Source organism: Electrona antarctica, assembly GCF_951216825.1.
Source record: "Electrona antarctica genome assembly, chromosome: 1".
Classification (NCBI taxonomy): domain Eukaryota; kingdom Metazoa; phylum Chordata; class Actinopteri; order Myctophiformes; family Myctophidae; genus Electrona; species Electrona antarctica.
The window spans coordinates 22,583,947-22,726,935 of NC_136806.1; the positions used below are offsets into that span (position 1 = coordinate 22,583,947).

The window sequence follows — 142,989 nt, forward strand, 5'->3', positions numbered from 1 at the left end:
TGCTACGGTTTTGCATGAGATCAGCTTTCTATTTGCCCGTAGTTAACTATTCCTCAAATAATTATAATAATCTTTTTTTTTTTTTTTAATCAATCAATGGCCAATTGTTTCAGAACTTCCAAATGTTCTAGTATAATCATCATCAAGCTCACTATATTTCACCTTATGTAAATGTTTGTTGGTACATTGTGATCATAGGCTACTCAGGGCGTCCAGCTAGGGCTAAATTAGCCATTGGGCCACGGCCCAGGGGCCCTTGGCTCTTAGGGGCCCTTTGGGGAAACTGGTACTAGGTTTGAAGCCCTGATAAGGGCATCTGGAGCCCTGGCGGCGGTGGCTCAGGGGTAGAGTTTCCAGATGGTAACCGCAAGGTCGCCAGTTCGAACCCGGGCTCACCCAGAGTTAGTGTCGAAGTGTCCTTGAGCAAGACACTGAACCCCTAATTGCTCCTGATGTGCTGGTTGGTACCTTGCATGGTTTCCGCCGCCATCAGTGTATGAATGTGTGTGTGAATGGGTGAATGTAATGCACAATCTATGTAAAGCGCCTTGGATAAAGGCGCTATATAAATGCACCATTTACCATTTCATTGGTCATTGTTGCGCACACATGTGCTATGGGGGGCCCAAAACATTGCTGGCCCAGGGGCCTTCATGGATGTTATGGACCCTGTGTCCAGCGTCCTTTTAATCAGTTATCCAGCATACCACAACTGTATCCTTCAGTCCAAATCCCATCCATGTATCCTTAATTAACACACTGGGCAGTGGCCAGTGGGGGGCACTCAATGCAAATTGACAGGAGCACAGTTCCTAGGCTCCCACCCACCCTATGCTCCCACCACACCTCGAGGTCTGCCAAGAACAGAAGGCTCTGATGATCAACTCATTAAAATAAATGTCAAATACTCTGTCTCGTTTACCATATGAAATAGAAATGTAGGCTACCTAGGGGCCAGTGGTCGCCATGTCCCACTGAAACTGATAGGGATTAGTAACAGTTATTTGTGGTTGCAGGGGACTGAAACAATCTAATCAACGGCATATAGCTATAGCTGTTGTAAGAGTGGTTGCATGTGAAAAAGCTGTCCAAACTAGTCTATTTTAAGGGGGGGGGGGGGTATTAATACTCCCTCTGCTGCTCGGCAGTGTAACTTAAATTATACCTACTACCACTCCTGGTACTTTTCCATAGGCTACCATATGTGTTTTCCCGTTGATAATATATCAGTGGTCATACTCTTTCTGGGTATTTCTGTTCTGTCGTCGTGTCACAAACAGTGCACTGTTGTTTTGTTGCCTATCACTTACTGCAGTCTGTGTAAAATAAAAACTGGGATAACAAATAGCTGTTAAGGCTCCACAGTTGCTCTACTAGTCTAAATGACGTATCTAAACTGAGACTAAAGATGGTCTTGAATAAGAGCCAAATAAATAAAAAGAAGTGGATAGATGACTTGGCTATTTTCCATTGTTCAAAATCAATCACATAATCACATAGCACTGCAGTATACTGGAAGTAGATCCGGCAATACCAACACACCACGTTCCGGATCTATCCGGTTTGCGACACTTGCTTGTTACATCCAGTTGAATAACCATCCGCAGCAGACAGTTGTTCGTGACGTCGACTGTTTTGGTGCCTGATTTTTGCTTCGGCGGTACGACGGTGTCGCGCCGCGCGCCGAACACAGATCTACAAACCCACAAGCATCGCATCCGCGACGCGTTTTGATCGTGTAGATTGGCTATTGTGTTGGGCGCACGGCACCGTCGTACGACAATCGACAAAGTATGAAAGTTTCACTGAAAGTCTTTCAGTAACTTGCTTGTGAAAAGTGTACAAGCAAGTTCTTCAAAACTAATTACTAATACATACCATAATTGCTCGCCCGCTGTTAAAACGCAGTGTTATGGCATAAACATCAACATCATATAATATGTAGGTTTTTACTTTTTAGGTTACAGTGAGAAGGGAAGACATTGAATCTACTTTTGCTCACCATGTTTTGAAATTATGACCCATCAGTTCAATTAAATACAAATATAAGTTTTTATTCAGTGATGTGAAGTGGATCTACTTTCTTGTCGGATGTATACTCTTTGGCATCAGCCTAATCACCGCTTTGGTATAAATTCAGTTCGTGACGCAGCTTTAAAACACACGCACACACACGCGTCGATGCGTTTTGCCCTGTCATGTTTTCATGCAGGTCGTAGCGATTTTTTAAAAACTCCTTACGCATTCGACCGGGTAATGCGGGTATATCGGTAGCTGCTGTAACTGAAAGCTTTTTGTTATCTTTTTATTTCATTTCACTCAACACTTCTTCAGCCATAGTGGTCGTTTTGACTATAACAGCTAGTTGTTGCTGAGCAGAATGAGGTCGCATGGCCACTAAAGTTGGGTGACGTATAATAACTTGCGTTTAGTGGAAGGAAGCCTAAAATATTCGGCACAATTCTGGTTTGAAATGGTCTGTTTTGAGTTTAATGCAGTACGTACGGCAAAAATGTCAACAGTAAGTAAATTCAATGTTAGAATTGTACGTGAATTCAATGTTGGAATTATTTATGTTGACGTTAAATTGTTTACAGATGTAGCAGGCTGTATGGATAGTCTTGCATCTAAGGTTGGCTTGTTAAGGATACCAGCTGTAACGTGAAATTACACACAACATAAGCATTGTAGATGGATGTTACAGTGACTTTTTTGAAACATTAGGGATTGTCAGGTTAAAAGTAACTAGTCATTTGTTCTGGTAGACAATTCCGGTATCAATTTGAACAAAATGGGTACAGCTTTCAAAGCCTCAAGAACAGCTACTCTAGCCAATTCCAGGGAGATGGAGACATACGCATTTGATGAATCAACTCTTTCAAAGTTATTTAATTCAGAAATGTGTGCCTGCTGTAGGCTACCTGTGTACCTAACAGTGAATAGATTAACTTTATAAACGGACTAAGTTGTACTAGAAGTTATCCTGGCGTCCAAACATTGAATTAGGTTTCAGCAAGATGGTGGCTGTGTTGACAAAACGAAATCATCTAGAATTGGTGTATGCAATGTTAAATAGATCCACGCAGCAGTTGTATTATATCTATTTATATAGCCTACAAGAGGGGAAAAATGCAGATTTTTAAGATTTATTTTGGGGGGGCCTAGGGACAGCCAGGTTGAGAAATGCCTGTACAAAATGTCTATTTCTAAAAGATTCAAGCGAAAATATTCAAGAAAAAGAGAAACCAAGAAACTTGGAAAAGAAAAAAAGAATCAATAGAAACTTGGAAAAAAAAATCTAAAAAGAAACCAAGAATAAAGAAGAAACAAGATTCAAGAAATGAGAAAAGATTGAAAGCTTGAAGAACAAAGATTTTTTTTTATGTCCCATCATTACAGGTGTAAGAGAAAATTACAAGGTTTCGGCTTGTTGATATTGCAGCTAAAAGAAAAGGGTGAGTCAGGTTTGGCCAAAGAATCTGACATAAAAGGCTTGAGTGGTAGCTCCAAGAGTTGCAGGCTCAGTTTAACCCATATGGACTTTTTCTTTGGGTTATTGTATAAATCTTTTATACAATTGCTCTAGTGAAGACAGAAGAGATTTTTTTTTAAATATTCTTCGGGGGAGAAGGACTGAGTTGTCGTCAGGGAAAAATGGACTTAGTTATTTAGAGAGATCACAGGACCAGCGAGGCCATAGGAAGTGGTTGGCTTCTTTTTAAATCTTTTATACAATTGCTCTAGCGAAGACAGAAGATTTTTTTTTTAAATTCCTGGGGAGAGAAGGACTTGTCGGGGGGGGGGGGGGGGGGAGAGAATATGGACTTAGTTATTTAGAGGAAGATCACAGGACCAGCGGGCAGCGAGGCCGTAGGAAGCGGGCAGGACCAGAGGAGTGCCAGGCAGGACCAGAGGGGCTCGGAAGGAGCAGAGGGTATCCAGAGACCGGCAGGAAGAATCAGCCGGGTGTACACCAGAGGGAGCCAGAGCCACAGAGCAGGGTAGCAGCACAGGATGGCCACCAGTGGAGCAGTCCTCCAGTTGTCCCAGAGCCAGCCAGCGATGGGAGGGTACCAGCTGCAGAGTGGGTGGGAGAAGAGAGCGCCAGTACCGTCTAGCCTTGCAAGTTTAAGACAGATATTGGTTTGTATGTCCGGTAGTGGTATCACTGTAAAACTATTGTCCAACTTTTCAGAAACGTCTTTGTAGAACACAATTTCTCGCACAGGTCTCTCTTCCTTTTCCAGGCAAGGCGTGTAAACCGTTCGGTCCCCTGGTCACCCCTCCTGTTGTGCGCTGACTTGGGTGTGGTGGTGTCTGCTGTGGTGTGTGCCTTGGGTCGTGGTAGTGTGCGGACAAGAGGAACGTCATAAGGACTTCTCAACCCACTGCGTTCAGATGTAGTTCCCCCAGCCGGAAGGAGAGGGAGTTTTTGTGTTAATTTCAATAGGTCCCACAGAAGCTGTCTGCAAGTGGTGTGTGAGTGGATGGTCGCCTGTACGCCCGATTGTGTAAACGACAGCCTTTCCTCTGCTACTGCGCCCCATTGGTACAGAGCAGCTACATCTACTGGTTAAAGTGAGCAGTGAGTTAAATGCATGGAATGTACATGTGGGTGTAACTATCCTTGTACATCGCTTCACTTGTACTTGCTGTAGTCTATGTGAGATACTATTGAGTGAGCCCCTATGTGTAATTAAATTGGTAGTCATTATTGACTCAGTACATTGCTTTGGGGTTGACTTGGGAGGGTGGGGGTGGGGCTTTACAACATGTGTTGAGTTCTTCTTTTCACAGGCCAACCCCTCAAAACAAGTTGAACGCGCCTCATATTATAGCACTAAGGATGGAATCCAGTGCAATTGCTGCGTTAAAGGGAATGTAGGAAGGTATTGCCCATCTGGAGTAATTACATTATTATTCACATTATGTTTGTGTTGTAACTTGAGGTCTTGCACATGCCACATTATCAGGGGGGTGGGCTGTGGGCTGTTAACCCATCTCTTCCAAGACTTTACAGCCTCGTGAAACGCAAAAAGATCCAAATGGCTTGAGTAGGAGTCAACCAGGTGCACTACGTCTCATTCGAGCGGACATTTTGCCTTGCAGCGTAGCAACTCTCAATCATTTCAAACTAGGCCTCCTGGTGTAGCAACACGTTTGGTGGTTTCCCAGGGAGTGTGGTAATAAGTCCTTTTCACTAGATGCCAATCATAATTCTGTCCTACTTTAAAGTTGCTATGTTGGGGTTTCTGGGATGGGTCTGCTTTTTGTGACTTTTGCAGATTAAGTTGTATGTCGCATCCCTCCAAAATTAAACCTACTTGGATGTTCACCTACTGTCCCTATGGAGGAAAGCCTTCACATTCAGGCCTGTGGTATTTAAATGTTTACTTTGACAATTTGTTGAACCTGAATTTTGTCTTTGAATTGTATTCATGGTAATGCAGTAGTGACATTTTGTATTGGTGGTATTACAGTTTTAGTTGAGTTCTGTACTGGTGTTTTGTAAATTTGGGTGGGTTTTTCTGTCACTGGGAGGGAGGCTTTCTTTTTTTTCCCTTTGCATTTTTCAGTGTGCTGTGTCCTGTACGCTTTCCAATACTCGAGACCATCAGGAACTCTCCTAACTCATTGTATGTAACTGTTGTACTTGTGCATCAAACATCATGTAAGGTCACTAAATGTGTTCACATTTCTCTTTAACATTCATTATCTGATAAATTGCCTCCATTGCACTTCCTTTGCAATTAGTTACAATGCTTTGTATTGATAATACAATGACTGAACTATCTGTAAAGGATTAAACTTTTGCATAATAAATGCATAGCTTGTTGTGGTTGAATACAGTTTTGGCAGCTGTTCTTTTGGGGAATTGGGTGGCTTGTGCGGGCAGCTTTTCTTGTGCTTTTTCAGGTATGACCAAAGCTTGGAGCTTGTTGTGCACGGATGTGACCTGGGCTTCATGACGGCTCTTTAAGCGGAACTTGAAGGCAGATAAGTTGAATCAATCAAATATTGATGTTCAAAAGTGGAAATTATTATCGATCCCAGTGAGGACACCATCTTTTGAATGGGCTCAACTGCCCTGATTGGTCTTGACATGAAAGCATCTACTTGCAAAGCAGTAAAGTGCAATAGCCTACTTGAATGTAGAAATTGCACTACTGTGCTTTCTTACAAAGCAAGTCTTGTGATAACGGGAAGATTTGATGGAATCCCATCATGGTAATTCCATTGCTATATGAAGTAAAGCATACATTGTTTGGGGAAGGATAAAAATAGTCAGTTCTGATTCTTTGAGGGTGGGGGTCATAGGGTTGTTGCTCGTTTGCCTTTTTGATCTTGCAGAATTGCACGTGCCGAAAGGAAGAATACGGTCTACCTAGGAGAAGCAGGACTCATCCGACCCTTTGAATTCACCCTGACATGCAATTTGAACAAATGGAAGACAGGTCTTTTTTAACATGCATTAGATTGAACTACTAGCCCTCAGCTACCAGCCATTACACAACTGTGTGAGGCAGTCTAGTAATAGACTTGGCAAACTTTGTTTTCCGTCGTGCAACTGTACGGTAGCATTCTAAATTTAAGTAGCAGAGGTAAGATGCTGTGCATTGTGCAGCCTTGATCTGGACTGAAATGCAGCGCAAATGTGTTGCTTAATAGATTGTTATTCTTTGGTAGGGGGGGGGGGGGGGGGGGGGTATTCTTTCACTTTCTCTTTTCAGAAAATGTGCAAGATGGGTTCAAGCACAAGTGAGGTCTTCTAACCTGGAGCATGTAGTAAGATCTTGGCTTATCTTTCAAAATTGTAGGCATTTGACTCCTGGCACCAATGTAGTTTGACAAAACTGACTTCTTGAACTGGCTTTATGTTTACCTCAAATTGCCAATAACATCAAACAATGCTTTACTGGCATATGTTCCTCTTTGGCCATAGAGCCCTACTGCTTTGCATCGCCATAAGATGACTAGAACTCGAAGGCTTTTTACTATTGTGGTTGGGCTTGGGTGTGTTGTATAGGTCACTCTTTGTTTCAGATCATTTTCGTCTGTCTACTCGATCTCGCCTGCCTCTGAATGCAAAACCATCTGTGGAAGCTGTCAGCAAATGAGTGTGGCCCCCTGAATGAAGTACCAACCCTATGTGCGCTTGAGCTTAAACGTGACCCCCCCCCTCCCCCGACGTCCTTCGCAGAAGTTTCCCCCTCTCTGCTGTGTTTGTGCCTTCTCTTTTCCCTTTTGGTTTCTCAGGTTGAATTACTCAACTTAAATTTGTCTTGACTTGACTTGGCTTCTGGGATGGCCCTAACCCTGTGATGGAACACTGAGAATCCAGTCACATTCAGATCAAGAGCCACAGGCTTGTCTTTCTAATTCAGCATCACGTCAGTCTTATTGGTGTTAAGTTAAGTAATTTTGGTTCCCTTGATTTTTCTTTTAACATACCATGGCTTAATTGTGTAACTCAAAACATTGCATGCACATCACCTCTGCATAACATTTTGATTACATATTTCTCATGAAGTTGCTGTCAAACATTGCAATAGATTTGGCTGGGGGGGACGGGGCAACACTCTCTCTCTACCTTTTCAGATTTCTCTTGATTCAGCTTAAATCACAACTGAGCCAGGGCGAATAACGGCCACAGGGACTCGTGGGAGGATTCGTGACTCGGGTCAGCCAGCTTCTAGTGTAAAATCCCATGTCTTCTTGAATTGAGCATCGGTGATGGAGAGTAGCTTGCTGTTTATACTGTACATTGATTTTGGTAAATGACGGCCATGTTGATGCATAAAATGTTACATAGATGAGCAGTTTGAAGGGATGAGTATTGGATTTGTGGATGGGTGGGGGGACGGGGAGACATAAAATGTCCAGTGTTTTTTCTCCCCTCCATTACAGCTACATTTAGGTACTTGCAAGCAGACATCGACTGCCAGCTCATTTCACCTTGATTCTGGAGGAGTGTCACTGATAAGTCAAACGTACATTTTGGATAAGAACATTCAATATACAGTGTATACATATGCATTATTTAATGTACTGGTATCATGGATTTGTTAACTGAAAACTTGTGAATTCAGTAGAGAAGCAATACAATTATGGGGATTTGCTGGGGATTGGGGAAACCAGTTGTCTCTTTTCCTCTAGTTTCAGCCTCGGGACCAAGCTCAATGCCTAAGGTGGTGACAGGATAGTATAGCAGCCAGGTGTCTAGGGGTTTTCTTTTCCTGGGGGAACAAGCTCTTGGGTTCTGTTCCTCCAGGTTTTGCTTTTAGCCCTTAAAAAAATAACTCAACAAAAAAAGCAAAAGACTCCGGTGGTGGCACTCCTGACCTGCTCAGGACGGGGTTCAATTCCCTGCGGTGTCTTGCTTTCATTTTGTTGGAAACCATAGTTGGTGAATGGGGGGGGGGAGATTTGTGACTCGGGTCAACCGGCCTCTGGTGTCAATTACCTTCTACTATTGAGGGAGGGTAGCTTGCTATGATTTACTGTACCTCAATTTTGGAAAATGATATTGATGCATTTGTTCTAGATAAGCTGTTTGAATGAGATGGCTAAGTATTGGGCTTGGGGAGACCTAAATTGTCCCCTCTTTAATTTCCATTAGAGCTACAAAGTTAACCACTTTCAAGCTAGAATCAACTGCCAGCTCATTTCACCTCTGATATGGATGATTGTCACTGATAAGTGAAACGTATACATTTTGTATCGGAATATTCATTATTGCCTTTACGAACTGTTATAGAGCATCGCAGTCCCGCCCCTTTCATGGCCTGGAAGAGAATTCATTTTTTCCCCCCCATAGATGTTTCAGAAAGTATTTAAAGACCTTTAAAGGTGGCCTTACACTAGCTGATTTTTTTCCAATCTGAAATCTGATAGCACCACACACTACAGGATAATCGGAGCGGGGCAGAGCAAATATCAAACATTCTTGATGTGGATCGGGGCCGATCGCGCTTTGAGCGGTCGGGCACCCCCCGAGCGTCAAAAATGCCCGATTATCGGCTAGTGTAAGGCCACCTTAAGTCTCGAACAAAGCCAGCTCGGCTCCTGACAAATCATGGCAATAAACAAATGTTGGGCTGAACAATTAATTAGAAGAAAAAAATGATTTGTCAGGAGAGTACACATTTATCAGCTTCAAATTTATATTGTTCCAGTTCCAAATTTGGCTGCTAATTTCTTTGTTTCATCACTTCCTATTTCACTTGTTTATCCTGTATTGAGTGCTCTCTCCCGATTGGATGAAATGGGTATCTTGACCTGAAAATGTATGTTGTTTATTAAAGAGAAGAGGGACACGTAGACCTGTGTTACTAAACAAACACCCTGCCTATAACAATGATTACTGTCTTATCAGAATATACTGTAGTTTTGAACTCCGTCCGTCCGTCTGTGAACAGCTAATCACCGGCACCGTTAACCCGGTCGATGCCAAATTTTGCACACGCACTCCCTGGATGCCAACGATGAACCTCTGCCCCAACATTTCCAGAACGGTCTGTTATAGCGCCACCAGGAGGCCACTTTGTGCAAAACAAGCTTTTGGACAGTACACCTACAGATTTTGTCCAAACATCACGCAAATTGGTACACAGTCTCTCTAGAGCCATTCAACGAAACGGGTCATTCAGTTTTCTCAGACACCATCCTGATTGGCTAAGATTGGCTTCCAAAGTTTGCACGAGTGCTCAGTTTCAAACAAAATGCTGCAAATCTTGAACACATCGTGTGATTTCCGTGAAATTGCGCACGCACATTCCCACTAGGCCGAGGAAGAAATGCCACATGAACATTTTCAACTCGGCCTCATGGTGGCGCTATAACTGGCCGAAAAGTGTTTTTACCTCCAACTGCACGGATTTGTGGATAACTTTGTATGCCAACTCCCTAGAGGCCAAGGAAAAATCTTTGCCTGGAAATGTTCACATCTGCTCTTTATAGCGCCACCAGGAGGCCGACATATGTAAAACACATTTTCTAATATTACTCCTTCAGATTTTATCCAAATTTCACGCAAATCGGTACACATGCTCTCCATAGTCATGTGATCAAGACAGGTTTGTTTGATTTCTCATAATCCACCTTCATTGCCTACGATTGGCTTCTAAACTTTTCAGGAGTAGCCCGCTTTGTACCCGTTTTGTACAAATCGTCACAACTACTCAACGCAGCGTCCCATTGCGGTGAAACTGTGCATGCATATTCCCACTAGGCTGAGGAAGAAATGCCACTTGACAGTTTTCAAATCAGCCTCATGGTGGCGCTACAACAATCCAAGCCGTGACTCTCTCTCACACACACACACACACACACACACACACACACACACACACACACACACACACACACGATTATATTACTCCTAAACATTTTGCCAAATATCACACACACTCCTATCCTCCTGGTGGAGACCTGTGCCCAGAAGGGCACTTTTTCTAGTTTATACTGTGAATTAATAGGCAAATGAGAGTAATTTGTAGATTTTTTCCATAGATGAGCAGTTTGAATGGGATAGGGATATGTATTGGCTTGTAGGGAGAGACATACATTGTCCCTCTTTTCATTCCATTACAACCACCTGCAAGGGGGCTGCCCTAGCCAACCTCGACTCGGACTGCCAGCACATTTTACCCTCTCTGAATCTGGATGAGTCACTGGCACTGCTCACTATAAGTCAAACATATACATTTTATCTTAGAGAAGAACATTGTCTGGCTTCAGTGCTTGCTTTTTTTTCTCCCAGTCCTACAAAACTAAAAATGTAATTAAAATGCTGTTAATTGGTAAAATCAAGTTGTTTGTAAAGATGTTGCAATTTGTATTATTAAACTGTTTTCAAAAATGATGTACAGTGCCAATTGCTTATTTATTATCAAAAAATGTAAGTGTGACCCTTTTTATATCCATTATCTGTCTGCATGTGAAAATAGACCATTGATGTAAATTCCACAATTGTCATCTTCTGATAAAAGTACAATCTGAATAGTGTAGGCAGCCGCCTACCAGGTTAACAGCTGCACGTATCCACTGGAGTTTTTTTTACTGTCCATGATGACAACACAGATCGGCTTCAGTGAATAAGGGAGATTATACTTGTATTGTGTCTTTTTGTCACAGGAGATGTTACTTTAACCCCCCCCCCCTGAGCTGTGGCGTTCCACAAGAAAGCATACTAGGGCCTTTACTGTTCCTAATAGGGCCTATATGTAAACGACATGACATCAGCTTGTGACTGCAACTTGTTCCTGTTCGCAGATGACTCGGCACTGGTCTCGGTGGTCTCGGACAGGAACAAACTGCAGGTTGAAAAGGCCCTCAGCTGGTACCACAGCACCTCAAAGGCCCTTAAAACAAGGCTCCAGACTTCCCAAAACAAACTGGTCAGGCTGCTCATGGGCCTCACCCCCGAACACACCGCACCCCTGCCTACTTTGACAGGCTGGAATGGCTTAAGGTTGACTACAGAGTACAGCATCTTGCAATGGGTCTGGTCCACAAGATTCGATACACCACCAAGATACCCATGTACCTGAAGTCCACACCCACAACACCAGAGGGAGTTCAACAAACCATGTGCAACCCAGATTCGGCACAAACAAGGGACTAAATTAATTTCGCTCCTATGCCACGAAAATGTGGAACGCCCTACCAACTGTCATTAAGACATGTGAATCCCTCCTTCAAAACCGCTGTCAAAGGGCACCTACGGATGGCTGCAATTCGAAACTGGCCCCCGTAAAATCTGAATCCCCCACCCACCCCCTTTTCCCCAAACTCTCACTCATCACTGTATATGTTTTACCTCCTTCATGGTGATTTCCTGTTTTTGGTGTGGCGTGTATATTTGTATGTCTCTAAATGTTATGGTGAATTGAAAACGGTGGACCCTCTTGTAAACAAGTGTAATGCTTTATGGTGTCGTCCACTCACAGTTAACAGTTTTTGTATTGAGTTGTGCTTGAAATGTACTGTAATTCTGCAAAAATAAATACTTCAATCAATCAATCAATCAATCAATCAATCAATCTATTCTGAGAGCTGAGGGTAACACAATCATTAATATGATTAAATGTTGTACAAGAGCCAGGGTGACTGTATGTACAAGGGCCAGGGTGACTAGTTGATTTTGAGATCCATTTTTCTTTGTGTGATGACATGAAAATGGTTTACTCTATGTCTATGGGTTTACTTACTGTATCAGAATCAGTAGCGGAACTAAAGTCTGCTCAGAAGGTTTAGACGGAATATTGTCAAGTGTGTACTGTGCACCAGTAGCTAGCTTCCTACGTCTGCTCTGCGCTCGGGGGTATTCTTCGCTTTCCTACAGTGTATGTGTGCTTGATGCGGTGTGGAGGAAAGATATGTGGTCCTTTTTTGCTAGGGATCCAGTCAAAGACTTTAATTATGAAATTCTGCCAGACACAGAAGAGTCGTCTGGAATATGGACGCTTCATCGAGGGAAGCGAAAGGTAAACCCATAGCACAAGACCGACACACACATATACAATATTATTGTCAACAAGCTAAACCCTGTTTACACCAAAATGAGTCATGTATTACCCAGAGCCTTAGATAGATGGCTCTGGTATTTCCCATGTTCCACACGTCAGTTTGGGGTTGTTGTTACTGTCCGTTTATAAATGTACGATGTAAAGCGGTGTCCAGTTTTCCACACACAAAAGGAAATGTCATTTGAATTTTGATATCAAGTGTAGATATTTTGTCGTCACATAATTCGACAGGTAACCCATTTCGGTATAACACACGGAACTAGCTAGCTTCGTGTTCGTGGCATAGGCCTTTTGGTTTTTGACTATTAGCTTGTTTTATCCAGCTGTTGGGACGTGGCAACTGACTTGTTTATTCAGCAGACATGTCAGCCTCTCCCTCATCCATTCTGTCGATGTATTGTCAACGTTCATCACATGATATTTGGCCGACTATTTGCCTTCCTGACGATAGTTCATGGCTTCATGTTTACGCTGGGAGACGCGTTCTTCGATCTCGCCACGTCACCCAGCTGTAGCTAAATTAACAACATTAACAATTGCGAAGTAATAACCAACACTAACCACTAACCAGAATGTCAACAAGATAATCTTGTACCCAATTCACGCGTAATTGATGTCATCGTCATGTCACTATACTGTAATAATTGTTGGGGCTTACATACATCATCAAGTTTTTGTTTGTCTGGTCACTGGACAGATGTGTCCAAATTATTATTATGGAGACAATCCCAAAGTTTGGGACCCAAACTCTCCATGTTGGTGCGTCTCTGTGCTCTTTGCTGACGTCATAGACTGCCCAAATTTTGACAACCATATGACGTCATGGATGACCTACGTCATAGACTGGCCTCCACATACTTTGTGCCTGTTTCACATGCACAGCATTACTGATATGATAAGCAACCATCCTTTAACGCTAGTTAGGATTCTACGAAGAGCTGAATACTTAGAAGCCTGGACAAAAGTGACAGTCCAGGATTCAGTCACATAATCCTAGAGGCTATAGTTGCAGTGATAGCCAAGCAAGCGCTTGGCTGGGGAGTTGTAGCTTATTTTGTTTGTGCATTTCATCCTGAATATATTATATAATAAATTATTGTAATCTAAGCTCTTTCTGTGCCCTGATCATCTGGAATCTGTTAAATTGATATTTACTGACTCACAAGCCATGAGAAATGCTAAAAGCACATACAATCACATTCAGAGGTTCTTTTCAAATCTTTTCACTAGGCAAACGGAGAGCCAGTGTCTGTGTTCGTATACGACGTGGCCCAAGGAACAGAACAGCAGACACAGCTAGCCAAGGCAGCATTCAAACGCATGAAGACCCTCCGGCACCCTAACATTCTGTCCTATGTTGATGGATTGGATGTGAGTATGGGATCATCTTTACAATATGCACTGAGTCAGTACCAGTATCTGAAATGTTGAAACCCTGGAAATGTATAGTTGCTTACTGTACTAATTTATTTTGGAAAGTCTAGTAAATATTTCGGTAGTAAGGGCAAAATTATTTGATTTAAAGTAACCACAGTGCTTTCAGTTTTACTTGACTTTTTATTTGTATATTGCCCTGCAGATGGAGGTGAGTATGATCTTGGTTATTGTCGTGTCTGTAAATCAGATTAATACTAGCTAGTACTGTAACGCTAGTAATTGTGTAGCCTCCTCCTAGATATAGTAGTAGTTTCATCAGAGGATTGTAACCTTGTCATGGAGGATGACAAGGTTGCAACCTCTCTACCTAAGCTATTGGTTCTCAACATGGGGTCCAGGGACCCCCAGGAGTCCTCGAGGGGGGTTCCAGTTGATTGTTGGGAACCAAATAGACTCATATGGGTGCATAACTGAGGTAAATTAACACTGATGGTTTTACACTTTACATTGGAGTCCCAGAGATCAAACGAAATCCAGTTGAATTGGGGTCCATGGCCTAATGCATATCAAACTGGGGAACCTTGAAATAAAAGGCTGAGAATCGCTGCCCGGCCCCTAACACATTATATACATTGACAAAAGAAGAATCTCTCCCGTAAAACCCACATTTATCACGTAGTCCTGATACAGAAACAAATTCTAAACGGGAAGGGATGGTAATGGAGGGTATGCGCGTGACATCATCATCATACCCAAAAGTTATGCGGGAACGCCTACTGAGTGGCAAAAACTACTTTCTGGCCTTGACAGTCCATACATCAAACAGAAAAGTCCTATCTGATTGCATTAAATGACATTAAACAACGTTAAACTGACTTTGCCACTCCGATTTGCCACTCACTTTATGCAGGCGCATATACCCTCTATAGCTAGCATAGGTTCAAAACATCTACTGTAGGTGTACAAGGCCCCATCCAAACTGTTTCACCAAGGACGGTTGAGGGCAAGCAAATTACCCCAGTTAGCTATAATGGACCAGTGTTTAATTGAATAACCTTTAATATAGTTTATTTTACTGTAGACAGAGAAGAGCCTCTATTTGGTGACTGAGCAGGTCACCCCTCTGGCCAGCCACCTGAAGGCAGAGAAGGGGGGTTCTGGGGAGCTGGAGGTGTCCTGGGGACTGCACCAGATTGTGGTAAGCAGAGGCTCCATGCACAGCAACGATTGTATGTTTAGTTTTTTCTATCTGTCATCTTCATGTCTTATTTCTCTCTCTTCTGTTTATTTCTGTAGCCTCTCTCTTTCTCTCCCTATTAAGCAATTGCCCTGCCTCCCACTCCAAAAAAAAACTGCATCCATTCCATTGCAACTCCACTATCCAATCTATTCGCTCACTTATTGCTGATGTCTGTGTATGATGTGCACGTTGTATTTCAAATACACAATCCCATGTCCTGACCACTCACCCCTGTTTTTCTGTGTACACCTGCAGAAAGCGCTGAGCTTCCTAATAAATGACTGCCACCTGCTCCACAACAACCTCGGCATGTGTGCTGTTTTTGTGGATCGGGCAGGTGAGTGGAAGCTTGGTGCCCTTGACCACGTGTCCCCGGAGCAAGGGGACCCCAACGGGGCCTCATTACCACCCCCTAAAGCAGTGTATCCTGACATGGAGAGATATGACCCGCCAGAGACTCCAAACAGCAACACTGGAGAGAAATGGTGAGAGAGAGTGGGAGTAAAAAAGGATGTGGTTAGGAGAGGGATTATGTGAGGGACAAAACTATTCAAGAGTGTGAGAAAAAGGAATTGAATGAGGGAGATGCATTTGAGAGGAAGTGGGATACTGACAATCGAGTACGATTTATTTTTTACAGATTGACTTGCTCATCATGATGTCACACGCTCATCAACTAGGGAAATACATGCCATACTATAGTTGTTAGTGTACATGTGTTAAGAAGATGCTATAAACCCATTAGACTCTATTGCTATCAGTCTTCCCATGCAATTTAATTTGTGTGTGTGTGCGTGTTTGTGTTGCTGTCCAGGGCAGGGGAGGTGTGGCGGCTGGGCTGCCTGATTTGGGAAGTTTTCAACGGGCCACTCCCTCGTGCATCCTCTTTACGCTCTTTGGGAAAGGTATGACCGACCAAAAATCTAAAATCACACGGATCGGGATGCTTTCCTGCTTTACACATAGGGCCTCCTAGGCTATTGTTGCCCACATTGAGTAAAGCCCTGTAAGCACTAAGCACCTCATGGACATGTAATTTAGAAATTACAATATGTATTTTACTTTAATTTTCTGGCATTATCTATTACCCTCAAATGGACCTTTAATTTACAGGTTATTTTGGTTAAATTTTTAGCCTACAGAGTTTCCCATATGGGGTTGTCATATGATCTTACGATCTGGCGACCGCCACGGCGGTCCGTTCGTTTGGATTTCGCCCTTGCTGATTTACCCTGGGCCATTAGAACTAAATGTAATTATGCTGGCTGTTTGTGTATATTTAAATAGCTAAATGCTTTAATTACAAACAAAATGGTCCTACTCCTATCAACTTTCATTTAGCACAACTGCTTAGGATTTGTGCGACTAGAAAACATTTTGGTAATGAGTTGAGTACATGTGAATGGTGCTATTGTTTACTCTGTGTCCTCAGATCCCCAAAGTCCTGGTTCCCCATTACTGTGAGCTGGTGGGGGCCAACCCACGGGCTCGGCCCAACCCTGCCCGCTTCCTCCAGAACTGCAGGGCCCCCGGTGGCTTTCTCAGTAACAGCTTTGTGGAGAGCAACCTTTTCCTGGAGGAGATTCAGGTCTGACTACTGACCCCCCCCCCCCCCCCCCCCCCACACACACACACACACACAGTGTTCTGAATCAACTGCAGTTGTTTTTTCTCTTTTTGACTTTTTTGTTGTTGCAACTTATTGTTTTTATTGTCATTGCCGGGGTAAACAATACATTTTATACACAAGCACAGCATCATTAGGTTCTCAATACAAAATTCACATTGTCTCCCCAAAGAGACAGTAGCAACATTAAAAGTAACACCATCAATCAAAGAGAATGATAAATAGTAGATGCAAGTTACAGAACCTACCATACATATTTTTATAGACACTGTCTTTTTTACTTTTAATTGTTCTTCTTAATTGCATTTGCTCAGCGTTTGTATTGGACTAATAGTCCTCTGGTGATATGGTTGTGGGTATATTATTTTACGTAAAAACGACAACCAGCTAAACACAATTTTGTGCGTGTGTGTGTTCAGATTAAGGACCCAGCAGAGAAGCAGCAATTCTTTCAGGATCTGAGTGATAACCTGGACTCTTTCCCAGAGGATTTCTGCAAACACAAGGTGCTGCCCCAGCTACTCATTGCTTTTGAATTTGGCAATGCTGGTGCTGTTGTCCTCACACCTCTTTTCAAGGTAACTGCTCAATTTGATTTATTTATAACATTTTAAATGAATAATTTCATGACCAGGAGCCAATATCACAGTCGGTATACTTCAGAGTTCAGACCAGGATACCTGACATTGTCCGTCCTGATGAAGGTCTAGGTATTATTTTCTTGTATCACTGATTCGATTTTATGTTTTTCTGTCTCTACCTCTGTCCCTGTTTCTCTCTGGCTGCCAGGTGGGGAAATTCCTGTCGGCAGATGAGTACCAACAGAAGATCATTCCTGTTATCGTTAAGATGTTCTCCTCTACCGACCGAGCCATGAGGATACGACTGCTGCAACAGGTACTTGGGACAGGGTTGCCATAGGGCACGTGTGTTGTTGTGATTGATCATTCACGATGTTAAAGGACAACTTTAGTTTTTTTCAACCAAGGTTCATGTTTTAGGTTGTTATTAGAGAAAGTAAAAGATGAGTGTTAATTTTTTTTCCATTTGCTGCTTTCTTTTGTTTTAGGGATTTTAGCTCTTTTTGACAGGGGGGCGGGGGCATTCGAGCATGGGGCTAAATATGTATGTTTTTACAAAATTTGATGGTGATTTATTTTTGTATTATTTACTATAGTCCTAATAAACCCCAGGAAATTACATCTGGCCACAGAAGATCACAGGATCTACTGAATGTGAAGGTAGCCTACTGGGGGAAGGATTATACTGTGTGTCATAGGCTCAATATGTCAATTTGTCACATTCAATAGATCCTGTGATCTTTTGTGGCCAGATGTAATTTCTTGGGGTTTATTAGGACTATAGTAAATAATACAAAAATAAATCGCCATAATATTTTGTAAAATAATACATATTTAGCCCCATGCTCGAATGCCCCCGCCCCCCTGTCAAAAACTGCTAAAATCCCCAAAACGAAAGAAAGCAGCAAATGAAAGAAAATGAACACTCACCTTTAGTTTCTTATAATAACAACCTAAAACATGAACCTTGGTTGAAAAAAACTAAAGTTGTCCTTTAAACATCTTCCAAATGCTTTAATTGACACCAATCCTCGCATTTCTGCACAGTCATAGAATTTACTTGATGAACTCTTGAAGTCTCGGGTCAACTGTTCCCAGCGTTAACCACTTAACCCATTCAAACCGGGAACCCCTATACATATACCTATCAATCCGGGAACCCCTTTTGGGGTTGTTATTGCTATGTACAGTATATATAGCAATGTAAATTATTTTTTTAACTTAAGTTATTCCGAAAACTTAGGTCAGGATTTAGAAGGCGCTTTTTAGAATCGGCCTCTGGTAAATGACTTAAACCCTATACTTTCTCGCTTTCAGATGGAACAGTTCATTCAATATTTGAATGAGGCAGCAGTGAACTCTCAGATATTCCCTCACGTCGTCCATGGCTTCACAGACACCAACCCTGCCATCAGAGAACAGACTGTAAAGGTACAGTAGTATACAGTACTCACTCACTCACTCACTCACTCACAGTGATGTAAATAGGTTTTCAATGTAATGGGTCCCGGTACCCAGGGGTGATCTTTTAGATCAGAGGTTCCCAACCAGTGCCGGTGCCGGTCCGCAGGACATGTCCCACCGGTACACGAGAAGGGAATCCCACGTTTTCCTGACCGCCACCAGGATTTCCAAACAGCGGGGAAAAGTTGACTCAGCCCAGTCAAATGAAAATACAGAGGATTTGTCAGCGACACGTCACTGACTGTGGTTTATAAACTGCTTCAAGTCTGTGTTACTTCCGTGTTGCGTAGCATAACAGTGACGTGACTGTCGATTCCTTGGTATCTTTACTGTTCTGAATGTGTTCAGAGCAGCAGCAGCAGCAGCGTAACAACAACAAGCTGTAGCCTATTTTGTCACGTTCACGCTAATGGAACAAAACACTTATTATTTAATTTCAAAACCTTCAATTATCAGAAGATGATGTGACCCTGGTAAAGTACGCACTCTGCATGTTTAACTAAAGTTTTTTACATGTCCAAAGTCATTTCTGAAAAAGATGTAGGCCTAACCTTTTTTTAAATCATACTATCCTTAATAATATAACGCCTTTTAGGTCAATGATATAACATTATATTGTGATATAATAATATAGCAGCGGGTAGGCTACTTAGGCCAGTCAACTGTCTTCTGTGAGTTTGGTATGATTATGCGTGAGACGCTGGGATTTGCTGCCACTACTCTCATTTACTTTCTTCATGCTCATGATTAATACCATGTGTTTATTAGGAGAACTTGTCTGTTTTTAATGTTAAAATTTAAAATGTGTATTTTTCGTTCTCATATTCTCTGTCCGATCCAACCCAATGCTGTTGCTCTCTACTCTCTTCCATCCTGCAGTCCATGCTTCTGTTGGCCCCCAAGCTGAATGAGGCCAACCTGAACCAGGAGTTGATGCGTCACTTTGCCAGGCTGCAGGCCAGAGATGAGCAGGGTCCCATTCGCTGCAACACCACCGTCTGTCTCGGAAAGATTGCACCCTACCTCAATGCTGGGGTAAAGCTCACGGAAATACACAAATACAATTCATGAGCAGGCTGCTTTAGACTACTTTCCTTCTACTCTTTTATTATATTTTTCTTCTCCTTTTGAGGAGCAACTTAGAACTGCAAAGGGGTGTGTTATTAATTAATCTGTTTACCGACAGAATAGGTCCCCCATATTTTTAGAATCTATAGAAGGGACAAGGGAGGATGTTTATGTTCTGCCCTCTGAACAGGATGCATATGCCTTTTGTAACCAAATGCTAGCTTTATCAAATGTAGCCCTTCATTGATTCTCTGAGGGAAGTTCTGTTTCAGCTTCACCCAGCTCCTAACCTTTTCTTTTATCCATTCTCCTTCTACTCTCATACCATCAACTGTCACTTGTTAGACCAGACAGCGTGTGCTGATTTCAGCCTTCTCACGGGCCACCAAGGACCCGTTTCCAGCCTCGCGCTCTGCCGGTGTGCTGGGATTTGCTGCCACACACAACTACTACAGTGTATCAGAGAGCGCCAGGCGCATCTTGCCCACCCTTTGCGCCATCACCATCGACCCTGATAAGAACGTCAGGGAACAGGTGAGACATTGTGGTGGATTACCTTTCAGTGTGTGACACATTGCTAAAGTCCGGACAGCCAGACTTCAACAACAGCACCATTCACATGTACTCCTTTTATTAACTTGTGACATTCTCATGAGGACAATTTGCTTCCTTTATACTAGTCTCTTTCGTTTTGGATTGAATGGATATGTACCATCAGTTTTTCATAATTGGCTTTTTTTCCACAATACTCTTGAATGTGAAGCGCTTTTGTAGGAAGAAAGACATGGCAAAACACACCATGACAAATGAAACTGTAGGTAACATTTCGTGTTCACCTTGTGAGACAGCGTCACATGTTGATCACTGGATTTCAGACACCACCTTCAATCTAAAACTAGGAGGCTAAGTATAACATTTGTCAAAAGATAATAGTGGCCCGGCATCATCTGTTGGTGACACACACTGCAGGTGCTACAGTCACCTAGCAGACTCTTAACAATGGCAAGAAGTACAGAGTATCAAAGGCTTTGTTTGATTTAAAGCTGCAATCCATGAGTTTTATGTCCTCTCATGATATACAGTAGTGATACAGATTGGAATCCGGACCGGGTGTCCCATGTGGGAGACAAAACATCATCTGTTATGAACTTTTATTGGAGGTGTCAATTGGATTCCGCTCACTTTCTGTTCTCCCTCATCAGGCTTTCAAAGCAATTAGGAGTTTCTTGTCCAAGTTGGAAACGGTATCGGAAGACCCAGCCATGCTGGCTGAGATAGGTATGTATTGTATACATGGCTCGTTTGATATTCAAGAAGCTAGTGGATTCTGGATTCTGTTCATTTCAGTACAGTATGAAACTATGGTCGCATTCACACCTGTACTTCGGTAGACTCGATGCGATTGGGCGGAGAAGTTGCATCATTCTTGCATATTTAATTTGCTGCGTTTGCCTTCACACTGCGCTGTCCTCTGCAGCAATTAGAAACGCAGCAGGGAACTTTATCAATGTGTTCAATTCATAAACTACACAGTGAAATCTATGGTGTTAAAATTATACTTTTGAGTAATAGTTAGGATGTAAAATTAGGGTAACGTGGATGCAGTGTGTTGGGGTCTCTGGGACTAGACGTCTCTATCTCACGCGTGCACACACATTGTGTGTGCGTGTGCGCACGCAGTGACAGTTACGACGGACTGAATATTCTGTACACTACAGTGTTTTTATGTTTCCTTAAGCAATTGATTACCTCAGTCATATTTCAATGAGGTCTCCTTATTTTCCGACGTCTATCCACGGTAACGGGACATCTTTGCGCTGCATGAAATATGCCTTCTCCGTCTCCAACTGTGTTTACTCTTTACTCCTCATTCATCTGCCATGTTATTTGCTGTGGATTGCATTCACACCTGCAGTGAATCGAAGTCAGGTGCGATAGTACGCAGCAGGATTCGTTCGCAGCAGGATCGCAGTATAGCATGCTGGTGTGAATGCGACATATGAAAATCAACTTCCAATACTTACTTGAGATTCGTAATCACACTCTTAAGTAGCATTACATGGTTATTTTTTGGTCAAAGTTATGTTATCATTACACTTCATGCATTTTATGATGGATTGTCCAGCTTCTGTCATGGGAAAAGATTCATTTTTAAATACAAATGTCCATGATGTTTAGACTGACTCAGTTATTCAGATATGTTTCTGTGTCTCTGTAGAAAAGGATGTCCTGTCTTCGACTCAGCCTGTGGGTGCGTCTTCCAGCTGGGCAGGCTGGGCAGTGACTGGTGTGTCGTCACTGACCTCCAAGCTGATTCGCAACACACCAGGAACAGAGGGAGGCACAACAGCAGAACCCAGTGAGCCGGTCCCTGGCTCCGACCCTACTTCTCCTGCTGAAGGAGCACCGGTCCCTGGTTTGGAAAAGGGCTGCACCAATACTGGTACTGAGTAATGCTGTCCTCATACCAGTCTAAATTAGCTATGTCTCAATTTGGCACCAGATCATTTTCACAGTAATAAAGTCAATTGATAATATACAGTAAATATCTTGCTGTAATAATGTACATCAACTTGCATTTACAAATGCATACGCATTATCAACCAGATCTTTATCTCCTCTTTGGTTTTCTAACTTTATGCATTTTATCCCTCACAGATTCTGTAGCCAAAACACCACAGGCCTCTCTTCCTCACCGCACCGCCTCTGACGCAGCCGAACAATCCCATACTGTAGAAGAGACGGAGAAGAAAAGTGAAGCAATAGGAGACCGCTGGGACGATGAGGAAGACTGGGGAAGCTTGGAGGTAGGACACAGGATCTGAGCATTGCTTTTGAACAGTGGCTCTCAACCCTTAATGCAAGTTAGCCCCTCAAAAATTGGCACATTTTTTATATAAAGAAATAAGTAAAAACATTTCATTATATTTTTTCTTTTAAGACTTTTTCCTTTTTTCTTTAATTCTTTTTCATTGTGATATAATAGGAACTTAAAGTATACTATGTAGTTCCATTGAGCCAAGCCGCAACATAATTGCTTGATCATTAAAATAAGCATGCTATGAAACTGCATGCAGCCCTCTTAACACCACACAGACCACTTGCTTAACAAGTAAGTGGTCAACTGTGTGGGCCATGCTCCAGAAAAGGTTGAGAATTTAATTTATCCAAAACTGTTCACAAAGGAACCAGAGAAGGCTCATGCAGACCCAGATGATTGGAATACTGATTGGTCAGGAGGAGCGGCGTCATCAAGAAAGAAGGCCAATGATAGAGGAGTATGTTTAAATTCTTCATTGATTTTCTATCCTTTATTTAAACTACTGTATTTGGGATGCACCACTAGTGGATTTGTTCTTGAACCAATATTAGACTACATACTGTAATATTATTGGAGACTTTCCACAATACTGAATTCTGAAGTAAAGAGCTGCCAGAAATGTGATAAAACTGTAGAATTATTATCAGAAGTTAAAGCAAAGTGTCATGACAAAAATTACCATACTTTAAACTTAAAATACAATTGTTATTGGTGCATCCATACACATAGCTGCCTAATGTTCATTACAATACTCTATCAACTCCAGGCTGCCCGGGTGTCCGCTGATGCAGTGAAAAAGCAGAGCTCTGATTGGAGTAGCTCAGGTTGGGATGCAGATGACAGCTGGTCCAATGAGAAGGAGGGCCAGGGACAGAGTTCAGCAGGCGAGGACGGCTGGGGCAATGACTGGGGGGAAGAGGAGACGGACACGGCCACGGCCACGAACACAACCACAACAAATAAGGATGTCCCTTTGCCAGAGGGCGTGCGTCTAGCTAGCGAATACGACTGGGACAGCACTAGCACATCCAAATCAGCCAGTCAGAATGACCTGTTCGCCAATATATCCCAGAGAAGCACACCCACTGCAACCACCACGGTGAGATTGTAAAGAATGAAGATGAGTGTGATCGATGTAAGAATTGGACTAGAGAGGAAGGAGATTACAAGGAGAATCGAGCTGGATGGAATATGGGAGAAATGGAAGGAGGTAGATGTATAGATAAATGGGAGAAATGAAAGGCTGAGGAAGAAGGGGTAGATGGAAAAAATATGTCTTTTTTTTTGCAACTGAATGGCTGGATAATGGAAATTTAGAGTTTACATTATGATAGTACACATAGTACATGCATAACATTTCCTTAATGATTATATCGGTTTTCAGTATTTATTTATGATGTATCTTCTCTATTATTAAGGTTATTGTAGCGGCCAATTTGTATTGGGGGTGGGGAGGGGGGCGGGGCATTTCCGGGGGTCCCCAGCCAAAAACGTTGAGAACCCCTGGTCTATACTTGGGTAGCTCTGAAAATGAATACAAAATAAAGTAAAATACATTTCTGTGAGCACAGTTGTGATTGGTCAGTCTGAAGCATCAGGTGACAGCTTCCCGTTAAATCTTTATTAATTACAAACTCTTAACATTCAAAGATGGAAGGAATGGAAAGAAGGAAGCAGGGTGTGTGTGAAGGATAGAAAAATGTATAATAAACCTTATATAGCACTTTTCAAATCAAAGTGTTTTAGATAGCAAGACTTGGAGTAATGATGGAGTAATGATTTTGTGCATGTCTTTGTTCTTGCTGTAAGGCTGGAGATAAGGCTGGAGAAGGTTGGGGCTCAGAAGCAACAGGAGAGTGGGGTGCTGAGGAGAGCTGGGAGTCAGTGGATGGAAACCAGGGTAAAACTTAAAATTATCATCATCAGGAACTCACAGTCCTGAGCTGCAGTTAGATGGCCCAAGTCACACTTAAGGAGGTCCCTTCCTACAAGCTAATCGGGGTACTCTCGGAATGGTGGTTGTTCCCTGTTCTAGCCTCAGCCGTAGTGTGAGCGTTACAAAGGTAATTGGAAGGCTCACCCCCAGTTTTGGAGCAGACCACTCACCCAAGCCAAGCAAGTCGCCCCGAACGAGCAGAACCCTCACCCCCAACAACGATGGTCCGCTCGCCGCGCCGTTGCGGAACGCTCGCCAGAACACTCGCCCCACAAATTCATATGGTTGTGCACACAACAAATGTTAAAATGTGTCTTACCCCTGAACAATGCCAAGAGAGTGCTTTCATATGGGAGTGAGTCATTAACCACTTGGGGCGACCATGTGGGGGGTCGCCGGATCTGCTCCGGGGCAACAAGTGTTTTGGGCGAGCGGTTTGGTATTCGTTAAGATCCAGTGTTAAACCTTCCGAGTTGCTCACAGACGATCAAGGCTGACAGTATGTAACTGGGGCAAAACAAACCTTCCCCTTTTACCCAGTTTAAATTGTCCTCTGTTATGTTTTGATTGAAAAATCAAGTAGTCATCGCTACTGATTCAGGGCCTGGCCTTTTTCAATTTCAAGTGAAACCTCTCCTGAATCGGTACAGTGGTCACCTGGGTGTAGGGCTCTCACGATTATGAAATTGTACTTGTCGATTAATTTTCACTGAAACACAATTAAATCGTTAATTGCAGTTATTTCAGTCATTGAACATTATGAATAGAAATTCATGTCTGTTTGGCTTTTAGGTGTTGTAAACAAAAGTTGCCCAGGCAATTACTTTATACTTAAAATAAACATTAAAACTTGTGTCCTAACTAGTGGTCATGATACAATCTACTTGGTCTGTGTCTCATAGGAGACATAATGTCCCTTTGCTTATTTTTGACGTACACACTTGCGACAGAGCAATCTCACATACATTAAAGAGTTGAATGTAACATTAAAGAGTTGAATGTAACGTAATGTAACATTGTTTTTACATATTGCAAAAATATTCTACAGATAATTTATGTGAATGTCACATTCTGCCTTCCTGTCTTGTTTGTCCACCAGGTCTGAGCAAGGCGGAGGTCTCCAAGAAGAAACGAGAGGAGAGGAGGAAAGAACTGGAGGCCAAGCGGGCAGAACGCAAGGCTGCCAAAGGTCCTCTCAAATTGGGTGTGCGCAAACTAGACTGACCGGAACAGGAGGCTTAAAAGAAATGGGGGAGGGAGCAAAGAACATTGAGTGCAATGACTGGACACTGACTCCCGCAGGAATGGAGGTATGATAGGTATGGAAAGTTCAACATTCCATGAACAATGAAAGAAAAGGAGATCATGTAAAGGTGGCAGGTGATGATAATGATGCTGTGAACCTGCGTCCATGGAAGCTGCTCGCTGGTTGATCAGAGGAGAATAAAACGGTTGCGCTGCTTTCTGATTCTCTTCATATCATTGGGAGGACAGATGGGACGTAACCAATTTCTGCTCTTGGCCTGGTTTTTATCCAAGCAGTGTATTCAGTTATTCGCAATAGTGTGGATGGAGTTTGTCAAGTCGGAGATCACTGGCTCTATTCTTACTAAATAAAATGTTGAAAAGAAAAGGCAGACACAAAAGCATATTATGAAAGATTAGATGGAAAACGGCACTACACTTCTGGCAGCAGAGGCACGAGTTGATCACTCGGACTATTGGAGGAACTTTCGCATCACACTATGTCTCCATTTTTTTTAAATGCAAATTTCAGTTGCAGTTGTAAAATGTATTGTACATAGACAATGTATCATGTCTTAAATGACATGAGGTCACATGTTTTTTTTTTTTTTAAAGGTTGAAATATATAGCTATATACAAAGGTGTATTATGCAGAACACATACAGAGGATATGAATGTTTTAGCTCTACTGTCACCAATTGCAGATTTAAGACTTGTGAAAGTCAATGCATGCATGTGTGTGATCTTCCAAGTTATTTCTAGTTTCTTTGGTTCACTGTACTGTATTCTACTGTTCCAACCCAACCTGGAAGATGATGTGCTTCACTTGTTCCTTATATATAGACTTCATGCCGAATGACATACACTTGTGTTAGAGCCATAACGGGCACAACAGGCATACCATGAAATATGCCACATCTCAAATTGAGGTTGAATGTCATATTGGTCAATATGCTCATTCATGTACGTCTGCCATTTATGTGGCTTTGCTTACATTTCCACTGAGTTGTAAGTGTGGTGGTGGAGTGTTGATGGGAAGGAAATTGGTTTTATTTTAAGACTTATTTTTTTGTAATAGGGAATTTTGCCATGACATTGTGACAATGTCCTACAATTGTGTAGGCTCAAAGACGAAAGCAACACCAGTGGCTTCACCCGGGGTAACAACTAGAGCAATGTATGTGTCTATTTTGGCCAATCAGCAATATTGGCATGACATTGGGGGAGGTCAGGGTGAAGGGAATTGTATCATTTTATTTTATTTGTGCCTTTGTTTGATTGCAGCACTGTAAGTTTCATGCTCACGAAATCTTTCAGGTAGAGTGACAAGTACTTGAGGTCAATGCATTATGTTCAGTCCACATGTCCCTGGTAAGTGTTGGGCAGGTAAGGAACTGCTGCTTTATTCTTAAATCTGAGTACAAATGCCCAATATTTTGTTTTCATGCCAAAACGAACAGTATGATGGGTTCTTTTACAGAATATCTTATGTGTAACGTGAGCTTATCCTAAAATAAAAGTAAAAATTTGTAAAAAAAACCCCAACTTATTTGCACTTATTTCACTAGCATATACATTGTTCTGCGATGTGAACAATTGTTCATAATCATTAATCAGTACTTCTGTGGCATACTTAAGTAATAGTAGCAACAAGAGGCTACATCATATTTGACCAGTAGTTTGTCGATATCCATATTTGCTGTTAAACAGAGGTGATGTTCTATAATGTACATTAATTAGCTCATTTGCCTTGTTTGCTGTTGGTTTTGCTAGTGGTGTATTTTGTAGCCTTTGGTGGCAACCAATGAACCTGCCCCCAACGCCCTTTAAAGGTGAGGTTGAGCTCCTGTTCTTAAAGCAGTGATTACTTGCACAGAATTGTATTATTTCTCTTTGCCTAGTGATGCTTCCATGATGGTGATGTGCATCCAAAAGTAACCACTAGATGTCACTAGCTCACCTAGCTGCAAGCGTCTCTAGATTGTATTTTTGAGGGGCGCTAGCCTCCTATAGTGTAGATTTTCGTCTTATGCAAACATTAAATTGACAATGAATGGAGAATTTAGATTAAATTCCCATGTACAATGACCGGATGTAAGATGATCAGAGCGCCTCACTTCACACAGGTGTGATTTTTAATATCTGTAATCGAAACGTTGCAACACCAACCCTTGAACCCCATATGGAATCCAAATGGAAAAGTCCTACCTTATTGTATGAAACAACGTTAAACTCACTCACAACATTTCAGCTGTATGGAAAGTTTGAATTATCCTCTAGTCTAGTTAATTACCTGCAAAGGTTTTGTTTCATAAAACTCCACTGAGACAGAGCTACTTTGTCAAGAAATTCTGTGCCACTGATTACCGTAATTTTTTACAAGTGTTGCAGTTTGGAAGCGCTCGTTGGAAATCACTCAATGGTCCTGTATAGTGACTGTACTACCTGTTTTGAAATTGCACATAATGCCAGCAGGACATTGCATTGTTGAAAATGAGCACTTTCAAACTAATAACAATCACCTTTGTCAATATCTTGACAAAGTATCTCATAACATGTCTACAATTACCAGTACGAGTCTGCGCCAGTGTTCAAACATTTCTGTTAAATGGCATAATTGTGTTTTTCTGGATAGTACAATTCTTCTTCCATGAGGAACTGCGGTAAAACCTGAAAGAAGGGTTTAAAATCCGCCTTGAGTTCCACCGAGGGGTTGCTCGAGTGGCACAGAGGCGAAGATGTGTGTGCTAGTATCAATGTATCAAGCACAGAAGGATTCTGCACTTCATGTCAGACGGAGGGTGTCTGTTGCAAGACCCAGAAACATCCAATGACTCCAAATTACAACATCGATCCAAGATTGTGCATCAGTAGATGTTTAATTTACTATTGAGTATGTATATAATTAGGAAGTATGAAATGGTTGGTCATTGATATACAAAATAAATAAATGAAATGATCAGTCCTGAAAAACTCTTATCTGCAATGAGAGGAATCTGAGTTATAATCATTATCAAATTGATAGGAAAGATATTCAATATACTACAGAAATATACCCAAATTTTGTATTTAAACATTCTAGCTCACTTAAGCCGTCTTCATCATAGCTGTGGCACATAATTTATTGGCAAAGATTTCACACACTGTTATTGTAGAAAACATTGTTACTGTATATATTTGTGTGCTTTCGTCAGTGTTCTGTCAGTTTATATTTTTTTGTTAGAAGTTAGAAAAGTAGTCTGAAACCAAAGAAATACCCCACTCAATCTTATATGCTTACACATGGCTTAGGGCAGTGTTATTTGTGGTGAATTTAAGTATCAGTTAGGCTTTCCTGGTGATTTGCTGTCGATCAAGCTTCTTAATAGGTCATATGGGATGTCAATCATTGCGTGTTCTTCTTTTCTTTGCTCCCACTTCCAAAGAAGGCGCCGGCCAGAGCCACAATGCCTAGGCCAAACAATGTGGCTGCACCTGCTGCCACGAGAACCTCCCCTGCCTTTTGCACCTGCAGAGGAACATGGCACACATGTGGAATCGTAAATATAGTCCATATAGCCATTATGCAATATTCTGTCAATAACTACACTATACATTTTGGTACTACAGGTTAAGTGGAGTCACATTGTCTGGTCAAAAGTGCTTAGTCTGGGAGCTTTCCTTCATCAGAGGTTCTCATGAAGTACCCTGTGGCTAAAGCTTTGTTCTATACTGCTTGAAGCTGGTCACAGGTGTGAATCAAAACACAGTGAGACGGCCATCTGCTAACCAAAAGGCCATCTGTTGATCTGTATGTTAATTTTGACTCCACCTCTGAATTCAATTCTGTACTATATCATGTCATGTTGTCAATGTGAAAATCACTAGTCTGGGCTGGCTACGGTCAGTCTGCTGGGAGCTCCCGCGGGTCAGGGCCGCGGGACGCTCTCTCCCTTTGTCTTTGGTTTCAATAAATGGTCAACATGGATCTTCAGTTCATCTCTCTGCCTGTGTTTCTCCGATCCGATCTGATGCTTTGACGAGGTTTTTCACTACTCTACAGTTTTCTCTACTTTAGTGAGTTTAGGGTTAATTGGGTGTGAAAATACACCACATGATGTTGCCCTGAAACCCGGTGTCTTTGGTGCTTCCAGCGCCAGGCAGAAGAGAGCCGGCGGGGGCTTTTGGACAATTTCAGTCTAATTTTGGCGGTTGGAGGTTTGTTTGATTTTTCGGCGGAACGGCGTTCGTCTACAGCGGGAAGGAGTGGTCTTCTCTTCGGCGACGATGGGGACGACGGCGCAAGCGGTGCGCTCCGGGGCTCTGATGATCAGCGACCTGGACTCGGCTAACAGGGGGAGAGGCCCTCTACAGCGCGTCGACAGGGAACGTGCTTCTCTTCAGGTCTCGGCGGGGGGCAGCGGATCTCCAACCCTAGGAAGGGGACGTCTCTTCACGGCCTTCACCACGCAGCGGACCGAGGGGGTTCATCACGGCGTGCACCGGGGAGAAGGGGGCGCACGGCTCGGCTCTGTTCAGTTCATCAGCGGTCCGTGCATCGGGAGCGATCAGCGCATGGTTCATTTCATCAGCGGAGGTGGTCACGAACGGCGACCACGTTCATTTCATTCTTCAGAAACAGCGGATCTGCAAGCTCGTTTTGCGGCGTTTCTTTGTTTCGACGGGGCTTGTAGCTACACGTGCGTTCATGTTTTTCTTTCCAGTCATTTATGTGATATTTCATATTCATATAATGTCTGGAGGGGGGAGTATGGTGCTGTGTTGGATGGGACAATGGAAGCAGAGCGGCGACGGCGGTGCGAGTTCAACGGCAACTTTCATGCAGCTTCTGTTTGACTCGATCGCATGGCTGTAAAACACACGAGGTGAGACAATGAAAAATGCGACATTATAAGAAGTTTATTAATAACAGATGGAGAGATTCAATAGTCTTTATCTGTATTCAAAAAGTGTGTCTAAATGTGAGTCTATTCAGCGTATATGTAGGCATACGTTGATGTTTGTGTGTTTTGTCGAATTTAAATTAGTTAAGAAGTTGATTCAATAAATAGAGTCTATGGGGTAATTTGGAGAATGTTTAAATAATTTTAGCTTTATTGAGATTAATTGATGCTCTGTGTCAGACGGCCGAGATCCCGGTGCCACTCTCATACGCTTCAGTATAAAATCGTCTTAGAATTAGTAGAGCTGATTATTCTTTTCTCGTGTTAAATTTAGTTTACGATAATGTCAACTAGAGGCAGTTAGTTTGCCACGACGTGAAAGATTCTTTTGTTATTATTGAGAGAACTTTTGCCTTTAAACGTGAGGGAGTTAGCGTTCTCAGCCCCCTGGCTGGTTGGGAAACTGCAGTTAAGTTAAGGGAGTAACCCGTACCCTGGTTAAGTTGAACTGTGAGGTAAGTCAGGGATTTGAAGCAGGAGGTGGCCTCTGGCTGGGATCGGAATTGCTTACCGAGACAACTGTCTGTTCCCTCCCTTCCCCGCATCGCGCTTACCAAGCCTTTGAGGGAGAAGTTTCAAAATATGAATGAATTTATCGAACATGTCCGAAAAACTTATTTGAAAATGAAGGTTATGACTATGTTTTACTCTTAATATCATATTAAACTGGGTGTTTAGTTATTAAGATTGAAGGTCAATAATTATTCCAACAAAAGTGGGAGTTTCAAAGTGGAACAAAGGGGTTAAGACGAAAGTGTTGTTGTGATTTTAATGTCAGTATGTGTTTAAAGTTCCATTTCTATCATTGATCGATGTGGTTATGTGAAATTCGTTTTAAAAAAGTGATTTGAAGTTACAGACAGGGTATTGATGAAATTGTAAGTAGAAGAAGAATCATTTAGAAGAACGTGAACATGTAATTTGAACCAGTTGTAATCATTTGTGTACTTCTTTGTAATGTGTCATTTGTTGTTGTTTTTCCTGATGTTCGATAGGCTATGTGGAGTCAAAGGGGGGTGTACTACAGTTGAATATGGACTATATGTATTTTTATATATGCCAATCTTGTGATTGTCATAAGGGGGGAGTGTGGAATCGTAAATATAGTCCATATAGCCATTATGCAATATTCTGTCAATAACTACACTATACATTTTGGTACTACAGGTTAAGTGGAGTCACATTGTCTGGTCAAAAGTGCTTAGTCTGGGAGCTTTCCTTCATCAGAGGTTCTCATGAAGTACCCTGTGGCTAAAGCTTTGTTCTATACTGCTTGAAGCTGGTCACAGGTGTGAATCAAAACACAGTGAGACGGCCATCTGCTAACCAAAAGGCCATCTGTTGATCTGTATGTTAATTTTGACTCCACCTCTGAATTCAATTCTGTACTATATCATGTCATGTTGTCAATGTGAAAATCACTAGTCTGGGCTGGCTACGGTCAGTCTGCTGGGAGCTCCCGCGGGTCAGGGCCGCGGGACGCTCTCTCCCTTTGTCTTTGGTTTCAATAAATGGTCAACATGGATCTTCAGTTCATCTCTCTGCCTGTGTTTCTCCGATCCGATCTGATGCTTTGACGAGGTTTTTCACTACTCTACAGTTTTCTCTACTTTAGTGAGTTTAGGGTTAATTGGGTGTGAAAATACACCACACACACGCATTCAAAAATACAGTGAGACAGTCCATTTTGACATCAAGGTTGCAGGGAACCCAGGTCTATAGAGCGAACACTTTCTTTTTTGATTTTCTACTTTCTAATCATTTTATCGGCCAAAAACATTGTGTTTACTATCATGATTTGTCACAACAAGAGTTGGCTTTGTCCGAGGCTTAAATGTCTTTAAATAAATATTTTTTGAAAAGTCTCCGGGCCGCTCGTCATCATGAAAGGGAGCGGGACTGCGACGCTCTATAGCTGAATCCATGGAGCAGTGCCCTGTAGGCCAGGTGTAGCTAATCAGTGCTGCGGTGAGCCCAGCCACACTTAAAAGAGGACTGGACCTATAAGTGCGTATACACGTAAACGCGCGCTGAAAAGCCTGGTGTAGCTCGGCTGTAATGGTACACTGCAGCCATGGTTGGACGCCCTCAGGACAACCCTCTGTAGATTCGTCTATATGGGGGGGCAATCACTGGTGCCACGTGATTGATTGTAGTGGAGTAAAAAGTACAATATTTGCCTCTGAGGTGTAGTGGAGTGGAAGCACTGGAAGTATAAAGTAAAAGTACCTCAAAATTGTATGGTTACTTTCCACCACTGCAATGAGACATCACTATACAATACTGCTGTAGCAGCATTTATGGCAGTAAAACGTAATGAGCTATATACTAAAATACAAAACATTTGTATTGTGTCCACATGAAGGCAGGCTAGCAGGCACTCATTCTCTAGAGTTCACTGACAAAACCTTTAGGGAAGAAACTGAATATCCACCTACCTGGCGAGACTCTGACTTGCCATAGCGTAGCTCAGTGGCAAAGTGCTCACAATTTCCCCTGAAGACACAGTAGGGAAGCTCCTGGCCCACCAATTCACGGGCCTCTTTGACAATGACATCCGCTGTGCGAGGCTTATACTCAGAGTCACGGCCATTGTTAATTTGCCACGCATTGGTCCCAACCACATCCCAAAGCTTCTCTCTCTTAACCACAGCCTTTTCATAGAAGACGGACATCACACTGTTTACGCTGGAACCTGGATCCTCAGCTAAATGTGGAAAAGAGGGGGGTTAAGAAAAATGAAGAGGGAGAATGTATGACAGAAAGTTGCATTTTGTAACATGTTTCATAACAAAGACTTTTAATGGATGTTGCCATGTCCTTTTCTTGTACAATAAATGCAAAACAAGACTCACTAGGGGGTGCCAAGTGGACAATATACCCATCGCCAATGTACATTGCCCAGTGTTGATAATTTCCACGGAATATTTCAATCAGGTCTCCAAGCTCTGGTTTCTCATCATACTATGGAAGATTTGGAAGACAAATTGGATTGAGAAACACAATTGCATGTTTGGCAACAAAACAGTAGAGTTGGCTCAAAATAAATGGACTCTGGGTTACGACAAATACGCAGGAAAGATTGTAGGCTACAAGTTACAAAAAATGTGAAAAACTCAAAACCCCTACAAAATAAAGCCACAAGGTTAAATTACTATAATTTAACACCACTGCAAATTAGTAGATTGAGAATGACAAATTTACAAACCAGCGTTGGGGCCATGGCTTTCTTTTCTTCTTTGAGACTTGTATGATGTTTTTTAATATAGATTATTTGTGATCTTCAGCTCTGAGTGTGATCCTTCATCAGTTTTAACTTTGCATGAGTCTCAGCACCTGTGATAATATTTGAACATATTATTGTGAACCAAGAGCATCTTTGACAATGTTCTAACAAAAGCCTATAGCCTATTTATTACACGGCTTGGTTGAATGGTTGATTCTGATTGATATTTCTGCTGAGCTCTATAACAGTCAAGGTTCAAGGTTATTTATTAGTGTCCCCAAAGGGCAATTGGTTTTACAGCAGGTCATAAGGCTTGAAACACATAACATACATCAATCAAACCAAACGTATTGCTGCTGGTCGCAAGCGTGCGCTGCGCCCGGCCTACTTGCATCCTCAGAAGAAAAAGAAAGAGGTGGGGGGATAGGTGGGGCAGGGGCTTGGGCCAGGCACAAAAAAGCTCTCCTCCTACGCATACCATCGAAAGGGATGAGCTGCGCGGGGGGAGGAAAAAAAGATAACCTAGCTGGAGCAGGGGGAGAGGTAGGGGGTGGGGGTGGGTGGGTAGAAGGCGGCTGTGTGTAAGACATGTGTGTCCATGAGAAAACGTTCGGTGGAAAAGTTTGTTTCCCATGTGTTTGTGTAAGTGTGTTCCTGGCATATCTTCCGAAGGTCATGTCACGTAACTCACGTTGCCTCAAAGTCCTGCGTTATCATGGCGGGTTCAGTGGAAACGAACACGGCCCAGTCTGAAGACACAACAGGTGTCAGGGAGGAGGGAGGGTGGGGGTTGAGGTGGGGGGGGAGGCAGAGGATTATTTTCTTGCGCTGTCTCTTCTTGTGGAGATTGTCAATGGGGGGGATCCAGATTCATTTTTAGAGCGAGGGATATAGCAATATGGCTATTTCTCCTCTCTGTCCATCATGTCTCTCTGCAGGGCGCTGACCTGTTCCAAGATCGTGTCCATCTTTTGATGTATCTCTCCAAGTGCCCTGCCCAGCTCAGCCACGGCAGGCAGCATAGGGGCTCCGTTCAGCGCTGCCACTTTTCCAATTCTTCGGTACACAAGACCAGTGTACACTGCACAGCCCGATCAGCAGAAATCCTGTCACCGTAAATCCAAATAGATATACCTCTTCTACGCTGATAATCTCCAAGCACATTACACGCCAAGTCTTGTAGTCTTGGGTATAACTTGCGGGGGAAGATCCATCAGGGTATTGAGCGGGCTCTCCAGAACCCAATTTACATTAAAAAATGTTGTCTATCACGTACAGAGACCAGCACACTAATTCCATGATTAGTTCCATGTTTTGGTAGTTTCAGGGGTTTCGAAGAGACAGTCAGAGTCAGACCCCTGCCTATGCTATGCCTAATCAAATCAAAGCCTTGATTAGGCAGCAGTCATTATTCAGAAATACCATTCAGAATCAAGCATTAATTCAACCATCTGGTCCATAGCTCTAATGCATTAGATCTAATGCAAAGGCATTAGAGCTACAGTATGGAGTGCGACATTATAGATACGGTATAAGCCTCATAACATCCAAGCAGCGCAGCAGGTGCTCTGGGGGTAGCCTGGCTAATAAGCCAGACTAATATCACACAACAATGTCGGCAACTTTTTTTTGCCAACGGCTGATTCGGTCTGGTTTATTAACCAGGCTACTCTGGGGGAGCCGCAGTTGCACCGAATATGCTACCAAGCGAGAGGGCACCAACTCAAAGTTCAAACTTAGCCTAGCCTAGTTATAGTTTAAAGAGATATTTCACTTTCAAAAAGACTTTTGGTAATTTTATTGTCTACTCAGGCTTATGTGAACAGTTTTAAGTTACTTGATTCAGTAATTAGATAACTGTATCTGCCCCTTCCTATACAAACCCATTTTAACCTCAAACTTTATTTTAACCATGATAGATTAATCGAAAATACCCCACCTTTTTCTGTTGACTGATACTGCCCTCCTTATATGTGAGGGGTCGTGGTTTTTCATTTACTGTTTTCATTAAAATAATTATTAAAAATAAATTAAAACAGTAAATGAAAAACCACAGCCCCCTCACGTCACGTATTGGAAGGACAATATCGGTCACCAGAAAAAGGTGGATGTTTTCGATTAATTTAAAATGAATATCAAATATCTAAATACTGAATCAAGTAACTTAAACACTGGGGTGTTCACGTAAGCCTGAGTAGAGGAATAAAGGCTTTTTTTAAAGTGAAATATCCATTTAAATTGCTTTTAAGTCAAGCTTATTCGGCATAACATCCAAGCACCTACTGCGCTGTTTGGATGTTATGTAAAGAAAGATCATATCTTCCACAATCTTAGCCCACGATTTAGACTCGTAATTGTCAGAATCGATTAATACATCTACGAAAGTCTAAATCGCAGGCTACCAAAGAAAGAGTTCGCACTTCGCAGCTTTTGAAAATTGTGGGAGCCAACACGCATCTCGACACTTTATTATCTGCCTCTTTTCATCCATGTCAACATATTACTTAAGACAGTTTCAACTGCATAACGGCTAAGACTATATATATGTATTTGATCGATTCTGACACTTGCATATCTATGATACGACAGTAAAAGTCAGACAGTCAGACTCGATATAATACAGTAGAGCAGTGACCAAGTGCTGTGGCTTGCGGCTACGCTATTCGCATCACGACATTTTCGACGCTATAATCTAATGATCGTTGTTGGTTACCGTTACGGATGGAAACGTTTATAATGTTCATATTCTTACCAGTTACCCGTACCGTTCTTATTTGATAGTGCGACCTTGTCCGGCGGCTCAGCTCTGCTGCTCCATAGGCTAGCACTGTCTGGCAGATATCAAACAACAAACATCAGCTGATGATGAGCTCAAACGACACTAGACTGGGATCAATGTGTTTTGCAAGTTGCAGATCTGATCTAGAGCGGACACGGAAACGGCCTGTACTCTCGCATGTATGAGTGTATGCAAATTGCCGGATACAGTAGGCGGTCTTTACAAATTACACCGGATCAGAGCACTGAGCAGTAAATAGTGGCAAACGAACAAGCCGTGCCGAGCGGCGGGCGTTCCCGATACACCAAAGAAAATAGTTCCCGGCATTCACCGGCAGGCTGCCAGGCACCAACACCAATTGATTGATTGATTGATTGAAGAATTTATTAACAGTTTGCAGAATTACAGTACATTTCAAGCACAAACTCAATACAAAGGCTGTTAACTGTGAGTGGACGACCCAATTAAGCATTACACTTGTTTCCAATAGGGTCCACCATGTTCAAATCATCAAAACATTTAGAGACGTACAAATAGACACTTCTATAGACAGAACAGGAATTCATCATAAAGGAGGTAAAAAGGGAAAAGAGATATATACAGTGAGGGGAAAAAAAGGGGGGGGCGGGGGGGGGGATTCAGATTTTACGGGGGCCAGTTTCGAATTGCAGCCATCCGTAGGTGCCCTTTGAGAGCGGTTTGATTGATTGATTGATTGAAGAATTTATTAACAGTTTGCAGAATTACAGTACATTTCAAGCACAAACTCAATACAAAGGCTGTTAACTGTGAGTGGACGACCCAATTAAGCATTACACTTGTTTCCAACAGGGTCCACCATGTTCAAATCATCAAAACATTTAGAGACGTACAAATAGACACTTCTATAGACAGAACAGGAATTCATCAAAAAAGAATTCATCAAAAAGGAGGTAAAAAGGGAAAAGAAATATATACAGTGAGGGGAAAAAAGGGGGGGGCGGGGGGGGGGGGGATTCAGATTTTACGGGGGCCAGTTTCGAATTGCAGCCATCCGTAGGTGCCCTTTGAGAGCGGTTTTGAAGGAGTCAAGGGATTCGCATGTCTTAATGACAGTTGGTAGGGCGTTCCACATTTTGGTGGCATAGGAGCGAAAAGAATTTAGTCCCTTGTTTGTGCCGAATCTGGGTTGTACATGGTTCGTTGCACTCCCTCTGGTGTTGTGGGTGTGGACTTCGTTAACATTAAGGAAGTATCTAGACAGGTACATGGGTATCTTGGTGGTGTATCGAATCTTGTGGACCAGACCCATTGCAAGATGCTGTACTCTGTCGTCGACCCTAAGCCATTCCAGCCTGTCGAAGTGGGCAGGGGTGAGGTGGGTTCGGGGGGCTAGATCAAGTAGGAGCCTGACCAGTTTGTTTTGGGAAGTCTGGAGCCTGGTTTTAAGGGCCTTTGAGGTGCTGTGGTACCAGGAGGTGCATGCATAGTCAAAGAAACCCTGTACAAGGGCTCCTGTTAAGGTCTTCAAGGTGTTTTTGTTGACCAGTGAGGAGATCCTGTAGAGGAATCTTGTTCTATGGTTGACTTTTTTGATTACGTTGGTGGCCATTTTATCACCGGAAAGATTAGCCTCCAGGATGGAACCTAGGTAGGTAATTTCATCTTTACGTGTGATAACATTGTCACCCACTCTAACCAAGAAGCCATTTGCCTTGCTGAGATTACTAATAGAGCCAAAGAGAATGGATTCAGTTTTTCCCAGGTGTAAAGATAGTTTGTTATCAGCGAGCCAGGTGCAGATTCTACCGAGTTCAGAGCTGAGGGCATTTTCAACCTGCAGTTTGTCCCTGTCCGAGACCAGCAGTGCTGAGTCATCTGCGAACAGGAACAAGTTGCAGTCACAGGCTGAAGTCATGTCGTTTACATATATTAGGAACAGTAGAGGCCCTAGTATGCTTCCTTGTGGAACGCCACAGCTCACTGGGAGGGGGGGGGACAGTGTTCCGTTCACTTCCACCATCTGTTCTCTCCCCTCCAGGTAGGATTGCATCCAGCTCACTGATGTGCTATCGAAACCAATTGCTTTTAGCTTGTTAACCAGTATGGAGTGGTTCACGGTGTCAAAAGCCTTTTGGAGGTCCAGCATGACCATGCCGCAGTATTTGCCAGCGTCCACCTCTTGTTTGATGTGGTCGCTCAAATAGAGGAGGCATGTGTCAGTGGAGTGGGATGTTCTGAAGCCAGATTGGAACTCGTACAATAATTTATTAGTGGCAAGATACTTTTCAACCTGTTCATAGACTATTTTTTCCATCACTTTCGAGATGGAACTAAGAATAGAAATAGGGCGGTAGTTGCCGGGGTCTAATTTACTCCCTTTCTTGTGCAAGGGGGTTACTTTGGCCAGTTTGAAATCTTGGGGGACCTGTCCCTGTTTGATGGAGAGGTTTACTATGTGGGTGATGATTGGAGCTATAGAGATGGCTGAGTCTTTGAGAAATTTGGAGGGAATGTTGTCATGGCCTGTGGCCTTGTGGGGTTGGAGGGCACTCAGTTTCTTAATTACCTCATCAGTTGTTACCATAACTAGTTTAAAATCGTCTTTACAAACACCTAGGTTTTTGTAGAAGGTTGTAATGTGCTCTACACCAAAGAGCCCAGAGTGGGAGGGCAGTTTGTTAACCAGAGTTGTTGATATGTTTGTAAAGAAGATATTCAAGTAGTTGGCCACATCAAGGTTGTCAGTGATGAGAGTGTTGTCAGATTTGATGTTTATGTTCGAAAATCTGGTTTTTAGTTTCTGACCATAGCTTAGTTGATTGTTTAGTAGCTTCCAGAGCTCATGAGGATTGTTTTTGTTTTCCTGAGCTTTATCATTAATGAAGTTACTTTTAGCTGATTTGGTCATGGCAGTTACACTGTTTCGTAGTTTGATTCGTTGTGTATTTAGGTTGTTCAAACGAGCTTGGCGAACACTGTCGAAGCGCTTGGCTAGCTTTGACTTGCATTTTAGAACTTCAGAGCATTTTTTGTCTCTGGCTTTCATTGCAGCCAGTATGTCCGAATTCATCCATGGTTCCGAGCGGGTTTTGCCCCTGGTGGTTCTCAAAGGAGCCATGTTGTTCAGTACTGATGTAAATTTGGTTTTGAAGCCAAGCCAAGCTTCTTCGACATGTGTGCTTTTAAGCTCATCGGACCAATCCAGACTCTCCAATACTTGGTTAAAGACCTCACTAGAGTAGGTTTTGAGGTCCCTTGATATGACTGTTTTGTGGCAGCCGGTCTTAAGTTTTTGTATTTTGCGGGTACAGAATATCATAAAATGATCACTAAGCCCACATACAATAACCCCTTTCTTGGAGATTCTGGATTTGTCCGAGGACAGAATGAGATCAATGACAGTTTGAGTAGAATCACACACTCTAGTGGGTTGGGTAATTAGCTGACTGACACTATGTAGATCACAGAACTTACTGAATGACTTAAACACAGGTGCTTCCTTTCGTTGCATGTCTGTATTGTAGTCGCCAATCAGGATTTTCTCTACACATTCCTCCTCAGCTAAGCACCCCTCAAGTATATCATAGAACCCATGTTGGTCAGGCGGTCTGTAGACGGTGCCCACTAATACTGATTTAGCTTTTTTGAAAATTAATTCAACCCACACAGTTTCAATTTCATCATGCTGTAAGTCAGTACGAGTAACATATTCAGTGTCTTTGTGAATATACATACACACGCCACCACCATGCCTGTTTCTGTCGTTTCTGATCAAAGAATAGTTCTCTATTTCAACTTCTGGGTCTTTGGTTGACTCATCAAGTTTGGTTTCAGAGAAGCTAATGATGTTCGCCTTACCGCATTGAAACATATGCCTGATTTCAGCCATTTTGGGTCCAAGGCTGTTGACATTCAGGTGAAAGATATGAAGTCCGTTGGCTCTGACTATGGTGCTTATCTCCTCCATGGCGAAGTAGGGGAGCGGAGGGCCATTGTTGATGTCTGTAGAAGCCGCGGGTTGCCGTGGGGGGAGGGTGGGGGGTGCGTGGGGGTCGTCGTGGGGTGGCGGGAGTGGGGGATGGGGTCCCTCGTCCAGGTTTGTTGAGGGCTCTGGTGGGGCCGATTGAGCCATGGTGTCGACCGGAGAAACAGCAGAAATAGCAGGTAAAGTATCACGGTGTCCGTCTCCAGCCTCGTTGTCCCCCTTGGTTGGATGTGGAGACTCTTCACGCCTGTAGATGGTGGTGTTGTCCGTGTCTTTTGCCTCGACTGCCGCCGATGTAAGATCTGCGTTGGGTCCCCAAGACGGCTCCGTGCCCGTACCTTGAGTTGGCTGTGTGGCCGTGACCGTCTCATGCGTTGTCCTTGCGATGGATCCCCAAGGCGGCTCCGTGCCCGTATCTTGAGTTGGCTGTGTGGCCGTGACCGTCTCATGCGTTGTCCTTGCGATGGATCCCCAAGGCGGCTCCGTGCCCGTATCTTGAGTTGGCTGTGTGGCCGCGACCGTCTCCTTTGTTGTCCTTGCGTCCGTGATCATCAGGCAAGTTTGTTTCTTCGCCTGAAGTCTAGTGATTACAGGACCAGGATTGGGTTGGATGTCTCCTGCCATTAACAAGAATATACAACAGAACAGGCGTCTGTCGATCTTGCCAAGTAGGGGTTTGTTTCTTTTGGCCGGATTGCAGGTTAACAGTGCGTGGATTCCAGCCGCGCCGTGTCCGAGATGTTTACCGGTCGATCCATTGTTGTTGTTGCCGAGGAGATAGAACGTGCTGTGTTCTTCGTTGTTTACGCTGGTGTTGTTCTCGTAATCAATTTTCCTCATATCCACGTGATGGTAGAACCAGGGTGAATTGGAGTAGAAATCCATAATCCACAGGAGTATGAAAAGAAAATGAGCGAGAAAATGCGCTTTTTTGTCAACATTCTGTGACTTGGCGCAGGAGCGAGACGAAACACGTCTGTCCATCTCAACGACCGGATGCTCATATGAAGGTTTTGAAGGAGTCAAGGGATTCGCATGTCTTAATGACAGTTGGTAGGGCGTTCCACATTTTGGTGGCATAGGAGCGAAAAGAATTTAGTCCCTTGTTTGTGCCGAATCTGGGTTGTACATGGTTCGTTGCACTCCCTCTGGTGTTGTGGGTGTGGACTTCGTTAACATTAAGGAAGTATCTAGACAGGTACATGGGTATCTTGGTGGTGTATCGAATCTTGTGGACCAGACCCATTGCAAGATGCTGTACTCTGTCGTCGACCCTAAGCCATTCCAGCCTGTCGAAGTGGGCAGGGGTGAGGTGGGTTCGGGGGGCTAGATCAAGTAGGAGCCTGACCAGTTTGTTTTGGGAAGTCTGGAGCCTGGTTTTAAGGGCCTTTGAGGTGCTGTGGTACCAGGAGGTGCATGCATAGTCAAAGAATCCCTGTACAAGGGCTCCTGTTAAGGTCTTCAAGGTGTTTTTGTTGACCAGTGAGGAGATCCTGTAGAGGAATCTTGTTCTATGGTTGACTTTTTTGATTACGTTGGTGGCCATTTTATCACCGGAAAGATTAGCCTCCAGGATGGAGGACCAACACTGATAGTCCATGAGCCAGACCCCCCTAATTTGCGCGTTAATTACGAAATGGGTGGGCAAATTCTTGTTTGAAATTTTGACTAGCTGCACATCTCTACTTCACATTTTTGTATGATAACAATCGCAGACTAGCAGCTTAGTGGTAGTTATCATGCATTGAATACATGCACCCCTATATTGCCACATGCAAATTGTGACAACAAATATATGATCAACTTTTGAACCTTACTTTGTGCAGAGACCAATGAAACCACTTTTCTGCATAATTCAAATATGGGGAATTGATTGGAATGGTTTTTTTACTTCCACAAAACTTCCATATATGCTTAAATGGGCTTTTAATGCAGTATTTTGCACACACATCTAAGAAATTTAAAATAAGGCTTGCAAATATCCCCATTTTGGAAGTGTGTGCTAAGAACCAACATGTTCCTAATGGCTATAGAAAACTGCTCACCATTCTAAGCTTTAATATGAGTGGTAACATGTGTTTATACGTTTTGTAACTCTAGAGATATAATCAGAAACACTATTATAGTGTGATAACACGAGCCAGGGCCATAGCTATAGAATCAAATGGGTGGGCAAAGCTGGTGTGATTTTTTTTGACTTGTTGTGCATCTCTACTTCACAGTTTGGCATGATAACCATTGCAGACACATAGCTTAGTGGTCGTTATCATGCATTGAATATGTGGACACCTATATTACCACACACATTCTTACAAAAATATATGATCAACGTTTGAGCCATTATTGTGTAGAGACCTATAATCACACCTTTCTGCATAATTCAAGTAGGGTAATTGATTGGAATAGTCATTTTACTTATTCAATACTTTCATATATGCTTAAATGGCTTTTTAATGCAAAATTCTGCACACAAATGGAATAATTTGAAAATAAGTGCTGAATGAGGACATCAACACATAACGCCACCTAGTCCGGGAACCGAAGGGTGATTTTTGGCTGAACGTGGTTTCGTCAGATAAAGTTTTTTTGTCAACTGATTCTTGTAGCATGGGGTCACCTCTTAATAATTCAAGAGGGTGCCCAGTGATATCCCTTGGGCATTTTTTGTTATTAGCCCCTTAATGCCCGAAACACAAAAGAATCCACCCAAAATAGAGTTTTATGGTATTTCATGCAAAATACTTGGTCTAAATGCATCAACTTTGATTTCTACAGTGTTTATGAATGTGGATATGCAATCCACATTGTATTAATGTATAACATTTATGATTAATGCATTATTTATTAATGCATATTATTAACCCCTTCATGCCTGAAAACCCCAACATGCCATAAAATATATCTTTTGAGAATGAGATTGTATGCACAATAATCAAGTCAAATGTATCAAATCTGCTTTCTACCATCTGTATTAGTGAAACTGTAGCATATTTCTTTTCAGGTTGAAGATGGTGGCAACAACAGTCAAATCCAATTCAAATGATACACTCCAAAGTGTATGACCTAAATTATATCTATTCAATGGTCATCGTACTCCTGTCTAGTGACTGTGATGTTCATGTGGAGGATGGCCTTGCCTATGAGCTGGCACCAGTCTTAACTGCCATGTTCACAGAGGATGGAATGCAAATGTATACTGTATACCTTTATCGAAAGGATAAGCCCCTTGAGATGCATCATCTCATTTTAGAGGGGGTCCTCAACACCGATGAACAGTAATAATAAACAGCATCATCGAATAAGCAAGGTATAAATACAAGTAAGACGCGCGAATGCGGGAAGCGAACGCAGCTCGTAAATTGCAAAAACAACAATTAGAATAAATTACGTAATTTTGTAAGGTTTTTTTTAAGTTCTCTTTTTTTGTTTAAGATTTTTTTTAAGTTAAGTTTTTTTTAAGTTAAGTTTTTTTTAAGTTAAGTTTTTTAAAGTTTTTATTTTTAAAGTTTTTCCTTTAAGTTTTTTTTTTAAGTTAAGTTTTTTTTTAAGTTAAGTTTTTTTTAAGTTTTTCCTTTTAAAGTTTTTCCTTTTAAAGTTTTTCCTTTTTTTTTTTTTTTTTTAAGTTAAGTTTTTTTTTAAGTTAAGTTTTTTTTAAGTTAAGTTTTGTGTGTGTGTGTGCGCGTGCGTGCGTGTGTGTGTGTGTGTGTGTGCGTGCATGTGTGTTTTTGTGTGTGATACAGCTGCGCCCTCTGGTGGTGGGCGGGTGGTGTTACAGCGTGACAGACACACACAGACAGACAGACATGATCTGCTGGGTCTCATAGTAAATGCTCACTGCGTTCGCAATGAACATGCATATTGGAAAAGAGGCAGCACTTTGTTTGTTGTAGAAAGACAAAGTCCAAGAAAAAAAAAAAAGATTAGAAGCATGAGCACAGTGTTAGAAGATGAGTGAAAATCGATTCTTTAAATACTGTACATTGAAAAGAAGTGATTGTCCACATTGAAGACGTCACTTCGGGAGGAATGCTGCTAATGCAGATGTCACTGTCATTGATGTATCAGACCTTTGGACCATCCAGCTGATGTCAACCACATACCTGTCTGACAGTGATGTCTACCTAATCTTGGAGATATAGGTCTACTGTGATTACAATATCAGGTCAGTCAGCAGAGATGCCAGGGAGACGGGGGTCAGCTAGAAATACCATGTCCTATCATGATATATCTCCTCCAATCACTGTAGCTACAAACAGGTCTGATTTCCACACTCATCTTGTGCTATAGGCATTCCAGCAAGTGCATTCTGGACCTTCAGGTCCTGTTCCGTTAAGGAAACTATGGAGGAAACTAGACTACTAGTCTGGGAGAAAAGAATGGGAAAGGTCATGCATGTACTTCAAACCAGCTGCACTACCACCAACACATTAATTGAGAATGTATAGATCCCCCACTTTTAAACATCTTTGTGGCAAAATGTTGATGGGCATCTTACACCAGCATGAGACCGAGAGTAGTTCGGATGGAAAAAGACAGATCTATCAGGCCACTGAGCCCTAAAGACCTGCAGTAATAAGTGTAATGAAGTAATAAAAGTAATAAAGTAATAAGTGATCGAGTTAATTCATAGGAAAGGAGGTGTGGTGGACATGACCTCTTCCAAATAAGCAATTATTTTGGAATGCAAATTTGTTGCTTTTGCATTAATTATTGTAGGCCTATTTTATGGGCTTTTGCTGTGTTAAGCATGACGGGGTTAATATCTAAAAATGCCCTATTCTGAAATCAAATATATTGTACATATCCACATTCATGCGGATAAACACTCTAGAAAGCTAATTTGATGCATTTAAACAATATATTTTATGGGATTTGGGGGTTTGAGGCATGAAGGGGTTAATATGCATTAATTACTTGTGCAAGCAGAGCGTGCAAGTAATGTTATCAGTCAGGTGCTACGATGCGTATGTCCCTTAGCAGTACATGATATGACGTCATATGCTGGCACGAAGCAGACCGTGCAGGTATGTTCTCCGTCATGCTACAAAGCGTATGTCCCATGACGTGATGAAGATATGTACCAATGTCCCTTAGCAGCATATGATATGACGTCATATGCTGGCACGGGACATACGGAAGCAGACCGTGCAGGTATGTTTTCCGTCATGCTACGAAGCGTATGTCCCATGACGTGATGAAGATATGTACCAATGCCAGGGTATAATTGGTTTACGATGGTGACGTAATGATATGTTTCAGTGTCGGGTGGATTAAAGGGACATACGCATCAGACCACCCGAGTAACCACATTATACCACTAATCAACACAGAAATGACATATACATACATATAGACATATACATATATAGACATATGAGCATATGACGTGATGAATATATGTACCAATGCCAGGGTGTAATTCATGGTTATTGAAGGTGACGTAACGATGACATGTTTCAGAGTCGGGTGGACTAAGAGGTAAAGCCCCTATGTATACATGTATGTAATCTGACACCACTGCCATAACAGGCACAAGTAATCATTACCATACTTAAAAATACTACTTTTCTTCCTCCAAAAGCAAGGTACGTAGCAAAAAGCTAAACCTAATAATTCAATATTGCAAACGTTCTTTCACAGAGAGGCTGAGATTTGAACGTTTGTAGCGGTCTACAGTACTTGCACGCTCTGCTTGCGCACTAGTAGGCCAGGCCTACTTGTGTGCAACAAGCAAGTAGGCACTCGACAGAGTGCAGTTCTAGTTAATAATGCATTCATCATAAATCTACTACATTGTGCCTATCCACATCCACAAACGCATGTAGAAAGCAAATTTGATGCATTTAGACCAAGTAATTCGCATGAAATACCATAAAACTTTATTTTCAGGGATTTGTTAGTATTTCAGGCATTAAGGGGTTAATAACTAAATTTGCCCAAGGGATATCACTGGGCACCCTTTTGAATTTGTGAGAGGTGACCCCAAGCTACAAGAATCAGTTGAGAAAGAAACTTTATCTGACGAAACCACGTTCAGCCCCACGGCTCCCGGACTAACCAGCTTTTCTGTGCACAACGTGGGGCACTTGAGTCGAGCCAGCTGACACCATGCAAGGACTGTCTTTTCATGCATGCCATGCGTGCCAACTACCAGGCTGGCATTTGGAGAGGGAGTCTTCAACAACACCTGCAAGTCCCAAGCCCAGTTCAGCATGGCTGGGCCAGAAATGATGATGGTTGGCGCACTGTCGAATGGATGCAGGGATCTCCAGCTCCTGATGTAGTGTTGCAGCTGCTGCAGTCGCAAATGCAAGCTCCCAGGATGCACGTGCTTGACATGGCTTGAAATGCACATCAATGTGCAAATTACAAACATGCAATAACCAACCCCAAGAAGAGGGCCTGATTATCACTCGGAAATAAAGGACTGAATTTACCAGTCCGTGGGAGCCTGGGCAGGGGCCCTGCACAGAGCCCGGGCAGAGGACTTTTGTGGCGGTTTTGGACAACCATGGGTCTGACCGACTCGACACCGGGCACTGCACTTATATTGTAAGGACCTCTTTAAAAACAACATTTCTGATAAACTGGCACTTCTTGTTTGTCTCTTCATCTCGAGCAAGAATGCCTGCTTGATTTGCTAACCCTACTGGCCGCCACATAGAACTGGCCATGGCTGAAGAAGTCCCTCATGCAGAAGACCCCAACACGGTGTAGTGTCTGGCCCTGAGACATATTGAGTCATGCCGAAGCAGGGTCGGACTGGAAACTGTTGGCGGGGCAGAGTGAATGGATAGATGATGTCGGTTGGACACAGGGTGATGCGTGGACTGAGTGCAAATTTGACACCAACCACAGATCTTGCAGCTTTAGGCGTGCATCTCGTGCTTTGTCTGACTCAGCTCTCCGTGCACGTTGTTGTGCGTCACGCATCCAGTTGCGGTAGTCTCGGGTACCTTTGGGCATATTGGCATGTAAAAAAGGTGATCTGTATTCTGTAACTGCCATCTATTAGCTGGCTGTTGAGCTTGTGATGTCAGAAGTGATGTCAGCGGTATCACCATTTATGCCCATCTTTGTCAGGCATGCCCAAATATGGGGTCTATGCAGATGTCAGAAGTCGGTGGGACGAACCCGTATTTAGGCATGCCCAAATATGGAGTTGCAGAGGCAGAGCCTTGTGATGTCAGTGGCCCGGGCAGAGGCCTTTTGTGGCGGTTCTGGACAACCATGGGTCCGACCAACTCGACACCGGGCACTGCACTCCCTGTGGGGGTGTGGAACACGTGTGTCGAATTTGAAGTAGGTGGGGCGAACGGTTCTCGAGTTACATGGATTACAAACGTACAGCTGTACAGACAGACTTTGCATTTATAGTTAGATGATACATTGGCTACTATATGGACATTGAATATTCCCTCGTTTAAAACCTTTGACATGGTAACAAAATGAAATAAGAATGTTGACTGTCAATACAATATTCAATCCAATATTTGGATTGAATATTGATTCGGGAAAGTTAGGCGAAATCAGGCATATTTTCCTATATAATGCCTAATTTGCATATTTAAAAATACAATTTCAGAAAACTTGTAATACAATAAATCATTGTTTTTATGTAATTAATCAACTAGGGAAGTTTCATGGTGATCACTAGTTCTTAATTTTTTTCATCCTATTCACCCATCATGTATATAGGTGAACATAACAAAATGTGTGATAAATATGAAAAAGCTGCTCCTGTGGAAGTGTTGTCATATATTAATTTACTTATATTGACATTCTAAACAATTTAATATAGGTATGGTTTTGCCCACTCATTTCGTAATGAAAACTTGTCCGGCTCATGTACTATGACTGACTTTCTTTCTTGTGAAAACGAAACGCATGCGGTCTCCGAGGGCCGAGGCTATGAATTTCATGATCCTAGATCCTTGACTTGACCACGTTATAATTTAAAGGTGTGAATGTTCTTCCTCTTTATTTATACACTGTACACGTTCTCAATTTCTTCTACACCGTGTATATGATTATTTCTTTTTTGCATTTGCATAGGAGACTTCTAAAAGTTAAAACAGTTCTAAGTGTATTGAAAATGGATGACCTTTTTCTGGTTTTATCCTAGAAGATTTTGTACTGGCCTGTATTTTCCTTGAACTGTACCCATTCTACAAACTGTTAATAACATTTTCAATCAATCAATCAATCAAGAATCAATTAATTATTTGCCAAAAGTTCTATTCAAGGCCAGCAGGTGACGCAAGTGACCCGAACCGTCCGTTCACCGTCCGTCCGTGCTTTATTCCTTCTACACGTCGTCGAAGAAGAAGACCCTACTTCCGTCTTTGGAGCGCCCATTTCATATGTTGTTGAGACAATTTAATGAAAAACCATATTTTAGCGCCCACGATTGAACCTTTAAAATCCATTAAGCAACATTTTAAGTTTTAATGTGACGCATTAATGTTGAAAGAGCAAGCGATGTCTGTCGTTTTGGATGGAAATCCCCTGAAAGCGATGCAGACCTCACACACTCACACGCCGCAAAATGCCTTGAGGTGAGTACTAGCAGTTACGTTTAAGTCCATAAATACTTTTATTATTATTATTATTATTATTATTATTATTAGTAGTAGTAGTAGTAGTAGTAGTAATAATAATAAGTATCTGATCTGTTAATATGGAAAGTGATCTTTCTTTGACAATATCTTATCCTACTACTCCATGTATCCTATTTCTGGTCATTATTTCCGCTAACGGGGTCAGTCATATATGTTCCCTCTCTCGGCCCTACATTCCCTTAGCACCTATGAATTATTTTCCATTGATGTGTCGTTAGTGTCGTTATTGTCAAGAGTTATCTGATAGTCCAATAAACAGGCTGTAAACATAAGTCATGGAATCATAGGAACTGGAATATTTTAATGATTGCCCGGGATACTTATCCCAAAATGAATGGTCCATGTGATATGCATATGAACAGCAAAGACATAGATGAAAGCAAATGCGACCTGTTGACGAATCAGATTGTTCGATCATATCAGTCCGTTGGTCGCGGCGCCCTGCAAGCAGGCCAGAGGGGTCGTCTGTCCTGGAGAGCTCTGACGTGTCTTTGCTTTTCCAGACACTATATAGAAAACTTTCTCTCTCTATGACCTTGCTTGAACAAAGTTAGGGTGCACACTTCTATAAGTAATGGTAACTGCTTAAAATTTCTACTTTATCCCATCACCATCCAAGTTAGTAGGCTGTATGTTCTCAGCCCTATTCCCTCAGCAGCTATGACAGTTTGACACCCCCTGCCCCCCATCTAAAGTAGGCCGTTTTTTCCCTCATTAACCCTTTCCATCCCAAATTAGACCATATTCCTCAGCACTATTTCCCCTCGGCATTAGAGACAGCCCATTCATCAGCCCTATATTCACAGAAGGAATGCTGTCCATGTTGACTCAATAAAGAGCAAGACAAGTGGCCATGAGCCTTTGAGACTCGCCAAGTGCCTGCAGTTAGTGCAGTGAGCACCTCGGCACTGTTCGAGTTGTATACCGAATCCCGATACGTTTTGAAAGAAGTCAGTCATTTTTATTTTCCACATGGAACTTGTCATCAACATTGTATGTAGGCAAAAGGCCAAGGGAAACCTCGGCAGCACAAAATATGGGGAACATATACTGTATGTTCCCTCAATAGCGCTGATGAAAGATGAAATTGAGTAAACATAGACATGCTCCCCTCCCAACGACTCCCATGTTGCCAAATTCACTTACCCTTTCTTTCACTTTAGTGCCCAGGAACTGTCCCAGGAAATCAAATCATTCATCACTGGTGTGGACACGGCTCATGGCCGAAAGCTGAGCATTCGGGAGCATGCTCGCTGTGCTGTACGCTTGCTGCGCTCTGTTCCACCCTGCCGAGGGGCAGTGCTGGAGCACCTGAGGGGAGTCTACGATGAGCACGTCTCCTCGTTCTTACACCACATGGAGATGGAAGGCGATACAAGCACTGGAGTCGCCTCCAACCTGGAGGACATCATACAGGTATGGAGGAATCTGGAGGTTACTAAAGTACCGGTAACCATGGTTCTTTCGTCAAATGGGTTCTTTCGGCAAATTAGTGAAATGATTCGCCTATAGGCAAACCATTTCGTGAAATTAATCTTAAAAGAACCCATTTTTACACCAGGCTCCAGTACCATAAAGTCACTTTACACTTTGTCACAGGAAGTCACTATAATAATACATACAATTCCAGACAAACGTTTGGACACAGTTACACATTCAAGTAAGGCTGCACGGTTATGGTAAATATTATTTACTGTACATTAAGCCTAATTTGTCACCACACAGCTGATTGTAAAAAAAGTTAACTTTTGGCTGGTACTGAATGTACATTTTATTCTGCTGACATTTATATTCACCTGATGTGAGTTAAAATTATTTCTCTCTCTAGGAGATCCATGGCGTTTTGTCGGAGTTCATCCGTCTCAACCCCCGGGCCTGGGCCCCACTGGTGTCTGCCTGGGCTGTGGATCTACTGGGACAGCTGAGCAGCAAGCATGCCGGCCGCAGGGCTGCCCCCCACTCCTCCAGTCTGAATGAGCTGCTCCAGCTCTGGATGTCCTGTGCTGCCACCCGCTCTCTGATGGAGGCTTACTCCCAGTGCTTGGCTGCCATGTTGGCGTGGTGTCCCGATGCCTGCGTGGATGCCCTGCTGGACACCTCTGTGCAGCACTCGCCTCACTTCGACTGGGTGGTGGCTCACATTGGCTCAGCTTTCCCGGGCACCATCATCAGCAGAGTGCTGGCCTGTGGCCTCAAGGATTTCTGTTCTCATGGCTCCAAGGATCAAGGAGACCAAGGACGAGGAGATAAAGGCAGCAGGGTGCCAAAGATCGGCTCAGTGGTAGGAATCCTGGGTCACCTGGCAGCTCATCATTCAGACAGTATCCAGAAGGAGCTGCTCAGGATGTTCCAGGAGAGCCTAAATCCTTCTGGCCCTCTGTCTCCTTCTTCATCCTCCTCTTCGTGGGAGAGCTCCCCTCAGCTTCGGCGAGCTGCAGTGCCCTTTCTACTCCAGCTGGCTGCGTTGTCCCCCAACCTGTTGGGTGCTGTGTCTGCAGAGTTGGTTGAGCTCCTCAGACCACCTGTCCTGCTGCAACTGCATGCTTTGCTTCAGGGTCTCCCCCGGGAGGAGCTGGATAACATGCTTGGGTTGGCCGTCCACCTGATCAGCCAGAGTCCATCGGGAGGAGCCCGGGTCCTCCGTTTCCTGGCGGACACTGCCACGCCTGCATCAGTCATCATGTCCGGACCCACTCACTCTCCACACGAAGGTGTCCGTGAGGCCTGTGACCGCCTGCTGCAGATGCTGCTTCTACACCTCCATAAGCTGGTCTATAACCGTTCTGATGGAGGGGAAGGTAGGGGTAGCCCCCATCATTCTGCTTCCTCCCAAGCCCAGAGGGTCATCCCCTTTCTGGATGAGCTACAAACCCATGTGGGTGAGCTCTGCGCTGAGACGCTGCGACTGGAAAGGAAGCGCCACCTATGGCTGCACCAGCTGCTGTGCCTGCTGTCTGTGTACGGAGGTCCTAGTGTGGCCACTGAAGCCCTCTGTCAACTGCTCACCCTAGCCCGTAACCCAGAGGAACTGGCCCTGGCCTGGCAGCTGCACACTCCACTCTCCGCCTGCCTGCCAGGCCTCATCCCTGCTGCTGTGACTCGCTGTGTGGCGCAAATTCACACTCACACCTTGGGTCCACGACAGCTGCGACAGCTGTTGCTCAACTTGGCCGCAGCTATTCAGAGTCAGGATGAGGAGAGGCGAGGAGCAGCAGGTGCCCAGTCTTCCATGGCCATCCAGTTGGGTTCAGCAGTCTCTGGGCATCTCCACGACTTCTGCTTGCTCCTCCTACATGGCGACCCGGCTGTATCACATGCCACAATTCGCCTCGTGTCCTCCAGCCCCCTCCCTCGCACCGCTTCGCCAGCACGCCTTCTCTTGCTCTCCCGTGCCGCTGTCACTTACTTCTTCCTGGCACTGCGAAGGAGAGGGGAAGCGGGGAGAGACGGAGGGCAGGCGGGAGAGGCGGTGAGCTGTTCAGTCCTGCTCCTGTCCCGGCTGGCAGCCTATTCTCCTCTCGCCCTCAAGTCAGTGCTTCAGCAGCTGGTGGAGGGAGCCCTGCACAAAGGCAACTCTAACCTATTTGGAGGGCAGATTGCAGACATGGCTGGTGATCCCGAGGTTTCTCCATCCCTGTCCCCTGACCTGGGAGCCTCCCTGCTGGACATCAACTGTCGGTTTGGCAATACGGTCAACTTTTCTGGAAGCGTGTGGTCTGTCTTCCATGCTGGGGTGATTGGCAAGGGTCTGAAGGTCCGCAGTGCTAAACCAACCCCTGACCCAGCTCTGGTTATCCAGGTGAGTCATGTTGTTGTATGGCTTTAGTTAAATTGGATGAAAGTTGTAATCTTCCTGTCTTATTTTCCTCTTATGCTTGGATAATACACAATAACCAATGTTACCATAATTTGTTTCTATTTATTGTTCTATTCGATGAGTCTCTCTAATACCAAAACAATTGTTTATCTGTCACTAGAATGTTCAGACCCTGTTGGCTGTGACTGTCCAGTGCTGCAGTTCTTCCGGTCTTAACGGCAGCATCAACGGTTCTCGACATACCCCACCTGACCCCGACGAGCCGTTGCCAATCAATGCAGAGGCAGCCAAGGTCATCGCAGTAACCTTGGTGGAAAACATCTGTCCAGATGTGGCCAATAGTGAATTGTCATGGCCACCGGAAGAGCATTCCCGTACCACGGTGGAACGGGATATCCATATCCGTCGCTGCTTTGAAGCCCACCCTGTCATCTTCCCTCTGCTCCATGTGGTAGCTGCTGGCCGCCCGGCTCTCTGCTACTGCTCAGCTGTACTCCGGGGACTCTTGGCCACACTGCTGGCCCACTGGGAGGCCTCCCGGGAAGCTTCGGCCACAGACTCCCCATGGCATCTCCAGGCCTCCTGCCTCCTCGTGTCCTGCATGGGAGAGGGTCAGCTCCTGCCTCCTGTGCTGGGGAATGTACACGAGGCTTTTCCCTACCTCACACCCTTTGAGGTCAGGCTCCTCCTGCTGGCTGTGTGGGAGTATGTCAGGGGAAATGGACCCATGCCCCAGAAGTTTGTCTTCAGCTCGGAGAAGGGTCTGTTCTGTAGAGATTTTTCACGGGATGGGGATGTGGCAAGATATGTGTCTCCCATTCATAGTGTCCTGCATAAAAACATTGATCGACTGGGACACCTCTGCTGGCGGTTCCAACTCTGAGAGAGAGAGAGAGAGGGAGAGAGGGAGGGCTGGGGGGAAACTGAAGAGGATCGAAAAAATAATTAGCTGAAGCTTAAACTAAACACTAGGTCATACTGCACCAGGGCATATTGACATGGTGGACATTTTGGTCTTACTTCATAACTGGGTAGGTAGGAAACAAGTGAAGTTTGTGCAAAATTGCCTCCATGTGAAATATGGTCAGGGAGAGGAGAGTACCTCTTGTGGATTGCAAAGTCACAAGTTCCAGTTCCAACTATAACTCTGTGTGTCTGTGTGTGGGAGAGTGTACATTTTGTACCATATTGTTAGACTTCATTCTTTTCAAATGAATTGTTAGACATTCTTTTCAAATGTAACAGAAGACAAAAATGAATGACACTCTAATGTTATGTATACACTAGCAGCAACAAAAGCTACAAAATGACCAGATATGATCAGCTACACTGTCGCTAAGTTGCTGAAGTGTTGCTCAAGCCACACTGCACAAATGAAAAGTAAACCAAAGTTGTCCTTTAAACAGCACAGGGAACTGGTTAATGACGAGAATGTTTTTCTTCCATTCACACAACAGAGAAGGAATTGTGGTGAGAGAAGTTGAGTGGGAAATGGTGGAACAAAAACATGATGATTGATGCTTCAATCAATGGAATGCTGAAAAATGTTTTGGTAGCATGTCAACCTGTCACGCAGCACCATGTGTGTTGTCAGGTGTACGTTTGTACCGGCTTCCATTAAAAATGGCTTGTATCCTGTTGCTTTGTCACTGCTACTGTAAACTCGGCATTAAGTACCACATAATAATATGTACCACATAGTAATATCTAGGTCAAGAAATGGAACTCTTAATTTGGTTACTGATGATCACTACTATTCTTAGATTTACACCAAGTTCTTGTTATTGGCCCAGGTATCATTCAAAACATGCCTCGTCAAAAAAATAAAGTGTTTCGTTCAATACTGTCATTACTGTGTCATGTCAGGTTTAGGCAAATACATAACACAGTAACACACACATGTGTTTTGTCACTTCATATTACAAATTGTATCCAGAATTGTTATGATTCCTATCAGCTATTCGCATACATTTATTCTCCCTCCTACTGCACTGTGGCTGTAATGTGGCTGTTATGTTACTCAATACTCCTTGTTTGAAAGCATCCAGTGCAGTGTACTTGATTCTGATTGAATCTGAGCTACAGCCTCCAGCTACAAGCTGACGTGTCCGAGCCTCAGAGGATAAAGATGTACAGCAACGAGATAACCAATCTTTCCCCCGATTATACACCTACCGGAATGTATCTCTTAGGCCTACAATATATGAATATATGCGCCAGCTCCATAATAAAATAAAAAAACATCCAGAAAGTCCGTCTATTGATGAAATGTGAAATAAACATTTTGATTAAATTGTATAGTGGGGGCATCTCGTTTCCTCAACCATCTTTGCTTCGTCGTGCGCGTCGGAAATAGATCTACAAGCCCAGGAGGCGCCGCGGTGCTATGCGCGGTGGGCTTGTAGATCGGCTATTTTGCGCGCGCGGCTCCGTCGTACGACGACCAGTAAAGTGAAATGAGGCGGAGCCGAACTTGAGCTCTATCAAGATGGCCGCCTTCACAGAGAGGTAAGACAAAGCGATTCAGACTAGTAAATCTTAAATGTACCCACATTTGTTTGATATGTTGACAGTGTGTACGCCAGTCCATATATTACATTTGAGGCGAGATAAGATACGAAGAAAATCAGAGAAAACTAACCGTTGTGGATTTGAATAGCTGCCTAGAATAAATAAACTCGTCAAACCGGGTAGCCAGTAGCCACAGATTGAATTAGAGGCTTGACAAGACAAGCCACACTGATCTGTCTGTGCACTTACACACATTAGCCAGGTTAGCATGCTAACTTTCTTTATTATTATGAGCTAATGCATGATGCAGTGGTCCACCCGGACAGGAAGATAACATATTCACTTAATTAATGAATACACTATTTTGCTATTGGGTGGTAAAACTGTGCCGGGTATTGGTGTGTGCTGCTGTAGTTGATAACCAACGTTAGCTTACTATCTAGCTAATCGTCAATTCATATGCTTGGCATCCTTCCAAGTACATTAAATTAAATTGCATTTATGAGAGGCTCTCGACGGAAAGTTGTCTATCCAGGATAGATGTTGGATGTGTAATATAATAGGGGTTTGTATTAAACGTGTGTGGTTTTACGGATGTGGAAATGGAACATAGAATATTGTTGCTTCTGACATTTTGTGAAGCTGTACCGTTCATCTGAGTAAACCTGTCCTGTACTCCCACACAATAAGAACAAAGTCCACATCATGGCTTGTAGCTGGTAATGTTACAGTGGGCTGTTCAACGGGCTGTCGGACATGGACGTGGCATAATTCTTTGTGACTTGCCGATGTATGTTTGTAGGATGGCACCTGTCCTGCTCCTGCTGTCGGTGTGCCTCAGTGGGGCATGGGCCGTGGACCGGGGGAACTTCAAGACATGTGACCAGAGTGCCTTCTGCAAGTGAGTTCCTCTGGTGACAAATAAATGGCTACAACAGGCCTACTTAGCTTAAGTCGCAGGTGACAAAATAAAAGTCTGTTGTTCAACAATGGTGTCACCACTAATTACAAGCTTGTGTGAATCCACTTAGACGTCAGCGAGCGTTGAAGCCGGGCCATTCTCCATACAGAGCCCTGTTGGAGACCATGGAGCTGACCAACACTAGACTTACACTGCAGCTCATCAATGACAACAACAAGGTACACACAACAACAGTACAACACATGCGTGTACACAGCTCGCTCATGTTTAAATTGTGATTTGTTTTGCATGATATTGCCCACCTCACTTCGCACCTTCTTTTATAGGAAGTAATAGGAGCCATAGGAGTAAGAGACTCATTATTGTGCTTAATGATTGTTATATAGGATAGGCCTGGGAATTGGGTTAAATATTCTGGAAACGTTTTGAAATTCAATGTCAAATATGTGTGATGATTATGCATACTGAAATGCTGTTGGAAACATCTTTCTAAAAATGTTTTGTCAGCTAAAAGGTAATCGGGTTGGCAATAAAGCCCCACTTTATTTGTTATATTCTTGACCGTTGAATGCTTTGCAACCAAAGCCGCCCTATTAAAGTAGCCTATAGTGCAGGATTCTGTTCTTTTTTTACATTGACCTGACCCCTTTTAGATTTCCTTCCTATACACCTGTGGCCAAGACACTTAAGGTGTGCAATTTATTTTAGTTTTTTAACCTTGACCCCTTTCCCGCACCTTACACTCTACAAACCCGTCAGGTGCGTCTATTGCTGGAGCTCTACCGTCTCCAGGGCAACATGACACGGGTGAAGATTAACGAGCTGAAACCCCTGAAGCCTCGCTACGAGGTCCCAGATGTGCTCATCCGGGAGCCGCCAACGGAGCCGTAAGTTTCCCTGGGTGTGGGGAAGGGTTTCACAGGTGGGCGACAATGGTAGAACATTGAGTGTATCCGTATGCTAATTATTTTGTTATCTATGTTGTAATTCTATCATTTCCGAGGAGACATATTTTCACTTATTTGACTACAGTTGGAAATATAGCTAAAACGTCATACTCGGTGGCTAGGCTGTATTTTTTATAGTTTTTATAAAGCCCAAACAACACCAATGGGTCGAGACGCAACAAAACGGTTTTAGCGTTCCTCCCAGCGGTGTGATATGTCCTCCACCATGTCGGCACATGGTGGCGCATGCCGACCCAAGTGATTCAATTAGTTTAATTCAATGGTTGCTTGCAACTACATGCGCCTACTCGCAACCGTTTGGTTGCAAGGAGTTGCATGGCGATCCATTGGTGTGGTTTAGGCTTAAGTCAAAGGTGTTGAGGCATTTTTTATTTTAAGTCTTTCATGTGCATGATCTTACTTCCAATCTGAACATCCTCCACACTGTCACCTTATCCCTTTCTCCTCCCCTCCATTGCTCCCTCAGCCTGTCTCTCATATCTAAGGATGAGAATGGAGTGGTTCTGTCCCTAGGGTCGGAGTCCCAGAGGGTCATCGTCAGTGCCCGGCCCTTCCGATTGGACATCATGGAAGGCAGCGATGTGCTGATGTCGCTAAACTCCCGTGGCCTGCTGGCCTTTGAGCACCTGAGGATGCGCAAGGACACGTGAGAGACCATACACGCACAAACACATACACACCTCTTGACCAGCCCTTTCTCGTAAACTCACATCCTCACAAAGTGGATGTTTCTCTTTTTGTTCCCATAAAAGTGTTTTATTATTTTGGTATTGTCTCTGACTCGTTGTTCTGTCCTCTTCTCCTATCATCCTAGTTTCTCCTATAAAGTAACTAGCACAGTGGCTAGCGTGTGGAATAATATCAAGAGTGTATTCACTAGGTAAAGATCCTTAAGCTTTGTAAGTGTGTATTCTGTTTTTTTTGTGCTAATGCTGCCAGTAGAAATCTAGGAATGGGCACTCGGGTGGAGCAGTGTAAAGTCTCCACTGAGGCGACTAGGGGTTCAAATTCTCCACGGTGCATGTGGCTTTGCTGGACGTCCCAATGAACACAATTGGCCATGTTTGAATGTAGTAAGACAGGTGGGGAGGGCGATCTCTGACTCTGCACTAGCAAAGCGTCTCGTGAAAAGAAGCAGACTAGCGGCGTGACGTGTATCGGAGGAGACACAGGCTCGCCTACGCCCTCACTAACAAACCAACCAGTAGGTAGTAGTAAGCGACAAAGGACTACAGTAGGGGAATTGACACAGGTGACTAAATTGGGGGGAAATAATTTAAAGTAAAAACAAATATAGGAGCTGTTGGTTATCCCAGAGAACAGCACCTACGATCTTGATTGTGCCTATACTCGGAGCGAGAGGGCAGTCTATGATCCAGAATTGTATTTAAAGCAGGTAAAAAAGTCTGTTAATACATATCTCAAACGGTATATTCATATTTTAGGGGCACAACTTAAAAGTGATTGTATCTTAGAAAGGTGACCTCCCCTCCTCTCCCCACCATATTTAAAAAAGTGAAAATGATTAGCATGAAAAAACAATGAATGATCACCTTGAAGGAGGTGTGGGCCCATAAATGATTTTCACCGTTATGTCTTTGTTCTGTCACATCAATGTAACTGAATCACACAACGTTTCATAGCATGTCATTCTAATAGCTTTCCCTAACAAATGGCTCTGGTGGTTAATTTGCATGATTGATCGAGCTTCACAAACATTTTAACAGGCTTACATGTTAAACTTGAAAGTCTCTCTTGCCGACTTATGCAAGTTATGATGGCTGAAAATGCTGAAGATGATCTGGCAGGCAACTATACAGAGCGGGAACTAATTTGGCGCCTGACAGAATTATAATAGACTAGTACATGCAGTATTACTGAGCGTCATGGGCCTTACACCCTGCTGTATGTTAAATCCCTATGTGGGGGGGTGTTGTATATTGCAATCCCTAGAGTTGCAGTCTCATGATGCCCTGCTTGGAATAGCCACAATGGTAGGATTTGTGTTCCCTTTGTCATTAGAGTGAAATTGTATAGGACTTTGCTTAACTAGTTGGTAGTCTATGTAGATCAGTTAGTCTGTTTTTGTTCCCTGCTTCCTTTTTATATAATCTATTCTCTACACACAAAATATGTGCAACATGTGCCTTTGTGACACGGCTCTCTCTCGCTCTCGCTCTCTCTCTGCCCGTCTATGCCACCGTACCGCTGTTTCCATTCGATCCTCCAATGCACAGTCAAGCAGAGCCTGAGCCTGAGCCTGAGGCTGAGGCTGAGAAGAAAGAGGAGGCTGATCCAGAAAACCAGGGCGAGGAGGTAAGAAACTGTACATTGAAACTGAAACCTGCAGTATCCCTGTCTCTACTCTTAACTCTTAACACATGCGTGTCTCTCTCCCCTGCTCTTAAAACATCATTGTTTACCTTCTTTGTACCAGGCAGTGAAGGAAGAAGAAGAGAAATCAGAAGATGGAATGTGGGAGGAAACATTTAAGTCACACTCGGACGGCAAACCCAATGGTAGTTCTCCAAATTCGATGACGTTTCTTTCTTTTGACCACTGGTTGGTTGGTGCTTATATTAACAATATATATAAAATTTCACACCCACAATTGAGACAGCTTGTGGTAAAGAAGAACAGTGTACTGCAGGCGAGCCCATAGAATCAACTGTAGTTTAGCCTAGTTTTAAAACAATCCTAGATGAAATGGAGACTATTAAAGTTATCATTCATTATTATATATGATTTGAATACAAATAGGTTTCCAAATGTCTGTCAACATATCGTCTTGTTTTCTCAATAAATTGTTTCACACTTCATTTGCCACTTTACAGTTACAGTTTACAGATTACAGTTTCATGAATGTAGTTGGGGGGGGGGGGACATATCCTGACATTTTCTACTGCAGAATTCTCCAGGTTATTAATCCAAAATTAGTCTTGCAAATTGCCGTTTGGAAGAAGCAAGATGCGATAATTTTCCAAAATAAATAGCCTATTACAACGATACATGAGACTCAAACTTATCCGTTTTTTAAGTAAATTTTTGTTTTACTTATTTAATTTCACTTTTTGTCCAGAATTACATCACCAAATATAGTCTGGCGTGAACGGAAATGACAAACGGATTACTTTGTTTTCGGGAGGTGTAGTTCCAGACTCCCTATACTAGCATTCGGAGATTGTGGAATAGTTGTCTGGCTACACGAGACTACACCAAATATAACTAACACATTCCCTTTTGTTTGTGATCGTTTACGTCCTGTAGCAAAACGGCTGGCTCCACTCGTCACTCAGCTACAATAATGTGAGATTAAATAACTACTAAATTGATAGTGTAACTCATAGCGTTTATCAGCATTAACGTATCCGTTACTGAAAACTTCCAGGCATCGTCTGTGACATGTATACCATGTGTCCATAAACCATATACCATAAACTTGATATTTCCTAGCACTTTAGACACACTGATAGAGCGTAATAGTATATTGTGGGACGTGTGTTGTATATTAAACATATTGGACACTTTATTAGCACACAAAAAGCCCTTCAGCCTCCGTAGTCAACCAATGAAACTACAGTATTTTATGATGCCTCTTATATGGATTGCATTGTGCTGCACTGTTCCTGTGTGTCTATACCATGACCTTTAAATGTTTAATCGGGTCTGTTAGTTTTTTGCTACCTTGTTTAGTTTATTTCTGATGTACCGGTATTAAAACTGTAACAACGTTGGTTTTATCTTGCCAGACAGTTCGATTGTGTGCAAAACATTATTTACAGGTTGTTACTGTAATATACAGTAATGCATTATTTCATAGATGCAACTCGATGACAAATGTATACACTTTTTTCTAAATACAATGATTTGCATAAATGTATAACTATGGGCTTTTAGCGGCTATGTTTCTTTTGTCTGATTGGTTGTGCTCTCTCCACAGGACCCTCGTCTGTCAGTTTAGACTTTTCTTTACCGGGAGTTGAACATGTCTATGGAATTCCAGAGCATGCAGACAACCTCAAACTCAAAACCACAGAGTGAGTCCCATCTATCAACTATCAAGTGTTGAAATGTCCTTGTTAAGTTTATGTGCAATCCACGTGAGACCTGTAATTCTAATTTTGGAAGTTGGTGAAAATGTTTGAAAACATTTTTGCCTACTATTACATGCCAAAAATGGGGACACCAGGTTGAAAGTCTCCACGTACTGCATGTTGTGTGGAACCTGTTAATGAGTTGGCTGTTAAAGCCCAACCGAGAATGGTGGTTAGATGAATAGATTGATTAAAATAAATTGGTGTAGTAGGTGGATGAATGGATCAATTATACATAAAGATGTAGGTGATTAAGCATTTTTGGTATTTCACACTGTATGCTGGAGCATGTAGAGAAGACTAAATCAGTGCAGTTGCTGTATTTGGCGTATAGTAATTCTAAGATTTGTTTGTTTATTTGTTTTGTTTTGTTTGTTTCAGTGCCGGAGACCCATACCGACTGTATAACCTAGATGTGTTCCAATATGAGCTGTTCAACCCCATGGCTCTATATGGTGCTGTCCCTGTCATGGTGTCCCACAGCGCCCAGCGCACCATGGGTATCTTCTGGCTCAATGCTGCTGAGACGTGGGTGGACATCAGCTCTAACACTGCAGGGAAGGTAAGCAGCAGGTCAACAGCCAGGACAAAAAAATTTAATTGGAGTTCTCAACGGGTCTGAGTTCTTTAACTGGGGCCTTGGCCCTGCTGGGCCAGCCCGAGGCTCGGCCCAAACGATTACCATTCTTTTAGGCCCGAAATACCCATAAAGGTGTCATTATGAGCTTAATGTCATCAAAATCACGCATCCAACAAGCTTTGAACTGAGACTGAGCAAATTGGACCTTCCGTTCCAGAGATAATAGAGAAAACATGAAAAAAGACACTTGCCGATTTTCGATTGAGTTTTGGCCATTGTCTCCCGGTTTTCATTAATAACACGGGCTAGGATGGTCGGACGACAAACTTTTGAGGTAAGGAAGTTTTATTTATTAAAAAATAATAATCATGGAACCCAAGGCTCGGCCCGGCCCGACTAATTAGCCTACATTCTGGGTCCGTCCCGAAAATGTCGGATAGGGCAGGGTAGGCCCAATTAGTCCTAAAACGTTGTCTCACATTGTACTACATATATGTGCACAGAGCACAAATATAAACACTCAAATATTCGCCCCCTGACTCAACTTCTGCGCTTTGTGTGTCTGCAGACAGTATTTGGGAAGATGCTGGACTATGTGCAGGGCTCCAGCGAGACTCCGCAGACAGATGTGCGCTGGATCTCTGAGAGCGGCATCATTGACGTCTTCATCATGCTGGGACCGACGCCATACGATGTCTTCTCCCAGTATGCCTCCCTCACAGGTGAGAGGAAAATCTGTTGATTGGCCTTTTTACATGACCGGAGTTGCTTTTTTTTGCTGACATGCACGTGCCCTCCTGTAAATGATTTAGTATTTTCAGATACTGTAGGTCGGAGTGCAGGGCATCAGGCAACATACGGCAGCACTGGAACGGCAGCAGACAATAGTCTCCATGGCAGTAGCTCACGTGCAAATTCCACATTTTGCTGATCCCCGATATTGAACCTGGCAATTTAACAAGTGCTGCTTTTTCCACTGTCAATACTGATTCTTAAAACGTCTGCATTACAACTCACAGCAAGTGCATACATCAAAATGAAGATTATAGAAAGTTTGAAAGACAGAATTACGTGCGGTATAAGTAGCCGTCTATGATGGGTGTGCGTTTGTCCAAGCTCATCTCGCAAACTGCTGGACCAATTGCCTGTCCTCTTTTAAAAACGTCAATAAAATAAGTAGTGTGCACGTTGAAAAATAAGAGATCAGTAAAAGTGTGGTGAAACAAAGGTCAGAATCATTCAAAGATGGTGTATATTGTCCACCCGGCTGTCATGATCCTTTTCTTACTTAGCCTTGTGATTTCCTTGCTCAGGAACCCAGGCCTTCCCTCCTCTGGCTGGACTGGCCTACCACCAGTGCCGCTGGAACTACAATGACCAGGAGGATGTGCGGTCAGTGGATTCTGGCTTTGATGAGCATGATATCCCCTACGACTTCATCTGGCTGGACATCGAGCACACAGACGGCAAGCGCTACTTTACCTGGGACCCTCACAAGTTTGCCACACCCAAGGAGATGCTGCAGGGTATCATGGATAAGAGACGCAAGGTAATGGAAAACGATTAACATTGCACGAACTAGGGGTAAAAATCAAACCGGATCCTCATTGTTAATGAAGGAACTTGCCACCATCGATGTTGTGTATTCAAAGCTTTAGCCATTTGTTTTTAGATTTAGCCTGTTTACATTTACTCTAATATGAAAACCTTACTGAACGTCCCTGAAGTGCCTTTGTCAATGTCAGTATTCTACCAGGATTTTTGGCTAGACTTTTCAAATAAAACAATCTACAGTATAATGCTTTGAGTTATATTCAATGGGCTAAAACATGTCAGACCACCTTTTAATTCTTTCTCTCTGTCCATAGATGGTGGCTATTGTGGATCCTCATATCAAAGTAGACAGCAACTACAAGATCCACAATGAGATCCGCTCCAAAGGCTTCTACATTAAGAATAAAGATGGTGGAGACTATGAGGGCTGGTGCTGGCCAGGTTTGATTCAATCTACTGTCAGAAGAAATAATGATGCTTTAAATTAATATTGCACCTACACTGAATTAACGAGTAACGTAAATCAAGTTAACAGATTAAATTTGAATTAATCTGAGTGTACTGGTTGTCATGCCATATCACTCCAGATCTGTCTGTACTCTTTCCCTAATTTGTTTATTTCTCCAGGTAATGCAGGCTACCCTGACTTCACCAACCCAGAGATGAGAGCATGGTGGGCTAGCATGTTTGCTTACGATCAATACGAGGTGAGAAATCGGGAGATGAAATGCAGTATTATTCTGTAAGACAGGATGGACAGTCCACTAAACTGTTTACTTTTAAACATATGTATTGGGCTGTAGTGAAAATATATTGGGCTGTATCAAGAGCAGTAGACCAAGTATAAACGTCAGTCTAGCATTCTAGGAGAAATGTAAAAACATTCTGTCAGCTGTTTCATTAGGAAGTGGTCAGGTACTTTAACCCATTTAGACCTGAGGACGCATCTGTGTCATATTATAGCTTTTAACCCATTTTGGGGCGGGAACCCCTTTTGGTGTTTTAACTAAGCATTATGTTATACTTTAGCTATTGAAAAATAGCAGATCTACAAGCTCATAGCGCACCACCGAGTGGCGCGCTATGAACTTGTAGGTCTGTTATTTTTGAAAAATCGTAAAAATGCGGCACAAATCTTTGAATATATATTCTTTCAGAGCGAACGTTTTTTTTATTTCGACGTCAGGCCTGAATGGGTTAAAACTAATTAATTGAAAAACAAAAAAAAGGCTTGCTATTTGGCTAACCAACAATTGATTTGGATAGTTTTATGTACTGGTAGTTCCCCAGGGATGCTTTCCAGTGCAAGAATGTGTATTATGCAAATTAACTAAACGGATAAGCATTTGAATATATTTTAATGAACAGCTAACGGAATAACTGTTGACCATAATTTGAACCATCTATTTGGGGCAAAGAAGTAAGCCAGGGATTCATTATATTTTTCCTGCTGTTGGGTTTTCCTTTCTCACACTCTTCCACCTCTATTTCCCAGGGATCCATGGAGAACTTGTACACATGGAACGACATGAATGAGCCATCAGTGTTCAATGGACCAGAGGTCACCATGCACAAGGATGCTTTGCATGGCTCCTGGGAGCACCGGGATGTGCACAACCTCTATGGCTTCTATGTGGTGCGTGACAGGACTTTGACAGCCAGCCTATTTATCTCTAGCTTATGCTGGTAGAATTTGAGCTTGTATTCTAGCTGGATGCAGACTTCATGGGGGTTATTATTAGACCAACTCTAAAAAAAACGGAAAACGAATAAAGCCCCAAAAGGGGTCGATGGCTGTGAACGGTAATGAAACCGAAAGCCTATAGGGGTCGATGGCTGTCAAGGAGTTAATATTTTGCAAGTGACTGCCACATTTATGTTCGTTAGTTGATATACTTATCCATAACAACTTATGATTAATGGTAGTGCAAGTGTTTTCGTCGTGGCTCTGCAGGAGCCTAGCAGTCTATAAGAGGGTTGGGGAGTTTGTCTGTGTGTGAGCTCAGAAGCTAATCTTGCAAACTGATCAATCGTCACCAATCATATGTTTTAAACTTTTTATAATTGTTAGTCAAAAGTCCTCTGATCGGGCTGAAACAGAAAATGTGGAGTCATACGTCAGATGATTGACGTCACAAGCTGGCCACATGAAGTCTGACATTTACAGTGTAGCCATGCCATTTCTGATTTTTATATTTTTCTTTATAACATTATATTATTAGTGAGCACTAGTACCTTAGTAGTAAGTAAAGAAAAGCCACCGTGCCTTGATAGCTATTCTTGGGACACAAAAATGTGTTATCTATGTGTGACAAAAGAAATGCCTCGTCGAAAAAGATAGATCATTATGAATTCATGCACCTTTTTTATGTGAAAATGTGAACCTTAATGGCTTGTTTGTAGACTGTTCGCTACTCCTCCTCATTGTTCTTCTAACTTGCAGCAAATGGCCACAGCAGAGGGCCTCATCCAGAGGTCAGGGGGAGTAGAGCGTCCATTTGTCCTTACTAGGGCCTTCTTTGCTGGGTCACAGCGCTATGGTAAGCTGCCTTCTGTCTCCACTGTCCATACTACCCACCTGCTGGTGTTCCTGTATGCTAGCAGGCTTTGTCAGGGTGCCTTTGGTTAATTTTGGGTGTTACTTGTTACTGGCTTTGTCGGAGTGAGAGCAGGGTTATAATAATTAAAATGCAGTATATTAGAATTTTATAGATCACCTATAGAAATGATTAAACTTATCAAGAAATTGCTAAATGTTAAGTTATTAAATGGGTAGATATGAGCATGTGCAGCACCTGACCGATCGCTAGACCTCCTTCCTGTAGTGCTTCCACCACTTAGATAGCTGTTCTTATTGGTGTGCTACACCGCCGTACTATTACATAGTTGTTGGCTTAAGAAACATGTTTTGGGCTTTCCACCTCGTTCAACTTTCCCATACATGTTTTATCAGTAATGATTCCAGGGCTTTCTTGCAATTTGTTGTCAAGTTCTTCCAGTACGGTTTCCTCCAGGGCTCTTTCCATGTCAATATGCCTGTATAGACCTGTGTCAGTTTCTAAAACGGCTGCATAGATTTGAGAAACTCTGTCATTGCAATGAATTGATGACAGATTTAACATTTGGTATACACTTTTGAGCGATATGAGTGGTGTTCTGAACTGAAGATGACTCTTTGGCTTTATTGCAGTGCTCCTTCATTACGTTTCCTATTTAAATCCATTTCCATGAAATGCCTGTAATGTATTGCTCCCTGTTTAATCGTACACTTTGTAAACCCAATGGTATTTCTGGGTTTTCTTGCAGAATGTACATTTACGTTTGTTTCGCCATTGCATGTGTGTCACATGAGGGCATTTGTAGTCTATATACATTCATGAGCCATACACAAAAAAGAAACTTTTCAACCAGACATTAATATTTATAATTGAAATTCTAGTTGGCCGGTAACCGGTAAATACGGGTTAATAGAAACATTGGTGCACCTCTCCTCTAGGCGCTGTGTGGACGGGTGACAATGCTGCTGAATGGGAACACCTGAAGATCTCCATCCCCATGTGTCTGAGTCTTGGCCTGGTGGGAATCTCTCTCTGTGGTGGTAAGCATCGACCACCAGTCCACACTGTAGTTAACCTCACTGTGTTCAGCTGACGGTTACAAAAGGCATCTGTGTATGCTGTCCATGCATCTATGAAATAAAAGTACCAGAAGGACTTTGGAGTGCTGGCTATTATTTTCTGACAGTTAGGGACCTGCCAGTACAACAGAATATCCATATAATCCAAATCATATGAGAGAAGAGCAGGTGTCATAAACAGCCTGGCTAATTAGAAACTTCCATAGTGTCCATAGTCTGATATTTCAATGTCGGCTGATAAACGGATGTTTAATTTCAAAGAAAAACGGAAACGAACTGACATTCCCTTTGCCCTGCCTTGGCCATAAAGCACTGGGAAAACAATCAAGTTTAAAATAATTACTATTTCCACAGATGTTGAATGATGTAGAAGAAGTTTAATGATGAAGAAGAAATCGTTGAAAAGCTAATGATAGACTTATGGATGCATTTTCTATTGGTTGTCAAATCTTTAGCAAAAAGCAAAATTTTACCTGACAAATTGCATGACAAGCAGATTGCGTGCTGACTACTGATATGTTTCACTTGTTGTGACTGAACAACTTGGTCAACATCTTCCCTGTCCTTTCCTTAGCTGATGTGGGCGGCTTTTTCAAGACCCCCAACAGTGAGCTTCTGGTGCGCTGGTACCAGACGGGTGCCTACCAACCGTTCTTCAGGGCCCATGCCCACCTGGACACCCCCCGCCGTGAGCCCTGGCTCTTTGGTCCAGAGAACACTGCGCTGATCCGTGAGGCAGTTCGTCAGCGTTACGCCTTGCTGCCCTACTGGTATCAGCTGTTCTACCAGGCACACCACTCTGGACATCCAGTCATGAGGTGTGTTATGTGTATGTGTGTCGGTGGTCGTGCTAGGATTTTAAACTGCCAGTCCCAATGTCCGACATGTATTGGACATGGAAAAAGAGAGAATCAGACATCTGATTAAAATAATGGTCATACATGAGACATACAGGTGCATAAATGCAGCCTAACACTTACAGCATTATATTTTGGATTGAACTATTTGAACATAATTGAGTAATATGCGCATTTTATATAGCAGTGTCATCTTGCAGATACATTAATTACCTACATTACCATTTGCACATTGAGCACTTGCAGCGTTCGTAATGGTTTCTCAATCTGTTGTTTACTTTGAACATAATGTCCTTCAGAATAACAATCAAAGGGTAGCCTACAGCACCAACATGGGTACTTCAGATTCATCTTTGATAATGTGGCTCAGCTGACGTGTTTAAGGCAATAAATTATAGGCTAGTAGTAGTCGCACAAGTAATGGATACAGGCAGTGGATGCTGTCCCTGTGTCTGCTTAGGACAGCTTTTTGGGCAAGTTGATTAAGTATCAGTGCGAATCTTGTAGTCTCCTCATAGAGATATTCTTATTATTCTATGAGGAGACTGAGACTCCTCAGTCAGGACTAACTACAGGACTAACGCAACCTGTGTGTGTGTGTGTGTGTGTGTGTGTGTGTGTGTGTGTGTGTGTGTGTGTGTGTGTGTGTGTGTGTGTGTGTGTGTGTGTGTGTGTGTGTGTGTGTGTGTGTGTGTGTGTGTGTGTGTGTGTGTGTGTGTGTGTGTGTGTGTGTGTGTGTGTGTGTGTGTGTGTGTGTGTGTGTGTGTGTGTGTGTGTGTGTGTGTGTGTGTGTGTGTGTGTGTGTGTGTGTGTCACATACTGTATGTCATCTCACCTGTCTGTGTACATTGCAGACCACTGTGGGTGGAGTATCCTCAGGACACCGTTACATATGCTATGGATGACCAGTTCTTGCTAGGTGAGTCACCTCAGACACAGCATGGCACCTTTTTCCTCAGCGGAGTTTGAGCAAGTAACCACATGAACCTTAGCATCCCTAGTCTGGGGTAAACATTTGGCATGAATGGCAAAATCTTCAAGTTCACCGCCCGTCGCAATGTGACACACACAAAGTACACTGTAAAGTGCATTGGAATTAATCAGAAAGACAAGAAACGAGTGCAATAAATTAAAAAAAGAACATAAATATAGCCCCCAAGAGTGTGTGCTCTCCATTGTTCAATAAAACTTATAGCAGCCTAATGTGACATACGGTAATTTTCTTTGCTTTGAAAATAAGAGTTGACAAAGGTTTGCTTTTGTACCTTGAAAATAATGAAAGGCAGACAAAATGATGATTGTTTTGCATGGCTAGCTCACTCAAGGACCCCTAAATGAAGTATTTGACCACGGACCCCCATGTGAAAATATTTTGTGCCAGGGACCCCCATACAAGATCTGTTGTTTATAATGTTTAAAAAATGCAAACATTTTCAAGATTATTTTTGAAAATGACAGCTCTACAAGCTCACTATGCGTCACATAGTGACATATTGTTGTAGGCGTGTACATCGCCATCTTCAAATTGTCAATGTATATATGATTACAGTTGTTAAATAGATTTTTATTATATTTATTAATTTTGCTGAGGCCCCCTGTCCTCCAGATCCCATTTTGAGAACCAATGTCGTATATTATACACTACTGTAGTAGCCTAGTAAGAACAGGGTTTAGGAGAACCAAACCATAATGTCATCAATGCCCTGTACCTAACTCACTGTGTGTTGCTCCAGGGAGAGACCTGCTGGTTCACCCAGTGACTGAAGAGGGGAGCAGGGGAGTCACTGCCTACCTGCCAGGTCAAGGAGAGGTAAGATGTCAGTCATTTTGTCCATATCTCAAAAATGTGCCCCATTTGTCCCTTATTTTGCACATTAAAATAAACAGATTAAAAAAAAACTCCAGAAGCCCCTTGGATCTTTAATTGTGCACTCCAGGAGCCCTACTTTTTTTTTTTACTACATTCTGTTCCTCTTGCACTACCCTTAGGACACATTTTCAACTTGGCACAGGATATCTCAAAAAGCCATAAACCTTTCTGTGTGTATTCATTCTCCTAACCATTTGAGTGACCACATGACTTTAACTTGTGTGCCACCCTCAAAATGTCAACATTATCTTTTTACATTTTTGTAGCCCAACTGGCAACCAGACTGACACCTATTTTCTCCAGTTGGAAAGGAGCAGCATGGCTTCTTGGAGGGCTTTTAGGCTCTTAACTCTGCACTTACTGCACACTGGCAGCAATAGCAAGAGACAAAGCGGCCATGAGTCTGCAAATTAGTGACAAAAGAACCTTGAGCAGGTTTCAACTTTGTGCAAATAGAGCGTTGCTCTGTTGCTAAATGTAGGGAAAACCATGTGTATGTTTATCGTGGGGACTCTGGTGGGAATTTAACCCGCTATATTTTCCTGTGTCCCTGTCCATTTACAGTAAAATAAATGTAGGCACATTCCCATACCAAGTTTAATCAACTCTGTGCATAACTGTAGTCCCAAGTTTTCAGAAAGTGGTATACCTTTTTCCTTTTGAGCACTTTCCCATAGCTTCATTTAATAGGCTAAGCAGTAAGTTTGAACCGGAAATGGTTCAAACTGATGCTGTTCTTGGCAAAGAAACCATTTTTGTGTTTTGGTAAGAGACTTTTGGTGGTCTTATTCTAACCTCTGTCCGCCTGTTGCAGATCTGGTTTGATGTCCACACTTTCCAGAAGCACAATGGTGCCCAGAACCTTTACATCCCTGTCACCATGAGTTCTGTAAGAGACACACACACACACAAATGTATCCATCTTACTCCAAGGTTTAACTCATTCCCTCTCCACATGGTCGTATCTATTTATACTGTTATGTACAGTATGTGGAAGTATGGAGTAAACGGATTCACCATGATAACAGCTTTGCCTGTTACTGTAAAGTATGTTTGTGTCGTTGTGTGTTATGTTATGTCTTGCTAATATGACTGTCTTGTTACCAGATCCCAGTATTCCAGCGTGGTGGTTCCATTATTCCCAGGAAGGCCAGAGTTCGCAGGTCGTCCTCTTGTATGGAAGATGATCCCTACACCTTATACGTGGCCCTCAGTGCCCAGGTATCCTACACACACACACACACACACACGCACATTGTTGATACTGTGACAGTTATTCTAAATCTCATACATTAGTCCACTCCTGTGTCGACATACCTTCTACTAGATGGAAGCATTTTTAACCACTATTCTCTCATTTTGTTCCTGAAAGAGAACTGCAGAGGGTGAACTCTACATAGACGATGGCCACACCTTTAACTTTAATAAAAAGGAGTTCATCCACAGGAGCCTGTCTTTCGCCAAAAATGTCCTCTCTTCCAGGTGGGTCATGAGTATCATTAACATTATATGCTCGGAGTCGGCACTGTCTCATCTAATGGATTTTGTAACCATATTTGGTTGGAACCAGTTTCGAAATTCTACCTTCTCATGCAGAGCAAAGCCCGAACCGAGTTAGTTTTCGGGACACATCTGCTGCATTAGTGCAAGTGCTGCATTTTTATTTTTTTTAAAGCATCAACTGAACTGATGCTTTAAAAAAAGTTAAATATGCCAGAATTATATATTGGATGTGCTCTTGTATTGATCTCCACTGTAATTCCCCCACACAGTAATCTAGCTCCAGATGCTCAGTATTCTACACAGTCCTGGATCGAACGCATCCTCATACTGGGATCCAGCAAACCCAGCAAGGTTACCCTCAGAACTGCTGGTGAGTACCTAATGTGCTGTCTTACACATTCTGCGACTTTGTTGGTGCCTTAGTAGTTTATTTCAATTTACATCCTGCTTGAAAGTATCTTACTGTTCACTAGCTTCAATGGTTGTTGGTCTATATTGTGCAAATTTGACTACTGTTCCTAAAACTAGAAAAGTTGCAATTTTGAAGTGTGGTTGCCGCAATCGCTTACATAGGCCCCTCCCACTAATTTTGCTAGCCAATGACAATGTTTTTGCAACAAATGGTTAAAATGGTCGTATTTGTGATGTCATCAATGTCACCCTACTTTCTATAATTCCTCCGTCTCTTCGGTCTTCAGTTCCAAATTTGCATTTCCACTTTGTTTACAATGTCCACCATTGTTGATTTTCCAAGCTGGCATGGAATGGAAACAAGCCTGGGTTTATCTAGCATCAGTATTATAATGACTCAAATATTAAATCAGTTGCATATCAGCACCCCCACCACCTCAGGACTTTGTGGTACTGCAGCTAAAACGTCTTCCGAAGGAAAAACGAAATGCCATGGACTGGTTATATCAGAGTAGTGATTGAGGCTCAAACCATTAGAAATAAGTTTGAGGGACATAGACATTAGACAATATAGCTGCTTTAATTAATATCAATTAAACTATACAACATATCTCATAGCAAAATACGAGCACACGATTCCCGATGAAGCCAGTCGATTTGACATATGGCTCCAGTGCGTGCCACCAAAACTGTGGGACAAGTAGCGTGCCAAAGTATCGCTCATTTACAATAACGATAGTCTGGTTGCCCTGTTAGGGCAACCACACTAATTATATTTGAACTTTGAACCTCCTATTTTCAGGTGTTAATAATAGGTCAGGTTTGCTTCAGGCTGTTAATGTCTCTTTTAATTTCCGTTCTGCAGATGGTCAGGAGAGCCAACTGGAGTTTGACTTTGACGCTTCCATGTCGGTGTTGACGCTTCGCAAGCCTGGCATGAACGCCGGGATTGACTGGACCGTGGTGCTTCAGTAACCATGGTGACGGAAGGAGAGTGATCGAGAGGCGTGAACAGGAAGTAGAGTGACTGAACTGGACTGAACAGGGATAAGGAGAGAGGGACTGAGTGGATTAGATACAAAGCTCTTATACAGGAGAAACAAGAATGAGAAGATAACTGCCTCAGTGTGGCACATGGAATACAGTTGGACTGTGGACCTAAACACACACACACACACACACACACACACACACACACACACACACACACACTCTGTCTTGAATATTACATTCTCCCACATGATTCTTTTGTCAATGTATAGTATTCATCCATACATAATTAATTACGCACAGGTGTTTACATGTAATCCCATGTAAACCTGTTGGTAGAACTGAGCCACTTGAAAATGTCCCTACTATGTCCAATCTTGTGTTCAGTAATGCTGCAATGGTGGGTCAACTAACTGAACGGTTACTAGATAGTTTTTAATTCACTTAGAACAAAAATGAAGGAAAAAAAAATGAGATTGGTCAAATCATGATTTCATTATAGTGGATGTTTAGGATTAGACCAAAGACATTCAGACGATTTATTTTGTCTTGTTTTGTCCCCCAGGATGTCCATCCTAAATGCCTGTGAATAAAAAAAAAAAGATCACTGGGGGAAAATAGTTTGTTTTTGTTTTTAAAATGAAAGGTGCACATTCTTAACGAACAAGCCGTTGATTCCCCTCTTTTTGTGACCATGTGTTTGACTTGAGATTCTTTCACAATTCATTCCATCCCCTTTTCCATTTTTTATATTTTTAAACGACAAGCACTTAAACTGAAGTCGGTGTACTTGTGCCACATTTGATCAAGTGTTTATAACTGTCCCCTTGCCAGTTCTGTGTTAATTTGTGAAGGATGGATTTATACTTAGTTCCCGTGTGCTGAATGATGTGAGGATGAGCTTGTAGATCTGCTATTTTAGGTGTGCCACACCGGCTCGCAACTAAGTTTAACAGGGCTCTTTAAGAGTGCTAGTATGTACATTCCCCCCCCCCCCCCTTTTTTTTTGTACAGCTGCCATAAGATGTAAAGAATGATCTTTGCTACAACTTGAGGCCATTTCATTCCTGTTTTGCCCCTCCATTTGTTTATAAAGAATGTGTGCACTATCATGTCATTGCTCCATCCAGGAATGTTTTTTTTTTTACAGAACGTCATTCGCAAACTACTGAGCAGCGAGGGGATTCTTGGCTCTTTTGAACCTGATGCTAAAGTTATTTGGCAAAATGAATTGTTCAGGGGATTGAACCACTGATACTGTGGAAGACTAATTATGTTTTCTTTGACATGTCCTTTTTCTGGTTTATCCAACTTTGTTTACTTGATTATATTTTTAATGCACTTCAGGAAGAGTGAGAACTTAATTGTATTTTCCTGTTTTTTTTGGAGGGGGTGACTAGATCTTGAGGTGGTTTGGAGTTGCCATTTGTAAATGTAATTTACAACTGTTAAAATCTATACATAGGTTCAGCTTAATCGTGCAATGTCACATGACGGTGGCTTGCAGATCTGTGTCCATAAATACATCCCAATGTGAACTGATCATCCCTAAATATTCAGTTGAGCATTTGGGGACTCTAAAACCATCCCTGTTTGGTCAAAATGGCAGGATATTTACAGTAGGGGGTTATTGTATAAGTTTGTCTTTTTGTTTTCTTATGTACATTTTGCTGCAAGTTGTAGAGGATAGGCATTTTATTTGGAGATATGAATTAGCAATGGGACTTAATAATGAGGAGCCTGCAAATGTTACAATCATGGTTGTCAGTTGCACTTCACAAAATGAGACGAGAAAATCATCAACTTGACCAAATGTATTAAAGGAGGGATCCTGTATTAAATTTGCTTAAATTCGGTGGAAATAAATAAAATCTTCATTCCCACTTTTAAGGTGTTTTATTGTAATATAATATAATTTTAATAATATACATATTTAAATAGCCTAGATTAGTAGATATTATGTAACAGCGTAAAACGTGATGTAACTGGCTAAATTGTGTATCTAATCCAGTATCTCAGTATATCGGTATCTCAGTAAACTGGATAAAATACACCTTATGTTTGTGTATCCAGCTGATCTTACTAAACTCGGTGATCAAAATAAACTTCGGGTCAAGCCATAGAGTCATATGGAGGGAGCGTGGGGGGCATATGTCTATATGGGCATCATAGATGGGCATAGAGGCATAGAGTGGGGTCAAGCAATGGGGTCAGGTTGAAGTGTCGTCGCGATCGAGTGACGTCATCGTTGCAACATTTGGCGATCATGGCGACTGAAGTTTCAGAAGATCTGAGTGGCAACAACGGAGAACTTGTGGAAGATTCTTCGGGTTAGTTGATATATAAATCAATTCAGGTGCAATGTAGGACTCGTATTTGATGTTCCGCAAGTTGCTTTTGCTTTTGTGTGTTTAGTTTTTTTGCCCGACGGTGTTTTCATTCAAACATTCAGCAATGCTAGCCATGGCTAACATCAGCTAAGCTAGGCTTAGGCTATGTGATGTTCATGAGCTCGTATGCTAGCCTTATTAGGAATAGGACGATTCCATGTTGATCCAGAGATGCCTTATGCAAACGTGAGGAAGAATTGTGTTTTTATAATAAGGAGATGATTAAGTGGTAATCTCCAGAACAAATGTATGTCCATAGCTCTGGTCCATAACTCGAATGCCTTTGCATAGAGCTAGTATGTCCCTAGTTAAAATACATCACTTAAATTAAGGAGGCACTACCCAATACAATTTCACTAAGAACAAATACCCTTGCAGCTATTCTATCCAGCAAACCAGCCACTGCTCTAGTGAAGTCCACAACCCACAGTGGTGGTCCCAGTCCCACAAGTCACAAGTGTCATTCTCATTCCATGCATGCATGCTGACTGACTATGCCCAGCTACAGTATAATGCACTGAACAGTGAACAATGTATTGTTTTTATTTGCTCTGATATAGTGTTTAGGAAATAATAACAAACCAATCAGTTATTTGCTGGTTAATTCAAATTAAACTTTACGAGGAAACTCGCTTTAGGAGATTGTGACTTCGTCATAATCACAGAAGCATTTACATCATACATTGCTCGATTCAGGAATGTTTTTAGTTTTTCTTTTCTTTTACAGAACGTCATTCGCAAACTACTGAGCAGGGGATTCTTGGCTCTTTTGAACCTGATACTAAAGTTATTTGGCAAAAGGAATTGTTCAGGGGATTGAACCACTGATACTGTGGAAGACAAATTCTGTTTTCTCTGACATGTCCTTTTTCTGGTTTATCCAACTTTGTTTACTTGATTATTAATGCACTTCAGGAAGAGCGAGAACTTAATTGCATTATTTTCCTGTTTTTTTGGAGGCGGGGTGACTAGATATTGAGATGGTTTGGAGTTGCCATTTGTAAATGTAATTTACAACTGTTAAAAGCTATACATAGGTTCAGCTCAATCGTGGAATGTCACATGACGGTGGCTTGCAGATCTGTGTCCATAAATACATCCCAATGTGAACTGATCATCCCTAAATATTCAGTTGAACATTTGGGGACTCTGAAACCATCCCTGTTTGGTCAAAATGGCAGGATATTTACAGTAGGGGGTTATGCTGACTGACTATGCCCAGCTACAGTATAATGCACTGAACAGTGAACAATGTATTGTTTTTATTTGCTCTGATATAGTGTTTAGGAAATTATAACAAACCAATCAGTTATTTGCTTATAAGACATGTCTCTGAATGTCGGGTTAAAAGATTGGGTTATGACTGCCCGGTGGGCAGGGCATAGGCCCTCCTTGCCTCACAGGCGATGAGTCGGGCATCGGGCTTGGACTTTGTGGCAACAATAAGGGAGTGTATCCCTAAAGCGAGTTTCCTCGTGAAGTTTCATTTGAATTAACAATAGGTTACAAAGGTAACCCCAGTTAATTAAATGAAGACGGCTATCGATGCGATCCGATCAAGACATGGATTAAAGAATATAAAGCCTAGAAAACGTAGGCTATGCTGTTGGCGGGCTGCCAGACTAAAGTTAATCTACGCTTCTGGCGGGCTCTGTGTGTATGATGTATTGTAATGCTTCTGTGATTATGACGAAGTCACAATCTCCTAAAATGAGTTTCCTCTCTTGTTTATGTAATTAACCAGGGTTACCTTCGTAACCTATAGCTTCTCAACCTTGTAGCAGTAAGAGCCAATGAAATAGTCAAGCTATGTATGTGCATGGTCATAAGAACACTTTTGAGGTACTTGTCTGCTTGAAGGTGCCGTGTACACGGTTCAAAAAGTTGAGGCATATACAGTGCATTAGTCATAACACACTTTTGAGGTGCTTGAAGCCGGTGCTATGTGCATGGCTCCTACTTCTAAATATCAGCGTCCTGACTCCTGTGCAGTGTATCTATCTTACATGTTGTTACGAACCAAACTCGTCTAGGGGAAACTTGCCCGCAACATATAAAAATGGAGGAACAACACTGCTTGTAAAAGAGTATTTCTTTATTATACTATAAATAATTAAATAATTACAGGGTAGTTCAATGGCGAGTATTTACAAAAGCGTGGCTCTGTGAGCACTGGATAAATGACCAATGAGTAAACACTTACATCAGGTGGCTCAATGAATACATAAAACAAAAGAAAAAGTGAAGATGACAAAGAATAACACTAACTCAAATCCCTAAAAAAACAACAAAAGCTAAACTACAACTGAACCTAACACAGGGAGGTGAACTAAATAGAACTAAACAGGACTTAACCAAACAAACTAATACCAAAAGGGGTAAACTAAAGATAAGCAGAACGAAAAATACAAACTAACGAAATTAAGCAACTATAACGAAAATAAGTTGGCTGGAGTCCAGACCGAAACACGAATGGTGTTGCCTCGTTGTAATGCTGCAGCAGGCTGAGCTTTGTAGCCAGATCTCTGAGGTGCCACAGGACCGGCCAGCCAATAGGAGTTGATCAGGTTCCAAGCATTGATTAGACCGGCCCTCCTCAAGATGGCAACTCATTAGGGACACATCATATCATCTGCAGGGATGACAGAAGCAACAAGCAGTAACACACACTAGGAACTCATAGGCGCCTAGTGGTGATGACCAGCCTAAAGATATTATATCTATAAAATATATATATAATATGCAAGGTGTCATGTGCCAGTGTGTGCATAGTATGTGTTTAATGGGGCTATGTGGGATTTTGTTAACGGGTTAAAAAAATGTTATGCTTGTCCAATGAATGCAACATAAAAGTTCAGCATCTCAACGGAGCTGATAAGTCTCTAACTCTGTCAATCAATTGTACACTACTTAAACCAATTAGCCCTTCACTAAATCCCACCCCAAAAAGCGATTGTCCAATGCCAATCCAAATAGTTTAGCAACGGTTGCTATGCAGGTCAAGCTTTCTTCGCTGCTAACGTGCCTATTGGACAAGGATGGGTTGGGGAGGGACTTAGTGAAGGGCTAATTGTGTTTTAATTTCTGCTAACCGTCAGCCATGGAGACCAGTGAGAACCCTGTCCCGCCTCCTATGACAGAGGTGTCCGAAGAGAACGGTGGTGGCGGCGCCGACGAGGTCCCCGAGGTCGCTCCCGATACCGCTTCCTACTCCACTGCCCCGCCCGCAACAGAGGAGGAGGAGGGGGAACTTCCTGTGGATTTTGAGCGTCTTTGGACGGCTGCCAACGAACACCCCCAAGACTTCTCCAGTTGGACAGACCTACTGCAGTACTGTGAACAAGAGGTATGTATGTATGTCGATGGTGGTGTATTGTCTGTGGGTTATAGTGCTGCTCAAATGTGAATCTCGATATATTTTTTTTCTCCACAAGAATTGAGATCATGATTCTCACACGATTCTCATTTTTTCAATGAAAATATCTATTGTCTTTAGTCTGTAGTTGCTGAACATTACTACATTCAAAATGTGGGCCTGGAGCCAAACTACTGTGGCTTTAAACGGACAACATCAAAGCTTGACTTAAACCTCTATTAAAGATACTTTCTTGTAGCAAAAACATAAGAGTAACTAAAATGAATTGGACAGCCAACTAGTCCTGCACGATTCTTCACAAAATACTACTAAAATGTGTTTTCTTCAAAAATAATACTACTGTCAATAGGTTACCTACTTGAAAGTATTTCATGTGCAGTATGTGTAGTAGTACCTGTCCTGCCTATAAATTAAGCTTTTGCGTACAAGACTAAGGCCCTCATTTATCAACCGCCTAAAGCCCTAACCACACCAAAGGGTCAAGACGGTTTTAGCGTTGTCCCTGCGGTGTGATATGTCTTGTTGTACGTTGACCCTAGTGATTCAACACATGGAATTCAATGGCCCAAACCACACCAAAGGGTCGAGACGGTTTTAGCGTTAACTCCTTGCAACCGTTTGGACCCAAGGAGTTGCATGGTGACCCTTTGGTGTGGTTAGGGCTTTAGCTATATGGGCAAAGATAATTATTAGTTTTTCCCCTATCCACAGAGTCACCTCACAGCATCGCGCAGAGCACTGACAGCCTTCCTGGCACGCTATCCTCTCTGCTACGGGTACTGGAAGAAATATGCTGATTTGGAGAGGCGTGCAGGTTACAACAACAAAGCAGAGGAGGTAAGGGGGATGATACTGTCAAAATACCATTGCTTGTTTAGACTGAAAACTAGAAAACAGCAAGCAGACTAGAAAACTGTGTGTGTGTGTGTGTGTGTGTGTGTGTGTGTGTGTGTGTGTGTGTGTGTGTGTGTGTGTGTGTGTGTGTGTGTGTGTGTGTGTGTGTGTGTGTGTGTGTGTGTGTGTGTGTGTGTGTGTGTGTGTGTGTGTGTGTGTGTGTGTGTGTGTGTGTGTGTGTGTGTGTGTGTGTGTGTGTGTTGTATATTAGAAGTACATCAGTATTCTCGAGTATGTCTTTTGTGTAAAGATAGGTATTCACATGTACGTGTGTGTGTGATATTACAGGTGTGTGTGCAAGGCCTGCAGGCTATTCCTCTGAGTGTAGATCTGTGGATCCACTACATCAATTTATTGCTGGGCACGTTGGACATGAACCTTCCCGAGTCACCCAAACGCATCCGAGGGTACAGACACATATTTCTAATTTATTTAGAATCTAGTTCCAAGCTTTAAGTGAATTATAAAATATTTAGAGGTGGCAGAATCTCATTCACAAGCTGTCTTGTAAACTAATGATCCATGGTCATTATGTCTGATTTATCCAAGGGCAAATCTTCCTAAAAGTTATTATAAGCTACCACCCATGTTAACTATACATATTCTCCCTGAAGGCCCTTTCATTAAAAACTATATTATAGCAGATCTACAAGCCTATGATGTGTCGCATTGCGATGCATTGTGAGCTTGTAGATCAGATACATTTTCTACGTTTGCATGACATACGTTTGTATGGCCAAGTATCATAATATTAAGTCTTGTGTGGTTGTAAACATCTTTCCTTCATTTCAGTGTGTTTGAGGATGCGGTGTCAGCAACCGGGCTGGACTTCCACTCTGACCGTCTGTGGGACCTTTATATTGAATGGGAGAAGGAGCAGGGAGACATGAAGGCTGCTGCCGCGGTTCTCGACAGAGTCCTCCAGGTCCCAACCCAGCTTTACAGCAGCCACTACGACAAGTAAGCGGTTCGTTTGTTGCACAAGCTTTTATTTTACACAGTCGTCCGGATCACAGAAACATCACTAAACATACTCTCTCCCCATGCCTTCGGCCTGGTGGAGACAATAAATTCAACCAATCATAAGAATTAGGCTTACATGTAGCTTTGTGCTGCTGTTTTTTCTCTTTTGTTTGTACCAATTTGTATGTTTATATGCGCTCTTTTTGGAACGGAAGGAAATGAGCATTCTTGCTAAATCCGGCGTATATACATGCCTTGTATGTTTGGTGTTCGTGCTGTCCCTCCCAAATAAACATAAATAAAATAATGTTCTTCTTTCTCCTGATCCACCACCAAACGTCTTTTCCTTTCTACACACCCCTTACTTCCCTCATTCTATGGCCCCTCCTCCCAACCCACACACACACCTGTCAGGTTTAAGGCACACCTGGACAACCACGAGCCCAAGGACGTCCTTCCCCCAGAAGAGTATGCAGAGCTGAGAGTTCTGTGCCGTCAGAGCCAGAAGGCGGAGCGTGCCGAGCAGGCCCAGGAGGAAGAGGAGGAGAGGCCACCGGGTGAGGAGGAGCCCGCCACCCCCGAAGGCAAAGACTCGGTGAGTAACAAATAACCCTGTACTTGATTTCCGGATGAATATCTGCATTCTTTGCCATCACTGTAATAATGTTTGTGTTTAATTAATAAATGTTACAACAAAACTGTTGGATTTTTAAGTGCTTATAAAAGTTTTGTTCATTCAGGAGGAGCTGATACAGAAGATGAGAGAGCAGGTTCTGACTCAAAGGGACAAGGTCTACCAGCAGAACGAGGGAGAGGTCCGCAAGAGGTGGCATTATGAAGACAATGTGAGTCACGGTTTCCTAGCCATGGTTCTTGCTCTCTCTCCCTCCCATTTTCACTCCACTGCCACTACCAGTACTTGGTTCTATCTGGTCTCTGCCTGGTAGTTCATGTATTGTAGTTCAGCAACTCGCAGAGTACACGGTCAGTTCCATGAATCTTTGTCAACAGTAACATTTAAATAGCATACTAATTATCAGCTCTGCAGATAAACAATATACAAGCATAACTAGTATTAAGGGTCAACAAGCAGATGCGATTTATTTTATTTCCACCTGCCATTTCATCCATGTATTTTCTTTGCCTGCTCCCTTCTCTCTCCCTCACTGTCTCCTGTCCCTCCTGTAGATTAAGCGGCCTTACTTCCATGTCAAGCCTCTGGATCGAGCGCAACTTCGAGCCTGGCACGCCTACCTGGACTGGGAAATTTCTCAGCTGAACAAGGACACCAAGGAACCCAACCAAGGTACTGCGATGAAAAGGGCAGTAATGCTGGGTATTATTCTATATTGACTAATCCACCATGATGGATAGATATTAAATGATTTTCTTTTTTATAATCGTTTTTCTTTTTTTTCTCATTGCCAATGCTCTTCAGCCAGTTAGAAATTTGCATTTTCAACTGAACTACATTCGAACGATTTAATCGTGACAGACAGGTAGCCATCAAAGCATAATGTCTCCCATATTCATGGTTCTATTTTACATCTGATGGCATTGTCTTTGACGCGGCTCAACCCCTCATCATCCTCTCATCGTAGAGCCCAACGAAGAAGTAGAGGAAGGATCAGAGGTCAAATCCCAGGGTGAAGACACTGAAGAGGAATCACAAGGTTCCTCTGATGATAAGAGAGTTCACATCCTGTTTGAGCGCTGCCTTATTGCCTGCGCACTTTATGAGGAGTTCTGGATAAAGGTAAGTACACGTGTTCATTTATTTCACTCCTATTTGTTGTTATATGCTGTCCTTAAATTTGGTTTATTTTTGGATCTAAATTTAGGATTTTATGGATCTACATTTAGAAAAGAATGTATTATTTTAAATGTGTTTCATGTATGGTTATGATAGTGGGATGGGTATATTTGCACTTAGGTTGTTTCTTTAAAGACCTCAGTGAATGTAAGAGGAATTAAGGTGTGCATGTCTGTGTTTTGACAATGTATGTCCAACTATGTGTTCCTCAGTATGTGCATTACCTGGAGGCAAGAAGTTTGGAAGAGGCTCGTGTCGTGTTCAGACGAGCCTGTGAGATACACCTGATTAACAAACACACCATTCATATGCAGTGGGCAGCCTTTGAGGAGAGACATGGTAAGAGAACACGCACATACACACAGACTCCTTTTCCACCGGTTCAGTTCTTTTTTGTTCTTAGTCCATGAGCCAGAGCTCCAAAATTGGAATGTTAATTATGAATTTAGTGGGCAAAACTATACCTAAGCTCTGGCTCATGGACTAAGAACCAAAAAGAAGAGTCACACACAAGACAAATTTCATTTCTCATTTTTCCATTCTCGTCTTCATCACTCGTGTCGTTTCACTGGCCCTAACATTAACTAGGGCTATCTACCTGAGTTCAGAAATGTGAAATTCGGTTTTGAAATTTGTATTTGATTGTTATATTTTGCATGGAATGATGCACAAAATGCACTTAATGTAAGAATCCTATTTCCTGTAGGCGGAGACAACATATCTGGGGTGTAAACAGTCGGCTCTTCTACTACATTGAATGGTAGAGTGACTGATGTTAGTCTGCTCAAAGTTACTCTTTTACCTGCTTTTTACTAACACTAACTTTACAAAGATGCCCAGAACATTGGGATGAACCTGTGTAGTGTATGACTGCTTCAACAGTAGTGGCAACGTTCAACTTTGGAGAGAAACGGAATGTCAAAAAATACACCGTGGTGGCTGAGACCAGAGCCATAGAGTAATGGTTGAAAGCAGTGAAAGGTCCTGGCATGGTCGACCATGAAACCCGGTCCATAGCCTATCGGAAGGTATAATAAGGGGTCAGTCTGGGAGAAAATCACATTCATCAGCGGAGATAAATCACTTTCTACTTTTTTTTTCATCAATAAAACCTACTTGCTAAACATTGACATCTTAAAAATTGATACTTGATATAATTAAAAAGTCTGTCTGAGTTTGAACTTTTTAAAACCATTTCAATTATATGTATTAACAAATCTGAATTACACATTTTTCATAAATAAATACAAATTACTAATTGATTTAAATAACTATATGACCCCAAGTTTGGCTTTGTGTGCCAATCTAATTATTTATCATTCAATAGAGATTTATCATTTTGGAAAAACATGGTTTATCTTGGATATTATAGTTAGTTGCTGCGAGAGTGAGGTCTAGCCAATAGGGGTGGGACGATATGGGTACCTCACGATACGATATATATCGCGATATTAGGCCCTCGATAACGATAATATCACGATATTCGATATATTGCGATATATCGATATATTGTATGCAATTTCATCAACGATATATCACGATATCTGCAGCTACAAAATACGTGGAACTGAAAAAACGCTATTTCCGTGCTCGGACACAGGGAGGGACACACGCATAGCTGTCTATAGTGGTTGCACCACTCAAAAACTAAATTAATACTCAATAAACTCCACCTTTGCCTCATACCCTCATCATAATACCTCACAAACACCACCAACTGACCATTATCACTGGTGTCAGTGGACTTGTCCACTGCTGGGGAAATGCATTCTGCAATTTGTATTCCCACAAAGCTGTTTGGACAAATCACCATCCAGTAATTCAGTACTTCTGGTTGCTGTGGAATCTGAGAGTGGGATTTGCTTTATTTTAGCTATAATTTCCTCCTTTTCTAAACATGTTGTTCATCACTTCATTATGAACAACATTTCAAAAAAAAAGAAATCGATATTTTAATAATCAATATCGATTATTTATCGCGGGAGGACGTATCGATATATATCGCCATATCGATATTTCAGCACACCCCTACTAGCCAACACCAACTCGGGATTCCTGGATCGCTGCCCTCCACAATTTCCTATCCAACATCAAGTTCTTGAGCTCTGCAGTGTTGTCAGCCAAGCTGTCGCGCCGCAGTACGTCTACATAGGTGGTACACTTCTTTCCCCTCCTCTCCTGGCTTTGCCCTTGGTTGGCTCCCATAGGGTCAATTTACTTTCCTCAAGTTCTGGGTGCCTACCAGCCTCATCCTTCTCTCTTTGACTTTGTCCGTGACCTGTGGTAGGTCCCCATAGAGGTCCACATTTCTGATGCGGTCCGTCCATGTGACACCTAGTAGTGCCATTCGTAGCATTCTTGTGTAGACTCCATCCAGGGCTGGATAATATAATAATGAGGGTAAACGTTTCTCTATCAGGTGACCTGACTGAGGCTCGGCGAGTACTGGAGGCCCTAGAGACAGCCCTGCCGGGGTTAGCTGTCGTTCGCCTCCGCAGGGCAGGCTTGGAGAGACGCGCAGGCCGCTTGGATGAATCGGAAACCTTGTTGCGGGATGCTGTGACCCAGTCTATAGACAACCCTTCACTCCATGCCTTCTACTCCATCAAGCTAGCACGCCTGCTGCTGAAGCTAGGCAGAAACCCATGCAAAGCCCGGGGAGTTCTACATGAAGCCCTGGAAATCAGTCCAGTGAGTAAATGTGTTCACAAGCACACACATAGTTACTGCTAGAATAATATTGGCTCCTGCTAGAATAATATTGGCTCATTTGAATTTCCAGCAGTGTATCAGACAGTAAGTCATAGCAGAAAGAGTTCATAATTGGTTACTACCTCAAAGGAATGTCCTCTTCTTTTTCACCTCAGACAAAATAATTCTTTACTATCTACTGCACCAGGACAACGGTAAACTGCACATGAACCTGTTGGAACTGGAGGTGTCAGGGGATCTGCGGGGCTCTGCCGAGGGGGTGCAAGAGTGTGTGATGCGGGCGCTGTCCGCGCCTCTCCCTCCACGCACCAAGATCCTGTTCTCCCAAAGGGGCCTACAGTACGCAGAGGACTACGGAAGCTCTATCCAGAGGTCAGCGTTTATAAAAGTTTAAAAATAAGTTCAGTCTTCATTTTGATTTGGAGTACAGTGTGTGCGGTTAGATTGTCAACAACCTGGATGATTTCTCCACTGCTTCTGTGTGTATCTTACTGCCAGTTGTGACTGGTATGTGATCTGTCTGTTCATTTAATGTATGATGGATAGATATAGATAGATAAACCTTCATTGATCCCTGTGGGGGAATTCAGGTGTTATTGTTGGCAGTATAGCAGCATGAATCCCTTCAGGTGACAGGTCTGGGATAGCCAAACCTGTATGGTTATAAACCACCCAAAAGACTAATCATTGTGTGTATTCCTGCACTCTGCATCAAGTGATCTTGGTACACTTTATTGGTGGACTTTTAATTGTACATTGTACATTTTGTTTTCATTGTATTGTTCCACTTGTTTTTGCTTTGGCAATCTCTGCTTGGTCCAGTGAATTGGCCTGCAGGTGTGTTTAACATCGCCTCTGTGTCTCTCCTCTCCAGTGTGCTGTCCATTTATGAGGAACACCAGAAACTGTTGAAGCAGCTGGGTGGGAAGAAGAGAGCAGCAGCAGAGAACGGGTGAGAAGGGGTGACTGACTGGAGAGAGAACTTAAGAAAGTCGGTGAAACAATTTGGTTTCATTGGTTGATGGATAGCACACATGGTTTGGTTTCCCCAAAGTAATAATTTCTGCCCTCTCCCAGCTGTGACAAAAGCATGCAGTGCTTGTATTGATTGGCCAAGTGGTTTGATGGAATATTGTGTTATTTGTATTTGTTCAATGTTTTGTTTTAGCTGAAAAGAAGTTTGAAATTAACTTCACAAGCAATTTGGGTCCTTCAAGTTCATGTTTGTTGAAGATAGATTCTTCATATGAAGTGGAAATGTAAGGTTTATAAAATAATTTGCTGCAAGAATAGATACTTCTAATAAGAAAGAATACATTTAAGAAATGTGTGGATATTCGCCCCCAAAATAATTGCACATTAGTCATTTGTAATAAAACCGGTTGACTGACTGATTTCATGATTAATTGACAGTGACAGTGAAGATCCAGAGAAGATGATGAAAGCAGATGACAGTTCAGCTGTCCCTGTGAGCCCGCAAGTCCCGCCCACCATGCCACATGTCCCCATAACCACACCTCCTCCAACTATGATTGGTGCCGACGGGAGCACCCAGGCTGCAGGCTACGGAGCATATAGCAGCTGGTACCAGGTATGAGACACACTACTGCACTGGCAGAACTGTCGACACCAGTGGAAGGAGTTTGAAATTATTTAAATAGCAAGTGAATGGACATAATTGCCTACAATTATTCTGTGTTGCTAATATTGAGATTGAATCTATTCTATGTCATAGTGTTTTTTTTTCATAGCGTAATTTTCCTCCTCTTCCAGCAACCCCAGTACGGCAGCTATGGATACCAAAACACCTGGAATTACAACCAAGGCTATTATCCTCCAAGCTAAGGGGGTGGGAGGGGGAGGGCAAAGACTGACACCAACAGGCTACAGGAAAGAAGTTCACCAAGGATTACCTCCAAAAGGACCAACCAATCAACTGAACCACTGAGTCTTTCTGGTCTTCACATGTTGCTAAAAAGCATGGTTGCAGCTTTTCTATTACATCTTTATGACCTTCCCTGCGATTACCTCACTGATGTGGATTTGTGGGGATAAAGGGGAGGAGGACTCAAATGGAGAACTTAACATTACATGTCCTGCCTGTTCACTGTTCATTTTCATTCTGAAGAAAGGTGGTACTTGGGGGGGGAAACATGCAAACTTGTCCAGACAGTATTGTTAGGTTAGAAATATGTACCAGGCCTGCTTCCCCAATGCATCTTTGCATTAGGTTCATCTTCAATCATTGGTGTTCAACAGAGATAATCTTAGCACTTTGGTGTTTTAGTAGAGAATTGCTTCCTGTCCACAGGTTTTAAGAAAGTTATTTTTGTATGATCTACTCTAGTAGGAAGTCAGCACCTTTGCCCTCATTTTAAGTTGTCCACTCAACCATACAAATGATAACATTGCGTATGGTTGTCGTCTTGCATCATTCCATGAAGTAGGCTAGTTGTTTTTCTAATGTATATAAAGGTTTTTATATGTGTGTCGTCATGGCAGAGTGTGTTGTGCATTTCGTCTGTCTGTTATCCAATGCTCCTCAAATCTTTGCAGCTTAAAGATGACTTTGCTGGTTAAATGTTGAGCTACAGCAGTGAGCCTGACAAAGAGAAATAACCCCCTATGCCATGTCTACACAGGATTCTTTTGAACAGGTTAGAAAAGCATTTTCTGTGTGTTGGTATTGTGGCTACAGAGCTTGTTGAACAATATAATTGTCAACGTCACTCATTCCACTGATTCTGTTTCAGTGAATCCAGTGGAACAAAAGGCAAAGGAAACATTCAATTTAAATACACTGTAAATGCTTGGTAATCATTTTAATATTGGAATTGAATTGCCTCTTGCTCCTGTTTAATTAAAATGTTTGTAAAATAGAACAGTATTGGTATGACTTTATATGGAGTTATATATGGAGTTATGTGCATCAGCCTAAACTATTGACCTTATGCATACAGAATACATGTGGTAGTAAACAGCCCAGACATTTCTCCAAGTCAGTTTTATTTTAAGTAAGTTCTTTGAGTATGTATACTTCAATCTGACAATTTCTTCGAACTTGTTTAAAAAAAATGGCAAAGTAGTCACTGAAAGGTCAAACGGGTTAAGGCCCCATCAAAACCAATCAGTTACGTCTCTTTGCTACAGTGACATGTAAGGTTTAGGTTAAAGGACCATACCAGTTTAATTATGACTTCTAGCTAGCCAAGTATAGGAAATTCACCATGCTGGTTATTTTGATCTAAAATTACTATTCTTAATGCAAGCCATTCAAGTTTGAACATTGACGTATCGATACACCTGCATTCGAACAAACATTTGAGCTTTAAGAGGGATTTAACAATGGTGTGTTTTGGCTAACATTGACAAATGTTCAGGTATATTCTGTAAGATTTATTGTACAGTATGGACAAAATGTAAACAAACATGGCATCTAAAAAATAAAGCAATTTTGGTAAAAATGGTTGAGGTCTATGTTAACCATGGATGTCAAACCTCAGGCTGGTGAAGGGGTCCCAACCAGCACTGCACTGAAAACCCACAAGGGAGTGAATCCAGGACCTTTACAGGAGATGTTTAAATGGGTGAGTAAATATCCCCTTTTCCCTGTTTACAACTTGTTCTCCCAAAAGATTTTAAAAAAATTATACAAAAAAGTAAAATATTTTTCTACATTTTATTCATAAAAAAGAAATCAAAGATTTTTTTGTAGTGAAAATGCCAGATCTACAAGCTTACAACTGTGAGCTTGTAGATTGGCTATTTTCACTAGTTTGGGACGCAGGCGAAATGTCTCCAAGCTAAAATGTTCGACTCATGAAGCTCAACTGGGAATATGTGATTATCAAGATTATTGCAGCCTTGATCAAGTGACTTGACGAATTACCATTGGCAATTGCATGCTTTTTTTGTACACAGCCTACTGACTGAAATCTAATTGTTGAACTGTAGGGCTGTGCTTAAATGTGCTTTCAACTTCCAGAAGTAGCCTAAGCTACTTCTGGAAATTGGACTATTCATTCATGTTAGACAGTGCAGTGGTACAGAGCACACCTGAGGCCTACTTCTAATTTACATAACTATTTACTGGTTAATCTATGTGGGAAACTGTGTCCAGATGTGCATGTAATTTCCTTCGCTTTCAAGGTTGCCCAGGCCACTACCACCTTGACTGAGGAAATCCCACAAAATGGATTAATTTAGACCAAACCTGAGTTTCAAAATAGAATACATGAACTGCTACATATTAGGCCAAATAATTTACTGTATGACATTTGGATATGTAGGCTGGTATTATGCCGACACACTTAGAATTGTCCTATTCTGTGCAAAATCAGTACTGGTACTAGTCTACCATGTGAACATTAAGTCACATATGGGGCTAGCGTATACTGGTACAGAGTTCCAAACCTCAAGTGAACAAAACCTTTCAGTATGTTTAGACCATCAGGCTTTTGATTATAGCCATATAGCACCATGCAGACACTCCCTCCACAGGCCGTTGGATGACACTGCAGTCAGAAAGCTCCTGTATAAAATGCAAATAAAATAGTATGCACATTCCTGTTCAGTGCTAAGAATGTTACCCAATTGTGTGTTGTGGCCAAATAATACGACTTTGTTGGAAGCACACATGCACAGATAAAAAGTAATCTGGCCCACACAATATTCACATTTTGACCAATCGAGACTACAACCTGAAATTAGTTTGACACCCCTGAATGTGGCTCATGTTGACGATGACGTAGTAAAACTGGTACAGTCCTTTAAGATCATAGTCATTGCTTATATTTATTTGTTCTGTTGGTGTCATGGGGGTGATCATCAAAGCACGATCAGTCAATAGCCAGCAACCTTCATAAAATATTAACTGAACTAAATCACTTCATGTAGTTCACCACACAATTTAAAACCTTGCAACTTGCATCCTATTCATCCAGACACAGCCTAAGGTCTTAATGTACATCTCATCACACGACTGTGGCGATTGACAAAAGGGACTTATTTTAAACTGAAGAAATAAAGATTCAATTGAAAATAGGTAATGTTTGTCAAGCGATTTGGTCATTTGAATAAGTAAAACTAAACTTAAGTGTGCAGGCTGTGTTCAGTTGTCTCAAAAATCCCAGTTATGTTTTGTTTTATTCAGGACTGTTTTTCTTTGCAGATATTTAACAGTATGAGGGAAAGACAGTTTCATGCAATCTGAACACAGCCTAGCTCTTTAAACTACCGTAGGTACAGCTAACTGGCTAATGGAATGATCCTGCAAAGTGGGCCCCCCTCCAGGGACAGTCCTTCTCTCCTGTTCATCTCCGGGGTCTCTTATTTTGAAGTAGTGGTGATGTAGGCTCACAGAGCAGCTACTCCTCTCACTTTTTGGTTACAACCAGCACAGCTGAAGGCACCAAACCTGAAGCAAAAGAGAAGAAATTAGACATGTTGAAAATGAACTGGTGAGCATCAGGATCGACTTTTAATCAACCAGTGTGTGTGGTTGGTTTGGCTATGTAAATGACCCTTGCTATTTTTCTTTTCTTTTACAGACACAGTCAAACCAGTATTTGAGACAGGTCTTTTCTAAATCTATAAACGGAAGAATTAAGACCTTATGTGCCTCCTACCAAGCCCTGCACTCACCCAGCTCTTTGAGGGGCTTCTCCATGTCCAGCTCGGTGTATACATGGCGGGGGTAGGCCGAAATCAGGGTGAAATCCTGGCCCTCAGGCACATTGCTGTTCATCTGGATGTAAACACGTACCGCCGCCAGTGGCTCCTGGGCCTTGAAGACCGCTGTGATGGCCGAGCCATCAAGCAGACGTACCTGTGAGCGAGGTAATGGGTGTACAGTAGCAGCTGGGTATGGTTGTGCATTACAAGCAGAGGAGCCATTTTCACTTTACGTCATATCTGAGTGTTAACCTTTTCCCCACAAAAAAAAAAGGTGTCGGGAAGCGACACTGCCAAAATACGTAGCTACGTTTATTCAGTTGTATATAAATGCGTTTGATTCGATCTAGTGGAAAGGCTACGCACATTAGCTTCGGATGGCTATCTGTTGTTAGCTTAGACCCTGGGCTGCACCATCTTCATTAGTGCACGTGCATGCGCACGCACGCTTTCAGTCGCTTTAGTCTCCAAATCCCCCTCCCAGGTGGCATTTCTGATCAAAACAGCGCTTATTGTACGGAGCCTAGCAGTCGTAGTAATGGTGCCGTACAGTACTGATCATCATCCATGCGGAGAACAACCGGTCGAGAGTCAACACACACCATTAAGCTGACAACATCCGGTCGCGGTGTTTTGGATCTTCGAAATAAGACACCGCGATATCCTGGCATGTTATTAATTAATCCTGGCAGGGAAACAGTTAAGTATGAACAAAATGGCTGCTGTATGAATACGGTCCGATTCCTGCCTAAAACTCCAATATTCTCAAAGCATGGATGTGGTGATATGTTCGTTGTCCAGTCCCTTTGCCTTACAATATGTTAACACCTTGAACAGATTGATCAAAAGGACGGATATTATTGATATCATAACCGATCGCATCGCTCAACAGGCTGGGACGTCATCGAAAATGTCCCGCCCCCCCCCCCCCCCGTAAAACATTAATAACTCTTGATCTAAATCATTCCGTCCAATTCTAAGCAAAGATTATGTGTTAGACGGCCCACCGCGGTCCCGTCGCTAGTTGCGGTAGAATTAATCATACCTCCCGCTGTCGATCGCCTCTAGAGTGTTTTGGCTACATCTAGCTGCTTCAGCCACATCCGGGATAAGATCCGGTCTGTCGGTAAAAGTGCTCCGCTGCTATAAATCGCTGGGCGCTATGATTTAATGGATTAAATAACCCCGGGCATTCGGGGTGTTAATATGTTGAAACCCTAGAGATGACAGACTTCACTCTAAAGTCTTCCAGCAATAACGAATTAAAGCATGGTTGTGTCTGAGTGCGCCTGTACCTGTATCCTGCACTCATCGTATTCTTTCTTGGGAGGCGGAGGGCCCTGACTGGTGGGTGATAATGGCTTGGGCTCCGCGGGAGGGGGAGATATAGCAGCACTGGAAGATCCACCACCAAACTGGAAGGACAGGGGAGGGAGTGGACAGAGTACTGAAAAGGAATGAAGCTAACAACCATTGTAAATTCAATGTCCTACATAATTACTAACATCAAATAACATTATGCCTGGATGTTCATGGTTTCGGTGGCTTAGAGAGTGGTACCTTCTGCGCCCTCTCCTCTCGGTCACGCGCTATCTTGTCTTTCACCCGTTGTCTGATGGGAATAAGTAATTTGATGACAGTTAGGAGGACCATCATCATCTGTGCAGTTCACACAGATCATGACAGAGTAGGAGTAGAAAGTACTGTGGCAGAGATGGCATTGATCTCAGTCTTACTTGGCCATCTTGTCCTCCATCTTCTCTCTCCGCCGCAGGTCAGCCAGCTTCTTCATCTCATCATCCTGCAGCTTCTGTTTAATCTGCAGCAGCTCCTGGCCGTGCTTCCTCCGCTGCTTCTCCCTATCCACCTCCTCCGCCCGCTCCCTCTCTCTCCGCTCCGCTTGTTTCACTCGCATGAGCTCCTCTAGCCTGAAGTACATGCGTGTGTGTGGCAGTGCGTGTGATCAGACACAAATGCAAGACATAATGCTTATATGACACAGGCTTTAAAGGTGCCTAGTACTGCGTATATGACTTGCAGGCAATGGGGAAGGGGAATCATTTTCCCCAATAACAGCGACTAATGTTACAACTCTGAATTGTTCAGGTAAGGCCATTAACCCAGGTAGTACTGGCCAACGCTGCATTAATATTGGCATCCAGATAATAATAACAAATAAAATAAAGCCTCAGTCTTCACATGTTCACAAAAAAATGCATTGGAGCATCTCAAGCTAATACTTTTGCGATGACATCCTCATGCAGTTGGTTTCACTATGGAACTGTGTGGCGAATATACTGAAGAACAGTGAGTGCACTCTGACCTTTTGACCTGTTCACGTTTCTCCTCCTCTGTCATTGGCCGCCTGGTACCCCCCTCCTCCTGCACTGTGTCAGTCATGTCTATATCCTCTGTCCCTGGAACAAAAGAAGAGTGTGTGTGTGTGAGTGAGTGAGGTTCAAAAAGAAGGGAAATAACTGTTTTAATACATCTAACTTAAATGTCTCCAAAGGGAAAAAGGTGAGCATACCTTAAAGGACCACTTCACCACTTTTTAATTCATTGGCTGAGCACAGAATGATGTATGATGATGTATGACGATAAGAGTGCGAAATCCATGCGAAAATGGAAGCCATTGTTCTCACGATAACAAAAATTATGCTATTTTTGTAATTTTTTTAATCTAGTTTAAAACAATCTTCCTAGCATTGATGTCACTGCTGGACGGGTTTCTGAACTGCCCACAGCCCTCCTATGAGACAGTCCAGAGTAAAAAAAAAAAGTATTTTATCATCATGAACATTAGTGAGGACCAATTATATGAAGATAGGTTGAAAAGTGGTCCTTTAAGCAAAACTATATACTCTCACATGCCACCCACTCACAAAAATCCTCAAAGTCTGAGAGAGAGAGAGAGAGAGAGAGCGAGAGAGAGAAACCACCAAGCCAGAGATGTCCCGATACTGTATCGTATCAGCCCATATTTGTCATATCGGTATCGGCAAATATGCCAGTCTAACCACCGATCCGACACAGGGATAAGGGCTTGACACTATAGCAAGTAAATAAAATGTTGGGGCATGTGGAGTTTGCTTTCGAGTTGCCCAAACTGCAAGAGTACATTTGAGTGAGGCGTCTGCTATAAACACAACATGAGATATATAGCTAGATAGCTATAAACACAACATGAGCCTTGGTATCGGTATCGGCTAATACAGAAATTGTGGTATCGGGATTGGATCGGGAACGAAAAAAGTGTATCGGGACATCCCTACACCAAGCTAACGTTTTACAGGAAAACCAGACTTGCCTTCAGCCGTGTCTGCTACTGTGGGCTGTGCTGTGCTGGGCTGACTGTCTGCTGCAACCCCAAGAGCAAGGACAGGAGGAACGTAGGGCTCATCGACGTCTGGGTCATTCTCATGCTCCATTAACCTGAGGAGGAATGTGTATTACAGAGAAGAGATTCGAATGGGTTTATTTAAAGACCATCGTGGTTGATTTATTACTACAAGCCTCTATCAATTTGAGGAGGGCAGATCATAGACATAGAAAGGTAGACGTCTCATTCTCCGCTGCAATTCATTGCAGCGACCTGTATGGAACTGAGGGCGGAAGTGCGCCCATAGTTATATGGACATGAGTGTCATGGCGGCGTCCAGTCACCTAACTAACTCACGAACCTTCCTTTCATTATGTTCCTTGGCACCAACACGGAAGCTTGCCCTCACTTGAGAGCATTCACCCCAGAGCCGGAAGAGGTGTCTACCTTTCTATGTCTATGGGACAATCGGGTACATGTTGCAAGGGAGAGAGAGGACAGAGGGAATGCAGGAGTCACTCTCCAAGCTTATAAAGGAGCTATATGAGGTCAATCTTGGCAATTCAATGGACAGTAATGTGTGTTCCTGAGAACTGTGGCATTGTTCAGATCTTTCAGAATTTCAGCCCTCCGAAAAGGCTGGACAGGCAGCACAATGTTATTGTTTGTCTTTTGTTGCATACTCACCAGTCCATGGCTCGTTCGATACCCTGGTTCCCTGTGTTTGCTACTGCCTTCTCCCTGTAAGCATCAACAGAAACTTAAAATTCTCCCTCTATACAGCCTGTAGGTATTAGTAGTCGTTTAGCTCTGATTATAACATCATAAATACAACCAAATATCAATGTCTGTGTCACTCACGCTCTGTTTCTCTCAAAGCCCATCTCCAACAAGGTCTCTAGTGTTGTTTGTTCTTCCATCTTCAGCTGAAAAACAGATTATACAGGAAAAATGTAATTACCTTAGTTTTCCAGCGACCCATATGTAGCAAATATTACCAATTGTGTAGACTCACTGTAGAGACAGAGACATACATTTTGATTTAGGCATTAAGATCATAATAAACCAAGCCAGGTCTATTTTAGACATGGACGTGATTTGGAGAACATCAGCACATTGCCTTTTCTTTAGCATAGCCCACCACAGCAGAATAACTATTGTTACCAACAAAGCAATGTAACCACTGTTCAACTAGAACCATTCTTAAACAGCCCATCTGACAGAATGTTTACTAATATTGGCTGTCTCACCTGCTATAGTTATTTATAATAACTTGATTTGAATAAGTAACTACCAAGGCAGAGAACTAAAATTAGCTTCTCTGTGGCTAACGTTCATTGTCAGACAAGCTAACACACCTCTCTGGCTAGCCCTGTTCAAGAGCAGTGAACACAAATTATTTCTTCTCTGTTGTATTCGCAATGGACTGCTATGTAAAACACACGAAAATCAATTATTGAATGTTTTATGTATCATCATGCTGGTCTGAGACAATGTTAGCTACTCACATCAGTCAACAACACACCGCTTTCCACTCTACGGAAGCCCAGTTAGGTCAACCGTAAAACAACCACTGCAGGTCCAAAGGTTTGTCACTCAATACAACCATGATTCAATGCGTCTGCGACTATCCCGGAGTTGATGCATTATAGGCCAGCTACCACAATATTCGCATACCGTATCCTACTGAGTGACTTCATTCGTTCATTTAAAAAATCTTTCACTTACACATTAAGCCCTTATACTTACTATAATTAATAACACTGACTTGTTATGGTGGTCACATCATTCTTCCCAGCACATTGTCTGTGTCTCTAACCAAACATTCAGTTGCATAGCCTACTTTGGTTTATGTATTTGCTTTCCACATTATCCACATATCCTAAATAGATATGTGGATAATGTGGAAAGCAGTTGCAGTGTTGCCATTATTCTGACAATCACAACACATCTACATTTAGAACATATTATCATAGCCTATCTAAATTTGTTATGGCTTTCTTCCTCGATCTTCCATAATCATTTCTGTTATAAACCTTAAGGTAGGTATGACAGCACTGAGCACAATAATTAGGCTACTTTCAGGTTGCACTGCAGTCAGTGTGATGGCAAGATATCTTGCCACACTGCAGTTGAACAATATTGTTCAACAAAAAGAAAACTAATTTATGAAAGACTATGACTAAAGATTTAGAAAAGCCTTCATAAAAAGTATAACCCTCACATCCGCAAACCTAATGTTCAACACCTCAATTAAGTTGTGCCAAATAACTAAGAAGATAACCTGTATTTTCACTGTTCTTCCAAAAATGGGATTATCAATAATGGAATTTTCATGTCAGAAATGTTGTTTGTTTGAATTAAGGTACCCATAATGAAAATGGTAGGCTACTACAGCAGATACAGAGCCAGACACCATGTCACTTTGGGTTTGCTTTTGTTAATACATTTTCAAATGTAGTCTTCTGGATGGATGTTCAAGAGTCTAAGCAGAGGTTGAATGAGGTCCCCACAGAGTTGACAGTTCATGAACTCCTATAAAACTACGGCATTGAAAAGATTTAATATAGTCTACATAAGTGGTTTTTATTATATGACATGTGATGACAGTTTAGAATTCTGCTGTTGAATTTACCCCCATTCACCACAAATTACGTATCTCTCTTATCCTTGTCTCTGTAGTCTTTTCGAAATACGACAGTTGTGGTGGATATCAGTAACAGTGAATGAGAGGAAATGACTTGGCTGATCTGAAGTGTTTCATATCTGGATTGCTTCTCTTATTGGCTGAGCTCAATCTAGTATGAAAGTAGCCTATCCCCTTGTGTCTATGTGTATGTTCAAACATAATGCAGAGTTTGCTGAGTTTTATGAGCAGGTTGGGCCAGTTACATATTTACAGTAAGTGTAATGATTAATTTCTCTCTTCCCAACACAGTCTTAAGCAGCTCCCATTTACCATTGCTCCAGTAGGCTACACATTTCTTGCTCTCTCCCTCTAACCTCCTCACTTTGTCCTTGCGCTTCTTTCCTTGTCTTTACAGTCCTCCCAATCTTGCTTTTTTTTCTTCCCAATTCATGTTTTTGTCATTGTCTTTTCTTTGTTCTATTTTTTCTGAACTTTAATGACTGAATCCGGCTTTGTTCACCCTATGTGCTTGGTGAGTATTAACTTCTTTGTGTACAGGTATTATTTGTGGCAAATTTACTAATAGAATTCAATTGAGTAATACTTTATTATATATTTATACCGGTAGTCGAGCCCTAAGGCTATTTAGCATTTGTACCATCCTATAATATGATGGATTACATTGTGTTTTATTATTGTATAGTTTTGCCTCTACCACTTAATTTGAACTGAATTTGAACTTGGAGGGACACATAATGGCTGCCAGATTTTTTTTTTAAATGAGTGACAACAGAGAATAGCTCCCACCACTGCTTCCAGATAGAAACTTATAGTTGCTAGGAAACAAATATAATGCCAGTCAGTAAGCAGATTTTTGGCAAGTATTGCTTAGCAACACAAACTAGTTCCATGAACATGAAGTGCAGAGGTCCTGTAATACGATTTAAATAGAATTAACTCTTCAAAAGTATTCTGTAATTGATCAAGTTAGAGTCTCTGACTCAGCTCCATTCATCAGATACTGAGATAGAAGATACTGAGTCTGAGTCTGAGATACTGAGTCTTTGAATGCAATAGTAGGCGGCATCACAGAACAACAGAAGGCTGGAGGGCGAAGACAGTTGGAGGAGGTAATCGGAACTAAGGTCACTTAGCCCACCCTTATATTGTTTTATGGCCCTGTTTTTCACATCATGGAAGGGTTAAGGGTCAAAGCTCAGTCAGGATAAGTCTACAGAGATTCTGGGGAACCTAGGAGTGAAGGCCATTGCATTAATGCTAGTGCACAGGGCAGTTATAATGTCCACTGCCCTTTGAGTGCCTATCAATCAAGCAATGCTTATAAGTAAAATATTAATAGAAATGAATTGCATGGTTAATTTTCCTTTCCTCTAGTGTGGCACACCTTCTTGACTCATCATATTCCTTTACTCCTCATTCTTTTCATTCAATAAACCTGATTTTTATTGCTATCATTATAGTGAGGACAGTGTAATCTCAGAGGCAATAAAAATCAAGATCAAAGGACAATGTATAATTCTTTATTGACTAGTTATTAAGTCTCAGTGGTATTGTCACATCACATGATTGCTTAGATATGATGTCCACTGTAAAAAGATTTTAGGCAGCCAGCAGTTATTTCTTTACCGAAAGAGGGCAGTATTGTTTCACATGTAAAGAAAACATGTGAAGCTAAACCATTATGAATGATGAAGACTAACTTATGTCCTTGTTATCTTACCAGGATATGGTGGTTTTAGAGTAATATATTTAAGTATACCCATAGCATAGAGTATATCGCAATAGTTCCATCATGAATACCAATTGGTCTCACATTGTGTGGGACAGTGGGGACAGAGAAGTGAAAGTGAATATGATGTCATGCCTGCCTGCCTGTCTGTATGCCGTTCACAATTTGTCTGACTGTCTTGCTCTCTACCTCTATCTTATTTAATACAGGTCTGTTGCAAACAACAGGACAAGCACCCCTCCTGTGTGATGTGAAGTGAATGGCACCACGATCACATGAGGCCTACAAAGTGCTGTTTGAGTGGGTCCCACCAGCTGTAACAGCATCTCCATATGGAAATGTTGAGGCTTCCAGTGGAGCTGCTGTTATTTGTGGAGGGGCACCCCATGTCATCTAAACGCCACAAAAAAACACTGTGACTAAAAGACTGTGTGTGTGTGCGTGCGTGCGTGCGTGTGTGAGAAAGAGAGAAAATAATACTGGACATCTGTTTTTTGTGATTACCGTACATGTTTTTTTCTGTTGAATTTCCTATTCACAATAAAGTAAAGGTTATAAACCTGTGATAGTCTCCGTTTATTTATAATGCTATTTCTTCTCCAAATGTTGAAGGATGCTGCATGCCCCACACAGTGTGTGTGTGTGTGTGTGTGTGTGTGTGTGTGTGTGTGTGTGTGTGTGTGTGTGTGTGTGTGTGTGTGTGTGTGTGTGTGTGTGTGTTAGATCAGATAATGAGTGGTGTGTGTGTGTTAGATCAGATAATGAGAAGACTGAAATCTATAACCACCTCTTCAAGATAGCTTTCCCCAGCTGAGGTCTGGTTAAGATGTCCCCCCATCCCTTGTTTAAACATTTATGTTTTTAACCTTGCACTGATCTTGTACTTGTTTTTCTTTGTTTTTTTCTTTGTTTTCTTGAATAAAGTCTGTTCCTAGTGTTTTATGTAAATCGCTTTGAGTATTTAGAAAAGCGCTATATAAATTTGAGCTATTATTATTATTAGCCTATCATTATTATTAGTATTATTATTATTATTATTAATAATAATAATAATAATGTATTATTATTATAAGGCCTTCCTGTCTTACTTCTGAAGGAGGACAACAAAGTCAAGAAACTCAACAAAAACACTTTTTTGGATAGTATAGGCCTACTACAGTACAACTATACATTCCTTAATTTGGTATATTTGCATATTTAAATTAAAATAAATACAATTTAACAAGAATACTCAAATATGAGTCATAGCATATCAAACATTTTCGTTTCAATTTTGAGTATGAAAGATGAACGAAGTCCAAATCAACGAACAATGGAAACACCCCACAATGGAAACAAGCCTGCCATTGTTTGAATCAAAACCCTGATAATAATAATGAAAGCGAAAGATGACACAGAGCTAGAGTGTCTAAGCAAAGCAAAGCAAAGTTACTATATTTACCCAGGGTATCTGGGCTAAGCTCAAGAACTTGTTTCCAGCCAGGCCCTGCTCATAGAACATTTCATGGTAGTGGTTCAATGCCTTGCTCAAGGGCACTTCAGCGGTGGTAATTTTAACGTGTCGGGCCGCTGATTCGAACTGGCGACCTCCGCACTCCGTTCGACCACCGCTGCCACTCTAAATTCAGATAAACTGACAGTGCCATGACTGACATGTAGCCTATCTGAACTAACATAATTAGCCCGTGGTCGTGGAGCATCATACATAAGAATAAGTCAAATTGATTGATTGATTGATTGATTGAAATTTGTATTCACTCAGTTTGTAGAATGGGTAGGCCACAGTTCAACGAAAGTACAGGCCATTTCCAAATTTGCTAAGAGGATAAAACAATTTAAAAACAATTTTTTTTTACGCACAGTGTTGCACGACCGATCGGCCTCATGTGGCCAAGAAAGCAAGGACGGCCTCGTTGAACCTTTATTGTGAAATAATGACGTTTCCGGTATCTACTGCGTGCCATCGTCATCATTCTTATGTTTCGTCGTACAGCTGATACACACACAGCCGGGTAGTTACATGAGTCTAGTAGTAGCATAGCAGCACGCTAACTACACAGAACCGGGTTAAATAATCCCATTTCGCAGGCAATACTTCATTATTTATAGTTGTCTGTGGGCGAGGTTAATCCGAGTTTACGGTTTACGCGTAGCCGTGTACATTGTGTTTGTAGCTAGCTAACGCAAATCGAGAGGGTGTCCTTCTCCGGATGATTGACTGGCTGTGTGCGGCTGTGCTGTGAGCAGAGACGGTAGAGAGGAGGGTGGGGACACAAACTTCCAAGACCTCGCCCTTAACGTCACTTCATTCCACCAGGCAGCTGCTCTCCTCTCCTGACGGTGTGTGACAGAAGAAGGCACACCGCAACTGAACTGAACCCGGTTCACAGGAGAAAAAAAGGACAAAACCACCATGTTCAGAAAGAACGGAAAGAAGGACCCCGAGTTGTTTCAGAATGTGTCGGAGGGGCTGCGGAGGCTCTACCGGAACAAACTCTTCCCTCTGGAGGACGCGTATCGATTCCACGACTTCCACTCCCCGGCGCTCGAAGATGCCGACTTCGACAACAAGCCCATGGTGCTGCTGGTGGGCCAGTACTCCACCGGCAAGACCACCTTCATTCGGCACCTAATGGAGCAGGACTTCCCCGGCATGCGGATCGGCCCCGAGCCAACGACGGACTCTTTCATCGCGGTGATGCACGGGGATCAGGAGGGGGTGATCCCAGGCAACGCTCTGGTGGTCGACCCCAAAAAGCCATTCCGCAAGCTGAACGCGTTTGGCAACGCGTTTCTCAACAGGTAAAGAAAAAAAATAAAAAGTTCCCACGCTGCAGTAGAAATATTTAATACAGTAGGATTAGGAGGCATTAATAGGACAAAACCCAGAGCAATAGAGTAATGAGACATGTATATTGATAGAATAACATGCAATGTTGATATAATTATTTGCCATTTTGTGTTCAGTAATCAGTACAGACAGTCCTGAGTACCGGTAATTATATTTACACATCATCACACACACTTTCAAGTCTCTTTCAGAGAGTAAACTACACCTAGGGTCTAGGTCTAGGAGGTGTAGTTTAGTCTTTGAAGAAAAAGAATGTTGCACAATTTTCCCAGGTGTCACTGAGCCAAGTGTGTCATTTTTTCCCATTGGTTTCATCATCTGAAGAGAATGTATGTGTTCAGTGTCAATAGGTAGGTGGAGGTGCCAGTGAGTGTCACAGACTGTTAAAAGCAGGTTGTTACTTTCCACAATCACCTTTATGAATGCTATCCTTGCTGGAAGAATGGTCTGCCGTGTTGAGGCAAGCTTTTTGCCCCTGCCAACTTGGAATGAACATTGAAAGTAAACAGAATCTTGTAGCATGAGCTGTGTACAATCACCTCATCCTAAGCACCTGGCAGAATTATTTCACCCGCTGGCAGATTTATTGGCCTTTATATCACACAATCACAGTAGGGCACCTTGAACATAGGAAATGGTTGTGATTAATGCTGCTAGGCAACATCGTGACCTTTTCCTGTCCTCAGATGTTCGTTTCGCACCCCCGGGCGATACAAATGTTGCCACATCGGTGGCAGCCAGCAGGCCACCTCCCTTGTCCACTTGCCTTCGAGGAGTCCTTATTAAATCTTATCTGTAAGGTTTAAAGGTTTTGGTGATTGTCTTGTTGTATGTGACATTGCTTCTTTGATGAGAGCGGTTGTAAACGTTGTTCAGTCATCAGCTCTTACTTGTGTAGATGTTCAGCCAGCTTGTCAGTCAGAGTGAGTCTACAGTGCACCTTGTGACCTTGAGTCCTTCCTGAGCCCACTGGCTCCGTAGAGCTCTAGAGAATCTTAGAATTATGACAGGGTCACACTGTGTCACTCAGTCACTCTTTGAGTCAGTTTCCCATGACACAGCAATGGGAAATACACAGGATATTACTTAAGTTAAGAGTCTTGGCGAAAGGCCAATGGTGACTGGACTTTTCTTTTTCTCATTCCAGGGCAGGCCCAAAGCTTTAAAGCATCCTAGCTTAAGCTTGATTTATACTTAGTTGTGAACTTGCGCATTGTGTCTCACACAGAAAATAGCAGATCTACAAGCTCACAATGTGTTGATGCGTTGTGAGGTTGTAGAGATCATCTATTTAAGTGGTGCGAGACAGCGACATGCAAGCCAACAACCAAGTAAAGTATATGTATGTAAGTAAGTATGTGCAGGGCCAGGGACAGTCATATACTGTAGTACTAGGCTATTAAATCATTGTGACAAAGTGCATTATAAGGGGAGCATGGATTTGTGATCGTGTTCATGCTTGCTGAAATCAGTCTACAGTCTTGACGCCATGAAGGTTCATGGTCCAGTTCAATGGGATTATGATGATGACCAACAACTGGTTGTTTATGTATTCATTTCCTGTGGTGATGCTGGGGGATGTAGTGGTATAGTGCCTCTCTCTCTCCCTTGTGGCCTATGTCGTGTCACCCTTTTCAGGAGGAGTCAGCCAAACAGATGGCTAGTGCATGCAAACTCACACATACACCCAATTACTAGCTAATTCTGTAGACTGTCATGATCTTAATCTGCCCCAGCAGCTTCAGATTATCAGGAGGGTGATGCAGCCATATGCTGCATCACCCCACAGAGACAAATAGAACAACACCAATTAACTCTGGATGACACATAGCAATAGGGGGGCTAGTCATAATAAATTGTCACTATACTGTTTTGATTATCCATTATATTCTCATACCCCACAGAGACTGTAAGAGCACTAAGGTCCAAAAAGGCAGATACAACACACTTAATCCACGTACCCTTTAGAAAGAAAATGCGCCAAACAACAATATCATCCGATTCAGGAAACTGTCAGATGGCTGATGGCTGATTGACTAGGATGATTTTAGGATACGTTTGTGTTAGGTCAAGTGTGACTGTGGACACAGACAGCCTAAATTCTATTTTAATGGTGCATGTGTGTTGTGTGCACCTGAGTTTCTGTGTTAAAAACTAGTTGTGAAATTTGAATAGACTAGTTGTGTGATCTATTATCCTTTAATGTGTTGTGCCTACAGTCTTATGCTGGTCTAGTGCCCATGTGGTATGCAATGAGTAAGTGAAGTTGTATTTGTTAGCCTGGCTCCAGCCCCTGAATCTCTAGCCACGGCCATTAAAAACATCACACTCGTGTGAAGTGAGGGGCGCTCTTATCGTCATCGGTCATGCATCATCACATTCCGTGCTCAGCCAATCAAATCATCTCAAATTTGGTACACACAAACGCACAAAGCTGGGCATAGGTCAATCAAATCATCTCAAATGTGGTACACACAAATACACAAAGCTGGGCATAGGACGGGCTAGCCCCCCTCAAAAAAAATGTTGCTATTCAGGGTCTGGTGACTGTCTATGGCGGGGTAGGACTTGGTTGAAAATCTGATATTGCGGCTACGGCCAATCAACTCAATGACGTTAAACAACAGCACTGGAACAAACGTCTACAAACATGGCTGCCCCCAATGCGATAACTTACCATATCGATCTGGCTAGTAAATCGCCCTATGTTAAATAAGGTTTTAGAAACATCATAATCCAACATATTTTACCTTGTTTGATTACATGCTAGTAGCTCTCTTTGAGTGTCAGCCTATGTATTGTAGCTCTGTTTATACATTTTTGTTCTGTGTTTTCGTATTATCAAGTATTGGAATGTGAATCAAATTGTGACCCATGTATTGTGTCATGACTCATGAGGTCCTTGATGCTAATGTTGCTAATACACATTACAGAGTCGTATTTGGCAATGAATAAAGATTAATTCACACAATATGCCCTCAGATTCCTTCAGATATTTAGAATTCGTTTTAGCCTGCCTGGAGCGCTAACACTAAGTGGGTGGTATTTGCACTTTTTGAACAATGTATTGGCAACTATTATGCTCTAGCTAGCAGATAATTCAATCTCAAAAGCAGGACTCAATCCATGTCTAGCCCTAGATTTTAAACATGCTTTGTTTTGCTTGACTGAACTCGACTATGGACTACAGCCACACAATTCAGAACTCATCCCTAAGTAGTCTATAGACCCCAGAAGGAAGCGGCTAACAACTTGTGTAAATATAGGCTATTGTCCATTGTAGCCCCCCTAGTCAAATGATTCATATGGTACCACAGGACTTGTGGTTTTCTTTGAATTCAGCCTCTTTTGTGTCAGAGGCACATAGAGGGTCCAATGGTCACATACTGGACTTACAAGAGCCTATTGAAAATCAGGTCATCATGCTGGGTAAGGTTAACTTGTGAGTAATACTGCGGTTGCAGGTGTTTGGTCTAGCGTATGTGGAGTCCCAATACATAACCACGGTAGACCTGAATGACATGAATAGCTGTAGGCCTACATAGTACTATGCTGTAAGCCTACATAGTACTATACTGCAGGGGGTTTCAACTGATTGTGAACCAGGGACCACTACCCTGACTGAGAATCAACTTGGGGACCACTGTTGTGTTGGGAGGGGGGATATGGGCGTGGTGTGGGGGATAATTGACCTTCCATATGAAACTCACGATGCTGTGCATTGCAACATATGTATGAGCGAGCAGATATGAGTCACATGACATTGTTTGACATTTCCTTATAATGGTGACTCAAGTTACTCAACCAGGAAGTCCGGCACAGTTTCCCTTGAGTTTCTAACTACCTTTTCTGTGGTAAGTCTTGATGTCTGACTTTCCAGTAACTGACAACATAGACAAGCCATCATCATACCATACCATGGTCACCAGGTCATTTACTGCAATGTTTCTCCACTAGTGGTCGATAAAATAAAATACAAATCATCACTTTCCTACACAATACTTTCCTACATACTAAATGCGTGGTCAGGGACCACATGCAATACCTTCGCGGACCACCAGTGGTCTACGGACCACCAGTTGAAAACCCATGCTATACTGCATGCAAATTGAACCACATTTTACATTAGGCTGTTTTTGACTGCGACTCTGTAATTTTCCATTTTCCTTACACAAGGCCAACAGTAGTTAGATTGGCCTCCAAGTATGGTTTGGCTTAGCATCTCCTTGCACATAAAACTAGATAGTAAATAGGGTCGATTTGATCATTTGCTGGTTTGGGGGAGGGGGGATCATGCTACATTTTCTGAATTGTATCGGTCCTGGGCCTAGTTATATGATGATGATGATGGGTCTATAATGCAGCTCTCTAACCATAGTTATTCAGCCTGCAGATTATCCTTTAACTACCGGACCTTGATAGGTCTGGCACATACCAGAACCAGTAATTTATGAGGAGAGTAAACAGTGCTAGGTCAGGTGATCTCCACATATACAATGTAGTACTCGTGTCGTGTGATTGAGAAGCCTGGATGCTGATGGTTGACTTTAGGATGAATGTCCATGTTTTTCCACTAGTTTCAAATGTATCATCATAGTTATTATTATTTGGAGTGACCACACACACACACACACACACACATTTTACGCTTTTGCGACTCTTTGCTGCCCGTCCTGCCCTCCACTCTGTGTGGCAGAGCAGGCTGTGGGCCCCCAGTGTGTTTGTTGTGTGTGCCGACTGCTCTCTGTGAGCCAGTAGCCAGCAAGGCCCGAGTCAGCAGAGTGCAAGTTCCGCTCTGGCCCACCCCAGGCCTGCACTGTCCTGATCCGTGCTGTCCCATTCGCAGGCTGTTATTCCAGGACTCTGACACTGCAACTTTAGTTGGATAGGGGCTTACACACACACACACACACTCACGGAAAAAGCAGTATGCAGCAGCGCGTGCACACACGTAAATACACACATCAAGATGTTACAGGAAGCAAACATGTGGAAAAGCGTTGCAGTTGCAATCTCTCTGTCCACGTCCTCAGTGCTAACGCCAGCCAGCCTATTTCCCCTCATCCTAGGAGAGGTTGTGTCTGCGGTGCGAGGGAGGGGGGTCATAGGACAGAGGGTAGGGTACAAAAGGAAAAACCTCATATGTCAAAGTGGAGCCTGACTTCCAATCACATGACTGTATGACACAGAATGTTCACCCTCCTCTCCAGGATGCAAGCACCCCGGCCCCACAAACGGGGGAGGGGTTCACACTTTCGCCTCACATTATTTCAACAGAATGGGAATTCAGCCAGCAGGAGATTCTCCTGCCCCAGTGCGTTGCAGGAGTCTCTTGTTTCCGAGTATTCTGCTGGAGAGTTCATCACAGGGGTTTCTTTTTTTTCCCTTTGCTAGAGGCTGTGTGTGGAAAATGTTGGGCTTGATGGCTGTGTGGAAAACCTTAGCCAAGATTCCGACTGGATATTGTACTGATAGGCTGAGAGAGACAGAGGGGGAAAATCAACATGTTTTTGTTTTATTTGGCAAGACGGTTCATTGCAGTAAAATACTATGTATATCACTATATACACGCATGCTCTCAAATGTCTTTGACTTTTTGTTTGTCCTTGGATTTTTTCCCCCTTTCCCTGCATGTGGTATGAGACCTCTGTGTTAGAGGTTGTGGTGTGTGCGTGTGTGCGCGTGCGTGCACTTGCCTGCCTGCCTGGCTTCCCTGACTGCGGTTGCTGCAGGAATGTAAAGACCGGGTTCTCCATGTCTGACCTTGTGTCTCTAAGCTTATGTTTTGAATATTGGTTCAGAGTGACTGACTGAGCGCTAGAGCGAGGAGGACTCTGAAGCGTGGGCTTGGTCTAACAATCGCCCTCTTTGTCCTCCGTGTGGTACTCCGAAGGGTTCTTTGCAGCCCGCTCATTCTCTCATCATTCATAACATGCGATTTATCTGTGTGCGTGTCTCAGCTGGACAATGCCACACCTCCGCTTAGCCTTTTAAAGTTTAAACCCCCAGTGTTCTAGCTGAATAGAAACCATTGTACTTTGGGTGACTTTCATGTTTCCCCATTATTCACTTTGTAACAACGGACAGCAGCGTGACGTCACAGCATGATGTCACATCGACTACTCTCGTCCATCCTGTTTAAGAACCAACCTAAGGAATAGCTAGAAATAGCCACTCGAAGTGTTCGACTGAATACTATTAGGCCCCCCACTGGATTGGCCGCGGCTACAGTTGTCTATGCCAATTGAGTCAAGTGAGTTAGAGAGGCTTATTGTCTGTATCAGCCAGGGGATGCCAATTATGACAGTTATCACATTCCTATAGTCTTATTTTACACACAGGTAACGTACAACAGGCGTACAAGGGTGAGTGTTAATTCAGTTCATGCACAGCACCGACCCCCCACCGCCTTGTGGCGTTTCAACGGGAAACCCCATTTCCACAACTCACGCGGGACTGAATCTCACAGGAAGCCAGCGCCCTTTGTGCTCCAGTTGTCTTTTCCAGTGCCGTCATTTGTTCCACTGCAAGCCAACCATCAGTGAGAAGCGTTCAGGTCTGTTTAATGACAAGCTTATGTATCAACATTCTCACCTGACCGGTTCTGTCTCCCGTCTCCCTCCCACCCATGTTCCTTCTCTCTCTTTCCTCTCTCTCTCTCTCTCTCTCTCTCTCTCTCTCTCTCTCTCTCTCTCTCTGACCCCCCTTCCCCGACCCACCCAACCACCCACCAGGTTCATGTGTGCCCAGATGCCTAATGCAGTCCTGGAGAGCATCAGTATCATCGATACTCCTGGAATTCTTTCAGGGGAGAAACAGAGGATCAGCAGAGGTATTTCTAACACACGCACGCCAACTCTTTCTCTCACACACTGGTACACACGCCACACACGCAACCTTTCCTTAGTATTTGTATATACCTACTTCTCAAGAATCTGCACACACCTGATCCCATGTCTTTCAGTCAAACGTACAGGGAGGCCCAGAGTAAACATGTTCCACTATGTAAATACACTCGACAATCTACATATTCTTGTTTTTATGCCCTCTCCCCCCCTTCCTCCTTGTCTTCTCTTTTGTTTTCCAATTTTCACTTCTCTGCTATGTTGTCAGCATAATCTCTCCCCTTGGGTCACACACACACCTCTTTCCCTCGTATCATTTTTCCCCTCAGTACCTTTCCCTCTATTTTTGTCTTTCTGGTATTGTCAGGAAATAAATGATTCCAGAGAGAGAATTCACTCACTGAAACAATTCCTTCACTTCCAGGGTCACTTAAGTGTCACTTCAGGGCCTCTGCCATTCAGTGTGCTGCTGACTGCATAACTGCCACATCCTGGGTTTTTTCAGGACATGTGATAGCTTGTCATTTTTCTCTGCCAGACTGCCACCCCTTCTTTCAACCAGGAATACATTTCCCATCCCCCCTTTATGTTGCTGAGTTTTCCGAATGGCAAGAGAAGGTATCGGAGGAAGTAAACAGACTCATGCTTTTTGTACCTGCTCTTTCCTGAATGGTTGCCTCATGGTCCGCCGACCTTGCACCGACCGCTCAGTGCGGCGGTTCCGTTTTACTGAGAATAAGGGTAGAAATAAGTTTAGGTTTAGGCTTAGTTATACTGGGGTTAGGTTTAGGAATAGGGTTAGCCTTTGGCACCGTTTTACTGAGGTTAAGGTTAGGAATAAGGTTAGTTAACCGTTTAAGCATAGCCTGGGGCGACTGTGTTTTGAGGCGAGTTCGTTGGTATTCCTCTTTACCCCTTACAGAGGAAGCATAAAATACTGCTGCAGAGCATGTGTTTTTTTTTGTACTTTGGGGAGGTTAAGCTGAGTAATACAGAGAAATGTAGCCAAGAACAGTGGTCCGACATAGTCAGTCCATACGCTCTTTATGGACTCCAATTTCTCATAAGCGTCAGAGAGACTGAATCATGAGGTGAAGGAGAATGCAAAGGACATAGCAGGCAGGGATGTGGACAAGAGAGTGCATGAAGGATTAGACCCTGAAATGCCTAAGAAGCGACTGTAAACAGACGAGCGACAGCGTGTATAAGTGGTTTCTGATAAGCCACAAAAGGAAGTGTGTGAGTCTGCAGTGACTTGTGTACGCTGAGGTGACCCTTTCCAGACTTTGAGGCTCAGTAGGAAGAGAAGTAACCTGAGGCCAGAGAATACCACATACCTTAGACAATTATGGTTCTATTGATACATACTATCTCCAATATTAACACACTTACACAGTCTCCACTCTGTCATCTACCTAGACACTCCCACTCACACACACACGATATATACAGTAGATGGATACTGTACATGTATACTTTTGGAGTCACTCATCTATGCAGTACACACAGGTTCTCTCACTCTTCCTGTTTCATGCACGTAACACGCACACACTATCTTCATCGCTATTGTTTCTGTGTAAACACAGATACAGTACTGGACTCCACAGACATACTGTACCATATGTCTACTATAAACATGGCTGTCTGGATTGTTCAGCTGATGTATGACTGGCTCGTGTGTGCATGTACAAGGAATGTACTGGCATGAGGCTGATATCAGACTAGAACATGGTAATGGCATGAGTAAGAGAATTACACCACTTGGAGAATATGATGCATGGCTGTTGCCACACCTTTTTCCACTGATGAAAGGACATTGAGACTTATTTCTATTACCACAGTGACAATGGGTTGTATTGTTCGGTGTAGGCTGTTCACAAATATATAATTGAGAGGATCGGCACTAAGTGGCAGCCAATTTCTAATGGTCATGTATTTGGATCGGTCAGATGAAAAAGTTGTACAGGCACATTCCTGGCTCACACGCTCGTGTGCTAGCAGTTGTCAATGTAGTCTTTAGTAAAGCAGAGGCCAGGGTGGGGAGATACCACACTGTAGGGGGAGAGGAGCAGCTGTCATTGTCTGCCCGCACAGGGACGTGTGTTGAAAGCAGCCATTGGACAAGCAGGGAATGTCCTCAGCTGTGTCCCACAGGAATGTTGGACTTTAAAATTCCACTTTTATCCCCATAACATCTCTCTCTCTCTCTCTCTCTCTCTCTCTCTCTCTCTCTGTCTCTCTGGATTGTTACTGTATTACTCCTGCACAGGTTTCTCTTTCACTAGACTTGATTCTTTATCTTGCTACTACTCACTTCTCTTCTCTTTTTCTACCTCCTCTTTCTCACAGGCACAGACAAAGGCTCAATCTGTTGGAATGCGTATGCAGCAGATTTGGCACTGATTGTATGGCAGCTTAGATATTTAGACCAATAGCATTCTTCTCAGATCAGATGATACAGACACTAATCAAAACCATAATTCTATCCCTCTCTCCCCAACTCCAGGGTTGGGGAGAGAGGTATGTTAAAATGTGTTGTCATTTTCTCACTGTTTCAATTCTTCCTTCAGAATTTGAATAGGTTAGTGATGTGTTTGTAGAACACCTCATGCAGCATGGGTGTGTCATCTCCTGTTGTAATGCGCTTGTGGTGACAGGTGCATTACAAAGGATCTGATAGCTATCACTGATAGCTTTTCAGTCGTCTCTAAACAAGCATTTTGTAGTGAAATCTCTTCCATCTCTCATTCAAATTCCTATGTCCTCCATTTCTATCCTTCATTTCTTTTTTACTTAATTTTACTTAATTAATCTTAATATAATCTTAATCATGAATCTTAATCTAAGCCAGTTAACCTTAAGTGAACTGACTTCAACAATTACATTTTTAAACTCCAAATACAGAAGTTAAATGGGTCTAAAGTAAACTGCAGCAGAGCTTGATTTATGTAGAAAATATATTGTTTTTCTTTCAACAACAACCAAATGTTTCACAATGAATAAATTCCTAACCAATGCCAGTTGCAGTGCTGACAGTGAAAACACTAATTGTGCCCCCTTCCCCCCTCTAGGTTATGACTTTGCTGCTGTGTTGGAGTGGTTCGCTGAGCGTGTAGACCGCATCATTCTCCTGTTTGATGCTCACAAGCTGGACATCTCTGACGAGTTCTCCGAGGTCATTCGAGCCTTGAAGAACCATGAAGACAAGATGCGCGTGGTACTCAATAAGGCCGACCAGATCAGCACACAGCAGCTGATGAGGGTCTATGGCGCACTGATGTGGTCCCTGGGAAAAATCATCAACACGCCTGAGGTAGGCACAGCTCTTGGGTTCTTCTAAAGCAGAGTAGGGTTTTCTTTAAAGGGAAACCATGGCATTTTCCCTTTTATTCAGATGATGATGATGTTGTTTTTTCACACACACAAATAGAAAACTGCACGTTTTCAATCTTCAAGAACGGAAAACATCAGTTTTATATTTTTCATCCTTCATTTTCTCTTACAGCAAGGTTTGGGTAGTATTGTTGACTAAACACAATGACAGTAAAATTTCTCCTGCTGTATTCATTTTCACAAAAAAACGATGATTGCACAACAGTGATAAAGTTAGCTTGCAAAGGATACACAGTATGTAACCTCCACATTGACCAGTATTGAACTGGTGTCAATTCTCTACCATGAATACAAGCTTGTGCCTTTTAGAAATCAGTTGTCAATAGTTTGTTATATTCACTTAACAATTTGCACATGGTTGGTGAGGTCACCGGAGGTGTGACAGGGCATTGTCAGCAGTCTGTTCATTCTAAGAAGGAGCTTTTTTAGTGCATATGACCTGCTCAAGGGCACAGTGATAAAAGAAGACGGTATGCAATCTACGGTAATAAGAGGGGTCGTCCTGGACCAGATTTCCGATGTGACATGTGTTCAAGTATAGGACATTTGTAAATCGCCCATATGTGGAGATTGTGGACAATGAAAGTGAAATGGCAGTGTTACAGCTTTTAATACCACATATTAATTGATATAGCTCATGTGAAATCATGTGGCCTGCCATGTCTTATGATTTGTTTGGTTAATGTTTGGACTATAGTGATAATCATAAACCAAACCCAGACTGTAACCTTTGGACGTTCTGGATCATTATTCACTGACATTGGAATAGCAATGTACTGCACACACCCACTCTACACAAGCATAAAAGTGCTTGTTATCATTCTGCGTTGATTTATTGTCAACCTGACCATCCTGTGTACATCTCTTGACATCCTGAGCGTCTTTTTTTGGTGCACGTAACTGACGTAAGTAATCTCGTGGCCATTTACAATACATAATACCTCGCCTGGACTGTGGCGTCAACATGCCTGAGACCCATGTAAAGAATTTCCTTCCCCTGAGGGGGTGTTGACTGTGTGAACGACCACTTGATAGACAGTATGGGAGTAATCTAACTAACCGTCACTCTTAATTCCAGGTGGTACGTGTGTATATTGGCTCATTCTGGGCCCAGCCGCTATTGGTCCCTGACAACAGGAAGTTGTTTGAAGCAGAGGAGCAAGACCTGTTCCTGGACATCCAATCCCTACCACGCAATGCAGCACTTCGCAAGCTTAATGACCTCATTAAACGGGCGCGCCTCGCCAAGGTTAGTCCTCCTCGCAGCTATAAACCCCCGTGTGAATCCGCCCTGAGTCACTGTACTGCATGTCATCCCCTCTCTCCCTTGCCTTTTCTATCTCTCTTAAAAATGAAACTGGACCACAACGACGTGGCTTCATGTGGATCTTGGACTTCTTGAGGCCCGTCTATGATGCATAACTTTTTGGGAAAAGTTTCACTCTGATTAAACCACCTTTCACTTCCTTATAGATGGCTAGGCTCTGAAAGAGTCTATCCATGTCCAGATTGACACCCATTTACTTAGATTAAAAATAGTTAAATATTTCAAAAAGTATAGCAGTGGACCAAAAAGTAGGATTCTATGTTAATCTATTGACAGTGTGCTAACTCAATGTAGTGCTGATCTGTCCAGGGGTTTGTGAGATGATGTCCAAACAGACAGACAAGACAGAAGCTCTTATACACGGCTAATTAAATGCCTCAAACTAATTGATGATTGAATGACATTCACTCCTTTCTTGGCCAATTCCTTAAGACATCCCCAGAAAAATCCCTAGATTATGTAATCGTACTACTACTAGTATTTAGGTTCCTTGATTCTAAATTAGCGGAAGTGAATTTTACGTTTGTTTTAGTAACATGGGAATCTTACAATGTGGTTCTCTATATATTATGTAAAAGTTGCAGAATCTCTGTTTGAGTCTGTCTGTCCCGGGCGTAACTCTGACCGTTTGGTCTCAAACACCAATATGACTATCTGTATCCGTCAGCACACAGGTCTGAGAAAGACATAGACATTTTCTGATTGTTCAGGAGATTTATGCATCATCTTCCCTGATTGGCCAACCCAAACCACCAGCTCTACGGATTGGCGAAGTATCACATATTGTTTGTGCCCGGCTAACTTTACCCGTCTTAACTGATTCGCATAACGTTTGTGCTGTATATATTCCTATATAAATGAAATGACTTGCATTGTTCCCGAGAATTCCCGTCGAGTTGCGCGGAACCCTATCACAAATATGGAGCTATACGTCATAAATTAAATACCTTCTGATTTCTGAAGTCAGTAAACTGGAAGAAGTAGTCTAGAAGAAGTCTTGAGTTCCACATTTTGAGAACAGCCATGCTGTTATTAGACCCTGTCTTGTTTATTTCTGTGTGAATTTATCAATGGGAAAGTGTCAGACTATTTCGTTTGTGCTGTCCAGGTGCAAGCCTATATCATCACCTCCCTGAAGAAAGAGATGCCCAGTGTGTTTGGGAAGGATACCAAAAAGAAGGAGCTCATCTCCAACCTGGGTGAAATCTACCTGAAGATTGAAAAGGAACACCAGATCTCACCTGGAGACTTCCCCAACATCAATAAGATGCAGGTGAGATGAAATTGAAACAAGTTGCAGGGGTTGTAAGTAAACTAAAGGGAGTGGTGTTGTGAAATAGATAGTTTTGCAGTCAAAATGAACTTCAACCTTTACACTTGCTCCCCTTTCTGCCCTCTTCTTCCTCCCCTTGCCCCCCTCCAGGGCAGGATGGACATGAGATTTATTTTTCCTGGTGTCAGGAAATCCTGCTCCTTGTGCACTTACTCCCCCTTGGTAGCCAGGCAAGACAGATCTATTTCCATCACCAATTCCTGTTTTTACCTCAAACGCTCCCTTCCCTTTCCCTCATTTTAGGATCTGCTGAACGGCCAGGACTTCTCCAAGTTCCCACCGCTGAAGCCCAAGCTGCTGGAAGCCGTGGAGGACATGCTGGCCAATGACATTGCCCGCCTTATGGCCTTGGTTCGCCAGGAGGAGGCGGCTATGCCCAGCCAGTCAGTCCAGGGTGGAGCCTTCGCGGGGACCCAGAGCGGGCCCTTCAGTCACGGATTTGGCGAGGGGGCCAGCGAGGGTATTGACGAGATGGAGTGGGTGGTGGGCCGTGACAAGCCCACATACGATGAGATCTTCTACACTCTCTCTCCCATTAATGGTAAAGTGTCAGGTGCTGCGGCCAAGAAGGAGATGGTGAAGTCCAAGCTCCCCAACACAGTCCTAGGGAAGATCTGGAAGCTGGCTGACGTGGATAAAGACGGCTTCCTCGATGATGAGGAGTTTGCCCTGGCTAACCATCTGATCAAAGTTAAGCTGGAAGGTCATGAGCTTCCTGCCAAGCTGCCTGAACACCTGGTGCCGCCATCCAAGCGTGCAGCGTTGTTGGAGGCTGAGTGATCCAGGGCAGAGACGAGCAGCCTGGAGACCAACCGTGTCACAGCCTTGCGCTGTACTTAGGGCAGTGGTTCTGAAACTGGGGTCTGGAGACCCCCTGGGGTCATTCAGGGGGTTCCAGGGTCTCCCCAGTACGAGGAAAAGTTTAATTTCACAATTATTTCACCAGCTAGTAGTTAGCCTAATGACTCAGAGAATCTATATAAATGACTATTCAGATCAATAGATTTTGGTCTCTCCACTGTTATTGTATCTCCCACCTGTATACAGCATAGACAGTTGTAGAATTCTGTACTAAATCTAATCTAACAGTGAAAATCTTATGTTATGAGTGTCCCTGCCACAAAATATTTTCAAATGGGGTCCATGGCCTAATGCATATCAATTCAGGGCTTCTCTATCAACTGCACCTAAGCGCCGTGCTAGGCTGGAAAATGCGTACATGAGCCATGAGCATTCTGGGTTAAAATGCTGTCGGTCTCCAGGCTTCCTAACGCACCGCGAGGAGGAATTGCTGTGATCATTTTCACCAGAGATAGACTGGAGGGTCAGAGGATAAGGGAGGGAATGGGTGGGGGGGGGTTATGTGTGCATTATGAGAGAATTATGTCATGTGACAAATGAATAGTGGGAGAGGTTTGAGTTGCCAACTGATGGATGGACAATGCTGGATCATCAGGTGATTCATGTTGGAGTGTCAGTGGTTGCATGATTTGGACATGAATGTGTACATCCTGTGTAAAATATGTCTGATACGTATACAGTCCATATATTATGTTGATCCAAAGAAACATAGCTTTTTTCCTTTTCTTTTTTTTTTAATTTGGAGAGGAGAGAAATCCAATCAGCAGTTAGAATTGCTTTATCTATATTTTTGTATTTCCTGACTGTTAACTTTGAGGATGTTTCCAAATGCTTCCCTTTTCATTATTTTGCCAGATAAATAAAAAGGAAATATTTACCATCAGTCCTTTTGGTTTAATTGGTTTTATTTAACCTTTGTATCAATACATTTCATTGACATGTTTTTCAAATTATTAAGCATTACGTTTGAAATATCTTTAAAAATAATCAGACACTGTGACCCAAGCAGACCTTCCACAAATCCACCTGCAATCCTCTGTTTGGACTGCAAATCTTCCTCTCCTGGATTTAAAACAAAAGTACAATTTATAATAATAAACCAAAACACTCTCAAAGCTTATCATTTGTTTGAATGAAATATCCTATACTGCCCTCTGTGGGTTGTTGTTCCCAGCCAAGCAGCCATAGTCAATGGTGCAAAGTAAGTTTAAGTACAATTATTAGGTCTTTTTGCTTTACTAGACTGTACTGAGTAGGCTTACATTTACTGTACTGAAGTACAATATTGTAGGCTATTTTTATTCCTTTTTTGGAGTATTTCCAATTTTCAATACTTTTACTTATACTTCACTTACATCTCATTTTGAGTACTACAAAACATAAATAACCACTCCCTATATATTTTTTTTTGCCATTTGAAAGTAGTGTACGTACTTCTCCCACCACTGCCAATAGTAAGCTAAGCCAAAACAGCTCATTAAACAAGTGGCTTCTACACTGACATGGGTGTGACGTTGCGTGGAATACAATGGTGGAGGAGACGGCAAACTTGTGGCGAAAGAGAAACGAGCAAGAACAGAAACGGGGATGTTTCTCAGCCAGCTAGGGTAAAATGTAACTTAAAACCTTTGCTAACTGTATATTGCAATAGGCTAGACCAGGGTTGTGTCCGAAACCACTAGGCCTACATAGTATGCCATTTTCTACTAAACAGTAGAGGTACACAGACATACTAAAGAAGTATTTAGCACACTAAACTATGTTAGTATGTGATGCTGTGTCTGAAATCAAGTTCATGATTGATCCAAATCGGAAGAGCTCTTGACTCTGAAGTTCAGACATTTCTCAGGTTCAAGTTCCATGCCCAGTACTATAGGACCATTGGAGGAGATTGTGTCTCTCTCCCTGTTTCCTGAGTTGGCAGATATTGTCATGTCAAAACATCACTTTCACCTACAAACTCCATTCACACTTTTTATAATTCAGCTTCCTGTGGGCACACATGCTGGAACTTTTTACTTTGAAATGTTTTGTAGTTTCTGAGTTATTTAACTTAAACGCCCAATGCATTCTCAATGGCAATAGCACAAACTTTGGCATTCTACTAGTCCTACATACCACCCACTTACACCTAGACACCCCATTCAAACCTATTTAGGTTAATCTTACGGTGGACATGTTTGCCGTGAAATGTTTCATAGTTTTTGAAATACAGTGCTTTCAAATTTGAGCAATTTATAATGGGGCTCAATGGCAGCTCTATGGCACGTCAAAAAATCACTTTCACCTAGAAACTCCATTCACACTCTTTATAATTCAGCTTACTGTGGAGACACATGCTGGAACTTTTTACTTTGAAATGTTTTGTAGTTTCTGAGTTATTTAACTTAAACACCCAATGCATTCCCAATGGCAATAGCACAAACTTTGGCATGCTACTAGTCCTACATACTTACAACTAGAAACCCCATTCAAACCTATTTAGGTTCATCTTACGGTGGACATGTTTGCCTGAAAAGGAATCTTTGAAATGTTTCATAGTTTTAGAAATATAGTGCTTTCAAATTTGAGACATTTACAATGGGGCTCAATGGCAGATATTGGCATGTCAAAAAAGCACTTTCACCTAGAAACTCCATTCACACTTTTTATAATTCAGCTTACTGTGGAGACACATGCTGGAACTTTTTACTTTGAAATGTTTTGTAGTTTCTGAGTTATTTAACTTAAATGCCCAATGCATTCCCAATGGCAATAGCACAAACTTTGGCATGCTACTAGTCCTGTATACTTACACCTAAAAACCCCATTCAAACCTATTTAGGTTCATCTTACGGTGGACATGTTTGCCTGAAAAGGAATCTTTGAAATGTTTCATAGTTTTAGAAATATAGTGCTTTTAAATTTGAGAAATTCAAAATGGGGGTCAATGGCAGATTTTGGCAAGTAAAGATTTGAGTGGGGTTTGAACCCACAATCTCCAGATCATGCAGCCAGAGTGCTAAGTCACTGATCTACTTGCTACCTGCCACAATTCAGTCTGCTGTTCCCTTTGAGTATAAGATTGATACAAAAATAAAATACAAAAAATAAAATAACAGGAGATTTGTCTATTGTTTCTTTTGCTGTTGTTTATCTCTAGACGTTCGAATGTTTATGGACCACAATGGAAACAAGTCTATGGCTCTTCTGTCATTATCTATAGTATATTAGTAGGCTAGTAGTAGTAGTAGTAGTAGTAGTAGTGTATTTGCAAACCAAGGTCCAAGGTCACAGCTCTGTAGGGCTTCCAACCAGGACTAAGGTGAGGCAGTCAGCAGGTCACAGCGCTGTAGGGCTTCAACAGGACTAAGGTGAGGCAGTCAGCAGGTCACAGCGCTGTAGGGCTTCAACAGGACTAAGGTGAGGCAGTCAGCAGGTCACAGCGCTATAGGGCTTCCAACCCTAGATCCAGAAGCTTGGATAGTACTTATTACTACCAGTGCTTTTTTTGCCTCTGCAACACCATGCCTTTACTTACATGTGAATTATTTAGTTTTGACGGTATTGGAACTGTTCTACATTTTTAATAAAATATAAATTTAATCAATCAATGAAACCCATTAATTATAACACAGATGCTTTAACTAAGCTATTCATGTCAACATGCTCTCTGAGTCTCAATAATAAGTAACTGCTGTTTAGCAGAAGAGGCAATTCATTGAACACAGTTTGGCACAATTTTAACATCCCAGATCGATTGAAATATGAATCTACTTTTTATATTTATATTTTATGATATTCTGTACCCGCAAAATACAAAAACTTAAGACCGGCTGCCACAAAACAGTCATATCAAGGGACCTCAAAAACTACTCTAGTGAGGTCTTTAACCAAGTATTGGAGAGTCTGGATTGGTCCGATGAGCTTAAAAGCACACTTGTCGAAGAAGCTTGGCTTGGCTTCAAAACCAAATATACATCAGTACTGAACAACATGGCTCCTTTGAGAACCACCAGGGGCAAAACCCGCTCGGAACCATGGATGAATTCGGACATACTGGCTGCAATGAAAGCCAGAGCCAAAAAATGCTCTGAATTTCTAAAATGCAAGTCAAAGCTAGCCAAGCGCTTCGACAGTGTTCGCCAAGCTCGTTTGAACAACCTAAATACCCAACGAATCAAGCTAAGAAACAGTGTAACTGCCATGACCAAATCAGCTAAAAGTAACTTCATCAATGATAAAGCACAGGAAAACAAAAACAATCCTCATGAGCTCTGGAAGCTACTAAACAATCAACTAGGCTATGGTCAGAAACTAAAAACCAGGTTTTCAAACATAAACATCAAATCAGACAACACTCTCATCACTGACAACCTTGATGTGGCCAACTACTTGAATATCTTCTTTACAAACATAGCAACAACTCTGGTTAACAAACTGCCCTCCCACTCTGGGCTCTTTGGTGTAGAGCACATTACAACCTTCTACAGAAACCTAGGTGTTTGTAAAGACGATTTTAAACTAGTTATGGTAACAACTGATGAGGTAATTAAGAAACTGAGTGCCCTCCAACCCCACAAGGCCACAGGCCATGACAACATTCCCTCCAAATTTCTCAGAGACTCAGCCATCTCTATAGCTCCAATCATCACCCACATAGTAAACCTCTCCATCAAACAGGGACAGGTCCCCCAAGATTTCAAACTGGCCAAAGTAACCCCCTTGCACAAGAAAGGGAGTAAATTAGACCCCGGCAACTACCGCCCTATTTCTATTCTTAGTTCCATCTCGAAAGTGATGGAAAAAATAGTCTATGAACAGGTTGAAAAGTATCTTGCCACTAATAAATTATTGTACGAGTTCCAATCTGGCTTCAGAACATCCCACTCCACTGACACATGCCTTCTCTATTTGAGCGACCACATCAAACAAGAGGTGGACGCTGGCAAATACTGCGGCATGGTCATGCTGGACCTCCAAAAGGCTTTTGACACCGTGAACCACTCCATACTGGTTAACAAGCTAAAAGCAATTGGTTTCGATAGCACATCAGTGAGCTGGATGCAATCCTACCTGGAGGGGAGAGAACAGATGGTGGAAGTGAACGGAACACTGTCCCCCCCCCTCCCAGTGAGCTGTGGCGTTCCACAAGGAAGCATACTAGGGCCTCTACTGTTCCTAATATATGTAAACGACATGACTTCAGCTTGTGACTGCAACTTGTTCCTGTTCGCAGATGACTCAGCACTGCTGGTCTCGGACAGGGACAAACTGCAGGTTGAAAATGCCCTCAGCTCTGAACTCGGTAGAATCTGCACCTGGCTCGCTGATAACAAACTATCTTTACACCTGGGAAAATTCTCTTTGGCTCTAATAGTAATCTCAGCAAGGCAAATGGCTTCTTGGTTAAAGTGGGTGACAATGTTATCACACGTAAAGATGAAATTACCTACCTAGGTTCCATCCTGGAGGCTAATCTTTCCGGTGATAAAATGGCCACCAACGTAATCAAAAAGGTCAACCATAGAACAAGATTCCTTTACAGGATCTCCTCACTGGTCAACAAAAACACCTTGAAGACCTTAACAGGAGCCCTTGTACAGGGTTTCTTTGACTATGCATGCACCTCCTGGTACCACAGCACCTCAAAGGCCCTTAAAACCAGGCTCCAGACTTCCCAAAACAAACTGGTCAGGCTCCTACTTGATCTAGCCCCCCGAACCCACCTCACCCCTGCCCACTTCGACAGGCTGGAATGGCTTAGGGTCGACGACAGAGTACAGCATCTTGCAATGGGTCTGGTCCACAAGATTCGATACACCACCAAGATACCCATGTACCTGTCTAGATACTTCCTTAATGTTAACGAAGTCCACACCCACAACACCAGAGGGAGTGCAACGAACCATGTAGCCTACAACCCAGATTCGGCACAAACAAGGGACTAAATTCTTTTCGCTCCTATGCCACCAAAATGTGGAACGCCCTACCAACTGTCATTAAGACATGCGAATCCCTTGACTCTTTCAAAACCGCTCTCCTACGGACGGCTGCAATTCGAAACTGGCCCCTGTAAAATCGGAATCCCTCAAACACGAACGCAAGGACAACACAAGAGACGGTCGCGGCCACACAGCCAACTCAAGGTATGGCCACTGAGCCAACTTGGGGACCCAACGCAAGGACAACACAAGAGACGGTCACGGCCACACAGCCAACTCAAGGTACGGCCACGGAGCCGACTTGGGGACCCAACGCAGCTCCTCCAAGGAAAACAAACAAATTAACGGAGCTGAACGTGAATCGCCCCCACCGCCCACCCCTTTTTTTCCCCCTCACTTTATATGTTGGACCCTATTGGAAACAAGTGTAATGCTTAATTGGGTCGTCCACTCACAGTTAACAGCCTTTGTATTGAGTTTGTGCTTGAAATGTACTGTAATTCTGCAAACTGTTAATAAATTCTTCAATCAATCAATCAATCAATACTGTGCTGACTACAGCAGGTCCATAGCCCTAATGCCCATTAGCTATGGACCAGAGCTAGACTACACCATGATATATTAAATAACTTTGCATTGTGAATAAAAAGGTAGCCACAGTGTGGTTGCAGTGTAATGCTAAAGGTTTAATCACATGGCTGTCTGCTTCATGTATTATAATTAAAAGTGCATTCTGGTATTGTGAATCAATGATTGAGAAAAACATCAGAGGGGTTTGAACCCATAAAGTTATAAAGTTCGGATACAAAGTCAGGTGTCTAGACCAGTAGACCACTGAGGACACTGCCAGGATGGGGATGTGTCTCTATTGACTATTTAAGCCGTGACGAAACCCTCTCCCAGAGCCACTTCCGGGTCTTACTCAAGGAAGCTTCCACATCATATATTTTCTTTGTCATAGACACCTGTACGGTTACATTAATAATTCTACTCGGGTTGGAAGCATTAAGACCCATGTTAACCACCAATGGCTTCCTTTCTGAAAAATAACGTAATTGTAAAAAGATTCACGCGTTTGCTAGTATTTACAATGAGAAGCGGACGGGAGCTGGTGCCTATACTAGTACCCGGATGTAACGTAGTAGGACTACAAATGACTACAACAATCTCGCGGGAAAACTCAAACTCGCGGGGAAAACTCGTGGGCGGAGCCTCATACCGGAAGGAAGTGACGCCCCCCTCAAATACGACGCAGACGCAGTGATGCATGATTGCGGGTTTGATCACAGTTTGTTGAAAGTGCCACGTCACACATCGTGCTCGTCTTCTGCAGGTAAACAATTAATGTTACTTTAATACTTAACGCTGTTTTTGTTGTTGTTACTTGTTATGTTGTTTATATATACTATGTTTCCACTATTTTAACCATGTTCCTGTGGTGGAGTGGTTAGAATCGCCGCTTTGTAAACAACAGCCCGGGGTTCTAGTCCCCGTCGAGGCATTAGTCTTTTTCCTTTGTACCAACCAAACAAAAGAAATACATTTCACATCTGGTCAAAAGGTCAATTTTATTCAGCATTTGAGCCACGGACCACCCATTTGACTCTCACAATGGTGGTCAGTGGCTCAAATGGGTATGATGTTTGTTTGGTAAAAAGGAAAAAGACTTATGCCTCAACTGGGGCGTGAACTCGGGCCCTGTGTTTGCAAGGCGCTGAGTCTAACCATTCGACCATAGGAACACGTCTGAACAGGCGAGTAGTGTAATTAACATAAGTAACATTACAATTAGAGGATGTAGAATAATGTGTGTAATCTGCCGAATTAGTTTATTTATGTTACTGTATCCGATTTGTCAGTGTCGGACGTCTGTTTACATGAGGACCTGGTATCGCTTCCCGCCAATTCCAAAGAATGTTTGTTTGATCCCGGTCATTTCAAACAGTGTTTGTCCATTTACCAAACAAACAATACTCTTTTCACATCTAGTCGATTATTTATTCAGCATTTGAGCCTCTCACAATGGTGGTCAGTCAGTCAGTGGCTTAAATGGGTCTGAGAGGCTAAATGCCATCAAATGGTGGTCCGTGGATCAAATGCTGAATAAATAATCGACTAGATGTGAAAAAAGTATTGTCTGTTGTTTGGTTGGTAAAAGGACAAACAAATTGGTGGGAATCGAACACCGGTACTCAGGTTAACAAAGCGCAATCACAAACCAGTCGGTCACTGTAAGATATATAAATAATATCAAAATAGTACAAACAAACGACCAGAAGTAGCAGTCTTCTACATTCTCTAATGGTGTAGTTTTTTGGAGATTAAGTAATGCAGATGCTTAACGACAATTAAACTATTGAGAGTGTAAAGATCTACTATTGGGGTCCATTTGGTTACCTAAATTAAATTGCTCTGTATTGTGACAGTAATCATTGCTATAGTGTGTGTTCAGTAACAGTGTTAAATAGCTCTATAGTGTGACCGTAATCATTGCATCAGGAACGCAGTCAGGATACAGACAAAATGAGAACTGGAACATTAAACTCATAAATGGCTACTTGCTCCTGATTGGCTGAAGTGTTGTCACCCACCTGATTTTTTTTAACCCTTTTCTATTTATTAAAGAGCTGGAGAGACAGGAGTATTCCTGTTACTGAACACACACTATAGCAATGATTACTGTCACAATATAGAGCTATTTAACACCGTTACTGAACACACACTATAGCAATGATTACTGTCACAATATCTATTTAGCACGGTTACTGAACACACACTATGGCTGGCTGCGTTGGCTGACTGGGCAGGCTTGCTGGCTAGCTGGGCTCCCTGAGGGAAGCTTTGGGATGGATCTGCCTGCCTGCCTGCCTGCCTGCAACTTGAATGAGGTGTGTAAACATTTATTTCACGGGTATGGGTGTTGACCTTGGCTTTTGTGTTCTCCAGGTGTTTTTTGAAGGAGAGTCCTGTCCAGTGTAACTCCAAGTTACATGGTGTGTGTATGGTTGGAGAGTTTGTGACCATCCCAAGTGACGCTCAGTTCTTTTTTCGCGTCTCGGTTCCTCAGGTGGAAGCTGCATAGTTGGGTTTTTGATGGGTTGGGTTTCAGGTGGTTGTATTGTAGTAGCTTGACATTTCTTGGAGGGCACTTTCAAGGACAGACTCAATCTTCTGGAAGTCTGCTTGTTGAGTGGTAATGCAGAGGTCGCCGGCGTAGATGAAGCGCTGGCATTCTGTGGGTAGTGGCTGGTCGTTTGTGTAGATATTGAAAAGGAGGGGGGCGAGCACGCTACCTTGTGTGAGGCCGTTCTTTTGGGCTTTCCATTTACTCCTCTGGTCATTTAACTGGACATAGAAGCGCCTGTTGTTGAGGAGGCTTTTCCTGACCATTGTGCTGTGTTGGACAGTGTCATAGGCAGCAGAGAGATCTCTGAATGCTGCTCCAGTTATTTGTTTTCCCTCAAACCCATCCTCAATGTGTTGGGTGAGGTTGAGCTCTGCCCAGCACAGGAGCGGCCGGGACGGAAACCAGCTTGGTCTTTAGTCAGCTTGTTGTCTGAGTGGCATGAGGTGTTGGAGTAGCAGCCTCTCATAGAGCTTGTAGGTGATGCAGAGGAGGGAAATGGGTCGGTAGCTCTTTGGGGATGATGGGTCTTTGCCAGGTTTGTGGCTTGTAACCACTTTGGCCTTTCTCCAGACAGAAGGGATGGTTTTCTGTGCCATGCATGTGTTCAGCATCCCCACGAGCCAGGTCTTTGCGTTAGGTCCCAGGTGCTGTATAATGTCTGCCAGTATGTCATCAATCCCTGCTGCTTTTCCGGGTTTCAACTTTCCCATTGCAGTTTCGAGTTCTTCTAGGTCGAAGGGTTTGGTTTGAGGGCTGGCTGATTGTGGTTCGTCTGATACCACTGTGTGATGGTATTCTCCTGTGGGTCGGCGGCGGTGTTGGTTATGACTGTTGGCCACCAGTTGTGATGCAACAGAGTTTGCTGTGACCGTTGTGAATTATGGGTTGTGTGGTCTTTGCCAAGACGGTGGATTGTGGCCCATGCCTTCCTGCTGTTATTTGTCATGTTGGTGTTCTCTATCTTTTCGTCCTGGGCATGACGTTAAACTGTTCCGTTGGAGAGGACCGGCGACCCTCGAATGTAAACAGCCACGAAAGGAAACTGTGTGAGGTGTTCTCTATCAATTCATTCCAGACTTTCCTTCGTTCATCCCCAACTTCACTGTCTATCTCCTGTATTCTCCATTAATCTTGAGCGATACACAGTCGTCTGATGTGCGGGGGGAGGTGCCGGCTAGCGCATAAAGGCACGGGACAGGTGTTGTCTTGACCCATCCTGTGATGATGTGACAGGTGTCATTTAGGGCGGTGTCGACCAATTTGGTGTGACATGATCGGCTCCAGCTTGAGCAGGCATACTCTGCTGTAGATAAAAACAGGGCCATGGCAGTTGCACGGATTGTTTGTGGGTCTGCGCCCCACTTGGAGTTCACTAGTTTTCACAGGATGTTATTGTGGGTGTTGACCGTGGCTTTTGTGTTCTCCAGGTGTTTTTTGAAGGAGTGTCCTGTCCAGTGTAACTACAAGATACATGGGGTTGGTATGGTTGGAGAGTTTGTGACCATCCCAAGTGACGCTCAGTTCTTTTTTTCGCGTCTCGGTTCCTCATGTGGAAGCTGCATAGTTGGGTTTGTGTGTGTCTTTCTTTTTCTGTCTTTCTTTCTTAGGACGGAGATCAAGGTAGACGCCGTTGGAAGGCTCAACACAAGCCGAGGCCCCTAGAGATCCATCCCAAAGCTTCCCTCAGGGAGCCCAGCTAGCCAGCAAGCCCGCCCAGTCAGCCAACGCAGCCAGCCAGCCCCGCCAGTCAGCCAGTGTAGAAAGTTAGGCTGCCAAGCCATTGCACATCAGCCCTTGCAACCAGCCATTGCAGCCAGCCTTGCTCAGTCAGCTCAGCCAGGCCTCTCTCGCGGCCTGGCTCTCTGTCTGCCTGGCCCGGTCTGCCCCGCCTTGCCTTGCAGCAACAGAACTAGCCGGCCTGGCAAGCCAGCCAGCTCAGAATGCTGCAGAATTCTGAGCTGGCTGGCTTGCCAGGCCGGCTGGTTCTGTTGCTGTGGCAAGGCGGGGAAGACCGGGCCAGGCAGACAGAGAGCCAGGCCGCGAGAGAGGCCTGGCTGAGTTGACTGAGCAAGGCTGGCTGCAATGGCTGGTTGCAAGGGCTGATATGCGAGGGCTTGGCAGCCTGACTTTCTACACTGGCTGACTGGCGGGGCTGGCTGGCTGCGTTGGCTGACTGGGCGGGCTTGCTGGCTAGCTGGGCTCCATGAGGGAAGCTTTGGGATGGATCTGCCTGCCTGCCTGCCTGCCTGCCTGCCTGCCTGCCTGCCTGCCTCTTGAATGAGGTGTGTAAACATTTATTTCACGGGTATGGGTGTTGACCTTGGTTTTTGTGTTCTCCAGGTGTTTTTTGAAGGAGAGTCCTGTCCAGTGTAACTCCAAGTTACATGGTGTGTGTATGGTTGGAGAGTGTGTGACCATCCCAAGTGATGCTCAGTTCTTTTTTCGCGTCTCGGTTCCTCAGGTGGAAGCTGCATAGTTGGGTTTTTGATGGGTTGGGTTTCAGGTGGTTGTATTGTAGTAGCTTGACATTTCTTGGAGGGCACTTTCAAGGACAGACTCAATCTTCTTGGAAGTCTGCTTGTTGAGTGGTAATGCAGAGGTCGCCGGCGTAGATGAAGCGCTGGCATTCTGTGGGTAGTGGCTGGTCGTTTGTGTAGATATTGAAAAGGAGGGGGGCGAGCACACTACCTTGTGTGAGGCCGTTCTTTTGGGCTTTCCATTTACTCCTCTGGTCATTTAACTGGACATAGAAGCGCCTGTTGTTGAGGAGGCTTTTCCTGACCATTGTGCTGTGTTGGACAGTGTCATAGGCAGCAGAGAGATCTCTGAATGATGCTCCAGTTATTTGTTTTCCCTCAAACCCATCCTCAATGTGTTGGGTGAGGTTGAGCTCTGTCCAGCACAGGAGCGGCCGGGACGGAAACCAGCTTGGTCTTTAGTCAGCTTATTGTCTGAGTGGCATGAGGCGTTGGAGTAGCAGCCTCTCATAGAGCTTGTAGGTGATGCAGAGGAGGGAAATGGGTCGGTAGCTCTTTGGGGATGATGGGTCTTTGCCAGGTTTGTGGCTTGTAACCACTTTGGCCTTTCTCCAGACAGAAGGGATGGTTTTCTGTGCCATGCATGTGTTCAGCATCCCCACAAGCCAGGTCTTTGCGTTAGGTCCCAGGTGCTGTATCATTTCTGCCAGTATGTCATCAATCCAACACTGTTTTTTGTTAATCATCAAATTAAATGTGGGAAGTCGGCAAGAGAAAGTTTTAAAAAATCATAGCAAACTAGAAAAAGTGCCACTCGGGGCACAGGTCGATCTCCACCAGGGCAGGTCAGGTTATGGCCTCCTGGTGGCGTTATTATAGGCCAATGTGAAAAGGGTGCCATTTCTTCTTACGCCTTGGATGGCAATTGGATGATTTGAGGCATTTTGTTCCAAAAATGTGTTTTGCAAAAATCCACCGGTTGGTGGTGCTATAACAGGCCAATGTGAAAAGGGTGGGATATATTCCTCAGCCTAGTAGGAAAGTCTGTGAAAGATTTCACGTAAATTGCACGCTGCGTTCATGATTTGAGGCTTTTTGTTCAAAATGGGCAAATCCTGCAAACTTTGAAAGCCAATGTTAGCCAATTAGGATGGAATAAGAAATATGGGACAGATCTGTCTTGAACACATGAATATAGAGATGGTTTGTAACGATTTGTGGGATTTTTGGACACAATCTGGAGGAGTAATATCAAAGAATGTGTTTTTCAAAAGTCGGCCTTCTGGTGGTGCTATAACAGGCCGTTCTGGATAATTTGGGGCAGAGGTTCATCGTTCGCATCCAGGGAGTGTGTGTACAAAATTTGGCATCGGCCGGGTTAATGGTGCCGGAGATTAGCTGTTAACAAACGGACACACACACACACACGGACGGAGTGCAAAACATACTCTCTCCCCATGCCTTTGGCCTGTTGGAGACAATAATTCAAAAATGTTAGTTTTGTGCTTCTGTGTTTTTCTTCTTTATATACCGTTATTAATTATTGCCTACAATGTAAATTGTGAAATTACTTTACCGTTGAAATGTAAAATTTACATTTCAACCAATGGACGTGTAAAACAAAACAAAAACTAAGGCACTGGTGTGGTACTTCTGGTTTACCGGAATGGGGTTCAACTCCCTGCAGTGCTCTGCTCAATTTGTTGTATTTACATGGTTCAATATTTTTCCTGTTCATTGTGTTGCCTTTTCATAGATAGCCCCCAGGTTATTTAATGTGTTTGCACTCCCTACAGTTGGGTTACCAACTATTTATGTATTATTTCTGTTCACTAGAACTAGAACCAATTGATGATATGCACACGGCTGCCATCTTGCCAGCAAGGTGCTACCTAGGTGCAACTTCCCATAGACAGCCCATTCATCCAAACAGAAGTCCTATTTAATTCACCAACATTGCAGCTGTACGAAAAGCTTGAATTATCATCTTACTATCTGCAAAGTGTTTGTTTCATAAAAATCCACTGATACTGGTGAAGGTCATTTACTAGTCTTATGAAGGTCATCTATTCTGGTCAAGGTAATTTATACTGGTCAAGGTAATTTATACTGGTGAAGGTCATTTACTAGTCTTATGAAGGTCATTTATACTGCTCAAGGTAATTTATATTGGTCAAGGTCATTGAGCGGCGCGGTCAAAAATTATGAAAAACGGCATGCTATAGTATGCCGTCTGAGATGGGCTACAGCCCATGGTCAAAAATGATGAAAAACGAGGATTTGAAAAAAAGACGAAAATCCCTCCGAGACCATGGGCTATAGTCCATTGTCTCGAGTGATTTTCGTCATTTTTTCAAATCCTCAAAAATGATGAAAAACGGCATGCTATAGTATGCCGCCTGAGATGGGCTACAGCCCATGATGAAAAACGAGGATTTGAGAAAATCAATAGTGATTTCTGCAAGTCATTCCTTTAATTAGCATCAGTACTAGCAGGTGTGATCTCCTCTCCTGTCCTAATAGCTCTCCTCTCCTCTCTGTTATCAAAGAGTGGTTCGGGGACTCCCTGAGGTCCCTGATGGGTCCCCATGGGGTCCAACACATGGTTATTGAGGCGTGCACGCACGCACGCACACACACACACACATGCACACGCACAGACGGCGTGCACGCATATGCTAACCAAATGTAACTCTGAGGACCAAATGGACCCTTACAGGTCTGTGACTCTGAGAGTGTAACACATGTAACCAAATGGACCCTTACAGGTCTGTAACTCTGAGAGTGTAACACATGTAACCAAATGGACCCTTACAGGTCTGTAACTCTGAGAGTGTAACACATGTAACCAAATGGACCATCCATTACATGTCTAACTCTGAGAGTGTAACACATGGAACCAAATGGACCCTTACAGGTCTGTAACTCTGAGAGTGTAACACATGGAACCAAATGGACCCTTACGGGTCTGTGACTTTGAGAGTGTAACACATGGAACCAAATGGACCCTTACAGGTCTGTAACTCTGAGAGTGTAACACATGGAACCAAATGGACCCTTACAGGTCTGTAACTCTGAGAGTGTAACACATGGAACCAAATGGACCCTTACGGGTCTGTGACTTTGAGAGTGTAACACATGGAACCAAATGGACCCTTACAGGTCTGTAATTCTGAGAGTGTAACACATGGAACCAAATGGACCCTTACAGGTCTGTAACTCTGAGAGTGTAACACATGTAACCAAATGGACCATCCATTACATGTCTAACTCTGAGAGTGTAACACATGGAACCAAATGGACCCTTACGGGTCTGTAACTCTGAGAGTGTAACACATGGAACCAAATGGACCCTTACGGGTCTGTGACTTTGAGAGTGTAACACATGGAACCAAATGGACCCTTACAGGTCTGTAACTCTGAGAGTGTAACACATGGAACCAAATGGACCCTTACGGGTCTGTGACTTTGAGAGTGTAACACATGGAACCAAATGGACCCTTACAGGTCTGTAATTCTGAGAGTGTAACACATGGAACCAAATGGACCCTTACGGGTCTGTAACTCTGAGAGTGTAACACATGTAACCAAATGGACCCTTACGGGTCTGTAACTCTGAGAGTGTAACACATGGAACCAAATGGACCCTTACGGGTCTGTGACTTTGAGAGTGTAACACATGGAACCAAATGGACCCTTACAGGTCTGTAACTCTGAGAGTGTAACACATGGAACCAAATGGACCCTTACGGGTCTGTGACTTTGAGAGTGTAACACATGGAACCAAATGGACCCTTACAGGTCTGTAATTCTGAGAGTGTAACACATGGAACCAAATGGACCCTTACAGGTCTGTAACTCTGAGAGTGTAACACATGTAACCAAATGGACCATCCATTACATGTCTAACTCTGAGAGTGTAACACATGGAACCAAATGGACCCTTACGGGTCTGTAACTCTGAGAGTGTAACACATGTAACCAAATGGACCCTTACAGGTCTGTAACTCTGAGAGTGTAACACATGTAACCAAATGGACCCTTACAGGTCTGTAACTCTGAGAGTATATATGGTGGCCGACGGGCACGTACAGGTCTAGTGTAACCAAATGGACCATTACATGTCTGTAATTCTGAGAGTGTAACACATGTAACCAAATGGATCCTTACACGTCCAACACTGTTTTTTGTTAATCATGAATGAAATGTGGGAGGTCGGCAAGAGAACGTTTTAAAAAAGCATAGCAAACTAGAAAAAGGGCCACTCGGGGCAAAGGTCGATCTCCACCAGGGCAGGTCAGGTTATGGCCTCCTGGTGGCGCTATTATAGGCCAATGTGAAAAGGGTGCCATTTCTTCTTACGCCTTGGATGGCAATTGGATGATTTGAAAGCCAATGTTAGCCAATTAGGATGGAATACGAAATATGGGACAGATCTGTCTTGTAACGATTTGTGGGATTTTTGGACACAATCTGGAGGAGTAATATCAAAAAATGTGTTTTTCAAAAGTCGGCCTCCTGGTGGTGCTATAACAGGCCGTTCTGGAAAATTTGGGGCAGAGGTTCATCGTTGGCATCCAGGGAGTGTGTGTGCAAAATTTGGCATCGACCGGGTTAATGGTGCCGGAGATTAGCTGTTAACAAACGGACGGGGACACACACACACGGACGGAGTGCAAAACATACTCTCTCCCCATGCCTTTGGCCTGGTGGAAACAATAATTCAAAAATGTTCGTTTTGTGCTTCTGTGTTTTTCTTCTTTGTATACCGTTATTAATTATTGCCTACAATGTAAATTGTGAAATTACTTTACCGTTGAAATGTAAAATTTACATTTCAACCAATGGACCTGTACAACAAAACAAAAACTAAGGCACTGGTGTGGTACTTCTGGTTTACCGGAATGGGGTTCAACTCCCTGCAGTGCTCTGCTCAATTTGTTGTATTTACATGGTTCATTTTAATTTTCTGCTCATTGTGTTGCATTTTCATAGATAGCCCCCAGGTTCTTTACTGTGTTTGTACTCCCTACAGTTAGGTTACCAAGTCTATTTATTTATTATTTCTAGAACTAGAACCAATTGATGATATGCACACGGCTGCCATCTTGCCAGCAAGGTGCTACCTAGGTGCAACTTCCCATAGACAGCCCATTCATCCAAACAGAAGTCCTATTTAATTCACCAACATTGCAGCTGTACGAAAAGCTTGAATTATCATCTTACTATCTGCAAAGTGTTTGTTTCATAAAAATCCACTGATACTGGTGAAGGTCAATTACTAGTCTTATGAAGGTCATCTATTCTGGTCAAGGTAATTTATACTGGTCAAGGTAATTTATACTGGTCAAGGTAATTTATACTGGTGAAGGTCATTTATACTGGTCAAGGTAATTTATACTGGTCAAGGTCATTTATACTGGTCATGGTAATTTACTAGTGAAGGTCAATTACTAGTCTTATGAAGGTCATCTATTCTGGTCAAGGTAATTTATACTGGTCAAGGTCATCTATTCTGGTCAAGGTAATTTATACTGGTCAAGGTAATTTATACTGGTCAAGGTCATTTATACTGCTCAAGGTCATTGATACTGGTCAAGGTCATTGAGCGGCGCGCTATAGTGCGTGATTCTTCATCATTGTTGAGGAAAAAAAGGTGAAAACCGCGGAAAAGCGAAAGGCTATAGTCCAAAAATGGGAAAAAACGAGGATTTGAGAAAAGACTAAAATCACTCCGAGACCATGGGCTATAGTCCATTGTCTTGAGTGATTTTCGTCTTTTTTTCAAATGATAAAAAACAGGATGCTATAGTATGCCGTCTGAGATGGGCTACAGCCCATGGTCAAAAATGATGAAAAACGAGGATTTAAAAAAAAGACGAAAATCACTCCGAGACCATGGGCTATAGTCCATTGTCTTGAGTGATCCTCAAAAATGATAAAAAACAGCATGCTATAGTATGCCGTCTGAGATGGGCTACAGCCCATGGTCAAAAATGATGAAAAACGAGGATTTGAAAAAAAGACGAAAATCACTCCGAGACCATGGGCTATAGTCCATTGTCTTGAGTGATTTTCGTCTTTTTTTCAAATCCTCAAAAATGATGAAAAACAGCATGCTATAGTATGCTGTCTGAGATGGGCTACAGCCCATGGTCAAAAATGATGAAAAACGTGGATTTGAAAAAAAGACGAAAATCACTCCGAGACCATTGTCTTGAGTGATTTTCGTCTTTTTTTTCAAATCCTCAAAAATGATAAAAAACAGCATGCTATAGTATGCCGTCTGAAATGGGCTACAGCCCTTTTTTTCCGGGGAAGAGGTAGGCCTACCAGAGTATCAAAGCCAACGCAAGCAGACTGAAGAACCGTTTTTTTCAGGCTGCTGACCTCGGGGAAGAGGTACCAGAGTATCAAAGCCAACACATGCAGACTGAAGAACAGTTTTCTCGTAAGACTGCTTAACAAGCCTAAATGAACATTGAACATTATCATGGTATTACGGCCTTGTATACTGATCTGAGTTATTTTAAACTTTTTATGCTATAGTATGCCGTCCGAGATGGGTGGTCAAAAATGAAAAACGAGGATTTGAGAAAAGACGAAAATCACTCCGAGACCATGGTCGTGTGGCATTGCCTTCTACTAGGGTTGTCCCCATCAGATGGGGTGATCGGAAATTGGGGCCAATCGTCATTTTCAAATGATTGTAATCTGCTCGGGAGCCAGCTCGGGCTAGTCCCTTAATAAATAGGTCATCTATTCTGGTCAAGGTAATTTATACTGGTCAAGGTAATTTATACTGGTGAAGGTCATTTATACTGGTCAAGGTAATTTATACTGGTCAAGGTCATTTATACTGGTCATGGTAATTTACTAGTGAAGGTCAATTACTAGTCTTATGAAGGTCATCTATTCTGGTCAAGGTAATTTATACTGGTCAAGGTCATTTATACTGGTCAAGGTCATCTATTCTGGTCAAGGTAATTTATACTGGTCAAGGTAATTTATACTGGTCAAGGTCATTTATACTGCTCAAGGTCATTGATACTGGTCAAGGTCATTGAGCGGCGCGCTATAGTGCGTGATTCTTCATCATTGTTGAGGAAAAAAAGGTGAAAATCGCGGAAAAGCGAAAGGCTATAGTCCAAAAATTGGAAAAAAACGAGGATTTGAGAAAAGACGAAAATCACTCCGAGACCATGGGCTATAGTCCATTGTCTTGAGTGATTTTCGTCTTTTTTTCAAATCGTCAAAAATGATAAAAAACAGCATGCTATAGTATGCCGTCTGAGATGTATGGTCAAAAATGATGAAAAACGAGGATTTGAAAAAAAGACGAAAATCACTCCGAGACCATGGGCTATAGTCCATTGTCTTGAGTGATTTTCGTCTTTTTTTCAAATCCCCAAAAATGATAAAAAACAGCATGCTATAGTATGCCGTCTGAGTTATTTTAAACTTTTTATGCTATAGTATGCCGTCCGAGATGGGTGGTCAAAAATGAAAAACGAGGATTTGAGAAAAGACGAAAATCACTCCGAGACCATGGTCGTGTGGCATTGCCTTCTACTAGGGTTGTCCCCATCAGATGGGGTGATCGGAAATTGGGGCCAATCGTCATTTTCAAATGATTGTAATCTGCTCGGGAGCCAGCTCGGGCTGGTCCCTTAATAAATAGACTTGGTAACCTAACTGTAGGGAGTACAAACACAGTACAGAACCCAGAAGTACAGTACAGAAGAAGAAGTACAAAATCCTCAAAAAATATGAAAAACGGCATGCTATAGTATGCCGTCTGAGATGGGCTACAGCCCATGGTCACAAATGATGAAAACGAGGATTTGTAAAAAAGACGAAAATCACTCCGAGACCATGGGCTATAGTCCATTGTCTTCAGTGATTTTCGTCTTTTTTTCAAATCCTCAAAAATGATGAAAAACAGCATGCTATAGTATGCCGTCTGAGATGGGCTACAGCCCATGGTCAAAAATGATGAAAAACGAGGATTTGAAAAAAAGACGAAAATCACTCCGAGACCATGGGCTATAGTCCATTGTCTTGAGTGATTTTCGTCTTTTTTTCAAATCCTCAAAAATGATGAAAAACAGCATGCTATAGTATGCTGTCTGAGATGGGCTACAGCCCATGGTCAAAAATGATGAAAAACGTGGATTTGAGAAAAGACGAAAATCACTCCGAGACCATGGGCTATAGTCCATTGTCTTGAGTGATTTTCGTCTTTTTTTCAAATCGTCAAAAATGATAAAAAACAGCATGCTATAGTATGCCGTCTGAGATGGGCTACAGCCCATGGTCAAAAATGATGAAAAACGAGGATTTAAAAAAAAGACGAAAATCACTCCGAGACCATGGGCTATAGTCCATTGTCTTGAGTGATCCTCAAAAATGATAAGAAACAGCATGCTATAGTATGCCGTCTGAGATGGGCTACAGCCCATGGTCAAAAATGATGAAAAACGAGGATTTGAAAAAAAGACGAAAATCACTCCGAGACCATGGGCTATAGTCCATTGTCTTGAGTGATTTTCGTCTTTTTTCAAATCCTCAAAAATGATAAAAAACAGCATGCTATAGTATGCCGTCTGAGATGGGCTACAGCCCATGGTCAAAAATGATGAAAAACGAGGATTTGAAAAAAAGACGAAAATCACTCCGAGACCATGGGCTATAGTCCATTGTCTTGAGTGATTTTCGTCTTTTTTTCAAATCCTCAAAAATGATAAAAAACAGCATGCTATAGTATGCCGTCTGAGTTATTTTAAACTTTTTATGCTATAGTATGCCGTCCGAGATGGGTGGTCAAAAATGAAAAACGAGGATTTGAGAAAAGACGAAAATCACTCCGAGACCATGGTCGTGTGGCATTGCCTTCTACTAGGGTTGTCCCCATCAGATGGGGTGATCGGAAATTGGGGCCAATCGTCATTTTCAAATGATTGTAATCTGCTCGGGAGCCAGCTCGGGCTGGTCCCTTAATAAATAGACTTGGTAACCTAACTGTAGGGAGTACAAACACAGTACAGAACCCAGAAGTACAGTACAGAAGAAGAAGTACAAAATCCTCAAAAAATATGAAAAACGGCATGCTATAGTATGCCGTCTGAGATGGGCTACAGCCCATGGTCACAAATGATGAAAACGAGGATTTGTAAAAAAGACGAAAATCACTCCGAGACCATGGGCTATAGTCCATTGTCTTGAGTGATTTTCGTCTTTTTTTCAAATCCTCAAAAATGATGAAAAACAGCATGCTATAGTATGCCGTCTGAGATGGGCTACAGCCCATGGTCAAAAATGATGAAAAACGAGGATTTGAAAAAAAGACGAAAATCACTCCGAGACCATGGGCTATAGTCCATTGTCTTGAGTGATTTTCGTCTTTTTTTCAAATCCTCAAAAATGATGAAAAACAGCATGCTATAGTATGCCCTCTGAGATGGGCTACAGCCCATGGTCAAAAATGATGAAAAACGAGGATTTAAAAAAAAGACGAAAATCACTCCGAGACCATGGGCTATAGTCCATTGTCTTGAGTGATCCTCAAAAATGATAAAAAACAGCATGCTATAGTATGCCGTCTGAGATGGGCTACAGCCCATGGTCAAAAATGATGAAAAACGTGGATTTGAAAAAAAGACGAAAATCACTCCGAGACCATGGGCTATAGTCCATTGTCTTGAGTGATTTTCGTCTTTTTTTCAAATCCTCAAAAATGATAAAAAACAGCATGCTATAGTATTCCGTCTGAGATGGGCTACAGCCCATGGTCAAAAATGATGAAAAACGAGGATTTGAAAAAAAGACGAAAATCACTCCGAGACCATGGGCTATAGTCCATTGTCTTGAGTGATTTTCGTCTTTTTTTCAAATCCTCAAAAATGATAAAAAACAGCATGCTATAGTATGCCGTCTGAGTTATTTTAAACTTTTTATGCTATAGTATGCCGTCCGAGATGGGTGGTCAAAAATGAAAAACGAGGATTTGAGAAAAGATGAAAATCACTCCGAGACCATGGTCGTGTGGCATTGCCTTCTACTAGGGTTGTCCCCATCAGATGGGGTGATCGGAAATTGGGGCCAATCGTCATTTTCAAATGATTGTAATCTGCTCGGGAGCCAGCTCGGGCTGGTCCCTTAATAAATAGACTTGGTAACCTAACTGTAGGGAGTACAAACACAGTACAGAACCCAGAAGTACAGTACAGAAGAAGAAGTACAAAATCCTCAAAAAATATGAAAAACGGCATGCTATAGTATGCCGTCTGAGATGGGCTACAGCCCATGGTCACAAATGATGAAAACGAGGATTTGTAAAAAAGACGAAAATCACTCCGAGACCATGGGCTATAGTCCATTGTCTTGAGTGATTTTCGTATTTTTTTCAAATCCTCAAAAATGATGAAAAACAGCATGCTATAGTATGCCGTCTGAGATGGGCTACAGCCCATGGTCAAAAATGATGAAAAACGAGGATTTGAAAAAAAGACGAAAATCACTCCGAGACCATGGGCTATAGTCCATTGTCTTGAGTGATTTTCGTCTTTTTTTCAAATCCTCAAAAATGATGAAAAACAGCATGCTATAGTATGCCGTCTGAGATGGGCTACAGCCCATGGTCAAAAATGATGAAAAACGAGGATTTAAAAAAAAGAAGAAAATCACTCCGAGACCATGGGCTATAGTCCATTGTCTTGAGTGATCCTCAAAAATGATAAAAAACAGCATGCTATAGTATGCCGTCTGAGATGGGCTACAGCCAAGGGGGCAGGCAGACTTTCCAACGTTGAAGCTCTGGGTCCTAGTGGTAGGAGGAGGGACTACAGGCGGACCCGTGGATTCATGACCGGGAAACCCCGTGCAGCTGGGCTTTAACGTTGAGCGCTCGGTTGCCCTACGTCACTCAGGACCTCAAAGTTGAGGTCCTGGGAGGGACTTCCGGCAGTCTTCCGGGTGCTTCAAAACGCCACTGAGCAACTTCCACTGACATGAATAGCTGGGGGGGCGGAGCTTCGCGCCAGTTCAGTCTCTATTATATATATACTCTATGGCTACAGCCCATGGTCAAAAATGATGAAAAACGAGGATTTGAAAAAAAGACGAAAATCACTCCGAGACCATGGGCTATAGTCCATTGTCTTGAGTGATTTTCGTCTTTTTTTCAAATCCTCAAAAATGATAAAAAACAGCATGCTATAGTATTCCGTCTGAGATGGGCTACAGCCCATGGTCAAAAATGATGAAAAACGAGGATTTGAAAAAAAGACGAAAATCACTCCGAGACCATGGGCTATAGTCCATTGTCTTGAGTGATTTTCGTCTTTTTTTCAAATCCTCAAAAATGATGAAAAACAGCATGCTATAGTATGCTGTCTGAGATGGGCTACAGCCCATGGTCAAAAATGATGAAAAACGTGGATTTGAAAAAAAGACGAAAATCACTCCGAGACCATTGTCTTGAGTGATTTTCGTCTTTTTTTTCAAATCCTCAATTTTTTTTAAAAACAGCATGCTATAGTATGCCGTCTGAGATGGGCTACAGCCCTTTTTTTTCCGGGGAAGAGGTAGGCCTACCAGAGTATCAAAGCCAACGCAAGCAGACTGAAGAATCGTTTTTTTCAGGCTGCTGACCTCGGGGAAGAGGTACCAGAGTATCAAAGCCAACACATGCAGACTGAAGAACAGTTTTCTCGTAAGACTGCTTAACAAGCCTAAATGAACATTGAACATTATCATGGTATTACGGCCTTGTATACTGATCTGAGTTATTTTAAACTTTTTATGCTATAGTATGCCGTCCGAGATGGGTGGTCAAAAATGAAAAACGAGGATTTGAGAAAAGACGAAAATCACTCCGAGACCATGGCCGTGTGGCATTGCCTTCTACTAGGGTTGTCCCCATCAGATGGGGTGATCGGAAATTGGGGCCAATCGTCATTTTCAAATGATTGTAATCTGCTCGGGAGCCAGCTCGGGCTGGTCCCTTAATAAATAGACTTGGTAACCTAACTGTAGGGAGTACAAACACAGTACAGAACCCAGAAGTACAGTACAGAAGAAGAAGTACAAAATCCTCAAAAAATATGAAAAACGGCATGCTATAGTATGCCGTCTGAGATGGGTTACAGCCCATGGTCACAAATGATGAAAAACGAGGATTTGTAAAAAAGACGAAAATCACTCCGAGACCATGGGCTATAGTCCATTGTCTTGAGTGATTTTCGTCTTTTTTTCAAATCCTCAAAAATGATGAAAAACAGCATGCTTTAGTATGCCGTCTGAGTTGGGCTACAGCCCATGGTCAAAAATGATGAAAAACGAGGATTTAAAAAAAAAGACGAAAATCACTCCGAGACCATGGGCTATAGTCCATTGTCTTGAGTGATTTTCGTCTTTTTTTCAAATCCTCAAAAATGATGAAAAACAGCATGCTATAGTATGCCGTCTGAGATGGGCTACAGCCCATGGTCAAAAATGATGAAAAACGAGGATTTGAAAAAAAGACGAAAATCACTCCGAGACCATGGGCTATAGTCCATTGTCTTGAGTGATTTTCGTCTTTTTTTCAAATCCTCAAAAATGATAAAAAAAACAGCATGCTATAGTATGCCGTCTGAGATGGGCTACAGCCCATGGTCAAAAATGATGAAAAACGAGGATTTAAAAAAAAGACGAAAATCACTCCGAGACCATGGGCTATAGTCCATTGTCTTGAGTGATTTTCGTCTTTTTTTCAAATCCTCAAAAATGATGAAAAACAGCATGCTATAGTATGCCGTCTGAGATGGGCTACAGCCCATGGTCAAAAATGATGAAAAACACGCTTTTCCGTCACGCTTTTCCGTCACCCTTTTCCGTCACGCTTTTCCCCACACACCCCTATACAGTTTTTTTCAGGCTGCTGCCCTCGGGGAAGAGGTACCGGAGTATCAAAGCTAACACAAGCAGACTGAAGAACAGTTTTTTTTCAGGCTGCTGCCCTCGGGGAAGAGGTACCAGAGTATCAAAGCCAACACAAGCAGACTGAAGAACAGTTTTTTTCAGGCTGCTGCCCTCGGGGAAGAGGTAGGCCTACCAGAGTATCAAAGCCAACGCAAGCAGACTGAAGAACCGTTTTTTTCAGGCTGCTGACCTCGGGGAAGAGGTACCAGAGTATCAAAGCCAACACAAGCAGACTGAAGAACAGTTTTCTCGTAAGACTGCTTAACAAGCCTAAATGAACATTGAACATTATCATGGTATTACGGCCTTGTATACTGATCTGAGTTATTTTAAACTTTTTATGCTATAGTATGCCGTCTGAGATGGGTGGTCAAAAATGAAAAACGAGGATTTGAGAAAAGACGAAAATCACTCCGAGACCATGGTCGTGGGCTTCGCATCCTCCCCGTGTGGCATTGCCTTCTACTAGGGTTGTCCCCATCAAATGGGGTGATCGGAAATTGGGGCCAATCGTCATTTTCAAATGATTGTAATCTGCTCGGGAGCCAGCTCGGGCTGGTCCCTTAATAAATAGACTTGGTAACTTAACTGTAGGGAGTACAAACACAGTACAGAACCCAGAAGTACAGTACAGAAGAAGAAGTACAAAATCCTCAAAAATTATGAAAAACGGCATGCTATAGTATGCCGTCTGAGATGGGCTACAGCCCATGGTCAAAAATGATGAAAAACGAGGATTTGAAAAAAAGACGAAAATCACTCCGAGACCATGGGCTATAGTCCATTGTCTTGAGTGATTTTCGTCTTTCTTTCAAATCCTCAAAAATGATGAAAAACGGCATGCTATAGTATGCCGTCTGAGATGGGCTACAGCCCATGGTCAAAAATGATGAAAAACAAGGATTTGAAAAAAAGACGAAAATCACTCCGAGACCATGGGCTATAGTCCATGGTCTTGAGTGATTTTCGTCTTTTTTTCAAATCCTCAAAAATGATAAAAAACAGCATGCTATAGTATGCCGTCTGAGATGGGCTACAGCCCATGGTCAAAAATTATGAAAAACGAGGATTTGAAAAAAAGACGAAAATCACTCCGAGACCATGGGCTATAGTCCATTGTCTTGAGTGATTTTCGTCTTTTTTTCAAATCCTCAAAAATGATGAAAAACAGCATGCTATAGTATGCCGTCTGAGATGGGCTACAGCCCATGGTCAAAAATGATGAAAAACGAGGATTTGAAAAAAAGACGAAAATCACTCCGAGACCATGGGCTATAGTCCATTGTCTTGAGTGATTTTCGTCTTTTTTTCAAATCCTCAAAAATGATAAAAAACAGCATGCTATAGTATGCCGTCTGAGTTATTTTAAACTTTTTATGCTATAGTATGCCGTCCGAGATGGGTGGTCAAAAATGAAAAACGAGGATTTGAGAAAAGACGAAAATCACTCCGAGACCATGGTCGTGTGGCATTGCCTTCTACTAGGGTTGTCCCCATCAGATGGGGTGATCGGAAATTGGGGCCAATCGTCATTTTCAAATGATTGTAATCTGCTCGGGAGCCAGCTCGGGCTGGTCCCTTAATAAATAGACTTGGTAACCTAACTGTAGGGAGTACAAACACAGTACAGAACCCAGAAGTACAGTACAGAAGAAGAAGTACAAAATCCTCAAAAAATATGAAAAACGGAATGCTATAGTATGCCGTCTGAGATGGGCTACAGCCCATGGTCACAAATGATGAAAAACGAGGATTTGTAAAAAAAGACGTAAATCACTCCGAGACCATGGGCTATAGTCCATTGTCTTGAGTGATTTTCGTCTTTTTTTCAAATCCTCAAAAATGATGAAAAACAGCATGCTATAGTATGCCGTCTGAGATGGGCTACAGCCCATGGTCAAAAATGATGAAAAACGAGGATTTGAAAAAAAGACGAAAATCACTCCGAGACCATGGGCTATAGTCCATTGTCTTGGGTGATTTTCGTCTTTTTTTCAAATCCTCAAAAATGATGAAAAACAGCATGCTATAGTATGCCGTCTGAGATGGGCTACAGCCCATGGTCAAAAATGATGAAAAACGAGGATTTGAAAAAAAGACGAAAATCACTCCGAGACCATGGGCTATAGTCCATTGTCTTGAGTGATTTTCGTCTTTTTTCAAATCCTCAAAAATGATAAAAAACAGCATGCTATAGTATGCCGTCTGAGATGGGCTACAGCCCATGGTCAAAAATGATGAAAAACGAGGATTTGAAAAAAAGACGAAAATCACTCCGAGACCATGGGCTATATATAGTCCATTGTCTTGAGTGATTTTCGTCTTTTTTTCAAATCCTCAAAAATGATAAAAAACAGCATGCTATAGTATGCCGTCTGAGATGGGCTACAGCCCATGGTCAAAAATGATGAAAAACGAGGATTTGAAAAAAAGACGAAAATCACTCCGAGACCATGGGCTATGTCCATTGTCTTGAGTGATTTTCGTCTTTTTTTCAAATCCTCAAAAATGATGAAAAACAGCATGCTATAGTATGCCGTCTGAGATGGGCTACAGCCCATGGTCAAAAATGATGAAAAACGAGGATTTGAAAAAAGACGAAAATCACTCCGAGACCATGGGCTATAGTCCATTGTCTTGAGTGATTTTCGTCTTTTTTTCAAATCCTCAAAAATGATGAAAAACAGCATGCTATAGTATGCCGTCTGAGATGGGCTACAGCCCATGGTCAAAAATGATGAAAAACGAGGATTTGAAAAAAAGACGAAAATCACTCCGAGACCATGGGCTATAGTCCATTGTCTTGAGTGATTTTCGTCTTTTTTCAAATCCTCAAAAATGATAAAAAACAGCATGCTATAGTATGCCGTCTGAGATGGGCTACAGCCCATGGTCAAAAATGATGAAAAACGAGGATTTGAAAAAAAGACGAAAATCACTCCGAGACCATGGGCTATAGTCCATTGTCTTGAGTGATTTTCGTCTTTTTTTCAAATCCTCAAAAATGATAAGAAACAGCATGCTATAGTATGCCGTCTGAGATGGGCTACAGCCCATGGTCAAAAATGATGAAAAACGAGGATTTGAAAAAAAGACGAAAATCACTCCGAGACCATGGGCTATAGTCCATTGTCTTGAGTGATTTTCGTCTTTTTTTCAAATCCTCAAAAATGATAAAAGACAGCATGCTATAGTATGCCGTCTGAGATGGGCTACAGCCCATGGTC

At 42.6% G+C, this 142,989-nt stretch overlaps 7 protein-coding genes across 14 annotated transcripts; 5 read left to right on the forward strand and 2 right to left on the reverse strand.

Moving 5' to 3' along the window:
- Positions 1-12,224: 12,224 nt before the first annotated feature.
- Positions 12,225-27,767, forward strand: scyl1 (SCY1-like, kinase-like 1). 2 transcript variants are annotated; one of them, XM_079503045.1, is made up of 18 exons: positions 12,225-12,488; positions 13,761-13,901; positions 14,989-15,105; positions 15,403-15,632; positions 15,962-16,052; positions 16,580-16,735; positions 17,194-17,352; positions 17,564-17,671; positions 18,673-18,786; positions 19,699-19,854; positions 20,233-20,421; positions 21,090-21,165; positions 22,106-22,330; positions 22,546-22,694; positions 23,073-23,165; positions 23,475-23,807; positions 24,518-24,608; positions 25,744-27,767. In XM_079503045.1, the coding sequence occupies exons 1-18, from the start codon at positions 12,381-12,383 to the stop codon at positions 25,866-25,868; spliced, it is 2,661 nt and encodes an 886-aa protein (XP_079359171.1). In that variant the 5' UTR covers positions 12,225-12,380; the 3' UTR covers positions 25,869-27,767. The 2 variants fall into 2 exon arrangements, with proteins under 2 accessions (XP_079359171.1, XP_079359170.1); XM_079503044.1 differs by having other exon boundaries at positions 12,260-12,488; positions 24,530-24,608.
- A 977-nt stretch (positions 27,768-28,744) lies between these two features.
- Positions 28,745-37,094, reverse strand: LOC306923623 (phospholipase A and acyltransferase 4-like). 2 transcript variants are annotated; one of them, XM_079501821.1, is made up of 5 exons: positions 36,824-37,094; positions 34,041-34,168; positions 33,688-33,796; positions 33,271-33,539; positions 28,745-29,397 (listed from the first exon to the last, which is right to left on the reverse strand). In XM_079501821.1, the coding sequence occupies exons 2-5, from the start codon at positions 34,053-34,055 to the stop codon at positions 29,275-29,277; spliced, it is 516 nt and encodes a 171-aa protein (XP_079357947.1). In that variant the 5' UTR covers positions 34,056-34,168; positions 36,824-37,094; the 3' UTR covers positions 28,745-29,274. The 2 variants fall into 2 exon arrangements, with proteins under 2 accessions (XP_079357947.1, XP_079357946.1); XM_079501820.1 differs by having other exon boundaries at positions 36,811-37,093.
- An 11,577-nt stretch (positions 37,095-48,671) lies between these two features.
- Positions 48,672-55,091, forward strand: ints5 (integrator complex subunit 5). Its single transcript, XM_079501334.1, has 5 exons — positions 48,672-48,765; positions 49,040-49,362; positions 50,589-50,841; positions 51,254-53,224; positions 53,403-55,091. The coding sequence occupies exons 2-5, from the start codon at positions 49,268-49,270 to the stop codon at positions 54,123-54,125; spliced, it is 3,042 nt and encodes a 1,013-aa protein (XP_079357460.1). The 5' UTR covers positions 48,672-48,765; positions 49,040-49,267; the 3' UTR covers positions 54,126-55,091.
- Positions 55,092-55,692: 601 nt separating this feature from the next.
- ganabb (glucosidase II alpha subunit b) lies at positions 55,693-75,024 on the forward strand. Of its 3 annotated transcripts, none has more exons than XM_079509150.1 (25): positions 55,693-55,750; positions 56,556-56,654; positions 56,785-56,893; positions 57,435-57,562; positions 58,110-58,289; positions 58,458-58,523; positions 59,881-59,959; positions 60,081-60,162; positions 61,584-61,680; positions 62,119-62,299; positions 62,886-63,039; positions 63,631-63,866; positions 64,186-64,312; positions 64,499-64,578; positions 65,367-65,507; positions 66,315-66,411; positions 67,368-67,469; positions 68,083-68,326; positions 69,220-69,284; positions 70,099-70,175; positions 71,050-71,124; positions 71,343-71,456; positions 71,608-71,717; positions 72,008-72,108; positions 73,015-75,024. In XM_079509150.1, the coding sequence occupies exons 1-25, from the start codon at positions 55,731-55,733 to the stop codon at positions 73,122-73,124; spliced, it is 2,874 nt and encodes a 957-aa protein (XP_079365276.1). In that variant the 5' UTR covers positions 55,693-55,730; the 3' UTR covers positions 73,125-75,024. The 3 variants fall into 3 exon arrangements, with proteins under 3 accessions (XP_079365276.1, XP_079365278.1, XP_079365277.1); XM_079509151.1 differs by lacking the exon at positions 55,693-55,750 and adding an exon at positions 55,787-56,015; XM_079509152.1 differs by lacking the exon at positions 58,458-58,523 and having other exon boundaries at positions 55,694-55,750.
- Positions 75,025-75,312: 288 nt separating this feature from the next.
- Positions 75,313-87,788, forward strand: LOC306929216 (pre-mRNA-processing factor 39). 2 transcript variants are annotated; one of them, XM_079509656.1, is made up of 15 exons: positions 75,313-75,469; positions 78,628-78,875; positions 79,617-79,742; positions 80,088-80,206; positions 80,592-80,759; positions 81,177-81,357; positions 81,503-81,607; positions 81,951-82,068; positions 82,364-82,518; positions 82,788-82,914; positions 84,995-85,266; positions 85,475-85,659; positions 86,162-86,239; positions 86,701-86,878; positions 87,061-87,788. In XM_079509656.1, the coding sequence occupies exons 1-15, from the start codon at positions 75,406-75,408 to the stop codon at positions 87,130-87,132; spliced, it is 2,196 nt and encodes a 731-aa protein (XP_079365782.1). In that variant the 5' UTR covers positions 75,313-75,405; the 3' UTR covers positions 87,133-87,788. The 2 variants fall into 2 exon arrangements, with proteins under 2 accessions (XP_079365782.1, XP_079365783.1); XM_079509657.1 differs by having other exon boundaries at positions 86,707-86,878.
- A 147-nt stretch (positions 87,789-87,935) lies between these two features.
- On the reverse strand, positions 87,936-95,939 carry ubxn1 (UBX domain protein 1). 3 transcript variants are annotated; one of them, XM_079509672.1, is made up of 10 exons: positions 95,791-95,939; positions 95,144-95,208; positions 94,970-95,023; positions 94,271-94,395; positions 93,284-93,377; positions 92,697-92,888; positions 92,521-92,572; positions 92,256-92,375; positions 90,931-91,114; positions 87,936-90,703 (listed from the first exon to the last, which is right to left on the reverse strand). In XM_079509672.1, exons 2-10 carry the CDS (start codon positions 95,200-95,202, stop codon positions 90,663-90,665), a joined length of 921 nt encoding a protein of 306 aa, XP_079365798.1. In that variant the 5' UTR covers positions 95,203-95,208; positions 95,791-95,939; the 3' UTR covers positions 87,936-90,662. The 3 variants fall into 3 exon arrangements, with proteins under 3 accessions (XP_079365798.1, XP_079365799.1, XP_079365800.1); XM_079509673.1 differs by lacking the exon at positions 95,791-95,939 and adding an exon at positions 95,641-95,700; XM_079509674.1 differs by lacking the exon at positions 95,791-95,939 and adding an exon at positions 95,533-95,551.
- Positions 95,940-100,626: 4,687 nt separating this feature from the next.
- Positions 100,627-116,154, forward strand: ehd1a (EH-domain containing 1a). Its single transcript, XM_079510426.1, has 6 exons — positions 100,627-101,463; positions 108,247-108,344; positions 111,429-111,670; positions 112,829-112,999; positions 114,186-114,350; positions 114,654-116,154. The coding sequence occupies exons 1-6, from the start codon at positions 101,075-101,077 to the stop codon at positions 115,188-115,190; spliced, it is 1,602 nt and encodes a 533-aa protein (XP_079366552.1). The 5' UTR covers positions 100,627-101,074; the 3' UTR covers positions 115,191-116,154.
- Positions 116,155-142,989: the final 26,835 nt, after the last annotated feature.

What these genes read in the sequence shown, in the direction of transcription:
- ganabb (XM_079509150.1), top strand. Translation starts at nt 55,731, where the DNA reads ATGGCCGCCTTCACAGAGAG. An exon ending in TGAGGGCTGGTGCTGGCCAG is followed by an intron (nt 64,313 to 64,498) that starts GTTTGATTCAAT and finishes TTATTTCTCCAG; the next exon opens with GTAATGCAGGCTACCCTGAC. An exon ending in GGGAATCTCTCTCTGTGGTG is followed by an intron (nt 67,470 to 68,082) that starts GTAAGCATCGAC and finishes TCCTTTCCTTAG; the next exon opens with CTGATGTGGGCGGCTTTTTC.
- ints5 (XM_079501334.1), top strand. Translation starts at nt 49,268, where the DNA reads ATGTTGAAAGAGCAAGCGATGTCTGTCGTTTTGGATGGAAATCCCCTG. An exon ending in ACGCCGCAAAATGCCTTGAG is followed by an intron (nt 49,363 to 50,588) that starts GTGAGTACTAGC and finishes CTTTCACTTTAG; the next exon opens with TGCCCAGGAACTGTCCCAGG. An exon ending in ACCTGGAGGACATCATACAG is followed by an intron (nt 50,842 to 51,253) that starts GTATGGAGGAAT and finishes TTCTCTCTCTAG; the next exon opens with GAGATCCATGGCGTTTTGTC.
- LOC306929216 (XM_079509656.1), top strand. Translation starts at nt 75,406, where the DNA reads ATGGCGACTGAAGTTTCAGAAGATCTGAGTGGCAACAACGGAGAACTT. An exon ending in AAGCCCTGGAAATCAGTCCA is followed by an intron (nt 85,267 to 85,474) that starts GTGAGTAAATGT and finishes CTACTGCACCAG; the next exon opens with GACAACGGTAAACTGCACAT. An exon ending in CATATAGCAGCTGGTACCAG is followed by an intron (nt 86,879 to 87,060) that starts GTATGAGACACA and finishes CTCCTCTTCCAG; the next exon opens with CAACCCCAGTACGGCAGCTA.
- ehd1a (XM_079510426.1), top strand. Translation starts at nt 101,075, where the DNA reads ATGTTCAGAAAGAACGGAAAGAAGGACCCCGAGTTGTTTCAGAATGTG. An exon ending in GGCAACGCGTTTCTCAACAG is followed by an intron (nt 101,464 to 108,246) that starts GTAAAGAAAAAA and finishes ACCACCCACCAG; the next exon opens with GTTCATGTGTGCCCAGATGC. An exon ending in CCAACATCAATAAGATGCAG is followed by an intron (nt 114,351 to 114,653) that starts GTGAGATGAAAT and finishes CCCTCATTTTAG; the next exon opens with GATCTGCTGAACGGCCAGGA.
- scyl1 (XM_079503045.1), top strand. Translation starts at nt 12,381, where the DNA reads ATGTGGTCCTTTTTTGCTAGGGATCCAGTCAAAGACTTTAATTATGAA. An exon ending in CCTATGTTGATGGATTGGAT is followed by an intron (nt 13,902 to 14,988) that starts GTGAGTATGGGA and finishes ATTTTACTGTAG; the next exon opens with ACAGAGAAGAGCCTCTATTT. An exon ending in AAGACTGGGGAAGCTTGGAG is followed by an intron (nt 22,695 to 23,072) that starts GTAGGACACAGG and finishes CTGTTCACAAAG; the next exon opens with GAACCAGAGAAGGCTCATGC.
- ubxn1 (XM_079509672.1), bottom strand. Translation starts at nt 95,202, where the DNA reads ATGGAAGAACAAACAACACTAGAGACCTTGTTGGAGATGGGCTTTGAG. An exon ending in GAGAGGAGAGGGCGCAGAAG is followed by an intron (nt 92,376 to 92,520) that starts GTACCACTCTCT and finishes CTGTCCTTCCAG; the next exon opens with TTTGGTGGTGGATCTTCCAG. An exon ending in GAAGCCCCTCAAAGAGCTGG is followed by an intron (nt 90,704 to 90,930) that starts GTGAGTGCAGGG and finishes CTTTTGCTTCAG; the next exon opens with GTTTGGTGCCTTCAGCTGTG.
- LOC306923623 (XM_079501821.1), bottom strand. An exon ending in TGTCCACTTGGCACCCCCTA is followed by an intron (nt 33,540 to 33,687) that starts GTGAGTCTTGTT and finishes TTCCACATTTAG; the next exon opens with CTGAGGATCCAGGTTCCAGC. An exon ending in GCAAGTCAGAGTCTCGCCAG is followed by an intron (nt 29,398 to 33,270) that starts GTAGGTGGATAT and finishes GTTCCTCTGCAG; the next exon opens with GTGCAAAAGGCAGGGGAGGT.